Source organism: Mixophyes fleayi, chromosome 12, assembly GCF_038048845.1.
Source record: "Mixophyes fleayi isolate aMixFle1 chromosome 12, aMixFle1.hap1, whole genome shotgun sequence".
NCBI lineage: Eukaryota > Metazoa > Chordata > Amphibia > Anura > Limnodynastidae > Mixophyes > Mixophyes fleayi.
In genome coordinates this window covers 4,615,147-4,743,180 of record NC_134413.1, presented here as the reverse complement: position 1 = coordinate 4,743,180, position 128,034 = coordinate 4,615,147, and the positions used below count along the sequence as shown (strand labels likewise).

General features: G+C 41.9%; 2 protein-coding genes and 1 pseudogene across 5 annotated transcripts; 1 reads left to right on the top strand and 2 right to left on the bottom strand.

Moving 5' to 3' along the window:
• Window positions 1-17,405: 17,405 nt before the first annotated feature.
• HHIPL1 (HHIP like 1) lies at window positions 17,406-58,343 on the top strand. 3 transcript variants are annotated; one of them, XM_075193344.1, is made up of 16 exons: window positions 39,382-40,936; window positions 42,273-42,512; window positions 45,061-45,138; window positions 47,266-47,347; window positions 47,584-47,654; window positions 49,516-49,602; window positions 50,786-50,924; window positions 51,170-51,280; window positions 51,833-51,989; window positions 52,597-52,659; window positions 53,765-53,837; window positions 55,167-55,251; window positions 56,498-56,608; window positions 57,446-57,534; window positions 57,628-57,694; window positions 58,044-58,343. In XM_075193344.1, exons 2-16 carry the CDS (start codon window positions 42,376-42,378, stop codon window positions 58,203-58,205), a joined length of 1,512 nt encoding a protein of 503 aa, XP_075049445.1. In that variant the 5' UTR covers window positions 39,382-40,936; window positions 42,273-42,375; the 3' UTR covers window positions 58,206-58,343. The 3 variants fall into 3 exon arrangements, with proteins under 3 accessions (XP_075049444.1, XP_075049443.1, XP_075049445.1); XM_075193343.1 differs by lacking the exons at window positions 39,382-40,936; window positions 45,061-45,138; window positions 47,266-47,347; ... (10 more) ...; window positions 57,628-57,694; window positions 58,044-58,343 and adding exons at window positions 17,406-17,790; window positions 19,852-20,498; window positions 22,013-22,156; ... (3 more) ...; window positions 32,780-32,861; window positions 33,664-33,746 and having other exon boundaries at window positions 42,273-42,448; XM_075193342.1 differs by lacking the exons at window positions 39,382-40,936; window positions 42,273-42,512; window positions 45,061-45,138; ... (11 more) ...; window positions 57,628-57,694; window positions 58,044-58,343 and adding exons at window positions 17,406-17,790; window positions 19,852-20,498; window positions 22,013-22,156; ... (4 more) ...; window positions 33,664-33,746; window positions 35,430-38,077.
• Window positions 58,344-59,647: 1,304 nt separating this feature from the next.
• Window positions 59,648-60,884, bottom strand: LOC142108178 (protein kinase C iota type pseudogene; annotated as a pseudogene).
• Window positions 60,885-72,525: 11,641 nt separating this feature from the next.
• RIN3 (Ras and Rab interactor 3) lies at window positions 72,526-122,381 on the bottom strand. Of its 2 annotated transcripts, none has more exons than XM_075193341.1 (10): window positions 122,173-122,381; window positions 95,820-95,997; window positions 94,443-94,557; window positions 89,169-89,241; window positions 86,937-87,028; window positions 82,821-84,716; window positions 80,498-80,806; window positions 77,914-78,045; window positions 76,600-76,763; window positions 72,526-73,977 (listed from the first exon to the last, which is right to left on the bottom strand). In XM_075193341.1, exons 1-10 carry the CDS (start codon window positions 122,223-122,225, stop codon window positions 73,678-73,680), a joined length of 3,312 nt encoding a protein of 1,103 aa, XP_075049442.1. In that variant the 5' UTR covers window positions 122,226-122,381; the 3' UTR covers window positions 72,526-73,677. The 2 variants fall into 2 exon arrangements, with proteins under 2 accessions (XP_075049442.1, XP_075049441.1); XM_075193340.1 differs by lacking the exon at window positions 122,173-122,381 and adding an exon at window positions 110,061-110,386.
• Window positions 122,382-128,034: the final 5,653 nt, after the last annotated feature.

The window sequence follows — 128,034 nt, the reverse complement described above, 5'->3', positions numbered from 1 at the left end:
GTAATTAACTCTGAGTAAATACACTGCCTAAGGACTGTCCTACAATTTTAAATTGTGCTATCTTAAAAAGAGTAACCTTCTTCGCTTGTGTTGTAACTAATTGTTTCCACTGAGCTGTGCTGTAATATTACATCTCTGTTTAGTGAGGTTATCTGCAATGGCTCAATGTTGCAATTTTATTGCTTATTCTAAAGGGGCAATTTAATTACTTGCAAACACGCGTGCGAATAACTCTCATTTGAGAACGCAATCTTTTTTCACCTTGCGCACTTCGGCTCATAGATTCTCATGCATTTGCTGACCTTTAAAAGAATAATATTTTCCCAAACATTTGCCTGCTGGATTAAGTTTTTCCTGCACAAACATAAAATTCTAATATTTATTTTTTTCAAATAAAGAAATATTATTTGTTGTTCTTTTTTATTTTGTAGGATATGCCGCGTTCTAGCTGCTATCGCCATTCACAAATAATGTGTTTTTGCAATAGACCCTGGAGAAAAATCAAGCGGAAAAGGGATCTTTTGGTAAAACAACAAGTTTGACAACCGGTCCATGGAAATTCTACCCAGCGGAAAAAGATCTGAGTTAGATTTATAGGAAACATGTTTAGTGTTTTTTTAAACAACAGAAAGTGATGGTTTCACCTCCCTGGTGAGTGAGTGATGGATATTTGCAATGTGAATACAACATCCTGCTCTCTCCGCTAGTGAAAAGGGCAGATAGTAATGTGTCTGGGGTGAGCCTGGAATAACACGTGGATGATTCCTTACATGTCAGAGACTAATACAGGGCTGACAAGATGGGGAGGAATGTCTGACACGTGTGTACACTGCATGCTTCATCTGTGTATTCCAAACGTATTAACAGCCAATGGCATTATCAGATCTTTCATGAATTGTTCATCTCTTCACACGTGTCTCTTATATCCGGTAGCAGGAATTTCCTCATCATCATCATCACCATTTATTTATATAGCGCCACTAATTCCGCAGCGCTGTACAGAGAACTCACTCACATCAGTCCCTGCCCCATTGGAGCTTACAATCTAAATCCCCTAACACACACACACACACACATAGACCAAGATAGACTAAGGGCAATTTAATAGCAGCTAATTAACCTACCAGTATGTTTTTGGAGATTGGGAGGAAACCAAAACACCCGGAGGAAAACCACACAAACACAAGGAGAACATACAATCTCCACACAGATAAGGCCATGGTCGGGAATTGAACTCATGACCCAAGTGCTGTGAGGCAGAAGTGCTAACCACTGAGCCACTGTATATTAAGTTTCATACATATCGCTGATGCAATTGTTAGAACAAACTTTTGGTCACAATCAATTTGCACTTTTGTAACTACCACTTGGACAAGTGCCACAGTACAACCCCCGGCACAATACTCCAACAGCGACCATGATATTGCTGCAGTGACCAGCATGTTAAACTCATGGCCGAACATCTTGGGGCCCTCTCCATAGAGGTTTAGGGAAGACGTCGTGAGAACAAAATTTCCCAATTTCCCAAGGCAATCGCTATTTCTCGTGACTAAATGGGGAGGAGCTTAACTTGAGGGTGCAGCCTTTGTAAAAAATCAGACTTGAGTGGGTGGATCAGGGCGTGGTCCAATTGTGATCCCTCCCCCTTCCAATGTTGGGGTATACACACATAGTACAATAATGACAGATTTTAAATGGGATGTTATTTAATATAGGATACTCTTTCATGTATAGGTGAGAATAACTTTGTTGGAGAAGTTCGGGTGGAGTTTCTATATGGTGAACTTCCTATTGGTAAACGCACTATGAACAACTTTCTGATATATCCTGAAATTGTAGTTTCCTTACAATATCCAGGATATGTTTTACTATCCAGGCTTGTTATCAGTAGATGACACCGACGGTTAGATTTACTAAAGCTTTGAAATAAGAGAAGTGGAGATGTTGCCCATAGCAACCAATCAGATTCTAGCTGTCATTTATCTAGTACACTCTAGTTTGTTCAGTTATGTTGTTAGGTAACTATCGTCTTTTAGGGTAGTTTTACCACTGAGGGGTTGGTTAATCTGAGGCTATTAATGTTCTAGGCCTCATCACTCACCCCGAAGAAGGAACTGACACTGGTGTTCAGGTAATCTGGGTTCCAACAATATGAAATGTATCACTTACAATAAAGGAGAACGCAGTCGGCGTCATTTAACATCATGTTATACACAGGTATCCTGTCTGTCCAACTGGGGTCCTATAGCAGATCACCCGGTAATCCTCACTACAGCCGCTAGCCAATCAGAAGGCAGAAGGACTCGTGTATCACTTCATGTGACGTGGAACAGGTTAACCCCGTCAGCAGGACAGAGCCGAGTGCTTGGAGCGAGGTAAGTGATTGCTGGGCACATCCAGGGTACCTTGCTGGGCATATTACATTATGTTATTCTTATTACCTGACATATTATATTGGGAATATTACTATAGGGCTGTATGTGATAGCACGGGGCAGCCGTTCTTATAGACACTGAATTGTTTATGATGGGCACTGTCTGTACAGTGTATATATATATATATATATATATATATATATAAAACCATGTGAGAAAGTACAGCATCCACAGGAATCTGACACAGGTATGCTTGAACCATTTAACTGTTTATTACCAGTTGTCAGGATAGTAAAACAGTTCCAACGCTGGCACAGCAATCATATCAGAAACAGTACACAAAAATCCCCACCACCTACATCTGGCTAGACATTACTTCCCTGTCTGCAAGCCGGCCACTTACTGGCATAGGTGGTCCCACCCACACATACAGACAGTGTCTTTATCCTCCACCCCAAGCACTACAACAAATCACAGCAAACCAATCACACCCATGTGGAACACCTGTGTGTGTGCTAAAAGAGGATCCCAGGGAACCTGCAATCCTGTCTGCAGACTAGCTGTGTTTTTATCAGTTCCCTTATAGGGGGACTGTGGCAAAGAAGGATATTTGCCACAACATATATATATATATATATATATATATTTATTTATGAGTACTTACTCTTTGCAGGATTGTGAACTGTGCTATGAGTATAAGTTTCATCTTTATTTTCCTATAGTTTGTGTTATGCACTACCTACGACATATATCCCTTTTCAATGTACCACTTACCACACACGTTTGGTCTTTATGATCATATTATTAGTTGTTGGTAGGTCATTATACCATGCAGCGCATGCACCCTTTATAATGGATATTTGTATTACTGTATTGAAACCATCTCCAGTATCCTACACATCCACACTCCTCAACGTAAAACATTTTGCAGCGCGCTCTGCGTGTCACTATAAACTCCTCCCCCTCACATTGGGCTCCACCCCCGATCTTGTGTTACAAACTACAGCGTTGTCCTCCGCCTTCATCATCGATTTCTATCCATAGGAAAAAGAGCTTCATAGTCTCCATGCCAAGTAACCGGGTATAGTTTGTTTGCAGGTCTAATGATATATCTCAAAAACAAAACACAGGCTTAGTGCATCACTCACCCAATCAAAGCAGATACAGTTTAAATCTCAGCTCTGCTCCTGAATCTACATTACTGAAGAGTGCTATTTTTTTTCTGTAAGTTAATGGGAATTATTGGTAAGTGCCTAAAAATAGTTCTCTATTCTATGCCGCAATCACATCCCGGCGGGTGAAGCAGGTTGCCTAGTGATTCAAATATAGAAGAATTAAGTAAGATTCAAATGGAATAAGCACTTGCAGCCGAGCAGCAGCTCGCAGAGGCAGGAACGTGTGCTTTTCTCATCAAAGGAGATCATTAAGGAAAGGAAGAGCTGCAGATGGCATATAGATACAGTGCAAAAAAATATATATAATTGCTCTAAAATGGGCATACACTTCTGTGCGTTCATAGACATGCATCTTGTAATCAGGGATGATGGAAGGTGACCCCCACATGAGGTGCCCCTTGCCACCTACACCCCTTCTCAGCCCCCTCACTCCCTGCTTATTGGAAGGGAGGGGGAGGGGGGCAGGGGCAAACGCAGGATTGTTTATGTCTTAGGGGCTTCATTTTAGGGCTTATTCACATATGAGCGATACAGTGCTCAGTGCAGAAGGGGGATTGAGTGACCGCAGGGGCAAACGCAGGATGTCTAGAGGGGGGTTTCCACACCATGCCGCCAGTGGGCGTGACCAGCATGCATGGGGGCTATAATTTTAGACAGTGCTTGGCTGCTCTCCAACTCTTCCTATCCCCATAATATACATGGGCAATGCTCCGTGCACTACTGTTAGGTGCACACAGCTCTCTCTTTTCAAGCAGAGCCGTGTGAAGCGGGGACAGGGTCCAGCCACCTCAATTATACAGTGGCCCAGGCTTGGAGGGGGTTTCCAGGCACTAAGAACCCCCCCCCCCCCCTCGGTTTGACTATGCCACCCTCCACCCTCGATTTGCTTATGGGGGGGGGGCATCGGTGCTGTAATGCTCTTGGCTTCTGCCCCTCTGTGTCAGGCTAGGAGTGTGGAGCTGTCCTGTGTGGTCACAGCGCCACACGTTGCGAGGGCAGCAGGGCGCCAGTATGTTGGAAATAAAGTTTAATCCCACTTGGTGCCCTCTTTGGCCAGTAGATGTTATATGTCTATTAAAGTGATTGTAATATTATATTAACTTTTTATATGCAGCCAGGTGGGTTTACTGGGCACCAATGTCATCTGAAACAAGTCCCCAAAAAGTGCTGTTCTCCCTTAGCATCAGTTGGGCACCCGGCCAATGTAAATATTTGGACAGCATTCATCTATTTAGCATAATACAATTTGTAATATTTAATGCTACCAATGTAGTATTATGTGGGATGCAAAGAATGTCCTCTAATGATTTTTAGGCATCAGACAGGATATAAGTGTCTTCCAATAAATCTCCCGATCAGCTACATCCAGTAAAGGGCGGATATTAGGTTTCTTCCTTAATGTGAATAAATACAATTGTGTCAACTCCAACATGTAAAATCCGCTGTCTGTTGCCTTTTTGTTACATTTGAAAGTCATGAGTCACACGATGATCGCCTGTAATTCTGCAGCCCTAGTAATTTTCATACGGTTTATCTTCCAGCTGATGCTGCATTATTGATACATAAAGAGATACTTCCTGGGAGTGACGCAGAATAGAGTTATTTATGGAACAAACCTGTCCAAAGTGACAGAGCAGAGTCAAAAGGATACATTTCATTTAGAGAGAAACCAGAGGGTAAATGTATTGGAAAATCGAGGGATTTGTTCCTCGGTGCACTTGGATACAGGTAAAAATATTACTAGGTGCAGTGCAGGGTCTTTGTAAGATACATTAATAGCAAAATATATTGTACCTGATGCATAAAACTCATACTTGCTCTCCAACAGTCCTGTTTTTCTGTGGGTGAAATGGGCATGGCCAGTCAGAATGGGCGTGGTCTCTCCCAAAATGGGTGTAATTTGGGTTTATCTGGGTGCGGTTTGTCTGCATATGGGTGAGGATTTGGATTTCCAGGGGTGTGGCCTGTTTTGTTCCAAATTCCCAATATGAGTCCAACTATTGTGACTAAAACATTTAAACAGAAGTAACAGGAGTGTTAGATCCGCACAACCTTATCTCCTCAGAGCTCTGTCTATACAAAATGCAACTTACGGTACAGAGACTTTCGTATATGCTAAGGGCATAAATATACCCCCTAGTCCTCCTTTTCTCCCAGCACAGTCTTGATTTTTTGCAAGTATTATGAGCTTGGATGCCTTAAAAAAAAAAAAAAACTAGCATAGAATCTGTAAATAGTTACAGCCATAGAGTCTATCTGACTCCAGTTTAAGTACAGACAGTGGTTGAAGTGGGGGTTATACGATGTGTGTCCTGCTGCTACATTGTAACACTATCACATTCCAGTCACTTACATTATATATATATACAGATATGGAGATATATATATATATATATATATATATATATATATATATATATATATATATATATATATATATTGTATAGATATATAGATACACACAGTGGTGGAATTGAGGGGTATACGGGGGTATGTCATACCGCCACTTCTCCTATTGCCTTCATTGTAACACTATCACATTCCATTCCAAGCCCTACAATCAGGACAGTTGGGGATATGCATTATTAAAGCAATTTTCCGAAAATGCTTTGTATACTGGCTTCTTCATCTCTCCTTTTGTGACACTGCAGCAGTGAATCCTCTTCCTGATCTGTTTTATGCTTTTAAGTATTTCATTTTTTCGGTATTGTGATGGAGCCTTGCATGTTGCAATTGTCAGTGTTGACATTACGCTGCCACCTATTGTCTGTAGCTGGTATGGAGGCAGATTCTCACATGGGCAGCACGGTGGCTCAGTGGTTAGCACTTCTGCCTCACAGCACTGGGGCCATGAGTTCAATTCCCAACCATGGCCTTATCTGTGTGGAGTTGGTATGTTCTCCCTGTGTTTGTGTGGGTTTCCTCCGGGTGCTCGGGTTTCCTCCCACACTCCAAAAACATACTAGTAGGTTAATTGGCTGCTATTAAAATTGACCCTAGTTTCTCTTTCTCTCTCTCTCTCTCTCTCTCTCTCTGTCTGTGTATATTAGGGAATTTAGACTGTAAGCTCCAATGAGGCAGGGACTGATGTGAATGTGTTCTCTGTACAGCGCTGCGGAATCAGTGGCGCTATATAAATAAATGGCGATGATGATGATGATGTAGTTATCAGGGTTGATGGAGCACTGCCACCTGTTGCCTGCAATTGGTATTGCGGTGGATCCCTGTCGCTGACTGTATTATCAATATGGGTTCAGACCACTAAGTTGTATAAAGGTGACAGGTGCTTTTCCATAATAATCTAATGAAAATAATTACAGAATAGATTATGATTAGAATTGGCTCAGAGTTTACTCCACAAAGTCAGTCAACATGAAATTAAACAAGACAGAAAGCTGAATCGCCTGGAGCCATGTTATGACCTTGAAAATAAGAATGATTGGAAAAAATTGAATAAACAAATACGCAGGTAAATTATTACTAGGTCAAAAGATGTTTGTTGCCGTGGAAACCAGGCGAGTTACATTGTCACTTTCTACAATAACATCGTCTTCCTGGGACTCAGCGATTCCTACAGTTATTAAACACAAAGTCTGGGAGTGGAGAAGGCAGAAGAAATGTGAATATTTTCTGTAACAACTGATGAAAGATTTAGCAGATAATAAGGAAGCAGAAAAAATCTCCCAACTGAATCCCGATCCCAGAAGAATGTCCCTTGCTCCCGGCAGTCAGGATCTGCAGGAGTTTTGTGAGCTGTGTCTTTGTGCAATGTAAGGGTGTTTTCAGGAGAGGGGGTTAGAAGCAATCTTGCATTTTGGAAGCGCTAGGCATGCACCCAGTGTATGGGCATCCAGCCTTTTGTGTGGGACAACACATGATGTCCCAATTTGCAACAGGACAATGTTGGGAGAAATGTATTATGGGTTCAAATGGGACAATGGATATTTGATCATGATCATCTTTAAGAAAAATCACCTGTCTCAGCACCATAAATGGGAAATGGTTCAGGACAAGTTTAGTTTGTGGCTCTCCAACCGTTGTGGAACTACAAGTCCCAACGTGCGCTGCCAATGAATGCAAATTTGTAGCGCCCCCAACTGGCCTATTTCCCACAGGACAAAACCATTGTTCCAATAGGGACAAGGCCCCGTGGACATGGGACATTGCTGGGGGGATCGAGTTCGTCATGTCAGGAATTTTTATTTCTTTTTAAGCTTTTTTGTTTTTTGTTTTTTTGCATATGCCCCTCGTCTTTTCCCACAAGAAGATTCTAGAATTCCACCATGCAGACTACTTGAGGGATTGGGGTCGATCTTAGAAAGTCACACATTGAAAAGTCACTTAAAGGTCCCATCACTAGGACGACCATATTAATTAATAATTTATCCTCCTAAAATACAGCTCACTGGAGCATCATTTATGTTTTAAGTTAGCTGTGAGTGTAAGGGGACAATGTTTTTTTGACATATTTGTGCTTTTTAACGTTTTATTCCATTGATTTATGTACTGGACCTTAATGTACGTCAACGTTTCCCTCATCTTCCCACGTCCTCGTCTTTACACCAAGCTCTGCATATTAAACCCCCCCAAGTCTTTCACAATATCGCTAGTTCTTAAGACCCTGCACCATTTTTTGGCACCATTTTTGTTCTAGAAAAATGACGCAGTTTCTCTGTCTACAGCGTAATTATACTTTCACGATATATATTCAGCATTGTGCTGGTTTCCCACATGTACACAGGTCTCAAAATAAACGAGACATAATGAAAACAAGAATAAAAGACTAAACCCTACACTATATGGATTATAGCATGGCTTTGCCATATAATATATTGTAGAATAACATGGGGACGGAAGGGCAAACAAAGGATCATTTCTCCATCGTCTCAACTTGCCAGATCCCAAGGTGCCTATATCTTATTATATCTTATTATATCTTATTATAACGTTCTTTAGCATTTTGTAATTGAACATATTAATAGAATTATCTTATCATGGGTCTCGGTGATCTGCTAGATCACATATAACATATCTCTTTTATGGTCTTGCCCTGTGGGTCTGTATTCTGGTCTTGCTGAGTCGGATGCTGAGATTTGGTCAGCAGGTCTATAGTAAGCGGATATTTCTGTGCAGTGGGGGCCCCAGGAGTGGGGTGACATTGTTACCTCTCTAGATATTTCTTATAAGGCCAAATTAACTTAAATAGGCCCGCTTGAAGAGTTTTCGATTGCAAGTTGTTGATCCTAACTGGTAAAGGCTTAAGTAAGGTGAGTGCAGAAAGATCTTTATCTCTACTGAATAAATGCATTCTAATCGGGATATAGGGCGGGAGCCATTTATTGTTAGATTATGATTTGTAACACTGGAACAAAGTTCTGTACGAATAGGTGCTATGCTGCTTCTGTTATCTGTTGCTGTTTCCCTGTGTGCAAGAGCTGCTAGCTTTCAGTTAGTTTGAGACAGAATGTAGGTGCATTACCCGCATGTGTTTAGGATTCTGTTGTTAAATGTCAGGTTCCGCTGGGTTTCGCTGTGTATGAGAGCTCTCTGCTTTCTATTAGGCTGAGCTGCATTGCAGGTACGTTACCTGCATTATCCTGATTGGTTGCCTACACTATTTAAGGTCTGTCCTGACACATCCCTTACTTTTCATTTAGCAAATTAAAGGTGCTGATTTATTTTGACATTTTATATTTTTATTTAGTTTCATTTCATTAGTAGACTCTTGTGGGATTGTGTCAAAATCTGTAAACAATTTTACAGGGTTTGTTTTCCTTGTTTAACAATAACGTTTAATCAAACCACAAACACATTGTATCCGTACTTTGGCTTCATCCTGCAATAAACAAAACCTTTAGAATCAGCAGCACTTTAGTAAAGTCCCTTTAAGTGTTGTTGTGTGTGACACATTTAATAGGACGGCTCCGAGCCTCCCTGCGGAGGACTTTGGTACCTGTCCTGAAATACCAGGGTAAAAGTCACCGTCCTCGAGGTGTTTATCAGGTCTCAGTCCTGTTCCAGGGGTTCAAAGTTAAATGTCAATTCTCAGAAAAAGAATCACTTGTGTTCTGTCCTATTTATTTTTATCCTTTTATTTATATAGCGCCCAAGTATTACGTATCGCTCTACAGAGAATGATCAGGCATTCACATCAGTCCCTGCGCCAGTGGAGCTTACAATCTAAATTTCTCAATCACACACATGCATTTTGTCAGAGGCCAGTTATACTACCTGTATGTTTTTTGGACTGTGGGAGGAAACTTGCACCACCTAAACACGGGGAGAACATACAAATTCCACACAGATGAGACTTTGGTCAAAACCGAACCTATGTATCACATTGCTGTGATCAGCAATGTTAACTACTGTGCCACCATTCCCTAGATGATAAACACAGCATGGTATACGGAAGAGCTGACAAAAACAGAAAAAAATGAGGGGATGATTTATCCATACACGCAAATTTGTCAAATGTATGAAAAGATTTATTACTGGCTTTTATATATCATATGTATTCCATGTAATGACACTCTCTGCATCATTAATAACATGACGGTGGGGTTATTTTCTATGGGATTTCCACCGTTAAATAACCTTAAGGGCTGATCGGAGGACAGACAGGGGCTAGGGCAAATGCCACGCCCCGTGTAGATTTATCAATTCTTCTAAAAGTAAAACAACCATAACAACCAATCAAATTCCAGCTGTCATTTTCTAGAATGTACTGGATACATGACAGCTAGAATCTGATTGGTTGCTATGGGCAACGCCTTCACTTTTCCTCTTAAATCTACCCCTATATATGTTTATATTCTGTGCAGTGTACTAGACAGATATTATGTAACAAAACAGGTTTAGGGTCGGTGCATTTATACACACACACGACCGAGCATGGATTACACATCAAGATGGCGGCTGTAACTTTTGTGAGTATAGACGGTTTTACTGTCCTGGATGAGGCACATGGTGAGTTGCGTTATCTATTCCCTAAGTTCCTCTGATGCCCAGCATAAGGCCGCAGCAGGGCATACGGAGAGAGGAATGTGTGCAAAGTCAGCGCAATTATACACGTGTACCTGCGTTACCTCACGCAGGGTCATAGTTAATAAATGACCTTTATTGTCTAGATTATATAACGCTGATTGAAGTACTATCAGCTGAAGGGGTCAATGTGAAATCTGCCATCAGAAGCTGCTAGATAGTGCAGCCGGTGTTTTCATCATCATTGTGTACTGTTGCGCCAGCCCCCCGCACCCGCAAGAAATATACCTCATAAAATGCATACCTGCTGATGCATCCACATATAATTGCGGCAAATTGTGTGAAGACGCTTTTATTTTACTCTACGATTGGCTGTTCCCTGCTCGCGCCAGTCCCGCTTCTCCCGTCGTAGGGAGGCGCAAGTCAATGCTACGAGCACAAACTATATACAGACATATGTGGCGCAGTCATGGTGCGTATGCACAGTACGGAAATGCATATCTTATGCAGAAAAATGATCCACGTATAACTATAAATGAGGCCGTTAGGAGTAGATTGACTAAGTGGCAGTTTCAACAGGCCACAGATTGTCGACACTTCGCTGTCATTTTTTGAAAGGGCAATTTTATTGAAGACAAAACCCGTTTTGTAAATATATATACGCCTTAATGTTTAAAAACAAGGTGTAAATAATAAAAATGAAATTATTTTTAATATTAAAATTATGATACTTTAAATTGCCATCACTTATTAGAATATTCCTTAGTGTTTGAGTTTAGTTTGTCTAGAAGTCATCACCATCATTATTTATATAGCGCCACTAATTCCGCAGCGCTGTACAGAGAACTCACTCACATCAGTCCCTGCCCCACAGGAGCTTACAGTCTAAACTCCCCTAACATACACACACACACACACACACACACACACAAAAGGGTCAATTTATTAGCAGCCAATTAACCTACCAGTATGTTTTTGGAGTGTGGGAGGAAACCGGAGCACCCGGAGTAAACCCACGCAAACACAGGGAGAACATACAAACTCCTCACAGATAAGGCCATGGTTGGGAATCATGACCCCAGTGCTGCTGGGAGTTTTCACAATAAGGGGCCGATTCAATTATCGGCTATGTGTCGCGAGGTGCTTCTGTAACTGTCACGGGGGCATTACCCAAGGGTGTGGCACTGATGATTTTGCCTCGCCCCTCCCATAGAGGGGTGCAGGAATATCTGCTGTTACATGGCTGCTGGGTTGCCCCTGTGACTGGTTTGCAGTGATGTTCGGCCGCACATCGCCGAGAATTAAATCAGCCCCATAGGGTCCGGGCGCAAAAAGTGATTTTTGTCTCTCTGTCCTTACTAGAAGCATACAAAAGAAAAACAGGGTTATATTTCCACCACACATAATAATCTACGGAGCTGACACACTTTTTTAGTTTTTGTATATTTCTACCGCCAGTTAGACATGATTATTATCTCAGCTTGTATCCGAGCAACAAAGATCTACAATGCACAACCTGCAGTGTGAACAGACGCAGCCACTGTCCTCTTACGGTAACGCCAGAGGACATTCCACCCACAATTACGCTGCCACGCTGAGGAGGGTACAGCTGTGGGAAGACATTACAAGGGACGGGTGTGATGGCTCGGTCATAAAATACTATGAGCTTGTTCGTCAGCCATTAAACGGATTGGGCAGTAAAATAACAGATTGCTTTGCTTGCTGGGTGAATAAAGATCCGTGTTTCTCATTATTGTGCAGTTTCGGTGCCAGCAAAAAAACAAGTTCCCAGAAAGTCTTCTGCGTTTTCACTCCGCACATTTTCAACAGTATCTTCCTTACAAATTCTGTGTATTAGAACCAGATGTTGGTCCTGGAAGAGTCGGATTTACTGCAAAGATGTTTTTCTGCATAATTTATTGCACACTTTTAAAGGACCATGAAACCTGGACTGTAAAAAGCATTATGGAGGGCGATAATAACCGAACTGTGGGGCGGATTTTCTGCAACGCCTGAATGTGACGTCATTGATTACAAGCGGAGCATTTGAATCGTTTTACGGCCACACAGGCAATAATATAGCGTTAATTTGACAATATGGTGGGTTTCCTTTGGGTGCTCCGGTTTCCTCCCACACGCCAAAAACATACTAATAGGTTAATTGGCTGCTTTCAAAATTGATCCTAGCCTGTCTGTGTGTCTGTGTGTGTATGTTAGGGAATTTAGACTGTAAGCTTCAATGGGGCAGGGACTGATGTGAGTGAGTTCTCTGTACAGCGCTGCGGAATTTGTGGCGCTATTTAAATAAATGACGATGATGATAAATATTGGCACCAATGTCACTGTGTGTAGCTTAAAACATCCATTACCATGTAAGTCTATTGTTCTGTTATCAGTCATTTTAGGCTTAGCCTGGGTGCGCACTACAGGGTTTTCAGACGATTATCGGGCCAATCAAACAATAAATGAACAGTGTGTACCCAGCCTCAGAAATGTTTTCTTTCAGAGAACATTTTTCCTTTTATTGACATTCAATAATCTATTGATAGAAAGTCTACATAGAATCAATATCTTCCCCCTTTTGTAGTCAATGTTAATGTTGTATTAAACTATTTATACACAATATAATATTATGAAGTGTCATATATATGAAAGGATAGTGTCTTGACGTTATTAATAAATGTGTAAGTTGTATTTTTTATATAAAATGTCATTAACTACAAACACCTCTACATCCGTGTTTTTGTCCCTTTTAAAAATCAATGTCAGAATTTCCTGTAGAAGTCCATAATGAAATATCAATTAAATAATGCGAATAGATGGGCGTGACTTGACATAATATAGCTACAGCGCTAATGAAATACGTAATATCCGCTCTAGTGGTCAATACGGAATCAGCCAATCAGAATCATCTAGATAGTGCTTCCGATCACCATCATTGTGTTAAGCTGGGTACACACTACAGAATTTTCCACCAACTTTTTATGCTGAGCGATTTTACATGCGATCGATGGTCCGATCGCTCGGTCCATGGACTGCATACACACAGCCTTGTTTAGGACGATAAAGGGAAGAGCGGACGTCCCTTTAGCGACTTTTTACAGCCATGTTGTCGTGAGCAATGACTGTAATTTCGTACTCACTGTTGTGGATCGGTCGGAAGTTTATACACACTACACAGCGGAAACGAGATTGGAACGAAAATATTAAACGGTACGACCAACCAAATGAGGCGACAATCATCCATTAGGGCGGACTTTCGACCATCGTGTCACTGCACACACTGACCCGACTTTTGAACGAGCGGTCGTATGTCGGCTGATTGAGCCGATTATTGGATGAAAACCGTGTAATATGTACCCAGCTTTACACCAGCACCCAAAGCTCTCAAGAGATACGCCTCCTAAGAGGTGTATCTAATCCGCTCCTTCCAGATTCTTCAGACATAAAGGGATGTAAGTGTACGTCAGGCAAATATCTAGATGGACACGTTTAGTTGCAAATGTGCAGTAGCACAGAAGTGAATATATTACACCCCAAAAATTGTCGTACACTCAACTCTTGAGCCTATGTTTCTGGTTTTACAAACACACCGAGAAAAACGCCTGTTTAAAATATTCACAATCTTCAATGTATTTTACATACAGAAGTCAATTTTAAACAAAATTGTTTCCATGATATGTGACAATGACCGTCTCACACTACCTCTGAATTAATGCTTTGGTCATTATATAAAATAAAGCCGCTAGTACCTATATTATAAAGATACGTTTAACATGCATGTCGTTTGGGGAAAGTAAGTTTACTTTCATCATTGTTTGGTATGTTTAAAAGCCCTGTCCTTTGACCTCTACCCACAGCAGACTGGATTAACTGATAAAAAAACTTAAACACCCCCCCCCTCCAAACTTACTGCATATTTTGTGATGTTGCATCAGAACAAACCATGTAAAGGAATGTTATCTAATAATAACACAGACTGACGAGATATTCAGCATCACATCTAGACATAGATAAAGCCGCACACAACAAGTATGACAATTTGTAATAAATGAATCATAAAACCTTCAACTGAATAGAACTTGAAATATATTGCTACTACCATGAATAATAATACTACTTCTGCACAGTCTGCCGTGTAATAATGCTCACCTATCTTCTAAATACAAACTCTTTAAAGACTACCAAACTCTAATATATATATATATATATATATATATTTGTATTTACACTAATATATTTTGTTAAAAATTTTGCAAAACAATTTGACAGAACACCAATGATTAATACCTGGGAGCAGAAAAAGGAAAGGGATAGATAATAACAAGGAAAAGGATGAGAAAGAGTTAAATATAGAATTAATTATAAACAGAACATTGATTTCTGTTGTACTGATGTGAGGGATCGCGGAGGGGCCGGGGGTTCGGAATAGTAGACATACCAATAATTCCACTTAATCGGAGGAGGGAAGAAGCAGATGTTCTAAGCCCAATGGTCTCCATTCCATAGCGTCTCTGGATTCTGTACAGGATTTTAGAGAGGGGGGTGGGGGGGTCTGTGGTCTCCCAATACTGGGCTATTGCGGCTCTAGTTGCAATCAGGATACAGCCTGGTACGTATCTATTGTACGACTTGGGTTGCGGAGGAACGTGGTTGAATTTCGGAGAGAAGCCGAAGTCTAATTTCAGTGACCTGATTTCCTGATTTATTAGACCAGAAACTTCTGTCCAGATTTTGTACCTTTGGGCGGCTCCAGACATTGTATATAAGGGTCCCGCTCTCCCCCCAATTCCTCCAACACAATTTAGAGATCAATCTCTAATATTTTGATATCATAACTCCCTGTCATAACTTACCTACCCCAGGTAGGGTTTTTTAGAGATAGTGATTAGGAAATCAGTCTGTCAATCAAAGGCGAACTGACCTATAAATCACACATAGGTCCATTTGTACAAAACTGAATACGCTCCACATCTGCTTATTGTATTGTTAATAAATGACCTTATATATTATAATATAAATTGCACATTACAACTTCTTTGATGCTGTATTGCTGCTCTGTGCAATGCAAATTGCACAGTACCACTTCTATCGTTCCATTCAGGGCCGGATTTACCACTAAGCAACCTAGGCAATTGCCTAGGGCCCAGCGGTCCCCAGAGGGCCCTCCCAGGGTCGGCGGTGAGACCAACCTTTAAAAATGGGCCGCTACTTATGGACCAGTGCTATGTGCTTGCCCCCCTGGGCTAAAGTCTGCCAGCCAGCCCCTGAATAAGGGTATATGTTATGCTAAAAACTATAGTGCTATGGAATTTTTCAGGGAGGGGGCCCCAAACCTGTATCTTGCCTAGGGCCCCATGAGGTCTAAATCTGGCTCTGGTTCCATTTACTGATAGACACGTCCGCCAGGCCTCCTATACAAGCCTGATATGAAGCACACTCAGTCCAATAATAACCGACAAAGTCCATATATTTCTTGATAAACGATAGCGCTGACATATTTAAAACTTCTATAAAAATAGAGAGTCCAAATCTTCCCATAAACATAATTAAATCTTTAAATATTTAATGACTTTGTTATAACCAGAGAAAAGAGCCCAGGAAGAGACGCCATCGGATGTATTGGACAGTTATACTGCTATGAATACATGGAGACGGGAATGGTTCATATCACATGACAGACGCAGTGCCTCATTATCAGTATTAAACATAGCACTCAGCACAATGCAACGCACAGAGCACAGATGTGTCTAAGCTGCAGGGGACGACTCTGTTTATTTCTACTCCACAAACTTGGATGGCTCCGATCATTTCTAAAAATTCACTGGATTTGCCAAAGTACACTGTTGGCTTCAGTCCTTGTAGTACATTTTTCATGCTACGACATGTTTTTCGGTAGCCCTCATGCACAATGCTGGTGTGGAGATGGGACAACGTTGCAGCAGCTAAAGTAGAGGGGACATATTTTTGAGTAAGGAGAGCGATTCAAATGTGTGAGGGATGAGTGAGGGGCAGTGGGCGATGGGTGACCTGAGAAGTGATTCAGTGAATTGGGTGAAGGGCGCAATCTGAAAGGTGCCGCAAATCCGATAAGTGTTTCAGCTTGTAAAGCAGAGATCAGAAACGTAAAAAATAAAGTGCCCCCTGCCAACGTCTTGTTAGTATACTGGGCCTGAAGACTGAAGAGTAGAACAGAGAAGTGTGTGAGGGGGCAGTGCTGGAGGGGTGTAGTGTCAGGGGGTAGGTGCAGTGTGATGGGGTCTAGTGTGAGGGGCAGGAGCAGTGCTGGAGGGGTGTAGTGTAAGGGGATAGTGTCATGGGGTAGGTGCAGTGTGAGGGGGTAGTAGCAGTGCTGGAGGGGGGTAGGTGCAGTGTGAAGGGGCAGTGCTGGAGGGGGGCAGGTGCAGTGTGAGGGGGCAGGAGCAGTGCTGGAGGGGGGCAGGTGCAGTGCGGGCTCAGCCCAGGGGCAGTGTCAGGAGGTAGGTGCAGTGTGAGGGGGCAGTGCTGGAGGCGGGCAGGTGCAGTGTGAGGGGGCAGGAGCAGTGCGGGGCTCAGCCCAGGGGCAGTGTCAGGAGATAGGTGCAGTGTGAGGGGGCAGTGCTGGAGGGTCGCAGGTGCAGTGCGGGCTCAGCCCAGGGGCAGTGTCAGGAGGTAGGTGCAGTGTGAGGGGGCAGTGCTGTAGAGGGGCAGGAGCAGTGCGGAGCTCAGCCCAGGGGCAGTGTCAGGGGGTAGGTGCAGTGTGAGGGGGTACTGCTGGAGGGGGGCAGGAGCAGTGTTAGGGGGTAGTGCTGAAGGGGGGCAGGAGCAGTGTCAGGGGGTAGGTGCAGTGTGAGGGGGCAGTACTGGAGGGGGGTAGGTGCAGTGCGGGGATCAGCCCAGGGGAGGTCTTCTTACATAACAGGACAATGTGCAGCAGCTGCCGGAGATCACTGGGGAGGGACGAGCTGAATGAACCGGATCCAGTGCTGCGGGCAGAGGGATCTCTCAGGATGGGGCTGCAGGCTGTTTGGCTCCTTTTATCCCCGGTGCTGCTCTGCTCCCTGCCGGGCAGGGTCCGCTCCCACCCGCAGTGTTTGGACTTCAAGCCCCCGTTCCGCCCCCCGCAGGAGCTGACTTTCTGCGTCCAGTACAAGGACTTCGGCTGCTGCGAGTCTGCCCGGGACAGGGAGATCATGGACCGGTTCTACCGGGTGCTGGGAGACATGGATGAGTCCGGGTACGAGCTGTGCGCTGCCCATGTGCAGGACATCCTGTGCCAGGTGAGTGGGGCATCGCTGCACTGCCAGGTAACCTACCTGGTCCACGCTGACCCTACAGCCATCATGTACTATATCATCCAAAAGTCTTCCAGGTCTAGTACTACTTTAAATGAACACATTTTAAATGAAATGCTCTATTTACAACACTAATGTATTGCACCAAACCGGCAGGTCCAGCTGGGTCACTTGTCACCTTGATTGATATAAATGTTCATGGGGAAAAATAGCAAAACCTGTGATGAGGCGATCGCTGATTAGTAACGTCATGATCAAGATCTTCCACGTCAACATTAGGTTAAGTTGTTTATTATGCAAAATAAAAACAAAACTCTGTAAAGTTAGGAGTCAGCCTTTACTGATGTCCCCTAACATAGAATTATAACCCTGCTCCCCCTCCCTGCAGAATATTGCTGCCCAGCATGTGTGTGGTACAAGTTAGAGCAGCCAGTATAATTCCTTCATGGACAAATAAAATTGCATTTACCCCCCACCCCCTTCAGTGCAATGTGGGTCATTGAGGGGCAGATTTTCACACTTTAGCTGGATCAAATTGAGGATCATAGAAGGACAGAACGCTGCAACTAGAACATAACCCATAATAATTCCTGGACCCTGCTGGATCTTTGCTTATATCAGTTTGATCCTTTGCAAAAGTTTCACTCTTCCATGTAAATTTATGCACCGTGGAGTGAAACTCAACACCGGTGCAAAAAAGATGACTCTGGATTTCACAGCCTAGAAAAAAATAAATGATTGCACAATATATTCTTAGCGCCTTCAGGTGTCATAGTTCATATTTTTAGCTATGACAATATTTTGTCACGATCTAACACTATGGAAAAGTACAGCAGGTAGGAAACAAGACAAAATATATATAAGATTATGGCTACTTTGTTTCTATAGAATTATTCAGAAATGCAACATTGAACTATTGGTCCATCTAGTCTGCCCATTTTATAACCTATGGTAACCACAAACCCTATTTGATCCTTAGTTCTTTGTAAGGATATCACTATGTCTATCCCAAGCATGTTTATATTGCTCTATTGTATTATCCTCTACCACCTCTGATGGGAGCTATTCCACTTATCCACTACTCTTTCTGTGATGTAATTTTTCCTCACATTTCCTCTGCACCTACTTCCCCCCAGCGTCAGTACATGTCCTCGTGTTCTAATACTTCTCTTCCTCTGAAGAATGTTTCCCTCCTGTACCTTGTTATAAACCTTAAGGCTGTTCAACGCTTGTGTCTTTCCATTAAAGGCAATATAAGTTCCTTACCAATGCTGGGCAACATTTATACATTTGGCAATAACAATAATGTCCCATTGGTCATTGACATAGTAGTTTAGGTGTGCTGTCCTAGCTGGCCCCAAATGAGAAGAAAATTTGTTAAATCTATTTGCATGTATTGGGGATTATTGAGTGTTGGGTGCAGTTTTTTACGTAAAACACACTTTTTGACACTGCGCATGCGCACCAAAAATGTGTACACATAACTCCGTATTAATATTTTTGCGTATCCCTGACTTGTCTCCTTTTGTCTTGAAAGGAAAGACGGAGGGTGTGGATGAGCGTAGGCCGACACCAATCCAACAAGGGAGTATTGACATAATTTCAGTATAATTAGAGGTGGACACATGCGCAGATATGGCGATCTGGAGACATATTTGTTGTGGGTGTTCGAACCCCCAGTCATCAGCAGCTGCATAGACCTTTGCAGTGTTATAATGCTCCCCACTAACAAAAAAATCAGCCATAACCTGGTGCTGGTTGCGGTTTTTGTGGGGGGCGGGGGTCTCCCTGCTTTTCACCGTCCCGCATTAGTGGTCACCAGACCAGGATCAGGTAACCTGAGCACATGAAAAGATCCCATTTGAAGGAGCCCCGAGGAACCCCCCCATCTCTGTCAACAAACACCGCTCATAAAAACGGGTTAAAGTTATCCAGGTCCCTTGGTGACCACTGAGCCCTAAGCAGGAGTCTAGTTTGCCTAATGGCTGATTCAGCTCTGTTAGTAATCATTCCAGCTTATTTTATCTCTTTTTTTTTTAATTCTAGGAATGTTCCCCGTATGCAGCCCACTTATACGACGCTGAAGATCCGACCACCCCGGTGCGGACCATCGCCGGCCTCTGTGAGGAATATTGTACGGACGTCTGGAAAAAGTGCCGGTCTGTATTCCGGCACATGACGACCGACAAGGATCTGTTGGCCTTGGAAGGGAACATGGCAAAGTTCTGCCGCCGTCTGACTCTGGACGACACCGATTACTGCTTCCCCCGTCTGTTAGTGAATACAAAACTGACCCAGAATTTGGGCTTGGTGACGGCTGACTCGGAGGGTTGTCTACAGCTGTGCCTGGAAGAGGTCGCCAATGGTCTGCAGAATCCCGTTGCCATGGTACATGCCAATGACGGCACTCACCGATTCTTTGTGGCAGAACAAGTCGGTCTGGTGTGGGCTTATCTCCCTGACCGATCCAGGCTAGAAAAGCCATTTTTAAACATCTCCCAAGCTGTCCTCACCTCTCCCTGGGAAGGAGATGAACGGGGCTTTTTAGGAATTGCTTTCCATCCAAACTTTAAGCACAATGGCAAAGTCTACGTTTACTACTCGGTGGAAATCGGCTTTGATGAAATCATCCGGATCAGCGAGTTCAGACTTTCCGCTCATGACGTGAACACAGTTGACCATGGCTCAGAAAGGTAATATTTCCACACATCTCGGGCTGCTGAGCGACTCTTTAAATTATTAATGTGTCTGGTTCTATGGGCTGAATGCCAACTGTCTGTAACCTCCACGGTATAACAAAAACATTGTGTTTTGCTGCCAAATTGTGAGTGGCCGCTCCCAATATTGGTGAATTATGCCAGGAAAATAAGCGATCGTTGACTGGTTTCAAGAAAGTTCTGTCTGGGTGTCCGTCTTATTTTTAGTAGTTTTCCATCTTGTACTTCTCCAGGAACGATTAATTGAGAAATACATCAGCCAAGGGGCATTTACCTTCAGATGAATTTAATTTATTGACATGTGTAGGAAGGGACGTATCAAGCAATCACAGAGCCACCAGACTTTTCAATCTTTCTGCTTTGCTGTTGAGACATCCATTTGTGGTGGAATTGGGTGAGCTAAATTAAACAAGAAAAACTTGCTAATCTGCCCTGTCCGCTCCATTAAATTAAGTCTTCTCTGATTGGTTGGAGCAGCCAACTCATCATATACTTAGGGAATCCTTTTAAATTATGGGGTGGGCAATAGCATTGTTGGTCCAATGCTTGGATTATATAAAAATATGTTTTGATTTAGGGTAGGTGAGGATTGTGTGCACTTTGTACAATAGTTTACATTATTACATCTGTTTTATTTTATTTATAGATCAGTTTAAACATTTACTTGGACTAATGGACTATGCCTGTCCATGTCAGGGCTCCGAATGTTTGGGCCGTTTATTTTCCTCTGTAGGAAGTAATGATTTATTCCCTGGGGGTAAATGTATCAAGCTGCGAGTTTACGGCGGTTTGAAAAGTGGAGATGTTGCCTATCGCAAACCAATCAGATTCTAGCTGTTGTTTTGTAGAATGTACTAAATAAATGATATCTAGGACCTGATTGGTTTTATAGGCAACGTCTCCACTTTTTAAGCCTGCCGGAAACTCGCAGTTTGATACATTTACCCTCTGATCTAATGTAATAAATTGGCTATTGCTGTACACATGACCTTTTAGAGGTTGGTATATAGACAAATTGTACTTGCTGCAATGACTTTAATTGAGTATTCGATCAAACCAGAGCATATAAGTTGCTATTATATGGTTTTGGTAATTAGTTGGAGTAGGAGAAGGGGTATGTGCAAGAGCTATCACCGGTCGGTAGGATAAGTAATACAATTAAAGCAATATTTTGGCTTCTGTACAGAAACATCCTAAGTCATTGGTGTCTATGGGCCTCTAAAGGTAAGTGCAAAAAAAAACAAACGGCGCAAATTTGCTCCTGGACAAGCTATGTTGCAATGCAAGAGGTGCAAATGCATTTATTTATTTTTTGCATGTAAGGAAAATACTCAATAGCTCTCTTTTGCTTTATTTCTATCACTAAATGTCATTTTTTTTTTGTATTTTTCTCTATCTAATAAAATGAAGGACAGTTTGTTAGCCGTAAATTGCTCCCTTTTAAGATGCTATATTCATAACGCAACCGATGACCCAATGTTGTGTCTTAGGATAATCCTGGAGGTGGAGGAGCCGGCGTCCAATCACAATGGCGGGGAGCTGCTGTTTGGCGACGACGGCTATCTCTACATATTTATTGGGGACGGAGGGATGGCGGGAGATCCGTTCGGGAAGTTTGGAAATGCTCAGAACAAGTAAGAACAACAACCACTTCTATCCTAAGGGAACTTCTTTGTGCAACGTTGTATCTGTAGTCGCTCGTCAGCTATGTGGCCCCCGGGATATGTGCTTAGTTCAGAGGGATCTGAAAGGTCACAAGTAGGTGGAAATTGAAGCTGCTGTGTTTATAAATATGAAGATTATTTATTTTGGCTTCTAGTAATGTCACTTACAAAGTAGTTTAGATGTTTGTTTTTATTTTTTTTGCAATAACAATCATAATATTTTTTTTTAACTTAACAGCACATTATAAACTAAAGAAGACAATTCCTTCTTATTGCAAATGACGCCAGAGTGAGATTGCTGGTTTTAAGGCGGCAATGGGCGGACCTGCCGCCTGGATTGCATTATAGAGGGAGCGGGTCCGGCCATTGCCGCTTAAAACCAGCAATCTCACTCTGCCCATTGTAAGTGACGTCATTCACACATGTGCCGGGAATGAAGCGTGTGGGGAATGTTGTATGTCTGTTGTACGGCATGTCTTTATTTCCTACTTGTCGCTTTTATACTAATCAGAATTTTTACCTCTGTTTAAGTTTTGTCTGCATTATTGTAGCCGAAATCATGACTACCACCGGCTGACCCATCTGCGACGTGTGTGGAAGTTAATAGATTACTGCAACTAACTGTTATTTTTTTTTAGCCAACTTCTCTACAGGGCACCATGTGACCAACTCTTCACCTCTTGTTTGTTTAAAACTGCAAATAATCCCACTGCCACCAACAGTTGTCAAAATATCAGCACAGTATACATGATTCTGTGTATGTGTGAATCTATATATATCTATCTAACAAATCAAATCGCTCTGGTTACCTGTAAGAAGATGCATTGTTTTGTTCATTTACAGTGTGCTCATAGTTGTGTGATTACCATGGAAACCACAGTCACAGGACACGTGTCGTAAACAGAGTGGCTTTGGAATGCCGTTCTTCTCAGCATGCATATCCCTCCTCCTTCCTTTGCTATCACGTGACCACCAAGGAGCTTCAATACTAACTGGCTCTGATTCTGAAATCAGGTTGCACTCTCCTGGGAAGAAGAAACCAAATGCTTCACACCTGGAGGCATTTGGTCTCTACTGCTTTCCAGGAGAGTGTGTTTGCAATGGCTGCCATATATAAAACCTCCCTTAGAAAGAAACATCAACTGAAGGAATGAGAAAATTGAAGTGATCTAATATTAGCTGAGATGTTGGTGTATTGTGTAGTATAGTGGCTGTATAATGTGCTCTGTAAGACAGGTGAACCTGTAAGATGTGATCTGAACAAGGTGTTGCTGATGGGTGAAGGGTGAAGGGTGAAGGGTAGGGGGGGTGGACTTTGGACACCAAAGGTTGTGAGCCTACAAGCTCCAGTTATTTAATTTATGCCCCACCCTTATTTTTGCCTTTCTCTCATGTCTTTTTTTCCAGGTCTACGTTATTAGGCAAAGTCCTGCGCATTGACGTCAACCACAACAACCATGGCCCCCTTTACCGAATCCCGCCAGACAACCCGTTTGTCAATGACGTAAACGCCAGACCTGAGGTCTATGCTTACGGGGTGAGGAACATGTGGCGCTGCTCTTTTGATAGGGGAGACCCCCAGACAAAGGAGGGGCAAGGACGCCTGTTCTGCGGAGATGTAGGACAGAATAAATTTGAAGAAATCGACATTGTAGAGAGAGGAAAAAATTATGGCTGGAGGGCCAGGGAAGGCTTCAGCTGCTATGATAAAAAGCTGTGCGCCAATTCGTCACTAGGTAATGACACCTCACCACGTGGTAGCGCTGTACACTCAGTTACCTATACTAATCATGAATATAAAGCATATAATAATTTAGTATGAATTAAAAGACAAGTATTCTCAAATTGCGGCACTCTCGGGGAGGGGGGGATGTATCAAACTTTCTTAAAAGGAAAAGTGGAGGTGTTGCCCATGGCAACCAATTAGATTCTAGCTGTCATTCTCTAGAATGTACTGGATACAATAGCTATGAATCTGATTGGTTGATATGGGCAACACCTCCTCATCTTCAGAAAGTTTGATACGTCTACCGCTGGGAGTTAAAACTTAAAATAACACCAGATTATAAAAATCCAATTTTTAAATATCCACAATTTACTAATCATTTATCAAGTATATCTCGTTGGAAAATATTTAAAATTAGACTGTGTCAGAAATAATAAACTAAAAAATATGACACACATAAATCTACTAGTTACAAAGGGGTCAGTCCAGTATATACAGAATACAAGGGATAGACAATATAATAAGATTGGGGAATATATCATTAGAATATAGAACTCTAGATATTCTGAAGACCTGGGGGTAAATGTATCAAGCTGAGAGTTTTCCGGCGAGTTTGAAAAACCAATCAGATTCTAGCTATCATCTATTTAGTACATCCTACAAAATGACAGCTAGTATCTGATTGGTTGCTATAGGCAACATCTCCACTTTTCAAACCCGCCGGAAAACTCTCAGCTTGATACATTTACCCCCAGATTAATTAAAATATTGTGTCCCACTGAAACACATAACTATTCAGACTGCCTTTATATTGCATGTGTCCATTTGAAGTAAGAATCGATACAAGTTACATGTTTTGAAACAAACTAATTTCATGTTGAAACTGTGTCATTCCTTTAGATCCAACAACACTGTCCTTGAATACACACAAAACACCTCTATAAATTATAGATAGATCAGTCTCCATAGGGATCAGTAACTGATGGAAACTGTTCACTTTTATTTAGAGAGGATAAATTCTAATTGGAACATCATAAGCAGGGTGCGGAGGCCTATTTTTAGTTATTTTCTTTAAAAAATATAAAAACGTTTTTTCTCTAATAATGCGATCTATATATTGCAAGGGGAGATAATCTAATAATAAAGGATTATTCGTTTTAATTGTGGATAAGTGAACATTGTGTGGACACTGAGAGTGAGTCCATTGAGGATACTTTTGTCTTTTGTTTCTTATAGGATATTAATATGTTTCGGGTAGCGCCCTTTGCAATATAAAGAAATACGTATGATTTTTTTTTTCTATAATTGCATAGTGTAGGAAGCCTTTCCTGTGCAGAGAATCCATTTTTTGAGGGGGTATTTTGACCTAATTATTTAGAAAAGCCCTCTCTCTGGGGATGATAATTACTACAGTATTCTCGAGGGGGAGGGATCCATTTTTAAATGATTAAAATGATGCGTTAATAGAGCTTTGTGTGATCATTCATGTTAAAGGAGAATTCTGTTAAAAAATTTACTTATAATAAACACCCTCTGCCTAAATATTATAATTATGGGCATTACATGCTTAGGACCCTCACAGTTTAGTATAAATGAGGCCCCCGTCGGCTCCTGCAGGTCTTTGCTGCCCTCAGTGGTCGCATAAATGTAAACTAAAGAAGTAGATTGTGTCAAATTCCAGGCTGAGTGTCCTGGAGCATCATGGGGCCACATGAGCTGCCGTGACTGAGCTTCTAACGAACCTGGGACTCGTCTGACACATTTTTTTTTATTTTTTTTTCATCCATTAAAAAAAGAAATCCATGGATTTTCCTTTAATTTTAAAGACAATTCTTCCATTGAAAACAATGTCGTTCATTTAACAAGGCCACAAATTGTGTCATTCCATCTGCTTTTTTTGTGCACACCTCCCAACCGCCCCAATTTTGGCAGCACAGTCTTGATTTACGACTATCCCGCCATCCCCTAGTCCCCCAGTTTGTCCTCGCTCACCGTGGTTGGGTGCTCCACTCAATTCAAGGCTGCTATTATGGGAGGATTGGGGGGTGTTTCTAGACAATCTCTTGGAGCCATGATCACGTCCAGTGTGATGTGGAAATGCCCCTAATGTAATAGAGCCCCACCCCCTTTCGGAAGTGTCGCGGCCTTGTCCTGATTTTTAGAGATTATAAAATTTGAGAGGCATAGCATGTGGTCAGAGTGCCCAGGTCTGTCTGATGTGACTGAACTTGTGATGTCCGTTGCTCACCAGTGTGCTTGTACCGCTCTACAAATAATCAATGTAATTTAAGCACTCTCAGTTTGCTGTTTAATACTACTGTAATCTCACGTATAATGCATTTATGCCCCCTTCCATTTTTCCTACCTCCTCTCTGCAGAATCTAGCTGAGAGTAATGGCCAGGACAGAGTTAAGTTTTTGTGCTTTTACTGTCAGGAGCCGTGCGCAGGTTTCTGTATAACGCTGCTGTGGGACGCTCTTATTCACCAAACATTGTGGCTGCACACTGCAAAACGCGTTGGGTTTCCACTGATGCATCTGGTTGGTTTGCCTAGCGCTTCTGTTCTCGGGATATGCCCCAGTAAATTGAAAGCGCCACCTTTTTGTGTAAGGAGGCGGTAAAAGTTTGAGGTGAAAAAAAAATTCTCTATCGCTTCAGAACCACGCCTTTCCTTTACTTAATTTTGTCCACTTTCTACCTGAATTAATGCTGGGTTTATCCTTATTTGTTGCAGTAATTGTGACAGACATGTCTTTTATCACATGTGGCATTTTTGTGTGTTTTGATTATTTGTTTTTACATTGGCAAAGTCTGTGGATGCCCCCAATCTGAAATACCCCAGAGCGCCCCTTTTTTTCATGCCTTTCTGGTATATATAGCATCTTTCATTGCAGAACCAGTAAAAAAAAACAACAAAAACCTTTAGAGAATAACATGATAATGATTATCGTACAAATATAAAGTTTTAGGTGACAGATTATTTCTCAGTGCTCCAACGTGTCCCCCTCCCGATGAGCAGTAATTATTAGACATATGGGTGAAAGAATTCCAAATATGACAGCTATTTTCCTGTGGGAGCTGTGACCTTGTGACACACTAACTGGTCTCGGCGATGCAGAAAACATCAAGCTGTCAACTACCTTTGTGGCCTAATTGGCAGCCAATCTAATTGTTGCTGATCGGGACACATGTCCGCGGAGAATTACACAGCGTCATTCTGTGACAGTGTTCTAATTTCCGTGTTATTTTAGAATTTGTGTGTTTAAGATTTTTGTTGTGTCCAGCTATTAAAACCTTATCGTTAATAGTGAAATGTTTAACACAGATTTGTATGTGGTAAATAATGTTTTATAATTGGTTAAATCAATAAATCTGTTTCTCCACAGACGACGTTCTACCGATTTTTGCCTATCCCCACAAGCTCGGGAAATCTGTTACAGGCGGATATGTGTACAGAGGCTGCCAGTATCCAAATTTAAATGGACTTTATATATTTGGAGATTTTATGAGTGGGTACGTTTTTTTTTTTGTTTTGTTTTTGTTTTGATAAAGCCTCTATTTGACGTTCCTATATATGAAATGTTGTCTATTACTGAGCAGAATAATATACCTGAAGTAACTGGGGTGTTTTTTTAGCAAACTAAATATACCCACCAGTGGCGTAACTACCATTGGTGTGGCAGGTGGCGTGCACCAGGGTCCATGAACGGGGCCCGCTGTATGGCAGTGCAGAGGGTCGGGGTCCCCGGTTCCCTCCTCCCTGCACCGGGGCCCACAGCTAGCTAGTTTCGCCTCGGATACCCACGGTGCACTCTGTGACACTCCTCTGCAGCAGTCTGCTGTTTTAGGGGGAGGAGTTTGTCTAACAGAGCAGACACAGAGTGACTGACAGTACAAAAGGAAAAAACAGTTCTAAGGTCACACACAATGTGAAATCAAAATATGTGTAAGTATGTTTGTATGTAATATATATATATATATATATATATATATATATATATATATATATATATATATATATAATTTCAAGACCTAATATATAATAATACATCTGAAAACAAATTTTAGAAGTACTGAGAGGCGGCATGATTACCATAAGTCAAGGGCAGAGACATGTGGTTTGGCGGAGGGGGGTTGGGGGTGGTCTGGCATTTAAGAAGCGCTAGACATGTCCGGGACATGGCACAACGCCTTTTTCAGAGGGAGCATCACTGTATCCCAATTTAGGATTTTTAGTTGTTGGAATTTATGCTCCATGTCAGACATTGCACAAAATCCATGCATGGTACTTTCATTTAACTATCCAGTTACATTTTGGGTACATTGCACTGATTACATCAATACGTTTTATGCCAAAGTCTCGCCAATAATAATTCTGTTAAAAAAAAAAAATGTCTGCCTCCTCTGTGTGTCTCTGGAACACTTTTTAACCCAGCTTAAAAATGGTTGTGACAGTCCCCATCCATATTTGTAAATGCAAATATTGAGAGAAATATTATACCTGTGCTAAAACATGGTTTACTGAGCGGCTATGATAATGAGCCCTATTCCAAAGTCTGATGTAATCGTTCTTCCGACATTGATTCTGATGAGGATCAGCATTAGGGAACGACATGTACAGTTCTTGGACACAGGGAATATCTTTTATTAAAGACCATTTGTACTTAACAAGCCTTTAAGACTGAACCATCTCTTTGTTTTACTGCAGACGTTTGATGGCTCTGAAAGAAAATCGGAATACGGGGGAGTGGCAGTACCACGAAATCTGCATGGGCACCGGACAGACCTGCGTGTTTCCCAATCTCATTAATAACTATTACCAGTACATTATCTCGTTTGCTGAGGATGAATCGGGTAAATATAATCAAGTTATACCCTCTCTATAATATGCTCCTTGTCGACTCTTTTGACCTCGCCTCCGGGTGGTTTACTGGGAAAGTGGCAACGCATTTCACATCGTCATGATCCCAGCCACCACTGCACAATGCCGCAATGGGCGTCATCACTCATCATGGGGTGGTGGAGAATGATGACATGATTCGGGAAGTGGGCAGGATGTAGTAGAGATTTTGTAGTGTTTGTTTGCTTTTTGGTTTTTTTATTATTGCATTTTAATTTTGTTTTGTTTATTCTTTCAAGTTTTTCTACACATGTAAAACGTAGGTGTGACTTAAACAGATCACTACTGTACTATAGTGTTTGTGCTGGAATGTTTTTCAGTTTTGTGTACGAGCTTCAGAGTGTTTAATTGGCACAGTTATCTCTGATATCGCAGACTGTGCGCAGTTTCCTCCGTTCAGCAGCTGTGGGGGTCAAGAACCCTGCTATATTGTTTAAAGACAATTTACCCTATTGTCTAATATAACTATTAAGAGATGAGTGCATAATAATATTCACGTTGTAGGGTTGTTCCTATCTTCTATAAAAGTGTTATTAGAGGGTTCTCTACCTATAATTTATACGCCTTGCACTCACACTCGTCGGATGCCCCTTCATAATGACAATGATATTTATAAATGACCCGTGAAGATGAAATCACTGGATGGTGCTCCGCTCCCGGGAGGAAGCTGCTTAGAGACTGACTGACGAGTTTCCAGACATCATATCAGTGGGCTCTACTGGCTAGTTCCCAGTAATATGCTAAATATGGCATCACCTATAGTACATAGCAGATGGACCATAGGCTGAGTGTAATATAATACATTAAAATCATCCTCTTATGGGTGTGCAAAATGTGTATGAATGGGGATGGAACATGAATGATGGTGGGTGCGAGGTTAAAGCACTTTTGAAAGGGGGGGGGGGCAGTAAGTGTGTAAAAGGTGAAATGTTTATAGTGAATTGTGCGGTAAATCATTACAAGATGTGAAGTCACTATTGTCTTCTTCCTGTGGCAGATACTTGTTCACTTCTGTTGTTTTCCATTTCCAAAGTGTTGTACCCATGACTCTATCTTGGGGCTAACACGGTACCACCCTTTATGTGAACTATTTTGTTTTCTTTATATTTTAGTCTTCTTGTAGCATTTACACTGCCTGTGGACCTATTGGGGTTATTTACAAACTGGGAAAAAATGTTCCACACACAACGCATTTCATTTTCTGCAAATGCTCTGCTTAGCTTTTACATAGGTGCTCCCAATGATCAAAGTGGAAATTTTAGAAGTGGTGGTATAAAAATGTAAGTGACTGAAATGTGATAGTTCTACTATCAAAGCGCAGTAGGAGAAGTGGTGGTATGACATAACACCCTATACCCCCTACTTCCACCACTGGGTACAACCTCATATTCCACTTTGGAGAACTATCTATAAACCTTTTTTTTTTTTTCTCTCATTCACTAGACACCAGTGACCTCGACCTCACTGAGGCACAAGTGATACAGTGCCTCGTTCCTCGGTGCTGTCATTGGTTCCTATAGAATTTTTAGGCTTAATATTGGTCCGGTCTAAAGCATGACTGCCTCCGTTGTTACACTAGTTTTATTACTGGCCATTTTATTTTGCACATTATAGATTTAAATTGTAGGATGTTGGATATTGATGTTGGCCGCATATATTTATTACATTATAAAATACTCTTACTAACCTACAAGGTCATCAACAAAGCTGCACCAACATTCATCTCCTCTATTGTCACAAAATATCTCCCAACTCAGCAACTCCGTTCTGCACAAGATCTGCGTCTCTCATCCACCCTCATTACATCCTCCCATTTTCGGTTACAGGACTTTTTCCGGGCTGCATCCACTCTATGGAATTCTCTCCCTCGCATAATAAGACTCTCTCTCCTCTAGTCTACAAGCTTTCAAGTGTTCTCTGAAAACCTACCTCTTCAGACAAGCTTATAATATTCCTCAACCACCCTCTTAACCTCACTACATTACCCTATTACCACCCATTATACAACTACCCCTTGACCAACATTGTTGTGTGACGGGATCATTTAGCTTATGAGTCACTTTTACCTTTGCAGTCTGGCTGAGCCGCCGATAAATGTAGACTTAACCTCATGTGTCAAACTCCCATTGTCCCATAGATTGTAAGCTTGCGAGCAGCCTTCTCACCTCTTTGTCTGTTTTACCCAGTTTGTTTATTAGTTTACTATGTTTGTCCCCAATTGTAAAGCGCTACGGAATATGTTGGCGCTGAATAAATAAATGACGATGATGATGATTGAAGCCAAGAATTATTTTTTTTTAAATCCAGTATTTTTATTGAAATTTTTTAAGATATAAACATACTAAACAACAAAAAGAAAAGAAAAACCAAGAAGCCAAGAATTTTAAGTGTTCAACAAATACACATTTTGGTGTTCTCGCCCGGTGATGTCCTATGTTTGTTGTATGACGTTGAGATGCGAGTTTTAGTGCATATCTGTGTGGTGGGTGACACTGTGGAGCGTGTTTCTTCTGTGATATGTGAATTCATATTTCGTGGCACTGACGGGTAATATGTTGGCGGTTTGTGTTTCCTACAGTCTCTGCTCGGCTTATTACAACATATATTTTAACTGTTCTCCTCAGTGGTGTTTATCTTTCTCAGCCTTCTGGATCTTGGGAATTTGATGAGTAAATGATATGTTTAAGCCGGGCAAAAAAATCCTTCTCACACTTGCATGGTTTTATCCAGGAGACTGAAATAAGAAGTTTCTCAAGTTAAGATCCTTAATGAATCAGGCCCCTGGTCCCTATTAATTTTTTTCTGTCCCAATTTTCAGACTTTGAAATGCTCCTTTAAAATGTTGATGTATTTTGTGGACTGATTGTGGGTTATTGGGTGCTGATTTTGCATTAGACAGTGTTGATGAAGACCTGGATACATAACTGTTGCATACAGTTCTAATATAAATGTGTTTTTTACCTGTTTGTATTTAGTTCCACTTTAAGCTGATACCTCTTATGATTTAAGATGTCAGAACTGACCTTTACGTGTCTACCAAGCTGAGCCAAGAGAAGCAAATTCTCCAGCGTTGTCCTCTTCCAGTAACTCGCTCTACCAAATGAAATCTCTAGAGAGCAGTCTGAGCCCCTCAGATCCGCTGTGTGGGTTTGATGAAGGGAAAAAAATCTGTCACAATATTGTTACGGTCTCCAATTCACCGACTGTTTGGGAGAAAACGAGAACAATATTGCAAATTAATGATGTTTCTAGCTCCACTTGGTGGAAACAGAAAACATAGTTTTAAATTGAATCTTTTGTTCCATCAAAAAATCACTGTTTATCTCCAGTTCGGCAAAACAAACGTCAATCTGTTACTCCAAAAATATTACTCCTTGTATAACATTCTATTAACACTTTGCAACAGGAAAGGAGAACTTGAACATGTGAAACATTGTAGCCTCACAACAACTTTATAAACATCATTTTTATATCTCTCATGTTTTGCTGAAATACAAAACCAGTTTTTAAACAACGTTTTACTACTTCAAAAATGTATTTAATAATGTGTTTTTTTTATTGTTTTTTGTTTGTGTGTTTTTGTTTTTTTTAAATGACATTTAGTAACAATTTAACTAGGGGTACAACAACAGTGATTTTTTTGGAAAGAAAAGAAAAACACTATAAAAATAATACAAAAATACAGTACATTTTTAAATTGTTTAGAGGTTTTTGTAAAATATGCTAATTTTCATTTCTTTATTTGACCATATTTTTATTCACATTAAAGGACGCTACAGGTCTTGTCCATCTTACCTACTACTCTTCCTACTATATCATTAAGTGTAATAGAATTATATTATATATACAAATTTAATAGCTGCAGCAGACATTTAATTTTTCTATTTGTTTAACTCTTTGTTCCTTCTTGTGTATAAAACGATCCCCTCTGTTGCTATTACAATGGTCTGTTTGTTTTTTCTTGCAGGGGAACTATATTTCATGTCTACCGGTATCCCAAGTGCGACGTCCCCTGCTGGCGTTGTCTACAAGATTGTGGACACCTCAAGGTGGGAGTTTTTGGGGGAGGTTTTTGCATTTAAAACTTATTTAAAATGGACTTTTCATCCTGCTTGAAACTACATCGCTGTGCCCCTAAATGCCTGAAGTGCTTCTCTAACCTCTCAACTGCAAATAATGTCACTGGGGGTCTGACCGTAAAGGAGAGGGGCAAAAAAAAATGATCAAACAATTAAAACAGACCTTTATAGAACAGATAACTCAAATACATGGGGCTTTTTTTTATATTTAATTTAGTTATTGAATCTGGTGATACGTATTGGTTCAAGTAATTTGAAATAGTTCAGTGTTGGAATTGTCTATGTTCAAAAAGTTTGATATCAGTGTGTTATTATATCGGTCTATACAATTAATAATAACATTACTAACATAACAATGAGTTTCCATTGGATGTCAGGATTTCTACTGGTCTCATTTTGACATGTGGAATCTCCTTATTATAAGTATTATAATACACGGGTCTTGTAAGATGACATACCACACAAACGCATAATGATTGTGTCTAGTAATGGTCGGTCAGATTATGCGGGCACAGCGCTGGTTATTTGCACTGTCACAGATACGTTTGGTTACGTTCCTACCTCACGGTCCTATTTTTTCACTATTATGATCATGGAATGTATTGAGCATTGAAGGAAGGCGTACATCATTAATACACTCTAAATGAGAATACACGTTGGATGAATCAGTCTCACAGAGGACAGGTCTCTGTAAATGGCATCTGATATCCAAAATGATCCCTTTTATCTTACCCGAATGTCACATCTAACAAGTAATCTCTGTCTCTTACAGGAGGGCACCGCCTGGCAAATGCCGATTTCACCCAATACCGGTCAAGACGAAATCTACCACCTTGCCGTTTGTGCCAAAAGAAAGTAAGTTGGGGATATTCACTCTGAATAGTAAAATTTATTTTATATTCTGTTTTGCAATATTTGGTGATTATCAATCATTTTGCTGGGGGGGGGGGGGGGGAGCGCATGTAAAATAAATTAGTGCTGTGAGGGGCGAGTGACTTAGACCGATTTTAAAATGAACGTGGGTTTACATGGCCAGAAACTCTGCATTTGGGACGATTTACAGCTGGGTGCAAATTTTGTCCATAGTGGGTGTGTTTGTATTCACCTCTGTGGTTGGCGGATTGCAGCTTGCAGTACAGTATAGAAGTGAAAGAATACACACGGTTACAAAGTGATGGAAAATGAAGTATATGTGATGAAGTCACATGAGAGAAGATGGTCCTATCCTGAAGAGCTTGCAATCTATCTAACTGTGATATGTCTTAGACTTGAGGCTACAACGGGACTGTTATTCCACTTTATTGTAAGTTTTGTTATAGCCCAGTTCTCTCTTTATCCTCCACTCTCCTCTTTACTATTGTGATGTATTGTGCATGCTTTGTGTGTGGCTATTGTTATCATGCAGTAAAACAGACCTTTGCAGCGGGATTGTGAGGCTGATACGAACGTATATAGGTCACCGCTGCTCGTAGAATAGTTCTCGAGATGTGTTTGTTGTCTTGGCAACAAAGATCTTTTCCCTGGGATAATCTTTATTCAAGTAATCTACATGCACAATAACCCAGACGGCCGTGCAGCAGCATGACGCAGGTCTACCCCTGGATCCGCACTCATGATGGAACTTATTAATAGATTATTGAGTAACAGACAGAGCCACAAATTCAGCTTTTGTGCAGAGTAAAAAAAATAAAAATAATAAAATTTGGTGTCTTTTGCAATTTACTTAGAATATTTCGCTGGGGGCAGCTCAGTGATATTCAGTCAAAAAGAAAAAAAATAAAAATTTCATATTTGTATAATATTTTTAGAAAAAAAAATGCTTTAATTAAATATTTTTTTGGTAAACCTAGAGCCTGTTATTGCCACCCTCACTAGGGAGATGGGTTTTATAATATTGATAGAATGACACCACTGATCAAAACTGGAGGGGAGGGGCAATCAACATATAGTACAAAGCTTCAATTTTCTTTTAAACAAACCTCAATAAATGTCTAAGTATCGGGTGGACTTTTGGCGATCTACAATTTAAAACAAATATATTTTTAATCAAGAAAAGGGGTGATCTCGCAGACTTCACGGAGACCTTTAGGACTAAAGGTGTTAAAACTAAATTGTATTTTGGCATAAAGGCTGCATTTGGTCTTTAAACATCTACCACAACTATTACGCTTGAGGCGGGAGGTCTGAATTTGGAGTTGGCGTTTACATATTCAGATTGAGTGATGTGGTTTTGGCAAAACTCTGAACTCCTTTTCCATTCATCCATCACTTACCGGATGTCCGTGTGTAGCTAATTTTGAAGTACTGGATCTATCACAGCAATAGCAGATTGGAGCATTGGAAATTTTAACAGCAGCGCATAGTATTTAAGTCCGGCCAAATCCATGTGTGGGTAAGTTTGAAGTATGCTGTTCTAGACCAAGATGTAGATAATAAGAACATCTATATGTTGATGTGAAACTGGTGTAGGATGTTTGTGGTACCTCTACATGAAACCCCATTCACAGACGCAACTTGTATTTTTGTTTTTATTCACAGAATTAATCATAAAAACTGCTCCCACCAAGCGTCCGAAACTTAAGTCTACATCAAAGCCTTCAGGGCGCGTCAGGGGTACTGCTCAGCCGCCTCCCAGTTCGACACCTGATTGGGTGGAACAGCTCCTAAAGCTGATACAAGGGCCAACGCCGGTCTCAACTACCACCAGGCCAACCACAACGAGACCTCTGAAGACGAAGAAAGGGGTTAAGAGCACCGAGAGGAGAGGTCACAAAAAGAAAACTAAACCTGGAGGTGGCGTTTCCAAACCAAGCTCTGCGGAAGTGCGTAATGGGGCCGTGAGGCTGGCTAACGGCCAGAGACCAGACCGTGGGAGGGTGGAGGTCTTCATCAGTGGAGAGTGGGGAACAGTATGCGATGACTTGTGGAATGTCAAGGCTGCGGCGGTGGTTTGCCGCCAACTGGGATTCCCATATGTTGTAAAAGCCGCCAAACAAGGGGAGTTTGGGGAAGGACGGAATCTTCGGATCCTTCTTGACGATGTCGATTGCACCGGTAAGGAGAGGACCCTACTGGACTGTAAACACAAGGAGATCGGCAAACACAATTGTAGTCACCAAGAAGATGCTGGAGTTATATGTAGCCACAAAGAAGAGTCCGAAAATTGATTGCATTAAAGGGATTCGCATTACTATAATTTTCTCAGGTTGTAATGTGACCAGGACTTCTCTTATTCTGATGTACATAGATCCACTATTTTTTTTTCAATCAATAGTATGTAAATATTAGATACTTAGTTTTGTGCCTTTAAATTTAAAGTACTAAACGAATATTTGGGAAAATGCAGCCTATCCAGTCACTAGGAGCCAGTGACATCACGAGAATGCAGCCTATCCAGTCACTAGGAGCCAGTGACATCACTGAGAGTGCAGCCTATCCAGTCACTAGGAGCCAGTGACATCACTGAGAGTGCAGCCTATCCAGTCACTAGGAGCCAGTGACATCACTGAGAATGCAGCCTATCCAGTCACTAGGAGCCAGTGACATCCTGAGAATGCAGCCTATCCAGTCACTAGGAGCCAGTGACATCACTGAGAGTGCAGCCTATCCAGTGACATTGCTGAAATTGCAGCTTGACCATTGAGACTTAGATTAAAAGGGGGTGGAGTTCATGCATTTTTAGGCGCAGTCCTTGCTGTGCCGCTATTTCCGCTCGCCTTGCGCCTTCCAGCAGTAATTCAGCAGAGGTCGTACTTTGCCCCAGCGAAAAAAAAAATCGAACTTCAAAAATGCAAAAGTAAAATTTTAGCCACAATATCCCATCACCTTCATGTATAATTTAAGCCATGAATGAAACTGAACTTCTTTACTTTAGGATTAAAAACGTAAAAGTGTGGTTCTATAGAGGTGGGGAGTCGGATGTTGATGTGATGCTTACATATAGTTTCCCAGTCTCGGGTAGTTTACAGGAGAATCCACAAATAGGGGGATATCTCCCGGCCTCCTGAGAGTGCAGCCAATTCTCCTGCACTCAAGGTGTCGAGCCCCACCCACCCCAATACCCACCTAGTGACAGGGACAATATGACGCATTGTATCATCACAACGCTGCCAGTTGGGGTATATTAACAAGGCCGAGGCTTCATAATACCCCACAAACTGTCATCTTCTGGGACGCGGGGAGGAGCAAACCGGTGCCCACAGCTCACTAGTTCTCCGTGCAGCGGGCCCCATTATCTCCATGGTCCCCGGTGCATCCCACCTGCTACACCAGTGGTAGTTCCGCCACTAATGGGAAAATAAGACTTTTTACGCATTAAGTGTTTTGATTCATTTTCGGACATAACCTGGATGCAACATGCGTTTATAAAAAAAAAAAAATACGCACTCAACTTGTGCGCACGTATTCGAATACCAGCAGATCTCAAGTTCCTTTTCCAATTCAATCTTGGCGAAAGCAGGGTCTGCCTAAATGTTACTAGTCGTATGTAGACAGAACAGGATACGTACGTACATATGTTCAATATAAAGTCCCATCAGAATGCATGAAAAAAAAATATTCTACAAAATAAGTGACCCTAATAATACAATCGTCCATAAAAATGTGCTTTAAAAAATCTTTTTTACATCAAATACATAAATCAGGATGTTCTTAATATGTGCTGTACATACAATGCCTTTTTATAATCTCTTACTTGCACACACATGTTCTGTGCTATCCAGGGGCACACATACATGTAGTTTAAATCCAAAGACTATACTGTGTCAGTCATCACTATCAGTCGGCAATGACACATGTCCTTTAGCTGGAGCAAATGATACGGTTGAAAATCATGTACTTAAGAGAAATCCAGGACTTTAATCGTCTGCGTTGCCCTTATGGTACGTCGCTTGCGTCCGTGCACCCTTCAAGTCGTAGACAGTGGTAAGTGTCATTTGCTTTCGGACATGAATTGCCTTCATTAGCGTAAGTTTCATTCTGGCGCGTGCCGCCTGCGCACGTAGGTGAGGTGTTGAGCAGGTAAAGCAAGATGTGGATTATTTCCCAGCATTCCCAGGGGCAAATTCAGTTGCAAAAATCTCGGTATAGAACATAAGGCCATTACCCAATTAAGGTGTTAATTATGATAAATTAAAAAACAACTTTTTTATTTTAGTAACTGTCAATAAATCTTTTACTGAAAACAATTTCTAAATGCTGCGGTTTCTTTTCGCTCTTATATCTGACTTATAATTAGGAGAGGTGCTCAGATACGCGTTTTTTATGAAGCAGAGAGTAACGGCCTGGACCAGGAAGCATTAAAGATTCCAATAGAACACCGGAGTAAGATTTAAGGAATTTGCTGCATTAAACGTATTATTGCAAATTTTGCATACACGAAAAAATGAGTCCGTACATTAGACTTTTGTGTCTGTATTTTGAGTTGCACGTATGTTATGATGCACTACTTTAATTTTTCAAGTGTGTAGATACGCCCATCGCAAGAAACGTGGCCATCGTCCGCTTTGAAAGTTGCACCTAGCCTATCGGACAGGCACGATAAAAGTGTTTCTTACGTCAGTCCAACTCTGGATCTAAGAGTCTGGTCATCACAAATTGTAAAACCAGCCATGTACAAAACTTGTTACATTTTAGCAATTGTCATGGGCAAAGCAATTGGCTGTTTTCAGTTTTTTGTTTTTTTTTGTATTTTGGGGATGCTCTAAACCAGAGGTGTCCAAGTTCAGTCCTCAAGGGCTAGGTGGTTTAATTACTGACCCAGCCAAATAGATTACTCCACCTGTGCATGATTAAGGAGATCCTGAAAACATGACCTGTTGGTAGCTCTAGAGAACTGAGCTTGGACACCTCTGCTCTAAACTCACTTATTGAATTTAAGGATACTTTAACCGGTCATAAATGGCTTTATGGTCTCCTTAACACTATAGGGGAAGTTTTACTACAGTGCAGCTTCCTCAAGCAGCACATCAAAGCACCTGAATCAAAACCGACAAGACCTTGCTGGGATACAAACCACGAGGCAAACCGCCACTTCAATTCGTTACTATTCTGTACCAGCCCAATGCTAATTAGCAGAGTGTCTGCCCTGTTCTCCCTTCCTGATGGGTATTGGGGTAATACTGTCCAAATAGAGTGCAAGCTCATTTGGTTCTACAAATGAATGCACTGACAGGCCATGAATGTTCAAGTACCTGGCGCTTGAAGTGCCCCATTAAAAAAGAATTATTGCTCCGAAAAATAACTAACCGTTGACCCAATTTACCGTCTGGTTTGTCCCATGTCAGTTTGACCGTTGACAAGCGCCCACACATCGGATATTGTTTATGGTTTCATCCTCCGATCTGCAGGCTGATAAATCTAGGGGTTTGTAAATTCCCCCTTATGAGGTTATAGACTAAGGGCTAGTTTTATTAAACTGCGAGTTTGGAAAAGTGGAGATGTTGCCTATAGCAACCAATCAGAATCTAACTTTCATTTATTTAGTGCTTTCTACAAAATGACAGCTAGAATCTGATTGGTTGCTATAGGCAACATCTCCACTTTTTGAAACCCGCAGTTTAGTAAATCTACCCCTAAGATACTAAGGTCCCTGTAACTCTTGTTTAGGTAGAGGCTCTATTGTTACTCAAAACTTAAGAGACGTTAAGGATAAGAGGACACCAAGTATATGAAAATATAAGTATATATTAGAAGCTGTTATATAAATCTCTTTATAGTTCACAAAAGGTTGAGGGTCAAAAAATAATTAATTAATGTTATTGAGGTTAATAATAATGTAGGGATAAAAAGAGCCAAATTTATGTGATTTTAGCAAAAAAAATAAAATAGGGATTTTAGAAAAAAATAGGGATCCAAAACACGGGGCTTCAGTGAACATCTCTACTCATTACCTCCCTCAGTCCCCTTCAACGTAATAAACTCCATTACAAAGCACCTGACCCTCATAATCTTAGCCAATCACCATAACTAACCCCCTCATCCTCAACATTAACTTAACTGAATGATATCCTCCCTGGCAGCATAAATAATCATAACCCTTATAGAGGCACTTTGGAGGCCTCCTCTGTGCCCCCCACCCCCCTCTCTCCCCTGTTAATCCGCTACTGATTGTGGCTCCTAAGTGCTGTACAATTCATATAATGTGCAGCCTACATACCTCTAGTGACACCTAGTGGTGAAAAGACAGCATTTCTGATTTTGAATTTCTTTTGGTTAAATTTTGTTTAAAAAAAATCGATAAATCTGTGTCTCCATTGCAAGAAATGTCACTTTTGAGAACACCGCTTAAATAAGAACGCTTCAAGATAATGCGTTACCCCAGGGCCGTAACGCCCACCTGCTATTTGCCCCAGTTCTATCTAAATGCGATACTAATGTGAAGAGGAGCCCTGCGGACAGCGGCAGCCGGCGGATAAGACCAGTGATGACTGGGAAACCACTGGAGACTGCTGGAGATAGGTGAGACCCTTGGACAACCCTGTCCCAGGCCCACGTCTGCACTCACTTTTCAGTATACTTTGGGCACAAGGACTTCGGCACCTTTCCGGCACTGGCCCCTCGGTACCGTTAGTTGGTCATAGGTTCCTTTAATTTCCTTATTGGGGTGCCTGTAAATGCAGGATTAGCCTATGGCGCCAGTAATTCAGGCACTAGATCTGTGGAGACAAATGTGGCACTAGGCCTGGCAACATCTGGAGGTAACTCTCTCATTGTGAGGCTGTGCCCGGCCTGCCACATTTGCCCATTCAATCCCAGGCAGCCAATTTGTGGTGATTTCTTATAGACCTGTGAATATATCTTCATTGTGTCCTTGCCCGCAAGGGACCAGGGCGCTGCAGCTGTATTGCTGTCGCTGCTAGCACGAGAGCGGGTGGGACGTGTTAGCCCTGCGGATGGGCTGTTGTGTGTCGCTCTTTTCCTAGGCGTCAATCCGGGGAGCTGCAGACTATCATTAAGAGGAGACAGTGACTACCTGACAGAAGCGGTGTGGGAGAGATCATTGCTGAAGGAGGGGCCTGACTGGCGGGTGATCCGATTGGCACAAGGTAAATCCTGTTACATTTTTGGCGTAGCGGACAGGATACCTCGCAGAGATCATGGACCACGCCAGCAGCACCTCCAGCTGTATATGTACATTTTGTAATATATGCGGAAATATTTTAATGGGTATTCATAGAATGACTCCTTAATTGTGTGAGCCATATATGTATGGCTAGGAATAATTTAGTTGTCCCTTAATCTTATGAGACAACATTTGTTGGACAATTGCCTATAAGTTAGGCTCAAATAGCTTCATATTGGCTCATATCAATAAATGCATGATAATAAATTTATTGAAGATATGTAAGATATATACATATACTACGTAATATAAATATTTATAATTATTACCATTTATTTATATAGCGCCACTAATTCCGCAGCGCTGTACAGAGAACTCGCCCACATCAGTCCCTGCCCCATTGGAGCTTACAGTCTAAATTCCCGAACACACACACACACACACAGACACACACACACACTAGGGTCTATTTGTTAGAAGCCAATTAACCTACCATTATATCCATTATATTTTTTTGTTATAATTCCATGTAATCATTATTTGATAATATAAGTCTGGTTAAAAAATAGCAATATTTGGGGGTTTTTTTTATAGCAAGTGTAAAGTCCATGTAAAACTAATTTAATTATAAGTAATTTGAAAAAAAAACCACTGTTTTTTTTTGTATAATATTTTAAGTGTTCATAAAAAAACATTTTGTACAGTATTTGTTATTTTTCTACCTTTAATTCTACAAATGGACAAGTTTTTAACAACACTCACATCTGTGTGTGTGTATATATATATATATATATATATATATATATATATATATATATATATATGATTTATTTTAGAATTACCCCTGATGATTTGCCATTTACACATTAATATCCACTGAGAATGTTGGTTAGTATTATATATATGTTATACCAGTCTTTAGTTAATGTGTCACATTTGTACATTTAGTGCTTCTGTTACATTGTTATTTATGTGATAAATACGGGAAGCCGCAGGTTAGAGCGAGGGGCGTCTGATATTCAGCGACACCTGATCTCCAGCACCTTATTTGCAGCATTAATAAGGACCTGTTCTACCATGAAACCCCCTAAATGCACAATCTCTGCCCCCTGAAAGCTTTATAATATCTTATTCCTGCAACATGAAATCTGGTGTTTACATTTGGGCGTAATAGATGGTGTATTGCTGCCCCACGCCCACATTCAGCCGGGAGCCCTGACCCGCCCAGCTGTTACATACACTGAGCCTGTGTGTCACTCCCTTTATTCTATAGGGCCTCTCTCTAGGAATGTAACAGCCCCTTCCTCTTCTTTCTACAGGGAGGAGAACGTCTCCTATTGTGCATCCAGCAGGCTGGAGATCTAGTGTCACACAGAGCTCACACTCAGGACCCCCAGCTTCCTGCTTGTAGAATCAGTTGCCATGGGGGTCTGGGGTCTGATTACCTGGGCTGCTGTTCTGCTCCTAGTCCTGGCTGTCATGGGCTTCCTCCTGTACTGCGGATACATCCAATACATCCACATGAAGTACGACCACATCCCCGGACCCCCCAGAGACAGGTGAGAGCCCCCAGGACTGTACGGGGTTAACCCATTGTCTGTAATACTGTACGTCCCTGGATGTTAGATCAGTGATATATAATTCGCTCTATAGGCTATACTGTGCAGTGATGTCTTTAGTATCTGATGACTTATAATGCTCAGTGATGTTCAATATACGTATAAAGTCCTATAAATAATATCTGTACGGTGAGTGCTGATGTCATTGCTTCAGTGAAACTTGTGTTTTATAGAGTATAACGACCCCCCCCCCCCCCCCATGTACACTATTACTGATACTTCAAGTCACCTCTGATTTGTGACCTACAGCCGTACAGTTTATATGGTCACAAAACTCCTGGGGTGATGACATTATCCAAGAAAATTTTGGGTAGATTTACATTTCAGGTTAACCCGGGACCGATGTTGAGAGAGTTTGGATTGAAAATATTTTATTTAGTCTGCCGCCCCCTCCCCAGAGAGTCTAAAACCACAAGTCAGGATTATTATAATACTGTAACCCTGCACCAGAATGCACAGGTTCAATCTAGTCCCTCGTTTTATTGTGTTCGGAAAATTGGTTCTAGCAGCTGCTAAACAAGAAATATTTCAGCTATTGTTGTTGAGCAACTTTATTTAACTGTTTCACCCACAGGACGACCGGCTAAGCTATGACCCTACCCCCATTACCACCAGAGGGGGGCAACCTGTGGCTCTCCAGCTGCTGTAGAACCACAAGTCTCAGCAGTGCGGCCAAAGACTGGAATTGTACTCTGCCCGTCGTAAATTGACCCCTGCGGGTTCCAGCGAGCTCCTCTTAGTAAACCATTGAGTTGTCCAACCAACAGATGAATGATTGATCGGGGTTTACCAGTATTGTACAACGTCCCCACATCCTTTGTTAGATTTTCTATCAATAATATTTCAATGTCCTTCAGGACCAGCAAGAAACAAACTGGTATTTATACAAACAAATTAGTAAGGCCCCTGCTTTGGTCACCAATGAACTCTCTCGCTGTCGATACGGGACACCGTATGAGAAATTTGCCGTTCTGTCTAGGCTGAAAGCTGGTAGAGGTCTCCGTCTGGCACCGATGCAAGTTACAATATTGATAATGATATTTATATTCTGGTTGCACTGTCTGGTATATTACGAATATTTTGTCTTTACTCAAGTCAACTTTGGGAACTTTTTACCCTATGGACTATACACAGCACACACGGTCACCCCCTAATGTTAGAGGAGAGGAAATTGCACAACCAGCAAAGGAAGGGGTTCTTTACAGTAAGGGCAATCAAGATATGGAATTATTTGCCAGGGAAGGTTGTGATGGCAGATTCAAAAATGTTTAAGAAAGGGTTAGACAAATTTTTGGCGGAGAAGTGTATCCAGGGATACGACCGTAATTAAAATGAAGGATAGTAGTGGATATAGGGTAAAAATAGGACTGCAATATTGGGTCTGGGGAGATTTTCACAATTGAAACAGATTGGCGGTTGCTTACTCTGGATCAATTTCAAATATAAGTGCAGGATCGCAGGAGATCCAAAATAGGTTGAACTAGATGGATTGGTATCTTTTTTTTTCAACCTCATCAACTATGTTACTATGTAAGTCTAGTATAATGTACCCAATGTTAAGCTGGGTACACACTACAGAAATTTCGACCAACTTTTTATGCCGAGAGATTTTACATCCGACCGATGGTCCGATCGCTCGGTCCATGGACTGCATACACACTAGTCTTGTTTAGGACGATAAAGGGACGAGCGCACGTCCCTTTAGCGACTTTTTACAGCCATGTTGTCGTGAGCAATGACTGTAATTTCGTACTCACTGTTGTGGATCGGTCGGAAGTTTATACACACTACACAGTGGAAACGAGATTGGAACAAAAATATTAAACGGTACGACCAACCAAATGAGGCGACAATCGTCCATTTGGGCAGACTTTCGACCATCGTGTCACTACACACACTGACCCGACTTTTGAACGAGCGGTCGTATGTCGGCTGTTTGAGCCGATTTATTGGACAAAAACAGTGTAGTGTGTACCTAGCTTTATTGTATATGTTAAGACATTTTTTTGTTTGTTTGCTGAAGTTGCAGTACTTTGAGCGTTTATACAATGTACCTAACACTGCAATGTGTATTATGCCATTCAGTTGGATGTTACATATGGCTTTGAACTTTATTTATAAGAATAGTCTATAAACAAGAAAAAAACCACGAGATGGTTGAAGACAGAGGAAACAAGAAGCGAATTGAACGATAAGATATTTTATTTGTATCCATATAACCATCAGGTTATTATAATAGAGAACAATATCAATTAAGAATAGAACCACAGAAAACTGATTCACATATAACTTGGATCTTGTCCTAGAAAGATTAGGAAATTCTGCTGTAGATCATAAGCGATCATTAAACCACTACATCCTACGGCAGTTGTAGGTTTAGAGTTATCCTGGAGTTCAGCGTATAATAAATGTATATTGTTATTTTACATGTGATGTTTGGTATCACAAGAAACAAATCATTAACCTCTTTCTTTGCTTAATTCTGCAGTTTTCTACTTGGACACTTGCCCACGATAATTAAGATGATGAAGAATAATATGATTATATACGATACGTTCTTGGAGTGGTATGTTCTCATTGGATCACACAGGGTAAAGGGGATAGCCCAGTTGTTGTAGATCTACGTGAAGGTCACGTTAAGGACATGTATGACCTCTTTGACAAAGCTGATCACCGAGACCAGTCACTGGTCCCCATCGGCTCTTATTTTTGGTAAAACCCATTTCTTCCCTGACCTATAACCTCCATTCTGTGCTATGACCAATATTACACATTCATTGATGTATTTAGAGACGGCCGTATTTAATCCTGTAACGTTTACAAACCTTCAATGTGGCTCCTGTAGGGATCTACAGATGGGGCACAGAGCAAGGGCCTAACATAACTATAATATATACTGGCCTGGAGCCATTACTTATAGGATTAGACTGAAGTAAACCTGGATCCACACCGATGCAACGATCGGGCAGATCACACAATAAACAAGCGTTTGGTCAGATATTAGAAGAGTTTGTACGCTCCCACGATCATGTTTTATCATCATCGTTTATTTATATAGCGCCACTAATTCCGCAGCGCTGTACAGAGAACTCGCTCACATCAGTCCCTGCCCCATTGGAGCTTACAGTCTAAATTCCCTAACACACACACATACAGACAGACAGAGAAAGACAGACAGACAGAGACAGAAACACAGATTAGGGTCAATTTGATAGCAGCCAATTAACCTACCAGTATGTTTTTGAAGTGTGGGAGGAAACCGGAGCACCCGGAGGAAACCCACGCAAATACAGGGAGAACATACAAACTCCACACAGATAAAGCCATGGTCGGGATTCAAACTCATGACCCCAGTGCTGTGAGGCAGAAGTGCTAACCACTAGGCCACTGTGCTGCCCAATCCACATCCCATCTATTGATTTGGTTTTATAAACTTGCTTCCTAAAAATCACGATCAGCGATGGAACGATGTCAGGTAAATGTGGCAGTGTGCACGCACTCACCACCAGCAGTGTAGGCAGATATCTGTACAGTGTACAGAGTCAGGATCTTTTCAGCAGATGGTTATGAGAGATGAAGATCACAGATGTGAAGGTAAATCGTGTAGGTGTGTACACATGAATCGGCATGGTCATCGGGACTTTCAGTCACAGAAATCACATCTGATGTAATTTTCTGTAGTGTGTACCCAGGTTAAGGCCTTGTTTAGTATACAGCCGCCTTTCTTCCAGTAACTGAGGACTGACCTTCATTCCCTAATAAGGGAGATTGTTCTGAGTTACTGGATTGGGACAGAACTCTGGAATCCGTCTAATCCACTAGCGTTTATATATAATCCACACTCTTTATGGTTAAACCCTATAAATCATGTTATGTCTGATAAGTGCATTTGAAGCTTCACTAAGGCAGAGAACACACTACAGAAATTTTCTCTCGATGTGTTATATCTATAGCAATTTTACCACCGAAAAAAGAAAAAATAGTCCCAATCAGCAGCCGATTCCTGTGTACACACTAAACATGTTTTCCACAATTTACCATCAGAATTGTGCTCTTCATTTGTCATAACCATCAGCTGAAAAGATCCTGGCTCTGTACACTCCATAGAGATCTATGGACACTGCTGGTCCTGAGTGCGTACACACTGCAGGATTGGAACAACATCGTTCCATCGTTGAACAAAATTTTTAGTCCGGTTTATAAATCAAATGAAATGATACGATGAGCTATGGAACGATGATCGTTCTTCATATCACTGTACACACTTAATCGATAACGGGCTGACCGCTCGTTTATCAGATGATTGACCCGATAATCGGCTGAAAACACTGTTGTGTGTACCCCGCCTTACATAGCAATCTTCTTGCACACGATTTGTTAGTGCAGAGAAAGAAGTAATTTCGTCAACGCCCAAAGTGTTGGAAGTGTTTTTATAAAGTTGAATAAGGATTTGTGTGCAACTTGCGACTCTCAAGCTGTTGTGGAACTACAAGTCCCAGCATGTACTGCCATAGAGGGTTTGCTGCTATTTGTATTTCCGCAGGTCCCCCCCCCTTCTGTTCTGTATGATATGTGCTGAACCCGTTTCATGAGTCTCCGCTGTAGAAACACATACATGTAAATATTAGGAGGTTCATGTAAAGTCAGACGTGTTCTCCTGGTATCTCGGTGACGCTCAGCGTTTCTCTTCTAGGGTGGAGCAGTACGGTCCAGTGTTACGCATTAACGGCATGCACACCGTGCTGGTCCTGATTATCAGCCCTGATGGAGTGAAGGTAACGAAACGGGTATAAATAAACTGGGTGTCTTTCTGGAGTGTTTTATGAGTTTAGAGGGCCCTTGTGCAAGAGTACCACCATTTACACATTGGCACATGTGCCCCACGCCCAAATCTACCCCTACCCCCGTGCCAGTAACACCGTGTGTGAGGGTGGGCACAAGGGGCTTCCATAACTCCCACTTACAGATACTGTTGTTTCCTCTGTTGCATTTTCATTCATTTGTTTTACAGGAATTCTTGATGTCCCCAAAATATACCAAAGACTCTTTCTATGAACGTATTGCCACCATGTTTGGAGTGCGGTATGAATGCTTTACAAACGTATAGGAATCCTGATTTGTTGTGATCTGTCTATCATTTAACTTAGATCTGTCGGTCCTTGAACTTATTTATGGTAGAAAGAAACCTAAATATTGTTAGGCTGCTAGTGGTCAGATAACGAACCTGCAGAACGGACTGGCGGAGGTCTTCGCCTACAGCAGCCGCCTTTCCCGTAGAGCTAGACGCGCTCACAGGTACTCGGTTGCCCCCACTACTTAACTCCAAAGTAGTGTAGGTTCGTTATACCAACCGTAGCGCAGGCCTGGAGACCGTACCGATGGTAATGGATGATCAGACGAAGCCAAGGTCAGGGGTCACTTGCGGAGTAGAATAGTCAGAAAACACGCCAAGGGTCGGGGTCACGAGCAGATCAGCAGAGTCCAAGGAACAGGCCAAAAGGTCAGGGTCACAGGCAATAAGGCAAGGTCCAGTAAACAGGCAAAAGGGTCACAACAGAAATCCAGCAGAGTAACAAGCAGGTCAGCACAAGTATCAAACTAGGACGCTATAGCCGGCAGGGAGGCTAAGCCCTCCCTGCCTTAAATAGTGCCATAAACCAATCAGGGCTTTGCCCTGTAACAGAGCACAGGAGGAACCTTTAATTAATTAACTTAATCAGCCCACAGGCTGTACTTGGTGCAGCTCATGCGCCCGGCTGCACTGTAATGCCGGGGCGCGCTGTTTAGAAGATTCGGCGTCCAACTGTTGCCTTGGCAATGGTCAGGGCCGCAGAACCGGAAGTGACGTCCCGGTCATCATAGAGACGACCGGGACGTCAGAACAGCGGGCAGAAGAGTCGCGGCGGTGCCCGTGGCCGCCGCGGCTCCTGACAAATATAACATTTTTATTTCATTAATAAGGAAGCTGTAGCATCACAAGCCAAGTTAGACCTAAAGAGTATTTGTTTAGTCTGTTCTTCAGAGTAGACATCTTTACTATTAATATCTGTCAACATTTACTATTGGATCCACCCTAACCACTGCCGGATGTGCCCAAGCTATGCCCACCTCAGCTGAGATCATACCCCAATGTCACCCTATTGGGTCATTGGCTTGTTGGCGGGGATGCTTTACAAATAAAATATTATTATTATTTAATAAGGCACAGCGGGGATCTTCAGGGGTAAATGCAGCATTTGTAGACGGGGGTGTCCATGCCATCCGGCTAAGCTCTTATAATTAACTATGTTACTTGATATTTAGTTTCAAGAACACGAATATACTACACGATAAGGACGCCCACCTTTATAGCAGGAGGAAATGGCTGTATGTTGTTTATGGGCTTTGTGCAGAGAGCTGTGCCCATCTAATGCCCGCTGCTCCTCGCACGTATATCATTGATCTGTATTCATCATCATCATTTATTTATATAGCGCCACTAATTCCGCAGCGCTGTACAGAGAACTCATTCACATCAGTCCCTGACCCATTGGAGCTTACAGTCTAAATGCTCTAATATAGACACACACTCACACAGAGAGGGAGACAGATCGACAGAGAGGGAAAGACTAGGGTCAATTTTGATTGCAGCCAATTAACCTACCAGTATGTTTTTGGAGTGTGGGAGGAAACCGGAGCACCCGGAGGAAACCCACGCAAACAGAGGGAGAACATACAAACTCCACACAGATAAGGCCATGGTCGGGAATCGAACTCATGACCCCAGTGCTGTGAGGCAGAGGTGCTAACCACTAGGCCACTGTGCTGTATTTACAGCTAGGGAGCTGTCGGTGTCTAAAAATTCGGTTTTCTTTAACCCCGACATCGCAACGTTGTTATACCGATAAAGCAGGAGGCCGTCTCCTCTGCGGTTACTGGTTTACACCTTATATCACCCTTCCAGGTTCTTGGGGAGAGGTCTGGTGACTGATCGGGATTATGATCATTGGCACAAACAGAGGAGAGTTATGGACCCGGCGTTCAGCAGAACGTAAGATGATAATATTACTCGCCTATGTCTTCAATTCTCAGCTGTTCTTCCAATGCAGACAAAATATTGGGGTAACTAAGAGGCCTATTTATCAATGAAAATCATTTGAATAAAGCATTTATTACACCATTTATCGCAATCCTGAGATGGGGAATAACAGAACAGGTATTGTACACTAGTATAAGTACGACGTGATACTTGTTCACATGCAAAGTGGAAGCCAAGCCGGAGAATCGTATCGGTAGTGGTAACCTATCTCGTGTATAGGGCGCAGCAAGAAAAAGCTAAGTTATACCGATAATGGGGCTCTTCTCTGTTTGATAATCTGGTGTGTGAATTAGGGAATTGTCAGTTATCCTATATGGCAGGGGTCAGGGAACTCTTTTTTTTACCTTTTACCCCCAAATATATTTAGATACTCCGACATTACCCCCCTGATTTGAAAGGAAGGAAATCATATATTATTAATTATTGGAATTCAGCATTTTATTTAATCTATTCAAAATTTCTTTGAAAGCTTCAACTTCAAAACTTCAGGTTTTGGAGAAATGATGTTGCTTCATTTTTGAAACGAGAGCATCAATATTGGGGCATTTTGATGTCAGAGCAATTTGGATACAGTCTTCAGCGTCCAATCGATTTCTCCGCTTTGTTTTTTTTGTTCGTTAGAGTGGAAAATCCTTGTTCGCAAAGGTAGGTTGTTGCAAAAGGCAGCAACTTTTTGACTGCCTCCTCGTGTGCAATTTTGATGCCTTTGCAGCTGTTGACATCTAAAAATATGACAGATCTGCTTTGATCTTAAATGCAATACGTGCTTCATTATTACATCGCAGCTCAAGAAGTGCCTCTGCCAACCCTTGAGACTCTTCTGGTACAACAGCAATTAAAGGGATCTACAATCCAATTGACAGCATGTGAATCGGCAGCATTACCCCCAGGAATTTAATTTTACCCCATTTGGGGTAATTTACCCCTATTCCCTGACCACTGCTATATGGGATAATGTAACTAGTGTATATTATAAGGATGTTAGAAGTCCCCTTATCATATACAGACTACCTGTATCTATGAGACTATCTGTAACAAGTTACAGATCTCACTGATTATACAGTTATTATATAGAGACATTCTCCTCTGTATTAGAGTCACCTGTATATTATACACTTGATATATTCCTTTCCAGCTACCTAATGGGATTGATGGGAACGTTTAATGAGAAAGCGGAGGAGCTGGTGGATACATTGGCTGAATCGGCAGATGGGGAACGTCCGGTCGGAATGCACCAGATGCTGAGCAGACTGACGCTGGATGTAATCGCCAAGGTAACCCTGACCCATCCATGGAACATTATTCTGCTGGTAAATACATTGTAACAACCCCCGGACACATGAACAAACGCTGGACGCTTTACATTTCCTGTAGGGAATGTAACACATCCACATTTATACTGATCTCTTCCCCCATCCTCCTTTTTGGATGTATATTTGGTCAAATATATATTTGTAAATAGAAGCATTAATTTATATTGTGCCATATCCATCTCTTGTTACGTGTTATCTGACTCTAGGTCGCCTTTGGGATGGATCTGAGTTCCCTTCGTGACGATCAGACGCCGTTTCCCCGCGCTATTTCAACGGTTATGAGCGGCATGGTGGAAACCAGGAATCCTATGACGAGGGTTTGTATCACTAACAACGTTTTCCATCTATATTATTATTAGAGACGTTCGTAAAATCAGCGCCTGCAATCTCTTTTTCTGAAAGCCAACATGGGAGTCTGAAGATGAGCACAGGTAGAACGTTATACATTGAGAGTCTAACCCCTTATGTCCTTCAATAAACATAAAGGCAGTGGCTCCTATTATAGAAGGGGATTATGTTTCAAATGATGAAACTTTTTTCATAGAGAACAACGGGACAATACTCCCCCTATTGGCCAGATTATTATGAAAAATAGTAGGTTTTTTGCTTTTCATTATCAATAGGTATCTGACTATGGCATCAGTCAAACCTACTAGAGTCCTTTTGTCTATTGATTTAGTCGGACGGGGTCTTGCAGTTTCGGCCAGTAAATGACAATAATAATAACAATAGTGGTTAGAGGGTAAATATATTATTTGTTTATGTAGTACAAAGATTTTAAACTATAACTAATGACGACTCTACAAGGTTTATGGGTTCAGGAATGTCGGACGGTTGGATATAACGGCGGCTCTTCATCTTCCTCGTAGTTCAATCCCAGAAAACGGGCATTAATCAGAGACGTTCAGGATAACATCAGATTCCTCAGAAAAACCGGCAGAGATTGTATCGATAAACGGATGAAGGCGATTCAGGACGGAGAGGATATTCCCGTGGATATCCTGACACAGATCCTGAAGGGAGCAGGTACCTGGATAAAACGCTGAGGGTGCAGAAGTACTGGGGATGATTCGTGTACCGTTTTTGTGATTCCGCCTGGCGTATGCCCAGAAACTGACAGTACGCCGATGAGCGCAATTGCTCGCAATTCATATCCGCGTGCAACTGACACTTACGACTTGAGAGGTGGGAGGGGGCTAACGTAGGTCATGTAGTGTAAGAGCGTTCAATGCAAATGTGAGTCAAGTCTTGTATTCGCCAAAAGTGTTTTCAGCCATATCTCCTACACAGGGCAGGGGGTAAATGCCGGATGACCCTGGTACTGTTCAGGCGGAGCTTGCGTTCATCCATATTCAAATCGTAGTGTAATTCAATATACACTGGGATTTGAATACGGGATGGAGCTGTGCACAAGTTGCATTGTTCTTTTTAAACACGGAACTTATGTCCAAGTTGTGTTTGGACAGAAATGGGGTCCACAATGTTCTAGTCACATCTTATTCTGTGGGGCTCAAAGTGTGGTCTTTAGTGGAATATCTAATGTATGAATATAACAGTGGTGGGGTGATCATAGATTGATCAATACACAGTACAGCGTGTCCAGGGTCTCATTGCCTCTCTTGTGTCTCTGCAGAGCTGGAAGACGGCTGCAATATGGAGGACTTACTAGATAACTTTGTCACCTTCTTCATTGCCGGTCAGTATCTCCGGATAATCTCCCCCCCTCATCGTGTGATCGGATGTTCTGCACGTACTGAGACACTTCTCCTCTTTGTAGGTTAATTGTGGAAATGTCAGATTTTCAGGCAAACATTTATAAGTGGCTGTAAGTGCAAATAGATTTGAACGGTTACGGGGGAGATAGACCACATTTCTATTTTGAATACATTTAGAATTTCTGTAAATATTGAGTTGCACAATCGGCCACAGGTATCTCTGTTGCACAAATGACTATTTATCTGCATATTATTCTGAATGAGGGGTGGGAAAGGGGGGGGGGGGGGTCACTGTGCATATATAGGAAGAAAACAGCGCCTCCCAGTGGGCAAGTCATAGTGAAACAGAACGTGAAGGTTATTGTTAAATTTCCCCATTTAAATAATGATATAAGGACATGATATACTATTTGTTGTTATTTCATCACTTTGTTTAGAATGTGATTTATTATGTAATACTGCAAAACCTGCAAATCCCTTTCATACTATTTCCTCTAGCATTTGATGTAACCGTTTCCACCTTTCTGTGATTACCACAATGGGAGCTTGCAGAGGTCATGTTTCACTATGTATTTTACAAGTGGTATCCAATAAACAAAGAGTATTTTAAATGAGCCTTTATCTAAGAAAAGTAAAACATTTTTTTAATTGAATGTCGTTAGCAAAAAGCCTTTTAGTAGATGCTTTTGGGCGTTATGTATCATATCTCCTTCTACAGACACCTCTGTTGTCGTCATTCCTCTACCCTAACACTAGATGGCGTTGGTCCCTCCAATGTATATAAGGCATATGTTGGGCTTCCTATGAAAATCCTAGACCGTTCCGAACCTTTTAATCTTTAATTACAGTAGCACGTGTCTTCATTTAAAAAAACATAATTTATGTCTTCAATGCTTAAACATCCGCATTGTATTACTTACTCTCACATGTACATTGGTTTTATTTCCTCTGGGATATATAAATAAAATATACTTTTTTATTTATTTATTTTTTGAATTTATTTTATTACAGCAATAAACGCTTTGCTTGCAAATAATCACGATCCAAAGACAACCACTTCTTGCTTATAAATGTTTCCTGTTTCAGGCCAGGAAACGACGGCCAATCAGTTATCCTTCGCTGTGATGGAATTGGGGCGGAACCCTGAGATTCTGACGAGGTGAGTCAGTTGTACATTTCTATAAAGGTCAAATATGTTTTAAAAGAAAACTAAACTTTAACACTATCGCTTTCCGGTCACATTCCTATTACATTGTTCACTTCTAAATGTCCACTTTAACCACTGATTTTGACTTCAGTTTGTTATTTGTATCCTTTCTTACTATACTTCATATACTATATGCGCAAAGGCAAATCGAGGGGGTGGGAGTTTCCTAGTGCCTGGAAACCCCCCTCCAAGCCTGGGGCACTGTATGATTGAGGTGGCTGGATCCTGCTCCCGCTTCACACAGCTCTGCTTGAAAAGGGAGAGCTGCGTGCACCTAACAGTAGTGCACGCAGCATTGTCCATGTATATTATGGGGATAGGAAGAGTTGGAGAGCAGCCAAGCACTGTCTAAAATTATAGCCACGCCCCCATGCATGCTGGTCACGCCCACTGGTGACGTGGTGTGGAAACCCCCCTCTACAAATCCTGCGTTTGCCCCTGATGATTGTATAAGTATTGGAGCTGGGTATTGGCGGGACAGTCTAACAAAACAATCGCAGTGACGCATCCTCTGCAATATGAGGATGTTTACAGGGGGCGGAGATTCTCTGCGCTGCGCTGTCATTGGTTGGCTGTGCTGATGGGAGTGTACAGTGTAATTCCTGGGAACGGGAGCAGACTCCTGATTCCGTTGTCTCCGGGATCACCAAATAATTTGCATATATCTCTGTGGAACATTCTTTATCATAGTTTGGAATCTCCTGACAGGGCCCTCTTAAGAACATCTTGGGCCCCCGGGCACAGCAGTGCACCGGGGCCCCTATATATACAAAAAAAAAAATTATATATATGGGCCCTGCAGCCCAGGGGGGCCCGTCGGAGGCAGCAAAAAAAAAAAAACCTGGAAAAAAAAAAAGACAATACTTACCTTGCGGTCAGCTGGCGACCCGGCTCCCTCCCTGGTCTCCTCCTCCGTCGCGCTCCGCAATGGATGTCGGGCTGGCGTGATGATGTCACGCCCAACATGCACTGCGAGCGCCATACAGAGGAGGAGACCAGGGAGGGAGCCGGGTCGCCAGCTGACCGCAAGGTAAGTATTGTCTTTCTTTTTTTTCCAGGTTTTTTTTTTTTTTTGCTGCCTCCAACGGGCCCCCCTGGGCTGCAGGGCCCCCGGGCACCTGCCCATTGTGCCCAATGGTAAAGACGGCCCTGTCTCCTGATACTGTTGTCCTTCAAAATCAGATTAGTTTCCTTCCTTGATTGTTTGTTCTTTTCACTTTTCTATTGAACCCACAACTTTTACAATTGCAAAAATTCTGTGAAACATTTGAAATATTTCAGGGCACGGGTTGAAGTGGATGAAATTATTGGTTCCAAAAGAGACCTGGAATACGACGACCTTGGGAAACTGCAATATTTGTCCCAGGTATTTAGAATAACCTCTGCTTAATACCGTACTTGTCTCGGGTCACAATGATAATAATAATTTAATGTTCATAATTTGAATGCTCCAGTTATCTGTTCGATGCTGTACTTAGCATAGTTTCCATGTAAAATGAATAAAAAACATTTTGAACTGAGCTTGAATTATTTCCCTGTCGGGGATGATTGTATTGTTCCTGATCTTGTAGTAGTTTTGTAGGATTTGTCATACCAAAAATATTTGCATAGATAAATTTTGGGGTATTTTCAATAAAATGTTACTGTGTAAAGACTTTTTTTTCAAGTAAAGGTATGATGGGACTTGTAGTCCCACCACAGCTGAGGAGGGAACAAATATGTCAATATTTTGCTTTGGTTGCCATAAAGCTGCCTATAAATAGATGGAGCCATTCGTTCGGGGCTTCCGCCCATGCTAATTGCACAGATACTGTACTCTAAATGTTATATCAATGGCCTGACCAAGATCTAGGAGCAGTCGTCTACCAATCAGATTTTCAACCTCGACCCATCGAAATCTGATAAATCCCAGATGGAATTTTTGGAGTTTTTTTTTGCCCACACCATAATCTTGGCAAAACATTTAGATCTAGGCGCTGTTTGTTCTAGCACCCATAATCATCATCTTCAATTATTTATATAGTGCCAACATATTCCGTAGCGCTTTACAATTGGGGACAAACACAGTAAACTAATAAACAAACTGGGTAAAACAGACAAAGAGGTGAGTAGACCCTGCTCGCAAGCTTACAATCTATGGGACAATGGGAGTTTGACACATGAGGTTAAGTCTACATTTTGCATTTCGGCCCAGCCAGACTGCAAAGGTAAAAGTGACTCATAAGCTAAATGATCCTATCACACAACAATGGTGATCGAGGGGTAGTTGTATAACAGGTGGTAATAGGGTAAGGTAGTAAGGTTAAGAGGGTGGTTGAGGAATATTATATACTTGTCTGAGGTGGGTTTTCAGAGAACGCTTGAAAGTTTGTAGATCAGAGGAGAGTCTTATTGTGCGAGGGAGAGAATTCCATAGAGTGGGTGCAGCCCGAAAAAAAGTCCTGTAACCGGGAATGGGAGGATGTAATGAGGGTGGATGAGAGACGCAGATCTTGTGCAGAACGGAGTTGCCGATGACGCACATTATACATTCTTAGGCAAAGCATTGCGCAGAGTGATGAGCAGGAGACTGTCATATCAGATGAGATTGATCTGTCCTCTTTCACCACCAGGTCCTTAAAGAAACCTTACGGTTATATCCAACAGCTCCGGCCACATCCAGGGCGTTGGAAGAGGATATGGTCATCGAAGGAGTACGGATTCCATCGAACACCCCGCTAATGGTACGGTAGAAGCTGCATGTCACGAATATACTGCTGGGGATAATGTGACTTATGGGAACATGGAAGTAAAACTACCTGAATGCGTAACCTATTATAGATATTTTATTAATTCATATATTATGACACATGAAATTAGAATAATCTCACTGTTCTATCGGTTTTATGTATTCTGTATAGATACAGAGTGCTATCTTTGCTTACCAAAAATATAGACTCTGTTTCCCATGTATGTCCCCTGCCCATACTTACCAACCCTCCCTGAATGTCAGCGAGACTCCCGCATTTCTGGGAGACCTCCTGGGAGAGCAGGAAAACCTCCCGGTTCTCGCCCCCGCAATAGATAAGTGGCGGGAGGCTTATGACGCAAATATCGCTTCATCTTAGCCCTGCCCCTTGCTGTAATTGGCCGAAATTGAGACAATCATTTAGGGGGCTGTGCCAAAATGATGCAATTATTCAAGCCCTGCCCCTGCACGCCCACCTCCCCCGGGATCTCCTCTGTTTGAAACAAGCCAAGCTGGTCTTATTGCCCCTCTCTCAAGATCTCCCCATTTCGGGAAGTCCACGGTATAAGGACAGAATGGGGTCTGGCGTTTGGGTCTTTTAGACACCGTCTGTGGTCCCAACAAATTGGGCGACCGGAGACTGGAATTTAAGCTATAAAAAGTCTTTTACATTTTCTTGGCAAACATCATCCAAAACAAAATGTTTATTTTGGGTGTAGTTATCCTTTATCTTACACATTGAAAATAAAAGTCACGGACTGGGAAATAGTCTCGTTCTTCACAGACGTAACCGGTCTCTAACGTCTTGTCTAATAATTTGTCCTCTTTATAGTTTAACTCGTACATCATGGGGAGGATGGAACAGTTTTATCCGGATCCCCTCGTCTTCAACCCAGACAGATTCAGCCCTGACGCTCCCAAGTAAGTGCTATAATAACTGTGTAATTAATGCCAATGTTGTGTATTACAGTGTAGTATAAATATAATATATATTTATTTGTTTTACACACACAGGCCCGGCTACGCCTATTTTCCATTTTCTCTTGGACCACGATCTTGCATTGGGCAAGTGTTTGCTCAGGTAGGTGTATATACAGAGCTAAATAAAGAGGGGACAGTAAGGGTTAACTTAGCACTTCAGTCTCTGCAGATGTGCGCATATGGATTCATACCCACGGCAGGGCCAGTGATATCACAGCAGCTCAAATGACTGCAGTCTCAACTATTTCACCCGTATTAGACCCCACTAGGCAACTGTCCTAAAAGTGTGGAAGTGTATTTTACCTTCATGTTTGATATCTGAAAACTTACTTTTTAAAGGAACACAAAACTCCAAAATTGAAGTGTTCCTGGTCTGTTTTACGTGGAGATTCACAGGTGACGGTCGGCGAACGATCCCGTATACGTGTGTGTGTTCTCTCTCTCTACAGATGGAGACAAAGGTGGTGATGGCCAAACTCCTGCAGAGATTTGAGTTTGAGCTGGTGGAAGGACAAAGCTTCAAGATTTTGGACACGGGGACCCTGCGTCCTTTGGACGGGGTGATCTGTAGACTCAGACATCGAATGAACTCAGGAACAGGAAAGAAATAGACTTGTAAACTAACGTGTCACAGCGAGGAATGTGTTTTTTATTGCTTATAATACATGATTAGTCACTTTTAACAATGAAATTAAAACATTTTAGTATTTTTATGATCAATATATTAAAATTATGTTTTGTTATACTTATTTTTTGGTTCTTTTTATTATGTATTTGTTTATTTGTTTAATGAGACAAAGGACAGCTTTAGCCTGAGGTCACTATACTGTAGGAAGACAGGAATGAAGCACAGCAGTTGTAAGTATTGCTGAAACCGTGTAAAGTATATTATCTTTATCTCTCTCAAAAAAGAATGAGGAATCTCCATTGCTTAATTTGTAGATAAATAAGTGGAACGTATGACATATATGTGGGAGAACATTAACAATTCTCTTTTAACATTAAAAACTATAGGGGTCAATGTAAATGTCGGAACTGCGTTCCTGTGTGTTCAAGCACAAGTTAATCGCTGTGTGTGTCCCCTAATATGGCCATTGTAATGAAGGATATTATTACATCTGACGACTAGTAATGACAGTGAGATGTATGTCTAGGTCTATACTAGGGGGTTCTAGTGCCTGGAAACCCCCCTCCAAGCCTGGAGGACTGTATAATTGAGGTGGCTGGACCCTGCCTCGGCTTCACACGGCTCTGCTTGAAAAGAGAGAGCTGCGTGCACCTAACAGTAGTGCACGCAGCATTGCCCATGTATATTATGGGGATAGGAAGAGTTGGAGAGCAGCCAAGCACTGTCTAATATTATAGCCACGCCCCCATGCATGCTGGTCACGCCCACTGGCAGCGTGGTGTGGAAACCCCCCCCTCTACAAATCCTGCATTTTTCCCCTGGGGTTTCAGATCATTAGGAGCAGTTCCACAATACACCAGAGTCCACTCTCCAATAAGTAAAATACATTTAACCTTTTACGGACAAGTGAAGAAATAAAAAAGAAAATATAGTTAAAAAAATGTTGAGAGACATAACTGGTTCCTCTTTTCCTCTAGTAAAGTCTATCTATTTTACTTGTTTAAGTAATTTTTATTGCAGCCCCTTTAAATGAGTCCCAGTGCAGACCCCGAACCAAAGAGCCCCGGTGCTTCCCGATTTAGAGGTAACACATTACTACCTGGCAAATAAACTAGACTGTTGTAGAATAAGCGTATTGTTCTAGGCAAATAAATAATTTTGAGACTATTGATGTGTCCAATAATTGGTTAAATATTTAGACGTTGGTCTAAATAATTTGTTGTACCGGGACCCTGAATTCCTCTTGACACACACACACACACACACACACGGTGAAATACTGTTGCTCTCAGATACTGAAAGTTATATTAAATAATGACCTGTAAGGAAACATAAATGGACACATTGTACACCTCTACCAACAAAAGGGAGAGTGAGCACAAACCCAAATCTTTATTTACATACATTAAATAAGTCTGATTTTAAATGACCGGCAGGTTTGAATTCCAAGATGTTTAGTCATGCCCAGCTGCCTGTTCTTAGGTGTCCTTCTAGTAGTGTCCTGTAAGAGTCCCAGGAACGGACCTAATCCTCAAGCAGTTTCCTCTGCACCCATCAATAGGGGACTGATGTAGTCAAATCCCTGGAATTCAGTCTGGTTACACAATACATCCTCCTCATCAGGTGTTAGCTGGACAGACTTTCTTGTGTACTCGGCATAAAAATTCTACAATCCATACTCTCCACAGACCTGGGGTTTAAATGGTGGAATCACTCGTTGTTGTTCCATGAGGGTCCAGTCAATGCTGCTGAAGAACGCAGGACCCCGGATGTCAGAAAACCCCGTCTTTGGGTTACAGCCCAGACGCTCCTTTGGCTCTTTATTTAGGAAGCCGCTTAATACACTGGCTGTTTTCACAGCCAGTGATTTGGGAATGCAAAGGTCTTTTTCCAGAATAACTTTGAACAGCAAATCATCCTCGTTGTGGTCTGGCATCTCAGACTCTTTAGCAGTGTCGAAGGGTAACCGTCCCATCAGCATCTGAAACAAGATGACCCCCAGCGCCCACCAATCCATGCTGAAATCGTAAGCTTTGCCTTGCAACATTTCCAAGGCGAGGTAATGGGGTGTGCCACAGAAAGTGCTAGTTGTTCCTCCAGGCTCCAAACCTTCCTTGCACACACCATAGTCCGTAAGCTTTATGTGGCCTTGAGAATCTAAGAGGATGTTATCTGGCTTTACGTCACGATGGATAACACCTCGCTCGTGCAGGAAGTTCAAGGCAATACTAACTTCAGCGGAATAGAAGCTGGCATGTTTCTCAAACCGCTTCCTTCGACACTGTATGTGAAAGCTTAGATCTCCTCCGTTCACATAGTCGATGACATAGAAGAGTCTGGTATTTGTCTGGAAGCAGGCGTGTAGTCCAACAAGGAATGGGTGCTCTGAGCCTAGCTGGAACACACTCTTCTCGGTCTGCACCCGGTCCATACTGTCATCAGCATCAGCCAGTTGTTCATTGACCACTTTCATGGAGTGCCGCAGAAGATGTAAATGGGCAACTCAGAGGCTTTATAGATTTCATACAACCGGAGAGCTTCTTCCAGCTCCAGTTGTGAGGACAGAGTACATGGATGTTGTTCTTCATCTATCCACTTCATGGTGAATATCTGGTCCTTGCCCAAGGAGCACATGTCTCGTACCTCATTACAGAGACCATTAAAGTTGATGCTGGAGTCAAAACGTGTGATGATGAGGTCTCCATTACAATACACGTTGACTCTGATCTGGTGGAATCGATCTACTGGCTGCGACATGGTGTTGTCCTCTGTGTCGGCAGGTTCTCCAGGGCCGAAGCTCTTACTGTGCCCGGTGGTGGTCTCTTCCAGACAGGAGGACATATTTCAGTCCTCACAGCCTCTCTCCTTCCTCCTTTTCTTAGTCGCGAATCTATACAATCTGCTCAGAGTTGCACACCTCCAGGTAGAGGGTCGGTACTGCTTTCAGCCTCACCGGGGGCTTGTTTTATACTGTTTATAGATATGTGATACCCCAAAACCTGAGTACTCTGAGGTGCATCTATATGTAAATATGTGTGTACTCGTGGCTGTGTTCATGTACCTGCCTGGTTAGATGTGGTTACAGTTGTAAATTGTTATAAGTGTTTATAAAGATTTAAAAAAAAAAAAAAAAAAGATTTCTAGAGGGAGAAGTGACAGTTGGGAGTGGTTGGTGGTTGCCGGGGGTGACAGTGGGGAGTGGTTGGTGGTTGCCGGGGGTGACAGTAGGGAGTGGTTGGTGGTTGCCAGGGGTGACAGTGGGGAGTGGTTGGTGGTTGATGGGGGTGACAGTGGGGAGTGGTTGGTGGTTGCCGGGGGCGACAGTTGGGAGTGGTTGGTGGTTGCCGGGGGTGACAGTAGGGAGTGGTTGGTGGTTGACAGTGGGGAGTGGTTGGTGGTTGATGGGGGTGACAGTGGGGAGTGGTTGGTGGTTGCCGGGGGCGACAGTTGGGAGTGGTTGGTGGTTGCCGGGGGTTACGGAGAGAGAGGGAGCAGTGTGATACTCAGGACCAGTGAGAGAGATCCCTGTGTCTGGATAGACTGAGAGAGAAAAATAGGGACAGATCCAGGAGATTGCAAAACTCTCCCGGGAGTCCATGAGACTCTCGCAAAATGCGAAAGTCTCCCGGACATTCCGGGAGAGTTGGCAAGTATGAGCTATGTACTGAGGACAGTGCGAGAGGACAGAGACAAGTTGGAGTTTTACAATAACAGTTCAGCAGACACAGATCAGTATAACTCCACCATTACATCACTGACACTGAGATCATTAGCAGTTACTTAGACACATGTTACGTTACTGATCCCTATATACTATATACTGATCCCTCTATACTTCAACTGCTTACTATAAAGAATCAGTTTTTTTCAGACAAAATACGGAAAAGTGTTTTTCCAAAATCTTCTTGTGAAGGTCGACAACTACTTAATAAAGTGACTATTTATAAAGTACAATGAGATAAAAAAAGAAATTTAAGGGCCCCAACCACGTGCACCACTTCTACAAATTGTTATTGAAATATTTGATGTAGGACTTAAAGTTGTATTGAGAAATTAAGTTATATATTAATGTTAGGAAGTTATATATGTATGTGTGTGAAGATTAATAATTTATTCTGGTAGAAACATCCATAGACCCAGAATTCCAACCTAGGCACCTGCCTAGGGCCTAGCGGCTCTCAGGGGGCCCAGACAGAGGGACAAGAGAGAGAGGGAAAAAAAATTGTCCCCTCCCCCAACTCGCACAGCGGGCGGTTGGGGGGGGGGTTGTTGCCGTGAATCGGGTGAGGGGCTGGTGGTAGAACTAGGGGTAGAGGCTAAATCCCCTTCAGCTTGGATACCTTGGTACTCAGTATGGCATCAGGGTCATGTTATCACAGCAGTCGCATGGTAGGCAGTGAAGGCGGGCGGCTGGAATTCAAAGGTAGTCGGTGCAGGAGTTCCATAATTTCTTCTGTTCCTGGCGTCATTTGTGTAGAAAAAGGTAAGATGACGGGTACTTGGAAGCTGCAGGGCATAGGGGGGCCTGAGTGATGGAAGCTGCAGGGCATTGGGGGGGTATGTGTGATGGAAGCTGCAGGGCATATAGGGGGTATGTGTTATGCAAGCTGCAGGGCACAGGGGGGGCATGAGTAATGGAAGCTGCAGGGCATAGGGGGGGTATGTGTTATGCAAGCTGCAGGGCACAGGGGGGGCATGTGTGATGGAAGCTGCAGGGCATAGGGGGGGTATGTGTGATGGAAGCTGCAGGGCATAGGGGGGCATGAGTGATGGAAGCTGCAGGGCATATAGGGGGTATGTGTTATGCAAGCTGCAGGGCACAGGGGGGGTATGTGTGATGGAAGCTGCAGGGCACAGGGGGGGCATGTGTGATGGAAGCTGCAGGGCATATTGGGGGCATGTGTGGCTAAAGGTGTTGGGCAGAGGGGGGGGCATGTGAGTTAGAAGTCTGTTCCCCAAACGGCCCCTCCTCAGCCAACAATACCCTTACAACACTCACCAGCTTTTCTTTGATATTCCCCATGACATATGCTCATTATCTATTCCCTCACATGACCCGTTGCTTAAATCCTGACGCCTCTCTTACCTCAAAATGAAAAGAGGCTCCCTTTATATTAATATAATATGTGTGTGTGAGGGGCCAGTGTATGTATATTGTGTGTGTGTGTGTGTGTGTGTGTGTGTGTGTGTGTGTGTGGGGCCAGAGTGTGTATATTATGTGTGTGTGTGTGAGGGGCTGTTTGTGGGAGGGAAATATGTTTATTTTTTAAAAGGTAACACTATTAATTTAATGTTGGAGGGAAATAGATCTATTTATTAAATGTGTATGCTATTAATTTAATGTTTTGGTTGGAGGGAGGTCTACTTATAAAATGTGGGTGCTATATTGATTTAACACTGGGGCTGGTTGGAGTTTACTAAATTTTGTGTACCCATTTTTTTTTTTTTTTTCAAATAGGGCCTCCAACATTCCAGGATCCAGACAAGCAGCAGCTGATCTAAAGACACAGCAGCCACAAGTGATGAAAGTGACGAGAACAGGTAGGAGAGAGCTGGGCAGTCTGCCAACTATCCTGAACCTGGTGGGATTTATATTATGAGGAGGTCTGACTTGTTTAAATGTTGCACTATGGGATTCATGCAGAAGACTGACATATTAACATGATTATTACATTCCAGCACTTTTTCATGTTTCTGTAGGTAGAGGGTTGCAGTCAGTAACTGTAGTGGCGGACGGTCTATGAGGTGGTAGTGATAGACTGCTGTTTTTTTATTACTGGGTTTGCTAGCCATGAACTGCAGTTTCTTGACATGTTAATTATGATTAATACCTAAGTTTTTAGTTAAAGATAAAGTACAATTTGTGTGAATTGAAAGGTAAGCTGTGGTGGAAGTGGGGTGTATATGGTAGAACCAATATCTAGCCTAGGGCCCCATGAGGTCTAAATCCGGCTCTGACCCCAGCCCTTTAAAAGTCTTATCTCATTTTTTCCAGAGAGGCTATGTGCCATATATTATCTCCATGATAGGGAACAGGGATAGGGGTAAGTGTGAATGTCATGGCTGTTTATCGAACACCAAAATCAAGCACATAATCCCTTTGATTAATAGGCCGTGTCAAGCCCAGAAGTTAACGTAGAACTTTCTTATATTTTCTTACTGATGTAGAGATTCCCTGTAGTACAACCTTCCATCCACTTTATTTCACTCCACCCTCCCTTATTTTTAATATTGATATTGGTTTGGTAAACATGCATATAGATAAACTACCGCAGCCAATGCAAACCCCGCTGTAATCAAACACTAATCTATATTATAGGAAGAAGTTGATGTTCGCGCTGATTGGTGGAATTATACATGTATGACTGTGGATTTTGACCATCTGTGTTCATTAGTTTTGTATTGTAATTTGTGATAGCTATAATCTATTGTTAAGACATAGTGATTAGTGTGCACATTGTGGGCTCCTCCTCTTTTTCTTAAAGATGTATATATAATTCAGGAAGGAATTAGAGTTAAAGGAATATAAATATACAATGGTCCAGGGGAGTGCTGACAGACTTTAGCCCGGGGGGCAAGCTCATAGCAGTGGCCCATAAGCAGCGGCCCATCCTTAAAGGGTGATCTTCGGTACAATATATATTTAACAATATAAAAAGAGGCAATTTTAGTGTTGCTTAACGCAGTGATAATTTTATTATTTTAAATGATAAATCTTAAATAATAAAAACAAAAAATGCCACAGAAAGCAAACCTCAATTTATATTGAATTTTATTTTATATGTTCCTTATCACACATATACAGCACTTATGTTTTTTTGTTTCTTTTACATACCTCGCTGATTATAATGGGGTATAAATCATATTATAGCAATAGATTATATAATGTTCTATTACAGTACTCAACACAGGGGCTGATTTATCAAAATGCAAAAAGCCCTTTTGCTTTAAAACCTGGTGTGTTTGCCAGGATTAGGGCTTGTTTTCGCATTGGACTGTATACTAATAGGGTTATTATTTGTTTTAGGGCTAACCTAAAACAAATAATACGAGCAGTGCTACTGAGAGGGGGAGCAGAGCAGTAGGTGTCTATCTGACACCCTGGCCCAGAGCTGGATTAAGTCAAAACTGAAGGGAAAATGCCCCAAGAACAAGCAGGAACTGAATCCTTAAAGACTGAAGTATTAAAAAGTGAAAGTTTGATGTAGGATTGTTCATACTTACCTGTTTGTGAAATCCGGGAGCCTGCAGAGGAGGTGGGCGTAACGGGGGGGCTCCAAATGGCATCATTTTGGACCCGCCCCCCCGCTGTCAAATGACGCATTTTGCGTCATCACGTCATGAGGGCGGGGCCAAACGCAGCGATTCACCGGGAATCGCGGCGTTTGGGACTTAATTCTGCCCCCTTCACTAGGAAGTGGGCAGAATTATCCAGATGCGGGGGATTGCCACACTCGCCCGGGAGACTCTCGCAAAATGCGGGAGTCTCCCGGATATTTCGGGAGAGTTGGCAAGTATGGGATTGTTTAGTTTGTCCCATTATTTTTGGTCCCTTAAAAAGTGGGAGGCACATATAGAAACCGTTGTAATTCCTACACCGTTCACCCGATTTGGATGTAAATACCCTCAAATTAAAGCTGAAAGTCTGCAGTTAAAGCACATCTTGTTTATTTCATTTCAAATCCATTGTGGTGGTGTATAGAGCCCAAAATATGAGAATTGTGTCGATGTCCCAATATTTATAGACTTGACTGTATTTAATGAGACGGACCCTGAAGACAAATCTCAGTAGAACCCCCCACAAATATACGCATCCCTCTGAGTACATCCCATTACAGGTGAACATTGCCAAAACTATTCTTATCATGACTCAGATAGGTCATTCTGTAGCCCCCGATACCCCATGTCAGTGGATAGGACGACTTAACTCAAATAAAATAATTGGAGACCTTATTTAATTCAAATTGAAGTTTAGCCACGATTTTTGGCATCATCGGTTAAAAAATAGACAGAGCAGCAGGATTTTCCAGACATACGGGGCTTACGTGTTTTTAAGATTATATATAAAGAAATGAGAAATGATCAATTCGGTAAAATGAGTGGACCATTCAATAGGAAAGTAAAAAACAGAAGTCGCTATCACTATATAAGCAACAATAGGAACTGGAGGAGGGTATTTTATTATTATTATTATTATTATTATTATTATTAATTTTTATTTATATGGCGCCACTAGGTGTCCGTAGCGCCGTACAGGGACAGACAAAGTTACAATACAAGGTGAGACAGCACAGTACAGTAAACAATAAGCACAGTAACTCGGTGAGCTCGAAGCACAGCTAGAGGGGCGGGGGAGGGGAGAGGGGAAGGTCCTGCATACGGCTGAGCCCGAGAGGGAGGGCCCGGATGACAGGGAAACCCCCAGAGGGGAGAGGAAGGAGCGAGAGGGGAGAAGAGGGTCCTCGAGGAGGAGGGCTAGGTAGCTGGAGAGCCGAGTTAAGAGTGGTGAGGACAGGAGGAGAGATGACCCTGCTCAGAGGAGCGTACAATCTAAGGGGTGGGGTAGACAGACAGAGAGACACAGGGGAGAGAGGGAGAGATAAGGATGAGGGAAGGGGAATGAAGGGGAAGAGGTAGAAGAAAAGGTAGGAAATTAAGTGGGAGACTGGAAGGCTTTAAGAAAAAGGTGGGTTTTTAGAGCCCGTTTGAAACTGGACAGGTTAGGGGAAGTTCTAATAGAGGGAGGGAGCTTGTTCCAGTGGAGTGGGGCAGCGCGGGCGAAGTCTTGGATACGCGCATGGGAGGAGGTGATCAGGGGGGAAGAGAGGCGACGGTCATTGGCAGATCGGAGAGGGCGGGATGGAGCATGAATAGAGAGGAGGGTGGAGATGTAGGGTGCAGTGGAGTTGGCGAGGGCCTTGTATGTAAGAGTGAGGAGCTTGAAGAGGATTCTGTAGGGGAAGGGGAGCCAATGAAGTGATAGGTAGAGGGGGGAGACAGATGAGGAGCGGCGAGAAAGGAAGATAAGCCTAGCGGCTGCGTTGAGGACAGATCGAAGGGGAGCGAGATGAGAGTGGGGGAGAGGGGTAGAGGGGTAGTTATCTAGAAAAGACACAAAAATCCCCAGCACAATGCTACCAACTAGTACAAAATACTAACTAAAACTGCACCCTATTAATAACTAAAATGCAGATGTCTAAGTTGTACACATTCTGTAAATACATGAACAAGTCACTTGTCTCTTCACGGCACTTCTGCTAATCCGAGGGGGGAGGTGAGAATTGTGTCATTTCTATAAGTAAAGTTCTTCTCTGGTAACATTGCCCAATAATGTCTTAAAATGAACACGTCGCCCATACGCAGCGGAGGCAGCCGCTGGGCGAGCTCAGCCAAACTCCATAAGAATATTTCCTATTTATTCCCTAACACGGGATATGGCTGAGCCACGAGACTCATTGGGCTAAATGTATCCAACCTTTTAAAAGGGAGAAGTGGAAATGTTGCCCATAGCAACCAATCGGATTCTAGCTGTCATTCTCTAGAATGTACTGGATACATAAGAGCTAGAGTCTGATTGGTTGCTGTGGGCAACACCTACACTTCTCCCCCTAGAATGTTAGATACATTTACTTCATTGAACCTCAGTGATATCACTGGTTCCTAATGATTTCATAGGCTGCGAGCTCATAGATGGTGTAGTACCACACACCAGAATCCCATGACTGGCATCATTGTGTAAATGTGAGGTAGCGGGATACAGAATAATTGTAGATCAAGTTTGTGATGTTTTTTATTTACTGTAGTTACCCTTAATAATCATTGCAATATTTTTAACCCCTTGAGTGATGCAAATAAGTTCACCAAACTCTTACCCCTCTTAGTAGTGAAGTGAAAATGTATATACTGTACATTAATAAATTATTTTACAGTTTAAAACTTATCAATGTTCAGCAACAGAGCAAATAAATAATTTTGCAGTAAACTCCTCCTTCTACATATTTAATTTTCCTGTACATTTGCATGTATTAGCATTAATGAGAACTATTATTTTGCAGGGTGAATCAAGGTAAAATTTAAAGGGATCCTATAGTTAGCCTGAAGGTAAGTGCTAGATACACTTTTTTAGGGAGTGTATCTAGCAAAATATTATATATGGCATAGGGGTTATTTTTGCAAAATAGATATGTGTCGCTTGTTGTAATGATTGGAGTCTCTACCTTAATCAAGATTTAATTTTACACACTAATCGCAAAAACGTAAGTCATTGACTCTGCTGATGAAATGCATCAATGTGTAAGTCTAGGACTGCACCCTACGGCAAGCTGCGGGTTTTGCTGCCGTTTGGTGCTACGAGAGACAAATCCACTGAACATCTTTTCTGTTTTGTTTTTTTATTTTTGTTTTTTTAGGTTGTACTAAATCTGCTAATCAGCAGTTGCAATAACTACAGGAATTAGAGTTTAAATGGAACTTCTATGGTTGTAATTTCCAAACATTGTGGGACAGCTAAAAAATATTAACACGCAGATTTGATACTTGATCAACGTTCAAAATAACGACCTCCTGCTTCTATCATATGTACGTGACATGTTTACTGAATGACATTGGGCCAGTGGGTATTGCAATGAGTATGGACCTCTGTGTCCCTTTATATTCTAGGTTCTCTCGATGTGCAATAGATTTTGTATTTGCCTTTGAGATCACGCGTGGCTGAGTCATGGGATAATCAGGGTCACGTGTGTTGTGCAGAATTAATGTGGTTCTCTCTTTTCTTTCTGGTCAGTTGAGCTTTCTTGCACCAACTTAATGAGGGGGTTCAATAACCTTTTATTTTGTCATCGACTTTTCAATTTTTCTTTTTATTTCTTTTTTTTTTTTTTTTTTTTTTTTAACATTTAATCCTTTAAAAAAAATTCTGAACTTATCCCTTAAAAAGAAAATTAAATAGGTAAGAACATCCTTAATCTATAGTGATGTCTAGTGATACATGATCTAAAAGCATTTACCTCTATATAAACCAAGACAGGTGTGGCAGATTCACCTCCCTCATAAATGTATGAACTGAGTAACACTCAGATCCTACAGGACTATAATACTCCCCCCACCTCAAGGGGGCGCTACTTAAGAGTGGGGTAGACAGTCCCTTTAACTTTGCTGATGATGAAATAATATGACAAGCTGTAAAGAATGTAGGGAGATCTAAAGACATTATGGGATAAGTGATTATCCTGCAGCTGTGAGAGGTGTCATCTACGAACACTAGGGAGGTAGATGGGGAAACATATTTCGCAATCCTATCCTTCAAAATCCCTTAAAATAATTTAATCGCAACAGAAGTCAGGCTCTATAATTTCCTGATTCCGATTTTGTTCCATTTTTATAGATTTGGCACCACATCTGCTTTCTGTCAATCTTGGTTACAGTGGTCCATAAATTACTACACTTAGCTCCTCTAGTACGCATGGGTGGATGTCTCCTGCGCCAGGTGCTTTATCTGTTTAGGTGTAACCACACTTCTTCTAGTATTAAACATAAGTAATGTTTCATGGTGTGCACAGGATACAGAATCTATTTCCTGAAATTTTTTTCCTGCGTTGTGAATACAGGATTTTTTTTTTTTAAAAAAAAAGGGTTTTCTCTTTATATTGGATTACAATTATTTTCCTTCTACATCGTTAGCTGATATTATAAGTTACATTTTCTTGCTGGGGACAACAAGTTTTGGTATCTTTACTGATCTGTATTTCAGCTTCAATATTTGGCAACCTGATTTCCTTTTTACATACTTTACTACATCCTTTGTATTTGCATAATGATTTTTCAGTCCCTTCTAGTTTTAAACATTTGAAATTCTATGTTTTTTGTCATTACCTTCAATTATTTCTTACTTCAATTATTTCTTACTTAAGGACCAAACCTGGTTTTAGATGTTGACCATAGACTCCGATACCTGAGGGCAGTATAGGAAAAGTCCGGGACAGCTGGATTAATCGAGGGACTCCACGTTGGTAATAGTACAAACTGACCTCACCCCTCTGCCCCTGATCCCCGTAGTGTACACAAGACTTACTGTGACTGCCGTAGCCCAGCACTGTGGCCACACGGACCTCCATCGACCACCACTGTGGGCACACGGACCTACATTGACCACCACTAACTGCATTGTCCCTTTTTAGCTCCCTGGTCCTTTTCCAGCATCTGTGAAGATAAGCCGGTGAAAGGCTCGGCTGCCACACTTTGGTCCCTGTTTTTTGAAGCCTGGACTCCCCTACAAGCAACCGTAAGTAATAATTTCTATATTTGAAGTTTATTTGCATAGTGTTCTGTTCAAATGTTCATTGTTCAAGTTAGAAATTGCTGCCTAACTCTTAACTTGCAATCTGTTTGTATTTGCACTGGGGCTTATTAAACCTGACGCATATTTTTACTGCATTTAAAGACCACATGTTTGTGTTTCCCTTCCCCCAATTACTAACTTGTTGTTATTGCACAGTTTGGGTGGGGTTTAGGGGAGGAGCCAAATATGGGGCTGAGGAAAACGAAAAAGGGTGGTGGGCGTGCGTGTTTGTTTCAATTGCACTGGTCAGAAGCAGCTTTGTACTTTGCGTATTGTAAATGAAGCCCGACCTGTTCATAACTGCATTCCAGTGTTTCTTGGTACAGTCCTGTTTTCCGCTGGTATAGGGAAGTGTCCAACTGGTACTAGACGGGGGGCAGGGCCTGGGTGAAGGTGCTGGCATTGCCCAATATGTGTTTATTGTTACATAGGGGATGTTAGAAATAATGAGTAATTCCAAGGTAATAATGATCACAGCTAGTACAAAACGTTGACTTTACCCCCTGAGTGCAGTCCATGACCTCATCCTACTAGTACTGACCGGGATACTCTCATAATAAACCTACGCAATATATAATTGTAACACATTTTGTAATAATACTTATCATGTAGGTTTATTTAATGGCAAGATGTAAATAGCACAATTCATAATAATTTATCTGCTCCTGTTGTAACCCGCAGCAACCAATCTAATATATCAGTCTGGTGTAAGTTAGGTTTTAGTTTTCAATAATCTGATAGGAGTATTGTAACCCATGGCAACCATGTCCAGACCCCACAAAGCCCTACAGTGCATGTTTTCCAGATCTCCTTGCTGGAGCACAGGTGTGGTCATTACTGACTGATACATTGTAACAGATCCACAGGTGGTAGAAGTATCTCACCTGTCACCTGGAAGCTGCACTGTTAGGGGCCCCAGAGGACTGGGTTTTGGAAATCCTGTGTTAGGAATATATTCTGCGCATAGAAGAATGTTATTTGTCCACCTGTTGGGTTTTTGAAGGGTGACCCTTCGGCGGTGGGGTTGAGGCTATCGGCATCTTTTGGCAACGCTTACACTAAGTTTTAAATTGGAGACATTTGTTTTGACAACTTGAGTGTGAGAGGTATTTGGTCTTACTGTTTTATAATACCTACTGGGTCAGTGTCATGAGTTTTAGTTGCCGTATATGAGATTTATATTGATACTCCCATCGGTTTCACTGCACCGTTATGGCAAAATATTTAATTTTCCCCTTTTCCCACCTATGAGGATAGCCCCATCTAGGAACAAACCCCTGGCCACAAGATGAGCCCCTCATTGCCCTAAGGGACTAGTAATAGCACTGGTCACCCCAGTGCATTAGGGGAGCTTAGTAGGGAACAGGAGCAGTTTCAGAATGACTCTTAGCATTATGGGTAGTGTGAGATCAGTGTAGCAGCACACGCTCCGATTTATACATGATTACTACCCACATCTTTAAAAATTACAGTGTTCTCTAAACATAACAAATACATTACATTAAACACCAGAGGGAGAAGTTTGTTGCTCTCTGCACAATAAGGTGATGATAGAAATTAAATTTTAAACTCACCTCCGTCCTGAGGTGGGGGTAACATTAGGAGTTTATTTTGGGTAGGCATTTGCTTTATACAAAATACTTAGCAGTATCCGGTCTTCACCTGCATTTACTAATTGCATTCATAATAATAATAATAAAAAAAAAAAAAATCAAGATCGTTGATACATTGCTCACAATCATATGCTGATTGGGACTGATGACTGTTTTTTAGCCAATTTGCCTAAAACAATCTCCATGCATCAGTTTCTGAGCGGCTCATCCAGAGGAATATTTCCATCATCTGCCCCCTTCAGGTCACTACGAGTCATAGCACTCTAAATCCTGCATTATAATTTGTCCATCCATAAAAGCAATGACCGCAAAAAGATTATTGCAAGACAGATGAAATAAAGCGTCCAAACGTATTCTATACAAAACTCTGTTTATATATAATGTATAAATACTGTACACTGTACTATGTATACAGTTAAATAATTTGTCAAAGTACATTACAAGGAACATTGACAAAAGTTACAGTAAATACTTTTGTTTCGGTTAACAAACGTGTAAAATGTCAGAAGAAAATACTGCGGGAAATAGATTGTGAGCCCCTGGACTGGTTACAGTGAGACGAAGGGGTGGAGTCATTGTGTTATAATGTGACTGTGGATGCTACACTGCTATACATTATACCCATATCGGCCAATCGGACTGTAAGGGGGCAATTCAATAAGCTGCGAGGTTCTGTAGTAGTCTCCTTCGTTCCTGTGCAAACTACTCTAATTATCTTCGCTCATTTTTGCTTCACCTCATTACTTACACGTCACTCGGGACCATAATGGACGAGGATACTACAGAACCTCGTGGCCAATCATGTCTTTTAGGGTAGTTTAGAAAAGCAAATATCCGATTGGTTGCTACCACCTTTTTCTCTTGCACCAGTTTTCATAAAGCCGCCACCCCTACACCATGTGCTTTAAATCTCCTCTTACGGAATTAGACGCAGTTCTTTCCCTAAGAGAAGAGTTATTCTTTGGTGACATCATACAAGCCATTGGCAGTTTTATTGATCAGTTGGCCACTGGCGAGATGCTATTGCATTGAGTCTATGAATAATATATTCATTGTTACCTGTTACATTTTGGAAGAGCTTCCTTATTTAATGAGATATTAATGGAAGCCTAATGCAATAAATATTCATATTCCCCCAGGCATCGCTCTATCTCCAATGACACCCACCCTCTCTTACAGGCCGTTAACTGGTGTAGAGAGTGGACGTCTCCAGTCATAAACGGGGTCTGTGCAGTCATTTGATCGTGCTCTGAAAAAGCCGTCCTTTATATCTGTTCCAGTAAACCACAGTGAATTTAAGACGACTATTGCGGCAGTGTTTCTCCGGCTTCTTCATTTGCTCCACAAATGGAGACGAGATTATGGAGGATTGCAGAGAACTATTGATACAGACTATTATGCAAATTTTCCTGCAAGACGCGGTCTGACAAACGGATCGGTCCAGCCCACTCACGCTTGTCAAGGACAATCCAGCGCGTCCGCCAGGTAACCGTCCTTAACGTCAGCTAGAGAAAGTCCAACTCCTTCATCGTCGTGTCCTGCAAACTGGTCGTCTTGTACAGGAAGTGGAAGTCCAGCTTTTGTTCATTCTTGAGCAAAGAGGATTTCACCTGCTGGGGGAACGCGTCATCGGCGAGGCGGAGGCAGCGCTCATTCACCAGCACGAAGAGTCCATAGTTCTCTGGATCAGACACCTCGAACTTCTCCGCGCACTGCTGGAGAACCTGAGCCACGCTCGTGTCCGATTTGGTGGCCAAGGTCCCGGTTTTGGAGTCCAGCTCCTCAAAAGAGATGGTGATGAAATCCTGCCAAGAGAAAGATGAAGGATTACAGAAGGTAGGAGATTTATAAACTTCGGTAAAATGTTATTTTACAGGAAATTTTGTAGCTTTTTAAATATCAACATGGTTGGAAAAACAAACTGCTTTATAATTCCCAGTCACTACCTGCACCTGTCTGAGAAACACGGTAGATGTGTCAAATCATCCAACAAGGAAAGTGGAGTTGTTGCCCATAGCAACCAATCAGCAATCATTTTCTAGAATACAGTAGATCCATAGCTAGAATCTGATTGGTTGCTACGGTAACACCTCCACGGTCCTTTTTAGAAGGTTTGATACATTTACCCCCTGGTTTCCACAATCTATGGTTGCAACCCCCTTCCCTATTAGAGTGCAAGCTCCTGGGAGCAGGGTCATCATTCATATTGTTTTAGATGCTTATAATGGTTAAGTTTTTGTCCTTGTTATGCTTTATATAATGTGCTCCTTGCTGTAAAATGATATTAGAAGTTGGAGTTCTGTGTCTATATAGCGTCTGTAATAAGTTTCAGTACGGAGTGCATTATACATTTTATAATATTCAAGTAATGACATCAGAACTCACCGATTATACTTCTTAGCATCACCTGTGTATTATACAGCCAAGTCCATAAATATTGGGACATCGACACAATTCTCATATTTTGGGCTCTATACACCACCACAATGGATTTGAAATGAAACTAACAAGATGTGCTTTAACTGCAGGCTTCCAGCTTTAATTTGACGGAATTTACATCCAAATCAGGTGAACGGTGTAGGAATTACAACGGTTTCTATATGTGCCTCCCACTTTTTAAGGGACCAAAAGTAATGGGACAAACTAAACAATCCTACATCAAACTTTCACTTTTTAATACTTTGTTGCAAATCATTTGCAGTCAATTACAGCCTGAAGTCTGGAAGGCATAGACATCACCAGATGCTGGGTTTCATCCCTGGTGATGCTCTGCCAGGCCTCTACTGCAAATGTCTTCAGATCCTGCTTGTTCATGGGGCATTTTCCCTTCAGTTTTATCTTCATCAAGTGAAATGCAGCTCAATCGGCTTCAGGTCAGGTGATTGACTTGGCCATTGCATAACATTCCACTTGTTAGCCTTAAAAAACTGTTTGGTTGCTTTTGCAGTATGCTTCGTGTCATTGTCCATCTGCACTGTGAAGCGCCGTCCAATGAGTTCTGAAGCATTTGACTGAATATGAGGAGATAATATTGCCCAAATCACTTCAAAATTCATCCTGCTGCTTTTGTCAGCAGTCACATCATCAATAAATACAAGGGAACCAGTTCCATTGGCAGCCATACATGCCCACGCCATGACACTACCACCACCAGGCTTCACTGATGAGGGGGTAAGTTTTTGATCATGAGCAGTTCCTTTCCTTCTCCATACTCTTCTCTTCCCATCACTCTGGAACAAGTTGATCTTTGTCTCATCTGTCCATAGGATGTTGTTCCAGAACTGTAATGGCTTTTTTAGATGTTGTTTGCCAAACTCTAATCTGGTCTTCCTGTTTTTGTGGCTCACAAATGGTTTACATCATGTGGTGAACCCTCTATATTCACTCTTGTGAAGTCTTCTCTTGATTGTTGACTTTGACACATATACACCTTCCTCCTGGAGAGTGTTCTTGATTTGGCCAACTGTTGTGAAGGGGATTTTCTTCACCTGGGAAGAAATTCTTCTGTCATCCACCACAGTGTTTTCCGTGGTCTTCCGGGTCTTTTGGTGTTGCTGAGCTCTCCGGTGCGTTCTTTATTTTTAAGAATATTCCAAACAGTTGATTTGGCCACACCTAATGTTTTTGCTATCTCTCTGATGGGTTTGGTTTAATTTTTCAGCCTAATGATGGCTTGTTTCACTGATAGTGACAGCTCTTTGGATCTCATATTGAGAGTCGACAGCAACTGATTCCAAATGCAAATGTCACACCTAGAATCAACTCCAGACCTTTTACCTGCTTAATTAATGATCAAATAACGAGGGAATAGCCCACACATGTCCATGAAATAGGTTTTGAGTCGATCATCCCATTACTTTTGGTCCCTTAAAACATGGGAGGCACATATAGAAACCATTGTAATTACTACACCGTTCACCTGAATTGGATGTAAATACCCTCAAATTAAAGCTGAACGTCTGCAGTTAAAGCACATCTTGTTAGTTTAATTTCAAATCCATTGTGGTGGTGTATAGAGCCCAAAATATGAGAATTGTGTTGATGTCCCAATATTTATGGACTTGACTGTATATATCAATTACTTAATCTGTATATAGCAGCAGGAAATGACAGTATAAATCTAGATGAATAATAGTGAACGCCCAGAGATCTTCCTATAAATTATATTCCTGTAAACATAAGGATATTAGAAGTGATCTCCGAGTCTGTGACTAGTGTAATACACAGACTGTTTCCCATCGTGCTATTATCCAGTCACTCAGACTTATAATATTCCAATAATTTACCCTAGTGATACATTCCACATATAAGTGTAGGAGGTGTGTTAGTCATCTGCTACCGGTGAAGAATAAATAGATGAACTTTTCCTTTCATTTGGCATTATGTTTACTGTATAACCCCTCACCCCTTATAACAGCCCAGCTCACCTGTATAGAGGACCGAGAGACCCTTGCCTTATTGAGCGTCCGTCTCCTTTCCCATCGGTGGATGGAGTCTTGAACCTCCATACTCAGCTGCCGCGTGACTGTGATTTTATCGTAGTTCTTTATGTGCTCCAGGGCGCCGTACGTCGTGGTCAGATAATAGGAACCTGCAGAGGGAGAGATGGAGGACAATAAATCCTGTTCTACCCCTCAGTCAAAAGGCAAAGTGGGGGCCTTGAATTAGAAAAGTAACAGACGTAGAACCAGAAGTCCCAGAACCCAAATCCATTGGTTACTCGTAATTTGAAAACCATTACATAGCTCGGAATTCAGGAAAGATTGCAAATGTCTGCCTAATGATTAACTGTATTAAGTTTCTTTAATTGTCACAAAGCAAGAGTCCACATGTCGTCTTAAAAGGAATGCAGTCATTATTAATGTCCCAAAGAAACAATTGTTCTACATACACTGTAGCAGCTAAACAACCATTCTAAACCTGGAAGGTTCAACAGATCTGTGAAGTTGATATTAGTTGCAGCACCCAAGAGTGGTCACTAGATGGAGCTATTTCACCAGAATAGCAAAGCATTGGTTGCTGTGATACATGTGAACCTATTAAAGATTCAAGGTGGTACTCTGCCTATTTAATTAATCTCAACTTAAGAATTGACCATATAGTGGACACACATTTACAATAATAAGGTGTTACTTTGTACCATTTTACAGATATTAAGGATAAGGCTAGGCTAGAAAAAGATTAACAGGGTTTCTGATAGACTCTTATTTGATTTTAACTCACTAACAGTGACCTGGTCCTTGTCTGCTGTGAAATAGAGTATCCTCCACATGTAGGTAAGTCAACAAAGCAGACGTATTATATTTACTATATATACACCAAGGTGTGTTTCCTCTCGCTCACCTGCGGTGTATCATACGATGTGAGTATACAATGCTTCACACCAGGCCTATGCAGCTTCCTTTCTGCTGTGTCAGTGATTACATACTGTAACTCAACTTCCCCAAATCATTTCCTGATTGGCTGCTGCACTCAGCACAGGAGTCCAATAATCATATAGAACCACAATATAACCCATAAGATTAATTTTCTAGTAGGCTCCTGTGAAACTGATAATTTACTTCCCGGTCACTTGGAGGAATAATTAGCATGATCTAAAGAGCATCTAACAGTCTCCATTGAATAACGATACATCCCAGTCAGTGTTTTACATCTATCACTGTTATAGTCATGTTGGCAGGTAAGGAATTGGCCGATACAATGTATCATATTTAAAAGTCAGTTTCCAAATAATCCAATACCTTCTCCCAGCTGTAACGCAGGGTCCATCAGCTCCATCATGTACTCTACGTCCTGGAGAAGGGCCACAAGGTCACAACGGGCCAGAACATACATCAGAACCGGCAGGAAGTCATCCGCTCCGTGGGGCTTTCCTGGAGAGACCACAAATAGAGCAACCGTTTATTCACAAATATGGCGCACAGCAGGTATGTAAGAGTCACAGATCCTACTTTGCAAACAACGGTTTATTTTTCCACAAAGGGACTGTGAAACGCTGGACTTGTACTGGTCTTTGCGATGACCGCCATGTTGGTTGTTGACTTGACTTTCAAGACTAAACCATTTGTAGACCGCAAAGGCAACACCACCACCAGGCTCAAAAAGTGACAGTTACTACAGAAAATGCTCTGCTATAAAAGAAAAACTGCATTCCTGCAATTATCTTCCTTTAAATTTGTAATACTACCAACACCAAGGTAATATAATGCAATTACCACTACAGGTTAAAGAGAGACTGTCTAATCTGTATAGTTAGGACCAGCCTAGGAAGTGGACCTTCTGTGTTACTGGTAACGGCTCCTGGGATACTAAGTGTATATATAAATATTCATGAGTAAGGACAGCCCACATACTGGCAGAAGCATGCGCCCTGTGACATCACACTGCAGCAAGTCTGCCAGCTCTCAGCTCATTGGCTGTGAATGATCACATGACATCAGTTTCACAATATCTATTAAATGGGCCCCTCACTTAGCTAACGAGTTTAACAGGTTTTTGAATAGGGTCACGCATGCATTGCCACCATTAGCGGTAAAGAGTACAGGGGAGGGATCCAAAGACCCCTCTCCTACAACGCTCTCCTCATAGGATTCAAAGGCTAATGCCATCTTCAGATAACATTAGCCATCAGAGTCAAGAATTATATAATTGTGCAGATCGCTGTCCCCATTGAGCATTATGGGGATTGCAGTTTAATGCGATAGACTACATTAGGCAATTTATCTCCTGCGTTGGGTTTCTTTAAATGAACCTTTTGCTTAGAATTGCCTAAACTATGTGAAAAGGCAGTTTCTGTACAGTTCAGGGCTTTATAAATAGCCCCTTAACATAATGTCTCAGGAGAAGTGGCTAATGCACAGTTTGTGGCCAATTTTATCAACAATGGAATATGTACATTGTAATTTGCTTTAACAAGACTTTACTAATGTTGAGTTTTTAAAAGTTGCATGACAGGTACATAAATGTACTTTGTTCTATTAGGTCACGTAACTGTTAATATAACTGAAGTCATGACAAGACAAACGCAGACATCAGACACCCAGGATAAAGCTGCAACACTGTTTCCTTGAGGATGTCTCTTATAAGATTAATATAAAAGCATCATCAAAATGATTCCAAATACAGGGCAGTAAAACTACACTTCTTCTAGGAGTAATTTGTCCCCAGGCCGATTACACAACAAACTGTAATCAGGAGGTTTTATTACATCAGCAAACATAGATAAATTGTTCAGCACAAGACACAAACCTATTCTGTATTGTGTTGTGGATCAGGGAAGAGGAAGTAGCAGCGGATACATTGTAACAGTTTTAGAAGAGTTGGCATAATGAGGGGTGACTAATGTGCAGTGGAAGCTTAGCCATGGTCAGGCGCTAGTGATGAACTTAAATACTAGGGCAACCTTTCCCCTTTATCAGTATTATTTGCAGCGTCGGCTTCCACATAAACCTTCCAGTAAGCACATTTGCATCATTAAATTCTTTATAACTTGTTCACAGCACCAGATAACGGGACGACACACACGTACCCCAGTAACTGGGAGTTACTCTGTGGTGGGAATATTATAGCTGCAGGAAAAGAGTATATGTAATATTACTGTCCCGGACGGGCTGCTTGGGGGCGAATGTGGATATTCAGCTGTGATCACACGCTGAACGCAGCCTGCACTACTGTTAGAAATCATTACTCTCTATAGAAATATAGCGGACAATCTAGGATGTAAGCACCATAAGGAAGGCAGAGCTGTAATCTCTAACAACAAATCATTTTGTGCAAAATAACTTTTACCTCTAAAAATAGGGACATTAAAATGCATCAATTGATTTAATTGTTTTCCCAATGGATATAATTGATTCTTTAATATGACCCTTTGTTCCTGCTACAAAATATTCTGCTCCTGATCGTTACACCCATCTTTCCAGTATCATTACCAGGGTGGAATCAAGGAATGAATTCAATCCAGGTACCTGCTGTAGACAAATACCTGTCCTGTCCAGAAATAGAAGCATGTTCTAATGTAAAGCACAACTATAACTAGAGAGTAATTAATGTTATAAAGCACACCTGATTCTGTCATATGATTGCTGCTTTAACATATCACTGTGGCATAAAGAATGTTGGCATTCACCATTTCCGTTTTTTTAATTCAAACTCTTATTAATGGTTTATGATTATGAACTACCATGGCAACCACAGCCACATGGAGTGAGCAGAGAGACTTTGGTAAGGCCTCTCTGAGCTCTGCCTGCACTGTGACATCCTTCTAGTTACTCTGGTAATAAAACATTGTTGTGCGATAGACACTTTCCGCAATATGGTAAATACCTGGGTTTCCTGTTGCCATGGAGTCATAGATGAGCTTGCAGGACTTGAGGAGGTAGGTTATCTTCTTCTCCGGGGAGTAGGTCTTGTGCATGGTGACAAACTTCTGCAGAATTTTCTCCATCACCCCGCTGTCCGGCACGCTGGTGGTGACGCCCAGGTCGGTGGTGGTCGTGTCCTGGATGACCAGCTGGTTCTCCGTCAGCAGCCGCAGAGATCCGTCCTTATTGTGGATCTCGCGCAGGTAGCATTCAATAGGAGACTTAAGAGGCTTCAGTACGCACTTACACAGAGCCGCCTCCACTATGGTGTCTGCTCCGGCACATGGGAAGAGAGAGATGAAACAGTTATCAGTGCTGTGGATATTGTACATAGCGGTAGATTTACTAAACATTGTAAAAGGGAAAAGGTGTTTCCCATAGCAACCAATCAGATTCTCGTTATCATTTATCTAGTACATTATAGAATGATAGCTAGAATCTGACTGGTTGCTATGGGCAACACCCCCACTGTTCCTTTTTAGACATTTCCTAGGTCAACTCTAGATTGCAGAGTAAAAATTATCTTATCATGTGAAACAGACAATTTTTTTTAATAAACTAAAATTTGTAATAGAAGTGGGTTTTATGTGTTCTAGCTGTGACGAGGGAGTTTTCCTCTTGAGATGACCGTTTGTTGCTCTGTATACGCATACATTTACTAAATACACTCCTTTTTTTAATTTCCTTCCCTTGTCAGTTAAGCCTTGTTTATGTTCAATGCCCGGGACTACAACACAGCTCGCTCCTGCTTTGTGCATAGGATGCAGTTTTATCCACAGAGCCGTTCTGTGTCACATCCAAGGGCAGCAGATATAATAAATGCTGCCTCGATGATCAAAAGAGGGAAATTGCAATTTTGTAACAGTTGCAGGAGGGTATGTACAAAAAAAGATAATCACACCAAAAACAGAGACATACAAGTAATAAAATCTAAGAATAATTTAACACATTCTTTTTTATAAAGTATTTATGCTAGATATTTTACTTTGCTTAGATGTTTGTGGTTTTAGTTACTATGTAAAATGTTACTGTATACAAAGTAATAAATATATATTACATTATCATTCTGATGTTGCAAGAGTAGTGTAGAAAGTACAACAAACCCTAAGTGCAGGACTAGTAGTGTCTGACATTGAGCGAATGTGTCAAATGTATTTTATATTCTCCACCGCAGAACTGAAACATTTACGGAGTGATTCCAACACGGATACAAAGTTTTAGCACAAACTAAAAGTTTCTCCTTTGGTTAATTTCTATCTTTTATCATTCCAGAGCAGAGCTGGGCAACCTATCCTTCAAGCTGCTGGGGAAGTAAACATTTCAGTATGTCCTGTTGCTGGATGGTCATACTGGAACTTGTAGTTCCACAACAGCTGGAAAAAGCACAGGTAGCATTCTTCTGATCTAGATCAAAGTAGCCGAACTAATCCTTCAGTATGCTCAGCTAGCCATGTTTTTAGGGTGTCCTTGATTGAGAACATTTAGGATAATTAATGGCCCCAGCCAATTAGATTGAATAGTCTGTTGTGGATTATTATTGTAGTTTATATAGATGCACCACATTGTGCAGCGCTGCACAGAGATATTAAATCATTCTCATTAGTCCCATGAGCTCACAGTCTAAATTACCTACAAATTATTAAGGTCCATTTTATCAGAAGCCAAGTAACTGTTTGTGTGTGTGTGTGTGTGTGTGTTCGCAAAACATACTGATCAAAGGGAGAACATACAAACTCTACACAGGTAGGTCCCTATTTGGAATCGGATGCTGTGATGCAGCAATACTAACCACTGTGCTAGCCACAGTGTGTCTATAAGACATGTGACTGGATGGATACCTTTCACAACTCCAGGGGCCTGATTCATTAAAGATCTTAAATGAAGAGGATTCTTATTTCAGTCTCCTGGACAAAACCATGTTACAATGGAAGGGGTGCAAATTAGTTTTCTGTTTTGCACATAAGTTAAATACTGACTGTTTTCTCATGTAGCACACAAATACTTGATAGCTTATTTGTACACTGAAATTTAAAGTTGATATTTGTGTGCTACATGAAAAAACAGTCAGTATTTAACTTATGTGCAAAACAGAAAACTAATTTGCACCCCTTTCATTGTAACATGGTTTTATTAAGGAGACTGAAATAAGGATCCTCTTCATTTAAGAACCTTAATGAATCAGGCCCCAGGATTCTATGTCTGATGCATGCACCATTGATACATTGTAACTCAGTAAATAAGTCTCACTACTCATCTCTGTGGTAGTAAAATAAAAAGCCACTTACCGATCTTGTCATCCGTGTAGATGGTATAATCCACCATGGACTTCAGCTCCGTGCTCTGAACTAGGTAACTCTTCAGCTGGGTCATCATCAGTCGGATCTCTTGAAGCATCTCCGTGCTGGAGCTCTGCTTGGCCATCATCTCCAGGCTGTAGGCTTTATAGTCTTGGACCAAGTTCCCAAAGTAGGAGTCCTTGTCATGAGCCAGCTCAGTGATTCTCTTCTGCAGCTTCCGGTCCGCGGACATGAACGCGGTGAAGACGTTACTGATGGCTACGATGGACAACCTGTTTTTAGCCCTGTCCAGCATGAAGGAATGGGACTTTCTAAGTGAAGAACTGACCGGTCTCTCGGTATCTTCCTCGGCGCTGCTGGTAGAGTAGGAATCCGGTTCCGGATTAGACAATTGAGCGACTCGGTCAGACGTTGGGGAATTCAAAGATGAATCCGAACCCTTCTGTTCCTGGGACGACAATCTTTTATGTCGGCACTCTTTCATGTCGACATTTTTTAAGCCACTGGATTTTTTGGGGCTATTGGGGGTCTTTGGCTGTTGTTGAGTATCTAAGCTGATTTTTGGATCCCGTTTCCTTTGATCTGAATGTACAGATGATGCCCTTGAGGAAAGTTTATTCCTTCTTGGGGGAGGTACAGGGGGTGCTTTCTGACCAGGTTCCGCTTTTTGTTTCCGCTCAGGTGAGATCACCTTATTTTCCGGTTTGGTTTTGTCGGTTACAGGCGTCACTGCCAGTTCCAATAACTTTGGTTTAGGTTTTGTCCTAATGACTTTTAGGTCAGGAGAGGTTTGACTTGGTTTTCCCTGTAGCTCCTTTTTCATGGCTAATATATCCGTTTTGGTTTCTGAACTTTTTCCCGATTGCCGCCTTCTCGGAACAGCAGGTGGAACCCGAACAGGAGTTTGACGTTCAGATCCTTGTGGCTGTGAGTCATTACCTACTGTGTCTTTTTTCTCTTCCAAACTGTTGATTCTCATATTCTGCAAAGACTGGTCACCAAGATCCACATCGACTGCTAGAACTGTAGAGGATTCAGCAAAGTCCTTCACCTCGTTTACAGTTTCAGAAGGTGAAGAGGTCGTAGGAAGGTCCGTCTGTGTTAGTTGAAGAGGACTAGAAGACTGAGGTGTAGCAGACTGATCGGGGAAACTAGGACTTGATTCAGTTGGAGAGGTATTAGCCGGTGAACATACAGAGAGAGGTTCCGTTGATGAACAATTCAGAGAGATTAGATCCGTTGGAGCACAGTTAGGTGGAGAACGTAGAGAGAGAGGACCAGTTGGAGGAGGAATATCAGGAGAATGTAGAGAAAGGGGTTCAAACTTAGGCGACTCAGGTGGGGAACTTGACGAGAGAAGCTCAGAAGAAGGAGGGGGGCTATCAAGAGGAATTAGAGTAAGAGACTCAGTTGGAGGAGAACCAGGACAGACAGAGATGGACTTAGATATTGATGGGCTTGAACTTCTAGGAGATGAGAGCATGGGAGATCCTACAGGAGGCGAGTGAGAACGTGAAGCTTTATAACTTTGAGGAGGAGCAGAAGGGGGAAGTGAGGGGAGTGGTGGCTTATGTAAGGAAGGGGGTGGGGGTGGTGGAGGAGGAGGAGGTCTCCTATAGACAACTCTGGGCAGTTGAAGATCATGTTTTGCATCACAGTTTATAAGAGGAAGTTTACCAGAAGGTTGCATGTTACTACATTCTTCGATAAAAATAGGATCAACAAACCACAGCCTGTCATCCCCAACAGATATTTCAATTTCCCACGCAGAGTCACTCGCTTCTTGTGAACCATGTTGGCTGCAGCTGGTGCTGTTATCATGGACATTCCCGGACTGGGAAATGATCAAACCTCTTTTGTGTCTTATGGAAGAGTCCCAGAATCCTGTGTGGAGAAATCAAACATAACGGTAGTCAGGAGTATTCCTAATTCACATAGAAAGCTGTGTGCATTCCTGTAGTACTCGGGGAAGACCTCTAACCTCAACACACCGCATTAATGTGGTGTGCAGACTATCGGAGGTCACCAAAACACTTCGGAAGACTTATTGACCAGGGTAATTTTGTCCATTAGAATAGTGTCAGAACATTATTTTTTTCCATAAAGTAATTTCTCTTGCCCCTGAATTTACTGTGAAAGTGCAGGATTTTGATAAGAGGGATTCCAAAACCTTCATATTCTATGTATGTAAACATTGTAATTACTACTAATAAAATAGAGCATTATATCCAGACAACAGAACTCCACAAGTAAAGAAATCCTGGGTAGAATTATTACTCTACCGCGTCGCGCTGCCGATTGGTAGACGTGGCTCTCGGTACAGTTGTGCCACAAGTGATGTTATTAAACATTATTGCTCCTATTTGTCCCAGGTCGTTGTCCAAACACTATCAGGGACATTTAGTAGAATGCTCTATAGAGCAATCAGTATTTTCTTTGCTGGTGAATTGCAGAAAGCGCAGAAATGTCTTAATGCAGCTTGCTATGTTAGCAAAATCCATTTTCACTAGAGTCACAGAACAATCACAAATAGCAGTGTTATTAACATTATGGGCGGTTTAAATAAAAGCGCTGGAAAAAGCCATGCGGTATGCAAGTGTTCGTCACAAACAGCCATATGAAACGTTCTGTAGTGTTGTAACTTCGCGTGTCGGTATTATAGATGAGTCTATAGAGCCTCATAGGCAAACCGAGGGTGGTGGGGGGGGTTCCTAGTGCCTGGAAACCCCCCTCCAATGGCACTGTATAATTGAGGTGGCTGGATCCTGCTCCCGCTTCACACAGCTCTGCTTGAAAAGGGATAGCTGCGTGCACCCAACAGTAATTCACACAGCATTGCCCATGTATATTATGGGGATAGGAAGAGATGAAGAGTAGCCAAGTACTGTCTAATATTATAGCCACGCCCCCATGCATGCTGGTCACGCCCACTGGTGGCGTGGTGTGGAAACTCCCTCTACAAATCCTGTGTTTGTCTCTGACTCTGACCCATGATCTCTCCTAGCTGGTACCAGCTGCTGTAGACCCCACAGAGCCATCTCTGGGTGCCCACTCACCATGCAACTGTAAGGCCAGAATCACTTGTCTCTGTACCATCTATCCCCCTTAAGCGCTGCAATGTTCTGCGTTGTTTTTCCAGATTATTCCAAATAACAAATGCAGAATTTACTATCCAGATTTAAAATACCTGTTAAACTCATGTTAACCAGCTGTACTCTTTACTTATACATTGTGTAAAAACAAATGTTACAAATTAGGTAAACGGCTCTCATTATCCTGTCACAAATACAGATTTTCATTCTGACCATACTAAAATGACCATTTGCAGTCTCGGTCTGTGAGTACAGCCTCACAGCTGCTTAGTGTCAATATCGGGGAACTTGTCTGTTACATAAGTCAAGCCCTGGTCTGGTACATGACAATACAAGCAGATAAGACACATTGTGTCATCCGAGAAACGTGCCCATTTCAGAGGACCTGGTTTCCTAAGAAAATGTATTGCCAGCGAGTGCCACAGAGCTACCTTACCTCACTAGACAGGGTATGTACTGGCTTGACCCATAAAATGTGAAATAAAGGATTTGCCTGTTAACCCTTCCACCCAAACTGGCAGAACGACAGTTCCTTGGTCACTGCGCATTCTCCTATCACAGCCGCCATCTTTATGCAGACAATCCTCTCCCGTTTACTGACCTCGTCCTACACAAGTCTTATAACGTACGCCCCAACCTACAAGAACACCCAGAGAGAAGAATTCTATGCCCAAGATGGGGATTGTCCCCCATTGTCAAAACAGTGTGGCTCCTGCTATAAAAGTTATTTTAATAGGCAAGACATTAAGATTATCCCTGTTTTTGCGATAAGCTGTGTGAACGCGCCAGAATGGCACATTCATGTCAAATAGGAAAAGGAAAAGTCTGACCAATCAAGAGAGTTGACGGCGGATTCTCAAGGGCCGCGTGCGACATCTGTGGCGCCTGTCACCCATATTCTGAGAATAAAATGTCCTCGGTTTGATATAACCGAATTTTCCTTCACCAGGAATAAAAATAAAAGTTTACAAACGTCTAAGACAGAATTATAGCCGGTATCTTTAGGACTCACCTGTGCCAAGGTTAGAAATAACTTCAAGATCTTTCAAACTCTGCGCCTTGGAGATGACGTGCGGCAGCTTCAGGGGTGAAGGTAAAATATCTCTGCGGAGAGAAAATCAGATTAATCTCCTGGCTGCAATGTTTAACTCTAATTCACTAAAACGTTTAAAAAAAAACAAAAAGTTGAGGTGCTGCCCATAGCAACCAATCAGATTCTAGCTATCATTTATCTAGTACAGTCCAGAACATGATAGCTAGAATCTGATTGGTTGCTATGGGCAACACCTCCACTTTTCCTGTTTAGAAGGATTCATAAATCTACCTCTTAGAATTCTACAAAGTGTTACAATGTAACAACAGAAACGGTTACAATAAGGACAGAACATTAGAACAACACTCCACAGATAAGTATCTGTGCAGTAGAACTAATAGAAAAATATGTCAAAATATTGCCCTTTATTACACAGCTGGACATATGTAACAGTGACGAGAGTTGTACATTCACTAAGTTCCTAGTTGGAACGTTAAAATTTGTTTCCTCCAGAGATCATCACTCTTTGTATATTAGTGACTGATAAAGTAAGTTTTTAGTATAAGCAATAAGAGGAGGAAAAAGAAAAATATTTTTTTTTTTATGCAATATTGCTTTATTTAGGTTTCCATAGTTTTACAAAAACAACAATACAAAACAGTTTCCATTAAAAATATTTTTCTAAGCCCAACATTTTCATATAAGAAGCAGGTAAGGAAGATACTTTGTGCAGTCTCCCCCTTCCTTTCCACTACAGTTCTGTTAAAAAAAATAAAGTGAGACCTCTCCACCATAAACACTAATAGCTTTTCCTACTACTCTGACTGCATCCAATTCTGAAAGTGGTGCGGACATGGGACAAAACATTCAAATCATAAAGCATAGCATGTTAGTTATGCTTGCTCCGATATCATTGAAACTATTCTGCAATCTGTACAAGTCATTTCTATTACCTACAGCACAGCAAGCCAATCTCCAAACAGCTGCAATTCCTAGATTAAATGGCAAGAAGTGTTAATATACATTTTAAAAACCAACAAACTCCTGGATTTTAGCCATAAGGCACAAGACCAGTCATACAGCATGGGTTTAGCCAATACTCGACTCAACAGGAGTAAAACATGAGGGTATTGGCTCCAGGTCAAGAAATCTGGTTATCTAGGACTTGTAAAGCGCAGGATGGAGGGGAAATCAAACAGACCGGCAGACTCATAGTACACGTGGAACAGATCAGACACGGGACAGATTAGGCGTGACACACACATGTACTGTAATTACAAATGTCTGTTTTCCTTGGTAATTACAGGAACACAATACAGAACCACACAATTAATGGGTATATAACCGCTTCCCACGACAAAAATAAACTACAGACATAATGTCACTATGCCCTGGAGTACACGGTCCTCTGGGTGCAGATTTCGGGGCACCTCACACAACATGGACATAACATTTAAGGCGACAGGAACTTGCGAAGTGCTCAGTGAAACAGGTGCTCAATTCATATTAAATTTACAAAGATAAAAGGAGCTGAAAATAGTTGTACATTGTCCATAATGACCTCATTTGGCAGCCTGTGATTCTGCAGGAGTTGTGGCTGGGATTAGTAGTTCCACAATGGCCAACCTCCATGTCATTGTGTAATGGTGTATTATATGCATGTTATGCAAATCATTACACTGAATTATCTTCTCTTTTTCACTAAATCATTTAGGGAGGGACCCTTCATCAACGTATACAGCCGGGCGCAAAAGGTCTCTACACCCCAGTGTTAGAGATTTATTAATGTACAGAAAATTGTAAAAAAAAAAAAAGTATAGAATTTATGTAATTTTGAAATCCTAATTTATCTTCCCAGATGTAGTACTTGCCCTTTAAATTCCAGACGCCCAGTGACAAGTGGCAGAATGATCGGCTCGGACATGAGAACAGGTAATATATCCTCTATATTCCTCTATATGTAGCAGCATCCACAGTAAACAAACATACTTTGCACGTTTAACATATGACCGATTCTGTTCCGACCACACTAATGAGCTCCAGTGGGGCTGGAAGAGTACCCGATTGTACAGCGTTCCCGATAGCCACTCACAGCGCTTATCCAGGGGAGCGGCGACAACACAGCACCCTCTATACTGATTTATAGGAGCACACGGCCATATGAAAACCCCCAGACAATCAGCATGTCCTGCAGAACATGGATCTACTCACCTACTCACACAGTAGAACGACACCAGCTTAAATATATCCTTAAACACCAGCATGGAGCCCTCCAAGTACATCACTGGGGGAAACGAGAGAGAGAGGGAGATATAATAAGTAATATACACATTAAATACAGAGATCTAGTAATAACAGCCAGGAATAGAACGCTATGGCCACATTGTATCAAATAAAACATTGCATGTTACCATAGATTTACCGGGGTATAAGACCTTCATATGTGACACTAGAACAATGGATATGTACCAAACCCTTCCCCCCGTACTCACTGACTAATGATAACACCACATATATATTACCACCTAGAGGCAACTTTGGGGTTTTCCACCTTCAGACAACTTTACTTGAGTACAGATACACATATCAGCTCAAGATTACAGCACACAGGTAGATAGGTTAGAAACAACTTTTACGTACGCTTATTGCTGCAGCAGAAATGGTAACAACCATTTATATTTATCTCCCTGCAATTATGTTACTGCATTCATTGTTTTATATTTATGTTACTGCATTTCTGCCACTGCATTTATGTTACTGCATTAACTGGTGCATGTGAATTAAAAGGTTATTAATTTTATTAATCTAGTCTTGCCCCAGATGCGTCTTGCTGCCCCCTCCTTTCCTTAATCCCCAATAGGGCATCTGCTTTCAATAACAAGAGGAAGGACTCTGCAGAGAGGAGCAGACAGAGAGAGTTACGTTGCTGGTTCCTCTTTGCGATGCAGCAGCTTCTGATTGGTTGGTGAAGTTCACTGAATAAATGCAACCAGCACTTTGATTGGCAGTGGCTTACTTCCAATCACATTGTGCAATCGATAGAGGAGGTGGCTCAGTGGTTTTCAGATTAGGGTTCTGCATTTTTATCAATGTGGGGGGGGGGTCTGTATTACAAACTGTACATCAGAGGGCTGTATTGTAACACAGGTAGTCTGTATCATATACTGTAAATATAAGGTTGTGTTTTGTATGCCATTAATCAGATTTGGCTCAGAAGAGCGTCTATTTGGAATATGGGTCAGATGGTGCCGAAAATGTATTTGGTTATTTTGCTGTGAAACTATACTCTCCCCACTTATCCAGCTGTGTGATATCACGCTCCCCGAACAAATACACCCCATAATGTCTGTGCACCCAACTTTACGTCTCAGGACCACGCACAGTATCCTGAGTGAGGTGTAACTACGCAGACGATCGCAAGTGACGAGCGGCCGTTGGCATCACACCGTGTACTCTGCCATCTATGTCGCCCGCCTGGACCTTCTGCTCTCGTCCCCGCGCTCTTCGTTAACAAGCCCCAAGTCTCCGGTTGATATCATCATCAGTTATTTATATAGCGCCACTAATTCCGCAGCGCTGTACAGAGAACTCATTCACATCAGCCCCTGCCCCATTGGAGCTCACAGTCTAAATTCCCTAACACACACACACACACACACACACACACACACACACACACACACACACACACACACACAGAGACTAGGGTCAATTTTTTGATAGCAGCCAATTAACCTTCCAGTATGTTTTTGGAATGTGGGAGGAAACCGGAGCACCCGGAGGAACCCCCCACAAACACAGGGAGAACATATAAACTCCACACTCCATTTCAGTTTAGGTCTCCCGAACTATCAGCATGCGGCTTCAGCGACTGTAACAACGTAACCCATGTGCTACTCCTAGTCCTAATCATTATGTAGGATACGGAGATGGTGCTCCAGGTGTATACACGTTACCAGACGCCTCTCACGCTGCAGACTGAGCAGTAAGAGAGTTGTCTCACAGTATAACGTGCTAGTGCATGGGCTGAGAGACCGCTCAGGTGACGCTCTCTCACGAGAGACATGAACGCTGGTTGATATGTAGACAGGCAGAGACACTTCTTTCTCAGGCCGGCCACAGACTTGTCACTCGATGACACCACAGAATCACTTCTCTTATTTGGTTTACAAGAAAGCAGGAGCAAGCTGTCCTCTCGCAGACTCACGTGATGCTGCGGGTGGCATCTGCTGAAAGGGTGACCAGGGGCCCCAAATCTCTCCAGAGTAACTCACAGACCTCTCACGGTGACACAGCACCCATCCAGCAGCAAATATGTAGGGTGAGATTTATGAAAACTGATATATAAGTAACTGTGCGGAAAATATCTTGCAACTCGCAGCATTTCTCCAGTTCAGTTTAGCAAATGTCTAACGCATTGCCGGCTGCGGCACCTGTTATACGCAGGGAGTTTTCTTTGCACCCGTTTACAAAGTCTCCCCCTTAAAACCCAAACATAAAAGTTTCAGATATGAACCATGAAGGTAAAATACACTGTTCAGCGTTACCCCGAGATTCTAATGTCGCTCTGATAGAAGGTAAAGTGTCACCATTACTCACAGCGTGGTTCTGCAGAGCAAGTCTACAAGCCTGTCAGTCACTGTCTGCCTGTGGAGTTACCAATGCAGCACTGTTAATGTATAGAATTAGCTGTGTACTAGGCAGCTAAGTTACTTTTATCCCGTTTCCAATTCTGATCAGTTAAAACCTCTAGAAACTGAGAGAAAGAAAAAAAAAACACCCAAATGTGCATCTTCTAGGTAGAGCGATTCAGAGTAAAGCAATTTACACAAGTTACAAACCAATCACAACTTGTGACTGTAGATTGTATCAGCTTCCTTGCAATTTCCCCCACACACATTGAATTTATGAATTAATGAGACCCAATCAGAAATTAATTTAAATCAACTGCACAAAGACCTTGCGGTGTAAAATCATACAGAATTGTACAATTAAAGTGCACTCAAATTTATTGCATAAACGTTTTCTAGATCATCCAATTAGAATACCATGCAATGTGATTGTGTTTAGAAAACATGGCATCAAAACCATACAAAGATTTTATTGCAATTTAATCAAAATCATTGGGGGGTATGCAATTGTCAGCGAGTCATTTGAATGCTGTTTTTTTATAATTTTCCAGCGGGTTAACTTTACCCGCAATTCAATTCCATTTTTACGCTACAGTTTTTTTAATGAAACGCCCCTCTCGCTCTCCAGTAGAAGGTTTATTGAATGTATAGGGTGTGCGAGAGGCGGCCGCGTTAAAAGCTCTTCAATTGTTTTTTTAATGCGGCGCGTTAAACAGGAAAATATACGGTTTTATCTCGCACCGCCTTGACATGATTTCAAACACCTCTGAAAAGTGTTTGAAATCATGTAAAAAAAAAAAAAAAAAAGTTAAACTTATAGTGATCACTAATGCCTAACTTGTGTAAGTTGATTTTCTTGTGAAAGAATAATGAAATAAAACAAAAAAAAAACACTAATGGTATAGATGATTGTATGGTAAAAAATAGTTCAATTAAAAAATATGCTAATGAAAGTACTGAAATGTAGATATTATCAATGTGTAATGTAATCTAATGTATGCAAAACCCTTTTTATTGTGTTATAAGTGACTGCGTTAAAACTCCCCTTCACTCCCCTAAAATCTCGTAAACACAATGTTTAACAGGCGGGGGCAGCGTTCCCTCTTTTTTAATTGAATTGCACGAGTTTTCCCGCTGCGCTAACTCAAAGTGATCGCTATTGCCGTCAAGAAACCGCAGGAGTTTTGTTTTTTTTTACGCTGCGGGGAAAGAAAAAAAAAAAAAAACCTCGCTAACAGTTGAATACCCAATTTGTGAAGTGGGAGATATTTTGAGACAAGGGAAGAGGTGTAAGTTGGTGCAGTGTTGGTTATAACATTGTCTGTTAGAAATAACTTATATTGGATTCAGTAAAAGACAGACAACCGATGTAGGGACTGACTGAGCGGTAGAAGAACGTTTTATGAGGAAAATTAGTATATATTAGGGGTTAAAGTCTGATTAGGGGACGACCAGTACAGAAGGAAATGCAACAGGGACATGAACCTCTTAAAGATAAGTTTATTTCTAAATTAAACAAGAATTATTTTACCTGAACATACACAACAGAGATAAGTAGGAAGTGAATTACTTTCCAGGACAATTACTGTAAGAGGAACTAGACTTATTACTAACACCTACCAGAGAAGAGAAGGAATTGCAACATACACATTTATCAAGTAAGTAGCTGTTCAGATGTAGTGCTAGAAAATTTACCCAAAACGTCAGTAGAGGAGATGAAAGAGGAACTGTATGGGGGAAAGTACAGCCCTGATTCTGTCGTTTTACTATAAACAGTTGTGTTATTTTCAATTGAGTCCAGGGGTAGATTTATCAAACCTTCTAAAGAGAAAAAGTGGAGGTGTCGCCCATAGCAACCAATCAGATTCTAGCTGTCATGTTCTAGAGCAGGCCTGTCCAACCTGCGGCCCTCCAGGTGTTGTGAAACTACAAGTCCCAGCATGCCCTTCCAGCTATCAACTGGTTGTCTACTGGCAAAGCATGCTGGGGCTTGTAGTTTCACAACACCTGGAGGGCCGCAGGTTGGACAGGCCTGTTCTAGAGGGCACTGAATAAATGACACCTAGAATCTGATTGGTTGCTATGGGCAACACCTCCACTTTCCTTGTCTTTCTTACGCATTAATTACTTTTTGGATACAAAGATGCCACTTATTTATTTCAATACACCTATGGTTAATCTAAAGGATTACTACTACTAACTATATCATTTGCATATCTGTAATATTACTTTTTATTATTACCATTTTAGACTTTTTGTATCATAATAAAAAATATTGCAGATTGTTTTCAGGGCTGATTTGTACAACAGAGATTTATTTGGGATATAGCTGTAGTATTTTTTTGTATTGTTTGGGAATTATACAAAAATAATGGTATTATTCTATTTCAGGAATTGATATAAACACAATGAATTCATTGTGAGTACACAGTAGGATTTATTAAAGGTCTCTATTTATTGCCTAATGTTTACCAATTAAGATATAGAAATATGATGCTCTGACCGAATTCAGATTGTTTTAGTTGGATTTTATTAATTGTGGAGGTTTGAGATTTATATGGACTTTTATATTGTTATATCTTGTACTGTTTAGGTCAGTGACACAGGGGGACTGAGAGCCAAATCCTTACAAATAGAAACATTTATATTGCCACTGGGAATGTTTAAACAATCCCCACTGTGAAAATGCCTTAAACTGAGTAACTTCTATCATATCACTATTACTTTTTAGGATAAAGGTCCTTTAATCATCTGCTAAAGGACATCGCCCTCTGGTGGTCATATGATAAACCGCAGTGTGACATTTAGGTGTGGAAGAGATTTGATGTTAAATAATTGACAAATTGGAACATACTTGTCTTCTCCTCTCTGATGTTGCAACGGAGGATGTCCGTCGCCTCTTTCTGCTCCGAAAAATGAACCCAGAGGACCATGCACTTCATCTCCACATCTCGAGTTACCAGGAAGACCTACAACAGAGACACAATGTAACAAGATTACACAACACTTCAGGGTATAAACCTCATTACAGGTAGCACAAATGTAGGGTGAGGGATAAGAGGTGGTGTCCTCACCTCCATGACCCTCTGCTCCCCCTGCTGGGTGTTGTAGTTCTACAACAGAAGGACACTCGCAGATCGCATTCCCCAGTTCCTACTCATCGCATACACAACATGTTAAATTATTAATCAATAACGATGCATCTGGAAAAGGGTGCGTTACAAGGGGATGCCAACTACTGGTCCAGAAAAATGTCATCATCACATAATTATGTCTCAGACAACGCAGAGACCTCTGGGGACCCCAGTGGTGAACAGCCCATCCCCTTACTCTGTATTCAAGTTATACAGCTAAAGTACAACAAGCTATTAAACACGAATACACGTGTCTCAATGAGAAATATACCATATTTATGATTACAGGTTATATTCACCTTATTATTAACACTCCGTAAAATATATATATGGGCAGAGTTATCCTGCACAGCAAGCTATATTATCTGCATAGTCTGCATCTATGGCAGCACGGTGGCTCAGTGGTTAGCACTTCTGCCTCCCATCACTGGGGTCATGAGTTCAATTCCCGACCATGACCTTATCTGTGACCTCTCTCAGTCTGTGTGTGTTAGGGAATTTAGACTGTAAGCTCCAATGGGGCAGGGACTGATGTGAGCGAGTTCTCTGTACAGCGCTGCAGAATCAGTGGCGCTATATAAATAAATGGTGATGATGAATCTGTAGAGGAGCAGCACAGACTGACAGCGAGTTACGCTGCCGGCTCTGCCTTAGTGCAATGCAGCAGCTTCTGATTGGTTGTTGAATTTATTCAGTGACTGGTTCACTGAATAAATGCAACGAGCACTTTGACTGGCAGTGGCTTACTTCCAATCACATCTTGCAATCTGAGGCGGAGGAGGCTCAGTGGTTTTCTCTGCATTTTAATCAATGTGGGGGGGGGGGGGTCTGTATTACAAACTGTACATCAGAGGGCTGTATTGTAACACAGGTAGTCTGTATCGTATACTGAAAATATGAGGTTGTGTTTTGTATGCCATTAATCAGATTTGGCTCAGATGATGATGATCTATTAATACAAGTGGACATTTCAATTCTAGATGCACAAACATATTGCACAGTGACACCTAGTGGTTGAAGTATGGTGGTGACCAGGTTTGCCCCATATCAGCTGCTCAGTGGATGAATTATACATCTGATTAATGAGGTTCACCTACCCCAGAGGCCTCTCTGCTGAGCATTTCCACCGCTTGCTTCTGACCCATGCATAGCTGCAGCCAGACCGGGCAGGTCTTAATGAGCCGGTCTAATATACTGATGCCAGAGGATGATACCTGGCCGTTCAGTACAGGATCCGAGCGATGAGGCATCTCTGGGACTGCGACATCTGTGGAACTGAGAGATACAGACTTTATATGGATCTGTAAAATAGAACATATTTGGGGAGTAGTAATTTCACTTGTGTCACATGACACCTTGTCAGGGTTCCGGGATGGAACGTATAAACGTCAGGACAACACACACACCTGGATACAAGGATGCCCTTATACCTGCAACTGTGTTTCACATTAAAAACATTCGTATTAAAAGGAATAATGTACTATCCTCCACTGTGTAATAATACAGATATTACTTTGGAATTAAAAGCCTACAGGCTCACAATTGTATATGGTCACAGAACTACTCTGACCTCCAAAAGAGTTATACTGCACAGCATAATGGCACTGTGGTTAGCATTGCTGCTTCACATTGTGGAGGTTAGTTTCCAACCAGGGCCTTATCTGTGTGGAGTTTGTATGATCTCCCCGTGTTTCCGCAGGTTTCTTCCTACAGTCCAAAAACATATGATAGCGTACCTTAGCGCTGCGCCCAATTAACCATAGCAGGATGTGTGTCTGGTAGGGAATTTAGATTGCAAGCTGTATGTAAATGATAAATATTCTCTGTACAGCATTGTGTAATATGATCGCGCAATATACTTGCATAATAATTTGATATTTTGTTTTTAGGTTATTTTTACATCTCTTCCTGTTATACATTATTTAACCAGAGATATATTTTCAGAATTTGCAGATAAATGGGGAGATTCAATTCGGGACGCACATTATTACAGCTACTAGTTATTGATGCACATTATTACCGTTAGTACGGTAATTTCAATGCTCATTTTTGCTCGTAGCTTCCGAGCAGAAATCAGTGTTTAAAATACGGTACTAACGGTAATAAGGCGGTAATGATGCGCGCTGGGAATTTGAATCTTCCCCATAATATTGTATCATTTAATCAGTGATTATATACCAAAATAAATAAAAATAGTTCTAATAAAGTAAACTGTGAAGGATTAATCACAATCAGCAAACTACACACCCCATGGCTTGCAGCAAGAGGGACACAGTGCTTTTAACACTTGCCTCTTCCACTAGTTCCACATCAGGTTTTTCCGGTTGCAGGTTAAGTGCAGAGCGTGTTTGCCTCGAAGCCTTACCGGATTATGTCATTTACCGGTGCCTGACGAGGCAAGTCGTGGATGTCTCAGGGAATGAAACGTCTTGCCCAACCAGTCATAATTATTAATGCAGCCGTCCCACATGGAAAAGGTTCTGTATTCTTCAATAGTAAGTTAAGAACCTTTTAAAGCATGCTTCTGATCAGGATTTTAAGAATATGTGTGGATGTTGTAAATAATACGGCTGCCAGTCACAGACTCACAGCAGGACGCAGAAGGTAGATGGTGGTGGGAGGCACTACTTTACAGTAAATAGAGAAAACAGAGCTCAGAGGGGCATTCCAAAGACTCTATGCTCACTACATGATGTGCCTTGTGACTGTGGTTGGCATGGTAGTGCATGGTGCAGAATTATAAATCATTAATAGCAAGTTGAGGAAACCAACCAAGAAAAAATGGTAAAATACCAATATGGTTATTAAAGCCTGCCACAGTGGCTTAGAAAAAAAGCCCGGGAAAAAAAGACTGGTAAAAAACATTTTCATGGAATTGCTGCTGTTAAGGCGCATTTTAGGGAATTTATAGATTGATTTTAATCTGATATATGCTCCCCCCCCCAAAGTTTTCTCATAGTGGTCAACAAGCTCAAATACCAAAGTATAACAAGTCAGTTATTTCCTTATAGTTTGAATCTACCAAACTGGACAGGATTTCTGTTACCAAGACAACTAAAAAAACTAATAAATATTATGAAAATAAGCCTCTACAAGACTATTTGTGATAAAAAACAAACATGTATTGAAATCAATAAGAACTACAGAAAATGGCTAAATATAATGTATAGACACATAGCTGACATTTTTGTAGACCTGTCCTCACTAACACATCACTTGTCTCCTGATATACTCTGTGCTGCTGGGGGACCCTGCTCCTTCCACTATATATCTCTCAGTCTGTGGCTTCCTGCTGCCTCCATTCCCCTCCTCACATCATGTCACTGCCCCTGTCACATGCAGCCCTGTCCTCACTAACACATCACACATCTCCTGATATACTCTGTGCTGCTGTGGACCAGGCAGTCTGCTGCCATCTCTGTCAGGGTACAAACACTCTGCAGAATCAGCGCATGATGAGATTTATTTAATAAATCATCTGAAAATGATCAGTTTCAGAAAATGTGAAAACAATAAAAATAAAACGGCCGCACTATGGAATGCAGCCCCTGGGACGAGCGGAATGGAAACTATTACTCTATACAGAAAGCAGAAGGAAATGTTGGCGACTTGGATTTATTTCCCGGCAGGAGAGACCCCCTGGATGTGACGTCATAAAACGTTTCTGGGACCCATCCTGTCCTGACCTAATTCAGCTTAATAAAAATATATTCTGTAAACTTCATAGAATAATAATACCGGGCATGGATCTCAATATATACAACATAAGACCCTGCCCCATTATATAACCTCTGACCACGTTCATAGTACAGGTCTATTTCAAACAAAAACAGATACTGAGAATCGCATCTAGCAGAAAGAAATAATACTGTGCAGTAGATAGCTCCAAATTCATCCAGAACAGCAGAAGTTGTACTGTGTACTCCATACATACAGAATAACATTCGCTACTAAAACTAGCATCCGGTATACAGGAGTGATATTGTGCATATATACGTACATACAGAAACAAAACAGGTATTGAGAATCAATCTTACAAGAACAGGGAAGTTGTACTGTGCCATGGCTTTACTTACAAAGAAATAAGACTTGGAACGAGAGAATGGTTCTGTATAGTGAACATGCACACTGTATAACATATACTGAAAATTAAACCTTACATGTAGAATAAGAGAAGTAGTACTGTGCAGCTAAATTACAGTAAACTGCTCAGGAACTCTGCAAATTTTGGCCGCAATACCATAGATTTCTCGTATACTTTGTGTTTGTTATGAATCATTCTTACATGAAATACTTCAGACTTGCAGTGAACACATGTTAATCTCATTCACAGTTCCAGAAACAGGAGACACGCCCTGGACTAACCCTTAACTCAACGCTACGATTCTCCCCCCGTCTAGTACAATACACAGAACACTTCTCAATCTTATCTGCATCCTGCAGCTACAATGGTATGTTCTGCGTCCTTCCTGCGGAACACAGAAAAGGATCCCATACTAGTGCAGAATCCAGGGAGAGACATTCAGCCCCCCCCCCCCAAAAAAAAATATATTTTTTATAGAAACACGAAGGTTCGGATATACGGGGAGAGTTCACCACAACACAGACACAAAGCAAAGGATTAGACCGGGCTTGGCCAACCTGCGGCTCCCCAGGTGTTGTGAAACTACAAGTCCCAGCATGCTTTGCCAGTGGATTGATAGCCGATAGCTGGCAGGGCATGCTGAGACTTGTAGTTTCACAACACCTGGAGAGCCGCAGGTTGGTCAGGCCTGTACAAGAAGATTTATGAAATAGGCATCATTTACAAAGCGCATTTACTGCCCGTCCTCTTTCTGCGTGCCCTGATCCCTGGCATTGGTGCCCATAGTCTGCTCATGGGCATGCTTCCAATGCCAGAGTAGGTCTCAGCATCATTTAAGGGGTTAAGAACACCCACAGATAGGGGGCGGGGCTGGCAAGTTTTAGCTCGGGGGCTAGGACTCGATTTAGCAGCCTATTAGGAACATTTTAAAGTAAAAAAAAATACAGATGGCCCAGGGGCCCAACCCAAGATAGCTAACTATGGGACCTGCCCCCCTGCCCCCTTGTTACCCAGCCTGCCCCTGCCCACAGATCACTTCCCATCATGACCTGTGTGTTCTCTTAACCCCTTAAATGCAGAGGAGCAGTGGACTTTACATGACTCCGAAAAGGACGATCCCCACTGGCCCCTAGCACTGCGAGAACACGGCTCAGTTTAACCTCATGGATTAAAGTTAAACATGAGTGAGAGGTCATTGTGTCTTTTTTACAGGGATCATTTACGTGTGTGAATATATTTATTATATTGCTCAGATTGAGTCTAGAAATGCACTTTCCTGACAATCAGCTACATAGAGATGCGAAACGCGTTGCTTTAAAAATATAGAATAAGCTTGAAGACCCCCAGCCCGGAGCTGGTGCAGAGTCTTTTTGTGGCGTGAAAACGGTTGCGAGCTCCTCTGCACAGAAAGGGAAGTTACATAATGCGTCCTCTCCACCACTTTCTCTCATTTCAAGGATCATTTTATCACAGCTTTGCAAAACTAGGCGCCCTGGTGCACTCTGCAGGATCTGCTCTCGCCGTGAACAGTTTCTACCCTCTGTCTGTTCAAACATGTGCTCCATCCACAGATGCCATCGCCCTGAGCCGCAAAACTTTGGTGGAAAGGGAAGCGTCTGGCAGCACCAGAGCAGCGCACCGCGGTCATTCATCAATCACTCGCCAGAAGTTACAATATGGAAGAGCAGTAAATACTAAAGTCATGGAGTATTTCCTCCATCAAACAGCACACACACAGACACAGACATCTCCCAAACCTTTCTGATCATACCACAGGTGGGTCACCCACAAGGCAACCTAGGCTACAGTCTAGGTCCCAATTCCTCTTTTTTTGATGGTTCATATCCCCCACATCGCTCATACCCACCGCACCACTGCTTCCAGCGCACACAGTCTCCAGATCGACCAGTTACACCCGCCTACTGACTGCACCCCCTCCTCAGGTGACACCCTAGATGCACCTGGGCACACTGGCCAGTATGTCAGATGGGGGGCCCTCAAACTAATACCATGCCTAGGGCCCTATGAATCCTGCCCCTTTTCTTAGAACCTACCAATCAGTAAAGACTTGTAAAATGCTCAGTCAGCAGACGGATGAGACGGACAGCATGACATACAGTAGCCACATACATTGAAATCAGGTCATCTGACTGGATGACGCCATAACCAAATCGGTGGCCAATTTGGATGAACAGGTGAGTTGTCAAATTGGGCGGATCTGGTCTTGTAGTTGGATCCTACAGGAACCTAAAATTGTGATCAACACAGATAATTGCTGCCATTGACCATTTTCTTTGAATGATAAACACGAGATCAGAGTTTGTTCCTTTCTCCAATACTGACACACAGACACACACACTAACACTAACACACAGACACACACACTAACACACAGACAGACACACACACTAACACACAGACAGACACACACACTAACACACAGACACACACACTAACACACAGACACACACACTAACACACAGACACACACACTAACACTAACACACAGACACACACACTAACACACACACTAACACTAACACACAGACACACACACTAACACACACACTAACACTAACACACAGACACACACACTAACACACACAGACAGACACACACACACACACACACTAACACTAACACACAGACACACACACTAACACACACACAGACAGACACACACACTAACACACACACTAACACTAACACACAGACACACACTAACACACACACAGACAGACACACACACTAACACACACACAGACAGACACACACACTAACACACACACTAACACTAACACACAGACACACACTAACACACACACAGACAGACACACACACTAACACACACAGACACACACACACACTAACACACAGACACACACACTAACACTAACACACAGACACACACACTAACACTAACACACAGACACACACACTAACACTAACACACAGACAGACACACTAACACTAACACACAGACAGACACACTAACACTAACACATACAGACAGACACACACACTAACACATACAGACAGACACACACACTAACACAGACAGACACACACACTAACACAGACAGACACACACACTAACACAGACAGACACACACACTAACACAGACAGACACACAAACTAACACAGACAGACACACACACTAACACAGACAGACACACACACTAACACAGACAGACACACACACTAACACACAGACACACACACACACACACAGACACACACACAGACACACACACACACTAACACACACTAACACACACTAACACACACTAACACACTAACACACACAGACACCCACACTAACACCCACACCCACACTAACACCCACACCCACACACACAGACACACACACACACACACACAGACAGACACACACACTAACACACAGACAGACACACACACTAACACACACAGACACACACACTAACACACACACACACACACACACACACTAACACACACAGACACACACAGACACACACACTAACACACAGACACACACACTAACACACAGACACACACACTAACACTAACACACAGACACACACACTAACACTAACACATACAGACAGACACACACACTAACACATACAGACAGACACACACACTAACACAGACAGACACACACACTAACACAGACAGACACACACACTAACACAGACAGACACACACACTAACACAGACAGACACACACACTAACACAGACAGACACACACACTAACACACAGACACACACACACACACAGACACACACACACTAACACACAGACACACACACACACTAACACACTAACACACACAGACACCCACACTAACACCCACACCCACACTAACACCCACACCCACACACACACTAACACACACAGACACTCACACTAACACACACAGACACCCACACTAACACACACAGACACCCACACTAACACACACAGACACTCACACTAACACACACAGACACTCACACTAACACCCACACTAACACCCACACTAACACTAACACCCACACTAACACTAACACACACAGACACTAACACACACAGACACTAACACACACAGACACTAACACACACAGACACTCACACACACAGACACTCACACACACAGACACTCACACACACAGACACTCACACACACAGACACTCACACACACAGACACTCACACACACAGACACTCACACACACAGACACTCACACACACAGACACTCACACACACAGACACTCACACACACAGACACTCACACACACAGACACTCACACACACAGACACTCACACACACAGACACTCACACTAACACACACAGACACCCACACTAACACCCACACTAACACCCACACCCACACCCACACCAACACCCACACTAACACCCACACCCACACTAACACCCACACCCACACTAACACCCACAGACACTCACACTAACACACACAGACACTCACACTAACACACACAGACACACACACTAACACACAGACACACACACACACACAGACACACACACACTAACACACAGACACACACACACACTAACACACTAACACACACAGACACCCACACTAACACCCACACCCACACTAACACCCACACCCACACACACACTAACACACACAGACACTCACACTAACACACACAGACACCCACACTAACACACACAGACACTCACACTAACACACACAGACACTCACACTAACACCCACACTAACACCCACACTAACACTAACACCCACACTAACACTAACACACACAGACACTAACACACACAGACACTAACACACACAGACACTAACACACACAGACACTAACACACACAGACACTCACACACACAGACACTCACACACACAGACACTCACACACACAGACACTCACACACACAGACACTCACACACACAGACACTCACACACACAGACACTCACACACACAGACACTCACACACACAGACACTCACACACACAGACACTCACACTAACACACACAGACACCCACACTAACACCCACACTAACACCCACACCCACACCCACACCAACACCCACACTAACACCCACACCCACACTAACACCCACACCCACACTAACACCCACAGACACTCACACTAACACACACAGACACTCACACTAACACACACAGACACCCACACTAACACACACAGACACCCACACTAACACACACAGACACCCACACTAACACACAGACACACACACTAACACACAGACACACACACTAACACACACACTAACACCCACACTAACACCCACACTAACACCCACACTAACACCCACACTAACACCCACACTAACACCCACACTAACACCCACACTAACACCCACACTAACACCCACACTAACACCCACACTAACACTAACACACACAGACACTAACACACACAGACACTAACACACACAGACACTCACACACACAGACACTCACACACACACTCACACACACAGACACTCACACACACAGACACTCACACTAACACACACACAGACACCCACACTAACACCCACACTAACACACACACACACACACCCTAACACACACACTAACACTAACACACAGACACACACACTAACACACACACACTAACACTAACACACAGACACACACACTAACACACAGACACACACACTAACACTAACACACAGACACACACACTAACACTAACACACAGACACACACACAGACACACAGCATTCTGACCAACCCGCACTAAATTGGCCGACTTGGCTACAGAGGGAACTGGCTTTGCAGCCCGAGCACACAGGTGTCTTTAGATCCTCCCTCCTCTGTTCCGGAACTTGGACAGGTGAACAGAGGAGACACAGGTACCCTCACAGGGATACATAATGTCAGTGTACACGGCTGCAGATAATGGTACAGGAACGTGCCGTCCTCTCTCCTTCCCCAATTCTGTTATCCGCTTCTGTATACCAAAATAATCCCACGTCTCCCCATAGCAGACCTGGCCAACCTGTGGCCATCCAGGTGTTGTGAAACTACAAACCCCAGCATGCTTTGCTAGCAGACAGCTGGCAGTGTATGCTGGGAGTTGTAGTTTCACAACACCTGGAGAGCACAGGTTGACCCGAACTTCTCCATAGTGATCAACAGTCTGTATTTGAGTTTCTAAATGTCTTCTCCTCAATGTTTTGGAAGGTGAGCAGAAGGGCGATGGATATAGCAGCACTTATACAGTATAACCCTAAATATAAACACCTTGTTTATTTTAGGTACATTATCTAACACCGGCTGCAGAATTAGCACCTGAGCCAGATGGGCACCACTGTCAGTGATAATCCCTAAATGGTTTTAAATAATATTCATCTCTCTCTTGTGGTTCTCAGAGGAACACTAGACAGCACTGTTCTCACTAATACACAGGCTTTGGGACAGATTTATACCCAATTATGGAGTAAATTGCAGACACGAGCTGGATTATCTTGTGTTGCAGCTGAACGCTACTCTGCCGTCACAGATACTTAACCTGGGGACACATTGATACAATTATCTTGCAGATGAAACAATAAAGGACCAATTGTTCAGATATTGCATTAGTGTGTACGCTCCCACGATCATGTGTTATCTTATCAAACACATCGCATCTGTCGATTTGGCTTTCTAAACTTCCTAAAAATCACGATCAACGATGGAACGATGTCGGGCACATGTGGCAGTGTGCACGCACTCACGGCCAGCAGTGTAGGCAGATATCTGTACAGTGTACAGAGTCAGGATCTGTTCAGCAGATGGTTATGAGAGATGAAGATCACAGATCTGAAGGTAAATTGTAGAAGTGTTTACCCAGCTTTATTCTATATGTGTAGTAATTACTGACGTTTACAGTGTTCACAATTGTAAGGCAAAACTAAAGGACGAGAAGGATGAAATGCACATTGTTTGATTAGCATTTGAAATATCAAGTTATTTTCTTTATAGTCTCCCTTTAACACCGTAAACATTGACCAATAAAGTATTAAAAATATATTTCAAAAAGTAACTAAAAACAGCCCATAACTTACTGAATTGGCAGAAGAGATTTTACAAGCTGGGAATGTTCACAGATAGATATATTACTAAACTATTGAAAGAAGCAGAGTTATTATTAATTAAAACTCTAGATATTTTTATACAAAAAGCATCTGAGTATACAGCGGCACAGGACAGTACGAGGCAGGATATGGTATTACAGACCAGTATACAGCGGCACAGGACAGTACGAGGCAGGATATGGTATTACAGACCAGTATACAGCGGCACAGGACAGTACGAGGCAGGATATGGTATTACAGACCAGTATACAGCGGCACAGGACAGTATGAGGCAGGATATTATAAAGAGCAGCATATGGTATGTATGCAGTATATAGAGGACACAGAGCAATATACAGTGACACAGGACTGACTACTATGGTAGCACATTGTATCCCTCCCGATCGTTATACGAAGCACAGAAAACCCACATGTCTGTGATCACTGCTGAGATCTTGTTCACATATAAGAGTTTAATAGTTTTTTGCAGATCAGAACTAATTTCAGCTTTCAATTCCCTTTATTCTAACCACATTGGCCTATACCCTGCTTCACTCATTTTCTTGGCAAAACTTTTATGGTGACCACAAAATGCCAACAAGCTGGCAGCGTGGTCAGCAAAACCGTGTGCAGGAAATGTACTGAGGCCTGCCGCGCCCTCGCGCAGGGGGGGGGGGGGGGGTGGGCACGACACCGCCGCGCCCTCGCGCAGAAGGGGGGGGGGCACGACACCGCCGCGCCCTCGCGCAGAAGGGGGGGGGGCACGACACCGCCGCGCCCTCGCGCAGAAGGGGGGGGGGCACGACACCGCCGCGCCCTCGCGCAGAAGGGGGGGGGGGGCACGACACCGCCGCGCCCTCGCGCAGAAGGGGGGGGGGGGGGCACGACACCGCCGCGCCCTCGCGCAGGACTTTAAGAGCGTGCACAACTAAACGGCTCACCAGCAGTAATGAGAAGACGCGCAGCTTAGGACCAGAGGAATGTACTATAAATGTTTTTTCAATGTTTCCCCTGGTTGCCATCAACAACGACATACTTTCGGCCAACAATGTCCTCATCGTTGGCATCTGCAGCGGGGAAGGAAAATATGTAACATTGGAACACAGGAGATAAAACCACTATGGACTCAGTCGCTGATCCCGGCCTCATACGGTGCCGTCCGCTGGGCTCAGAGTATAGACGCTAAATGTTTACCCTGCAGGGTCTATATAAAGGGGCAGAGAACGTGGGTCTCACTATTATACTGACAAAGGTAAAACAGGAAGCGTTAAAATAAGTAACAGAGTTAATAAAATATATACACGGGTCCATCACTGTTGGGATTTTCCATTTGTCTAATAGACAGGAAGAAAGGAATTTAAATGTCATTTTCCACCTTCAGGCAACTTTACAAGTGTTTGCATGAAGGTTTCCTCCTGCAACTAAATATGTTTCCATCTTCCTTCTGTGCTTTTCAACCATGTCTATAGATCATCAGGTAGCATGGTTTATGGTCATTGCTCTGGGATGTAACACAACTGTAATACAGTTGTGTCCAAGGGCACCAATTAAATGAATTGCAATTTCCAATAAGAGGACACCGCCTTTTATTTCTAGCTTATCAAATGATCACTTTGTCCCGCAGAGCTTACACTCTATAAGAAAAACATACAGGGACAGATGTAAAAAAAAAAAAAAAGGACTTTATACAGACACAGCAAAAATTAAATCACCACTCATCGTTTTACAATGTAATGTCGGACTTAAATCTAAAGGAAACTCAAAATAGTCAAGCCGTGGCTCTCCAAGCTGCTGTTGAACTAGATGTCCCAGACACTATCAGCACATGCTGGGACTATTAGTTCCACAGCAGTTGCACAGCAACAGGTTGCCCAAATCGAGCGTAAAACCGCTTAAACTGTGATTATTTTGCGCATCTCTTGCAACCGCTGCCATGAAACAGCGCCTCTAGTGTCCAAATCTTGGAATCATTTCTGTGCCAGTCACATTTCTATTTCAGAACAAGGTCCCTTTAAATAGTACACAGTGATCTGCATTCACCCAGGGACAATGTGCACTCTCTACAGGAAACTGTGAACCTCAGCACAACGACTGAACGCAACACACACCGTGCAGGACGGAAGCGACTGCCCCTGGAAACACTTAAAATAAAATGGTAAAACCACAGTCATCTTAACAGCTTCTGCCGTCCACTACTGCAACTACAAGTCACTGTAACCTCAAAAAGTCTTCATTTCATTTTTATTGTATTTATTTTTTATATTTAAAATTTCACACCCTACCCATATACAGTTGTTCAATAGATGCTCTCTCTACCAGGTCACAGCAAAAAAATAAAATAAATGTACTCTTTAAATATATCCAAGAATTAATCTAAAATTACTCAAGATACATTATCCAGCAACAAAGCTAAAATAAAAGTTATAAGTCATGAAACAGAGAGAGAATGGGACAGGTAACCACTGAGGTTAATCCATGTGACGATTCATTTTAGAGAACATTTCAAAACGGGGAATTTTTTGTAAGCAATTTATTTTAGTAATTAATAAAACACAACTTTCATCCCACCCAGCCATTGTACTCTATCCAGCCCACAAACTTTCAGACAGAAAGCAATGCTTGGTGTTCCACTGAATACAAGTATAAAACATTTGTAAGTATGAAATATGAAAGTAAAATGTACTTTTCCATCTGACCCTGGCTACAATGCAGCTTTGCAAACAACGTAAACCTCTTTGTCAACAGGCAAAATGGCGTCGGTATTGGACAAAAAGCTCAAACAGCGAAGCATAGCATTGCTAGGATACTTTAAGCCAGGCCTGTCCAACCTGCGGCCCTCCAGATGTTGTGAAACTACAAGCCCCAGCATGCTTTGCCAGTAGACAACCAGTTGATATCTGGAAGGGCATGCTGGGACTTGTAGTTTCACAACACCTGGAGGGCCGCAGGTTGGACAGGCCTGCTTTAAGCCATTCAGATCGATAAAGCTTTAAATTTGTAAGCATTTTATTTTTATTTGCCATTTAAGAGTGCAAGATAGAAACGCACGATTTTACTATAGAATAGAACAAAACTGAATTTACAATAATTAAACATTTCAATAAAGATCAATTAATTTTAATTCTTGTTTCTTCTTCTGGTGATAGAATGCACCTATTTTTACACTAATAAGCCCATTTTCACAGCAAATTTTTTTTTTTTTTTTTAGGAGAAAAATGGAAAGAGAGAGAGGTAATTAATTAGGGGTGATCCAACATTGACAGAACGCAGGACAATATCCCTACAGTTAGGCATGCACAGTCCTACCATAGACTACAATGCTACCAACTGTCCTGTCAAACATCTGTGTGATGGCGTGAAAACAATTTAAATTAAAAATGGGGCTGTACCAGTGCGTGCACTGCAGAGAATTAATACTTACTCTACGTGGCTGCGCATTTAATGGTTTGTAAAGGACTGTGAATGTTTTTAGGTCAAGCAAATTCCCACGTGTATTTCAATATTGAAAAGAGTGAAAGAGAGAAAGACGCACTTCTTTAAAATAATGAGATGTGTACAAGTGAATGAAATCATCTGAGACTGCAGCCAAGGACAAATAAGACCAATTTGCAAGTGCAAATAAAAGAAAAATGTTGTCCGGCGCTCAGAAACAAACAATATATAAAAATCACTGTATCAGCATTTACATAAAAGGAGAATTTTGTGCATAATATCACTATATTGGGGTTAAGCTCACCTGTCCGCGTCAAGGAATCTCCTGTAGGGGCGTCCCTAAGCTAGTGACACACATTTATAGTCAGAATATATATTGAGAATATAAATTTGTATCACTAGCTCCCTACAGGAGATGCCTTGACGTTAGCAGGTGAACTTAACCCCAATATAGCGATATTGTGCATTGAAAGTATTAGAACCTTATTCCCTAATTTAGGTGAATCTGCTTTCGAGTTTATTACGAAATTTATAAAGTGCCAACAAATTCTACAGGACAGCAAGAGATAAACACAATTACATACATTGGGAAAGAGAAGTGGGAAGGATTTGATCACAGGAGCTAGCAATCTAAAGGAAATTGTTGAATAAAAAAAGGCACATCTGAATATAGGGATAATTGATGCAGTGATATTTAGCTTTACAAGTGTGGAATGAATGAATGGTAATAAGTCAGGAGTAACTGGAGATTATAGCACATGGTGCAATTACAGTACCTTTTACAGCCCCTGACGGCTGCATTGTGAGCACGGCCTGAAGAACCCTTAACCCTTCTGAGCTTCTTGTCCGCCATAAACTAGCAGGTTCTTGTGGATCAGAGGCTGCAGGGCGAGAGCTGTGTTCTGTGGGAAGGGCGGACGGGTGTGTCCCGCAGTGTGAACATTCCTGCACTACAGAGCTGCAAATTCCACACTTATCTCCGATAATTTTACCGTCTGCTCCAAAACATTGACTGGAAACCAAACCCGGGGTCTTCACCAGCGTGCTGTGCACACCTACCTACCCCACATGGACCTACAGTAGTACACCTCTCTGCAGCAACAAAAGGTGATTAATGCTGGAAGTGTTTTGTAACAAGCAGGAGGGTGCAGTTCCTAAAACAAACCAGAGAAGGAGCGATACAGAAATGTGTGTTAGTGAAACAGTAGTTGGTGCCTGGAACATGGATTCAGCAGACGTATTAGGAATAAGCTACATTAACCTCATTGTTGCGGAGACAATTTTGACATTATTTTTCAGCTGGTCCTAAATCAATTAATAATTTGTTTATGAAGAACCCTTGCAAATTATATTTGTTTCTTTCTTGCTCCCAGTCATAGGAAAAAATACACCTTAAAAAAGTGCTTTTTTGCGGGTGGAGGGTTTTAAATTAAAATTGCAAAAAAAGTGATGTAAATGTGTGTATATATTCTTTTTAAACGACACCAGGAAATACTTTGTGGTTCTTGCTTTGGCACCAATCTACAATCCAAACCAGCAGAAAGGCGGATTCTACACACAGGTTTTCGCAATAAAATCTACACTTGAAAATGTTCATGTTTTGATAATATGTACAGGCTGGAATGAAATTCATAAAATGTATAGAAATAATATGGGTAGCCCAACAAGGAATAACATTTCGAAACTAGACCACGGACCGCATGAAACAAGAGTACCCCTGAGTTTATTGAAGCCTGGATGGGGGAGAGATCTGGGCATCATCACCCCATATATATAGCGCCACTAATTCCTCAGCGCTGTACAGAGAACTCATTCACATCAGTCCCTGCCCCATTGGAGCTTACAGTCTAAATTTCCTAACATACACAGACACACACATCAATTTTGATAGCAGACAATTAACCTACCAGTATGTTTTTGGAGTGTACGATGAAACCAGAGCACCCGGAGGAAACCAGGAAACCCACGCAAACACGGGGCTAATATACAAACTCCACACAGATAAGGCCATGGTCGGGAATTGAACTCATGAGTCCAGTGCTGTGAGGCAGAAGTGCTAACCATAGTTCAAATAGGGTGTTGGTGCTGATTAGAAAATAACTACTAAGGGAGGCACATCAATCAGGGGGGTCCCTTTTTTGCGACAGGATGGGACAGATTTGGACATTACAACCCCCCACCTCCAGAGCTCCTTAAAGTAGGTTAGGGTGTTATTGTCTGGTGATTGCATGTGATCACCAGACAAGAAATACTAAGAGGCCATATCATTTGATGTGGGGACACTTTTTTTTTTTTATATAAAATAAGGGTACCCCTGAATATTTTGAAGCCAGGATGGGGGAGATCTGTGACCTCCTATCCCATCCCTGGATTTCTTAACAATGTATTTATTGCATACTTGCCAACTCTCCCGGAATGTCCGGGAGACTCCCGCATTTTGAGAGAGTCTCCCGGACTCCCGGGCGAGTGTGGCAAAATCCCGGATCTGCCCACTTCCTAGTGAAGTGGGCAGAATTAGGTCACAAACGCCGCGATTCCTGGTGAATCGCGGCGTTTAGCCCCGCCCCCTCTGTCAAATGACGCATTTTGCGTCATGACGTCATGGGGGCGGGTCCAAAATGACACGGATTTTGGAGGCCCGCCCCCCCATGACGCCCACCTCCCCTGCAGGCTCCCGGATACCAACATTGTAAAGTTGGTAAGTATGATTTATTGTAGATCGTTATTGTGTAGTGATCACACATGGTTACCAAATAAAAACTTTCAAATGAGGTTGTCTCTGAGTTTCTACGTGCCAGGACGGGGGAAACAGGGCACTAAGTGCCCTCTGCCCAGGCTCTTCCTTATGCTTCTATATGCAGTGGATGAAGGGGCGGGGCTGTGTATAAACAGACATCATTAAGCCCCACCCACCACTGACAGGCTAAATCTGTAAGGGACAGGACAGTATAATTTTACCTTCTTTGAATCACCTGTGTGTCAATGACAAGCGCCACTCTGTCCTTAGTACTGAAGGGTTACAGAAGGCCAACACATAGTTATTAACACACACACACACGTGTCCGGAGAGTAGAGCCAGTAGCTACACTCAGATCTATTGTGGTCTGCGGCAATATTCCTGAGACGGCCTCCAGTAATTTCTAGGAACCAGTAACATCACCAGGAGTCGTCCCACATCACAAACCTTTACTACCGCAGACCGGACGCGTCGATGTCCCAATCCTGCAGCCCCAGCAATTATCACATACAAAACTCCCTCACTCCACATTTTCCTGAGCAAATCCATCCGCGCTGTGCTGTAAACGCAGGTGCACGCTCTGCAGATACACTGGTGCGACATCACAACAGGACTTGCAGGATTCCTGTGCTGTGCCGCCAGTTTGAAAAGACTGAAAGAGAAGAGAGGATGATAGGAGCCAGAGCCGGAACTAGCGAGCTGTGGTCCCCAGTGCAGGGAAGTGGGAACAGGGGACCCCGACCCTCTGCACTGCCATGCAGCGGGCCCCATTATCTCCAAGGGCCCTAGTGCACAACACCTGCCACACCAATGGAAGCAGTAGCGCAAGAATGTCTGGAAGCTCTGACTCCAGCAGACCTGCGACATTCAGCCCTGGACCATATACAGTATATGAAAACTAATCTACGCCCCACAGACCATTAAATGGTACATAACAAACAGCATCAGGGGACCTCTACTCTACAGATGAAGTAGACTTTATTGAATAGAATGGTTGACCGCAGTTAAGGATTAAGTGGAGAACAGGCGATATCGTATAAATAGATCGGAACATTTGAATTAATTGAAAAAAAGAAAAAAAAAATCTGCAGTGGGGTGCAACTGGTTGCAATGAAATCTGCTCCATCTGCAGGAACACTATCACTCAGGTACAAATACTTCAGAGGGTTATGCAGGACAGGTGCAACCAAATACGGTATTGTAACTACGCACATCTCATGAACACACAGATGTACGTATCAAGCGTTCCTCACACACCTCTTCCACTGGAGTTTCACTTGGGCAGATGCAACTTTATCTTCTGTTTCATATCACTGTCTGTTTACTTGCATCAGGAATCCCTACAGCGCTGGCTAATATGTCAGCGTTCTATAAATAAAAGATAATATTATTACTATTCTTAACACACTTTAGGTATATAGTAACACGAAGCAGATTGCCAGAACTGTGTCTGTGCAGGTTTTATCTGCCGATGTTTTCAACAATTTTTATGATAACAGCTGTCCACAAAAGATCCCTGGATCTAATTTTCAAAGTTAATAAGATCATAAACAGAGTCTATGGGCACAAATTATTATTTTATATACATATATATATATATATATATATATATATATATATATATATATATATATATATATATTTATTTTTATTTTTATTAACAGGATGGACCACCTATGCCACCCTGTCTGTTGCTGCTGGGAACCGGCTGGGCTTACTTTGCCACAGTTTCCTTTCGTTATCCCAAATGCACCCTCTAACCGCCGTAGGAGGGGCTTACGAATGCTGCCACCACTGGACTCCTTACCAACATCCAGAACCGGGTTTCTTCTGGGTAACTGACACTGCTAGAGTACCCAGTTACTGGTGTACCTAGGCTGGTACTTCTGACCTCTTCCTATAGATCAGGGGTGCTGTGGATGGATCCCCCCTGGCCTATCACACTGACCAGAGCTGCAGGTAGCAGGCAGAGCGGTGGTACTGGAAAAGCTGGGTCCAACCCCAGAGACAGCTGGAGAACGGATTAGATTTAGGGTCTAATCTGCAGGTCACAGGAATACAGCAATACTGAAGATGTTTTCAAGCAGGTCTTTGAAGCAAGTGATGTTTATTTGCTCTCACACTGGTTGAAGGTATCAGTGATCAGGTCAAATGAAACAAGAAGAACAATTCAATGTACAAGACAGTGCTTTTTATACTGATTTGGACACAGGCTATTTTTAGAATCAGGATGCAATGTGTTTACACAAACATGGATTTACATGCATTGCAAAGCCAACAATATTTACATTTATCTATGAAATGCTGTGATGTCCCGCATCTGGTTTTTCAGATGCAGAGAATCTAGGAACCAGTCCTCATTAAAAGGCCTTCAATGTTGGACCTTCACACATCAAAACATCTAATCAGCACTTGGGCCCCTCTTCAGACAGTCCAGAATACACATTCCCAAAGAAATGTACAAACCACAAACAAGCCATTTCCCCACATCACAACACAAAAAAGACTTCCATCCAAAGGCTTATTGTATCAGATATATACTTTAAGAAATAATGCATTTCCTCTAGCAAGGTTAAACAAGAAACAAATTTCTTCCCTTAGTCTCAGAAATTAAAGATTTCCCTTACCAATACACACACATATATACATATATATATATATATATATATATATAATATACACACGCACGCAACAGCGAGGGGTTCACATGAGACAATCCTAACAAAGAAAGGACACAGGATTAAACCACCTAATCACCATGCACTTACAATATGTAATGTAACTATTTATCCTGTACTTTTTATAAGGGCCAATATACATCCAAAATAGTTCTGAATATATGAGGGGATGCTGGTTTAGGGATCTGTTGATTTGGTTTTATAAACTTAATAAAAATAAAGATCAACGATGTCGAGCAAATGTGGCAGTGTGCACGCACTCACCACCAGTGTAGGCAGATATCTGTACAGTGTACAGAGTCACCATCTTCTCAGCAGATGGTTATGAGAGATGAAGATCACAGATCTGAAGGTAAGTCGTGTAGGTGTGTACACAGGAATCTGCGTGATCATCGGGACTATCAGTCATTGGTTAAATCATTACAGAAATCGCATCTGAATTACATAGGTGTGTACCCAACTTAAAAGTGTTTGGTCTACCTAAATTAAATATTTTTATTTCTTATACCAGTCTATAAATCTACCCATAGCTCATGCTGGTTGACCCAAAAAGATTTGAAGGTTATTAAAACTTTCATCAGCCTTCTCCTATACTGACAGCCCCTCCCTCTTGCCGGGGGCATGCTGGGCTATGTAAATAGCATGCTATTAACATAAAAAAAAACAAAAAAAACACATAACAGCTTTGCAGCAGAGTAATATGTTCTAGAAAATGTCGTTCATCTTTTTGAGGGTATATAATAGCACAGTTGTGGCTGGTTTTTTGCTGAGCTGTTAATGCTGCATAAAGAAATTAAAAATAAAATTCTAAGAAGTCACATGACCCTTCTGCCTTTATTATATACGCTCCAGTGTGCATGAGAAAGTCATGGTGGGAACATTATAGGCCATTTATAAAGAGTGCAAAACAAATAACTTGTTTTCTGAAGTGACTAATTCTGCATAAATGCAGCCAATTTTTTATTATCATTTTATTTATTTAGAGGAAAGTGCATGAATTTGCGGACCAATATGGCAGTGTGCGGGGAGGTGAAACTTTCCGTATCTTCTGATGGAAAGAGGTGGTCGGATGGGGGAGGGCTCCTAGCTTGCTTTCAGCGGGACAACTTCTGCACCTCTTAGGACCACTATTACAGGGAATTCGCATTGGTGCATTCCAATCAATGTGATAACATTGAGAACATTCAAACACACAAAACACACAGGGCACGATTCATTAAAGCACGCAAAATGAACGTAATGTGGTTTTTAATTTTTTTTTTAAAAACGCACATAATTCAGGCTCAAACACATCCGTAATAAACTACAAGAAGATCTGAAGAAATGTTTCTTGCTGTAGATAGGCAGATACAACACCTTCATATGCAGAGAGACAACTCGCTGCTGGATATGCATCAAACATATGTGAAATCAAAAGCAGAGTGGACAGCAAAACAAGTGTATTCAATTAGTGCCACCTGTTAATAATATAGTCATAAAACATTAAACAACTAATACACCCCCCCACCATAAAATACATTTAGTAGGATGTTATTGATGTCTAGTGTAAATAAAATACATTGTTACATTGGCTCCTGATTACAAACACATGTTCTAGCTGTATACACAGCCGTCATCACTATCACTCAGCTCATACACCAGACCTGTAGCTGGTGCCAGTGATACAACATAAAAACACGGACCTTAGAGATGCCCAAAGCTTGAATCGGGCGCTGTACATTGACTACGGGGAAACGCCCATTCCTCTCTGTATTCCACCAATTACACTGCAAGCTGTCAGAAGTGTCCTTTGCGCTCAAAGAGAGGCCTCCACTTGCGTTCACCAACCTATAGTTGGTTTCAGTGCAATTTAACATAAAATACGGCACGTATCGGCATTTACCTTCCTTAATGTATCAGTTCCATAATGTCCTACAGACACACGTTTGGTTTCTATGTGGACGACGGAACTACGGCAATCAACATGTAGTAATTAGACCTGTAGACCAACGAATAATGAAATTGCAATCGACGGATACACAGATATTAAGCTACGGCCCCCAAAAAATAAATACATTGGAAACTCAGATATTACAGTCTCAGGGGAGGTATACTGTGACTCTGCAAATTGGCGTTACATTGGCCGACACATAACTGCCTCATAAGAAACACTGACACATTTACATGAGTGAGAAATATAAAACCTCCCTACTGATTATTTACAGAACAGTGCGTGTCCTCTCTGGTACAGCAGGAGTTAAATCCTACACTATGGCTCCTTGTTCTCTTGTAAGTTTTTCCATGAATTTTAAAAAAAAAATCCTTTGATGTTATTTTACAGAAATTTTTCCAATGAATAGTTTTCCTGTACATCTGAATGAGGGAGAATTCCTACATGCAGAGATTAGAGAGGGAACAGGAAGGTTCATAAAAAAAAAAGGATTACTGAACAATAACCGTCATTTATGAAGCTGTAAAATTGTTGGATAGTGCAAATGTTTTGCAATGTAATGCATCAATTTTTATAAGGGAAGAGCACAGATTAGCACAATTACATGGCGAAGAGTGCAGGAGAGGTTCTGATGGAAGGAACTAAGCGGGATCGGGTGCCTCATAATGCACCCAACATATAAAAGGTGTGTTTGACAGGAGCCTTGGATCACTATGCTGTCAGAGAACCGTGCGCCTTCCACTATATATCTCTCAGTTTGTGGCTTCCTGCTGCCTCCATTCCCCTCCTCACATCATGTCACTGCCCCTGTTACATGCAGCCCTGTCCTCACTAACACATCACTCATCTCCTGATATACTTTGTGCTGCTGGAGGACCCTGCTCCTTCCACTATATAACTCTCAGTCTGTGGCTTCCTGCTGTCTCCATTCCCCATCCTCACATTATGTCACTGCAGCCCTGTCACACACAGCCCTGTCCTCACTAACACATCACTCATCTCCTGATATACTTTGTGCTGCTGGAGGACCCTGCTCCTTCCACTATATAACTCTCAGTCTGTGGCTTCCTGCTGTCTCCATTCCCCATCCTCACATTATGTCACTGCCCCTGTCACACACAGCCCTGTCCTCACTAACACATCACTCATCTCCTGATATACTCTGTGCTGCTGGGGACCCTGCTCCTTTCACTATATAACTCTCAGTCTGTAACTTCCTGCTGCCTCCATTCCCCTCCTCACATTATGTCACTGTCCCTGTCACATGTAGCCCTGTCCTCACTAACACATCACTCATCTCCTGATATACTTTGTGCTGCTGGAGGACCCTGCTCCTTCCACTATATAACTCTCAGTCTGTGGCTTCCTGCTGTCTCCATTCCCCATCCTCACATTATGTCACTGCAGCCCTGTCACACACAGCCCTGTCCTCACTAACACATCACTCATCTCCTGATATACTTTGTGCTGCTGGAGGACCCTGCTCCTTCCACTATATAACTCTCAGTCTGTAACTTCCTGCTGCCTCCATTCCCTTCCTCACATTATGTCCCTGCCCTTACTGACACAATAACACAGGTGGACAGGTCACTGCCTCCCACAAAATCAGCATAATATAATTGTGCATTCTGATGATCAGATTGGCTGCACCAATTCCTATGTCACAGACAGGATACTGACCTGTCAGGTGTGTAGATACATTAGAGTCTGAAATGTTATTAAAACTCAAAACACACTACAGTGTATTTGGAAACAAAAATGTTTATAGTTGGGAAACAAAACTAAAATTAGTAAATATTTAATATGATAAAATATCACAGAGGCTATTCAAAACAGTAACAAAAAAAGATCATAATAAACATGTCCAAACAAAATTGAGTTAATCAGAAACCCATTCTACTTGTAGAATAGTAGTTAAGAATAAAACCAGGAGTATTGCCATGAAAAGTAAATCATAGGAAAGTGCCTTCAGCATCATGGTGAGATCTTATATTAATTATTATTATTATAAACATTTATTTACAAGGCTTCACAAAATCCACAGTGTCATACGATGGGGGTACAGTATGAATTTTAAATAATGTATACCATCTTTTTATAGTATTAATATCTGTCTACAGCTAGCAGCTGGGTGCTGAAATGAGAAACATTGTTACATTGTAACACTTTGTAGAACTCTAAGGGGGGTATTCAATTGTTAGCGTTAACGGAAAAAAACAAGCGCTCAAAAAATCTTAGCGTTAATACGGTAATTACTCGCGGAATTTCAGTTGAAATTCCGCGAGTAAACTCCCGTATTAACGCTTTTCTCGTGCAATATTACCGTATAAACGGTAATATTTTTTGAGCGCTCGTTTTTTTCCGTTAACGCTAACAATTGAATACACCCCGGTGTAGATTTATCAAACCTTCTAAAAAGGAAGGTTGCAGGTGTTGCCCCTAGCAACCAGATCCTCGCTATCATTTTCTACAATGTGCTAGAATCTGATTGGTTGCTATGGGCAACACCTCCACTTTACTTTTTTAGAAGGTTTTGATAAATTTACCCCCTAGAGCTAAGGAATATTGACTCACTGTATTCTTCCCATAAGAAAAACTTGTGACAGGAGTGCCTGAGGACGTTAACCCCTGATATGCTAGCTCATTTTTTCCCCAGCAGTTCCAGTATATTACTGGACATTAGTCACTTCAAAACTGGGGACATCGGATGAGCAGAAGATGTAGACTAATGAAATGCTCAGACCCCAGTAAAATGCCCCCCCCCCCCCCCCCCACAAAAAAAATAAGCAAATTAATTTCATGCTGTAAGCTGCTGACAATCAGGTACAGTCAATGGAACTTTTCTACATCATTTCAAGCAGGAAAGCTCATTTAAAAAGGTACAATTCAACTAATGGAATATAGACAATGAAATGTCTCGATGTCCCGTTAACTAAGTATTGGGAGTATGAGGTTCAGACATGTTTCCAGCAAGCAGCGATTTATGGAAAACAACATGAAGAATTTCAAGTGATTAAAGGGGGCTCAGAGTGAGGAGCAGCAGGACACTGAAGTGACTTTTCTTTACCATTCCGGCCCTCGCATTCCTGCCAGCTATCCGCAAGCCGCATGCATGGAGGTACGCCCCAATAGCTGAATGTGGGGGTACAGCTATGAACGCACAAGGTGGAAAGAGGGGCCTGTGCGATAAACTACACTCGTCACTGTAAAATCATGTCCTATATTGAAGGTTTCTATGGGCAAGGTTATATTTACCTTCTGTTTGAGGTCTTTTATATACAGGGGAAAAAAATGGAAACACAAATATAAAGTGATTTAATGGAGCTTTAGGCCAACACATACAGGTGGTATATGCACCCTGGCACATAGTCTACCAAGGTCAGGAATACAGCACCGTTATTCCACAAGCAAATCACTCATCCGTGATGGAAAACGATCGGTGTCTCAGGAGTTATTCCAGAATATCCCACAAACCCTCGGCTACAGATCGGCCATGGCATATGAATTATTTGTGGATTCTGGATGGGGCAATGCCATTATGGAAGACCCCCGTTAGTCAGGAATGTATTGCAGTATTATGAGGAGAATATGGGCACTCGGTACTATAAAGCAGCATAGGCCTGGCCTTCTAAGAGAATTACTACATGTAAACCATGCCAGGAAAATACCGGCCACAACATTACAGAGCCCGACACTGAAACAAGCTCTTAGGGCTGTAGCGGCAGGTTGGTACCACACGAGCACTCGTCCAGAACATAGTGAAGGGCATTATCTGTGTGGAGTTTGTATGTTCTCCCTGTGTTTGCATGGGTTTCCTCCGGGTGCTCCGGTTTCCTACCACACTCCAAAAACATACTAGTAGGTTAATTGGCTGCTATAAAATTGACCTTAGTCTGTGTGTCTATCTGTGTGTGTCTGTCTGTGTGTGTGTGTTAGGGAATTTAGACTGTAAGCTCCAATGGGGCAGGGACTGATGGGAGTGAGTTCTCTGTACAGCGCTGCGGAATTAGTGGCGCTATATAAATAAATGGCGATGATGACGATTCGCCCAACAGTATCACCCTCTGCCACTGTTCGGGTTTTCTTAAACCACCGAGTTTGCCCAGTGCTTTGCCAAGAGCTGCAGCCAGACTGTGTCATCTGTTCCATCAAGTTCTCGTCGGAGTATTTTGAGGAAACTGGATGCTCGACCCAAAGGTTTAAAATTTGCAGGGAATTGATCTGCAGTTACTGTGTTTTGCTTTGTAAGTCACATTAATATACAGTTATCAGGATCCTGAAATACGCACTTCCACCCACGGATTTCCTTTGCTGATGAAGGTATGCGGACATCAACACAGACACAATTTCTTGAGAAACATTACCCAGTGGATCTGCTCTTGCAGCTAAGCTGCCCATAATCATCTGCAACCTGGCAGTCTGGCAGTTTTAGATATGACCAGGACCACACTGGGATGTTATTTACTTAATTAACCAATGAGCCACACCTGTGTGGAATCTCTTGCTTTCAATATGATTGGTGTCCCTCATTTACTTAGAAGTTTCCATCTGTTTGTATGTGTAGGCTTGTCTGTAATGTGACCCCCCTTAAATTGTGGCCATGTGTAAAATGTTGGCACTTTATAATTAGAATATAAAACTTCTGTGAGCAATTATGCATTTTAAAGACAAACAGGAGTACCTACCGATTGTGTTTTATAAAACTTTCTAGGAAATGCAATGTGTAAAAATATATAAGCAGCATTCAGCAAGCATGGGCCAAATCTATTCCACAGCAATAATAATAAAAAACAACAAACTTGTTCCCAGCAGCTCTGTAAAAACTAACTGGACGCAGAGATGAGCTTAAGCTGTAAAACATACACAGTGATTCTGCTCAGAACCAGGCAGACAGCCAGGAGTCTCAGCTATCCCCATTTCCCCTATTGAAATACAGCTACAAATATATAACACAATTACCTCCTAGTATTGTGCAAAATCAAATGCTCTGATGTCATTCACCTATAAAGGACATTTTTACCCATCAATGTCTCCAAAATGCTAAGCCCTAAGGACAAGGGAATGCAAATGCTCAAACCTTCTTGTTTCCAGTTTGTTTGTCACATATTCTGCAGAACAGGTTTAGGCAAGCTGTGGCTGACCAGCTGCTGTGGAACTACAAGTCTCAGCTCTCTACCTACAACAGCTAGAGACCCACAGGTTGCACATATATACTGTTCACATATAATGCGTTCATTCAGTACAAACATACATGCAACAGCACAATAAACATTGCAAGAGTCAAGTTAACCCCTTCTGACCTTTACATTTCTCACAGATGATCCAATCACAACATTAATGATTATACAACGTCCTATTAGTTGATAGGGGACAATAATTCAGCTAGGACAGTTAAGGGTAATAGATTTGGTTGCTGGCTCTTTAGGGTGGTCCCCACAACGTGCCAGTCCCAGATAATTGCAGTACAGAACCTGCAGCAGTCGGGACTAACTCTAGTTACTGGTGCACTAATAATATTACAGTGACATAAATCCCCCCCTTACCATGACTCTTGGGGGGTCCCATCCATCTCTGCAGCAGCTCCAGGGTCAGACATTCTAGAGCCGGAGGAGGTATCACCCGGGGCTCCTGAGCTGCCTCAGATAGGGGCCCCCAGGCATGCTCTCTGGGTCGGGAGGTGGCTGCTGAGCACACAGTCAGGAGCTGTAGACTGACTTCTGCATAACTTCCTGTGTTGCTGTGTTAGGGGGGATTGAGGAAGGGGCAGGCCCTGCTGGTCAGGTTATTTGCAGACACTGGAGTTTCTACATCTGGAGGGGTAAGGGGGATGCCCCCTTAACCCTTTCAGCGCGCAGGATGGAGAAGGTGCCACATCTAACACCCGGTGCCCTGAAGTGTTACAAGTTATAGACATCAAAGGCTTATCCATTAACCACTGCGCTGCCACAACCCACCCTGGGATCTCCAGACCAGGCTGTTAACCTTGGTGTATATTTGCACGGACATTAATCATTAACTGAATGTATTTTCTACAAGGAGATTTCACTGTACTCAGCTGTATTCACGTCTTTACTGAGACATTAAATGCTGCTTATGAAGTGTCCTGGAGACCATAATGTCTGTAGGAAATAAATATAGAGTTATCGCCCAATGAAAGCCACAAACCATCCATAACACTAAGACCACTTATTTAAGTCTGTGCTTTATCCATTTATTTTTTATTTTAACAAATATCATCATCATCATCATTTATTTATATAGCGCCAACATATTCCGTAGCGCTTTACAATTGAGGACAAACACAGTAAACTAATAAACAAACTGGGTAAAACAGACAGAGAGGTGAGTAGACCCTGCTCGCAAGCTTACAATCTATGGGACAATGGGAGATTGACACCTGAGGTTAAATCTACATTTTGCATCTTGGCCCAGCCAGACTGCAAAGGTAAAAGTGACTCATAAGCTAAATGATCCCGTCAGACAACAATGTTGGTCAGGGGGTTGTTGTCTTGTGTGAAATTGTGTAACAGGCTAAAGGTAGTGAGGTTAAGAAATATATAGCTTTTTTTCTTCCATTTTTTTGGGCGCTGAAGGCACATTTACATATGCGCTGGGAAAGCAAATGCGTTTTACATGCGTTTCACGTTTGCCAGTACAGTCATTTATATCGGTGGCGAGCATTCTAACAGGTGACAAATAGGTCATGCCGCATTCTAAAATTGTAAAAATAGTGCAAAGCACAGAATGCATAATACCCAACATTCCCAATTAAGTTGATTTTAGGGGACTGTCCCGCCATTTGGCACATTTGTCCAAACTCAAACTTGGGCAGCACAGTGGCACAGTGGTTAGAACTGCTGCCTCTCAGCACAGGGGCTATGGGTTCAATTCCAATCATATCTGTGTTGACTTCTGATTAAATTAAACTTAGCATGTGTTTGTGTCTTAGGGAATATAGATTGTAAGCTCCATGGGGGCAGGGATTACTGTGGATGATTAAATATTCTCAGTAAAGCTCTTCGTAATATGTAAGTGTTATAAATGATAAACCCGTGGGAATGTGGGATGTATATCCCTGCTCAACACGGTGACCTGCCACTGGAGCGCACAGCATTGGGGGGGGGCTATTTTAGGGGAGGGGAGTTAAAGGTGACCTAGAATGACCACAACTCCGTACCCCCCACCCCAATCTGGCTCCTTTTTTGACCGCTCAACTTGTCCCGATTACATTGGACAATGTTGGGCATTATGAATATGCTGTGATAGGAATATAATCTGACATTTAAACGTCCAGCCACTATAAGCCACTACTTCTTGAACTGGCCTTTTATCCAAAACAGAAACAAAAAGTTAGGACTTGAGCTCACTAAACAAGAACATTGAACGTACAGTTTTGCTAAGAAAGCCCCTACCTGCTACACAGATAATGGAAGCCTGGTTCAAGTAAGTAAAGAGCTGCATATATAACCTAGTGGAACTTTTACCTGAACAACATAAAATACACTAGAAGAATTAGAAGTAGAAATTAACCCACAAAAAGCCTTAGTAAAAAGAGAAGAGTTAACAGGTTCCCCATAACAAAGAAATATATAATACGGCCAATAGACTAAACACACTTCAAAAAAAATTCTAGAAACTAAAAAGAGAAACTAGCAAGATATATTGATTATTACAAAACAAGGAAACCACAGAAAACTAGATACGGATACATGTAACCAAACAAGGAAAACAACTGTCATATACATGCACAATTCCACCTGCAATGACAACCCAACCAGAGACAACACCACAGACAAGTTAATTCAGAATAAATCCCACATGATCTCCTTCTCTATGACACCAATAATTGCCCACACAATGAAAGAATTCAGCAAAACTGGAGATAAACATAAAAACAATAACAATCTACCTACAGGCTTACAACAGACCACACAACATCAAGAACCTAATTCACCAAGATCTACCTAGACATTGACTGAGATCAAAATATATTTAATCAAAAGCAGCATTAAATATATCCTCACACATAACTAGTTCACAGTCTATGACACATAATGCCTACAAATGCAAGGGACAGCAATGGGAACCAAATTTGCCCCCAGCTTTGACAAACCTTACATGATGCATGGGCAGAAAACTTCCTGTATAGAGATAACCCATAAATACAACACATAATACTCTGGAAATGCTACATAGATGACATACTCCTTATAAGGCAATGAGCAGAACAATCCCAACAAACTCCCCGAATGTATAGATCAAAACAGACTGAGCCTCAAATTCACAGAAGAACATAGCACCACCAGCGTCAACTTTCTATATTCTACATTGTATATTGAAAACTTAAACATTCAGTTCAAAGAATTCTACAAACCTGCGCACAGCAATATTTATGTCCTTAAGTATAGCTATAAAAACGAATGGCACAACAATGTGCCATTAGACCATTTAGATGTCTAAAACGGAATTGTGCAAACACCACTTTCTATCTAAACTAATACTGGAAGACGATACAACTAGAGTACAACAAAGCAACAGGTGACAATCGGTCAACATGAAACCAGATATCTACCACATACTTCTAAGCATCCCAAAGAAGCAGGAGTAGAATTATATTGGATGCTGGGGTCCAACTACTATGGGGTCCGGAAGAGGAAGGAGCTAGCTCTTCTTTTGACTTGTAAATTCCGATTGGCTGTTTATATGTACAGAGTGCTCCCCGGGTGAATAATTCACCTACAGGAAACTGATAAGAGTGGAATGACTAAGAATCCGTTATCCTAGCTAATTATACATTTATCTCTGATAATTAGATTTTAAGTATATTGCTGCTACTGTATTTCTGCTGTACAACTGTTTCTAGTTATCTGAGCTGAATTGTCAGTATGCTTGCCATTATTTTTTTTTGAGTCATGTGACACTTTTATTACACTATAGCTGGTATGCTTCTCCTTTCTTGGTCAATTTTATTGTTCTTTTTGTTCTTGTTATACGGAAATGCTAGTTAACAAATATTTATGGACAACTCTATAGACCAAAATTGCTTTGCAAATTTACGCGTTTGAATAACCAACACCTATAGTAAGTGACAGAGATAAATATATATATATATATATATATATATATATATATAAAAACAAAAACTGGCAAAACAATACAATTCAATAAGGAATTCACCTGTAAATCCACCTTATAACCTGCTCAATCAACTTTCAATATGATGATCCTACAGCAAGATCATTAAACAGGAGGCTGCTAGAACATATGAGAAATGAAAGGTCAATGTTTTTCTAGAAAAACACAAAAACACAAAACCTAATACTTAAAAACAATAAAAAAAACTTCATAGGAATAGACACACTAACAATCCCTAAATGCAAAGAGAACTCAAGATTAGGAACCCAGTGAATTTGACGTGCTCACACCAGTTATTCTTCATCAATACATCGATGTACATTTTACTGTTTTATTTCCAACAATACTCCATCGCTCGTCACAATATTAATACCTCCTTTCATACTATTTTGACTATAATCAATACTATTGTAATTCTATCTGTATCACTTCTACAATTTATAAACAACAGATCACTAACTCACTCTATTTACAATTCATGACTTTGTTTTATATTTATACAACTTCAACAATCATCGTAGTATCATTTATACCCTTTATTTTATTAACAATAATAACTAATATCGGTTACATTGTTTTCTGGTGATTTTATTTAACATTGGGGTTAAAATGCAGCTAAGTGTATTAAGGAAATAACTTGAAAAATATAAATTTAGTCTATAGTAAATTCATGAAAGAGGTTTGTTAACGCCTTAAATAATTAAATGATGCTTCCCCTGATTGTGTGCAGCCCAGGACCCTCTTAAAACTTATGTGGCCCCCAATGGGTGCTCATTTAACATGATACCCATTTCACATCCCTGCTTTAGAGGGTATTTTTAATGCAAGGTAAAATCCACCAATCACCTTCCATCACTAAGTATGCCGGAATTAGAACCTTCGACTGAATGTAACTTTGTAACACCTCAGAATTCCGTCTGCTGTTGCTAAGTTTCTGTTTTGTTTTTAAATCAGGAAGCAGGTTAAAGCTGATGCGTAAAATAACACTGAGCAGCAATACAAGTAGATTATAACACTTCCATTACCTTACAGGAGAAAAAAAACGTTTTAATTTTTTAGGTTTCACACCCCCAGTAAATGTGTTGGAATATCTACAGATTTGTCTGCATAGTTCATTTATTTTCTTGACAGTTAGATAGAGTATACAGATATGCAATTAAGATTAAAATGTACAATTAATTAGAGTTTTATGTACAGTAGACATTTAATACCATTAACAGGTGACATTATAATTTATTGGGGGTTTTCGTCTGTGCGTTCCTTTGGGACTTTACATTCCAGTTATGTATTGGACGTATCCTGCAGAGTATTGTCTGTTGGAGCAGAGCGGACCTACATAGACCAATATTCAATAAGAGACGTTTATTCAGATGCGCTCCTTGTTGAATATGGACATCCGTACGTCCGATTTACGCTCCTTTTTACAAAAAAGCGCACAATACGTTTGGTTTTCTTGCCTTCATGAATCATTCCCATAAACCTTTGTGTATAACTCCTGTCCAACAGAGGGGGGAACACTCCAGCCCACAAAACGACTGCCAGCCCTTGTGTAGAGGTGTAACATTACAAAGCATTGTGGGTAACATGTGCCGGGCAATCTGCCGGACAGGTGGGAGGGGGAGATACAAGTGGTCACGCAGCTGTTCTTATGAGTAATATGGTAAATAGTTCCAGCCCTCAATTCTAACTTTAAAGCAAATATTTCCCATCACAGACACCTTCCCACGTTGTGCACATGTATTTGGGAAATCTGGAGCACAGTCATTGTGTGGATGTAACTTCTACAAAAGTGAGAAACAAAACAGTTTTGAGCTATAACTTTATCTCATGTTCCTGAAAGCTGGAATCTAGCTGTGTGTAGTGGGTGGCACTCAGTACTCGATATTAACGTATACACTTACACATGGTGCAATAAACAGGCAGATATTAATTTCTTATCTACTATATAAATGCCTAGTGGCGTGTGTGAAAAAAACAAAAACAAGCTTCAGCGCCACCTGCTGGGCAGAGATATACACTGACCTATATATTTCTTGAAGGAGAAGTGACAGTTGGGAGTGGTTGGTGGTTGCCGGGGGTGACAGTGGGGAGTTTTTAACACCTTAAGTAGCTTGATGAAGGATGTGGCGATGAAGATGAAGGATGAGGTGATGGAGAAAAATGATGAGGTGGTGACATGTGGACAAAACCACGTTAAAAAAGGGTGCTTGCGCCGGGAAGTAACGCTCTTCCCCTGAGGAGGCCTGGGCTAGGCCCAAATGCATGACAAG

What these genes read in the sequence shown, in the direction of transcription:
- HHIPL1 (XM_075193342.1), top strand. Translation starts at nt 17,437, where the DNA reads ATGTGCAGCAGCTGCCGGAGATCACTGGGGAGGGACGAGCTGAATGAA. An exon ending in GTGCGCCAATTCGTCACTAG is followed by an intron (nt 23,923 to 27,298) that starts GTAATGACACCT and finishes GTTTCTCCACAG; the next exon opens with ACGACGTTCTACCGATTTTT. An exon ending in GTTTGCTGAGGATGAATCGG is followed by an intron (nt 28,767 to 32,779) that starts GTAAATATAATC and finishes TTTTTCTTGCAG; the next exon opens with GGGAACTATATTTCATGTCT.
- RIN3 (XM_075193340.1), bottom strand. Translation starts at nt 110,137, where the DNA reads ATGGCGGACAAGAAGCTCAGAAGGGTTAAGGGTTCTTCAGGCCGTGCT. An exon ending in TGCGTTACAGCTGGGAGAAG is followed by an intron (nt 76,764 to 77,913) that starts GTATTGGATTAT and finishes CTCCCTCTGCAG; the next exon opens with GTTCCTATTATCTGACCACG. An exon ending in TCTCTCGGTCCTCTATACAG is followed by an intron (nt 73,978 to 76,599) that starts GTGAGCTGGGCT and finishes TTCTCTTGGCAG; the next exon opens with GATTTCATCACCATCTCTTT.